This window comes from Hydractinia symbiolongicarpus, chromosome 1 (assembly GCF_029227915.1).
Source record: "Hydractinia symbiolongicarpus strain clone_291-10 chromosome 1, HSymV2.1, whole genome shotgun sequence".
In the NCBI taxonomy this organism is placed as follows: Eukaryota; Metazoa; Cnidaria; class Hydrozoa; order Anthoathecata; family Hydractiniidae; genus Hydractinia; species Hydractinia symbiolongicarpus.
Genome location: NC_079875.1, coordinates 8390514 through 8494215, shown reverse-complemented (window position 1 = coordinate 8494215; position 103702 = coordinate 8390514). Strand labels below are relative to the sequence as shown.

Sequence of the window (103702 nt, the reverse complement as noted above, 5' to 3'; positions counted from 1 at the left end):
GTACTAGCGCCGATGTAAAAGAGTTAAGGCTGACATGTTAGATTACGCATGTATACGCATCAAAATAAAGGCTATAAAAGAAAGAGATCATTTAAAATTGTGGCTAGGGAAGATCAGCCATTACATTGCCCAATTATTAAGAATTTTTAAACAAACTGTAGGGCTAAAATTACCTGGGTGGATACAAAACAGCTACCCATTAAGTACCATAACTCATTGCAAGATTTCCATATGTTCTAACCAACTTATCTGTTGTATTACTCTTAAAAGATTGTTGTTACATAACATTATGTAATAGCTAATGTTGGGCTGAAGACGTTACATTTCCTTCATCTGTTTCTCTAAATTAACTTAGGTAGTTTCAAAAAGGAAGAAATACAAGTAACCACGATTAACAAAGTTAAAAGAATATGGCAAATATTATAAGCATATTTGTTAACTAATAGGATACTTTCGATAAAAATGTCCGCCATTAAATGCAACTATTTTTGACAAATATCAGCTGTGACAAATATTTTTAAATCAAATTGCAAACCGATGAGTACATGGCAAATAATCAATTGTCTTGAATGTAAGCTATAAAGCTGAATGGATTTTTTAATAACAGAAAGACTTAACACGTGTCCCTTTCCCTGTGAATAAAAATTTTTTAGGTGCAGATGCAACATCGTCCCTGGTGTTTTTTAAGCGCTTACATTCAATACAAATCTTAAGAAAGCCGACCCCTGACTGTTTAGGTGACAATCTTAATTGACCATATGATTCAGCATAATTAAACTAGATGAATGTTTTAACGATTTTGCGAAAGATAACGAAACATAAATTGATGACCTCACCCATATTAATATTTCTAAGCTCAGTGTTTGGTGCCTTAAGAATGCATTGAACATTCACATACTACTTAACTCCATGTCATTCATAATTAAATTCAAAAATAAGCGGTACATAGCAGCATGCGTTGTTACATAAATATAATAAAGATATAAACACATTATTTCGCACAGTCAATAATGAACTTTCTAAGGTGGCAGAATGGTTTTAAGGCAAACAAACTGTCCCTAAATATTTCTAAAACAAAGTACACACTTTTTCACAGGCAAAATAAAAGAGTTGATATGCCATTGAAGTTTCCTGATTTATCTATTAACAATATAAGTATAAAAAGAGCACAATCCATGAAATTTTTAGGAGTTATTCTTGATGAAAGGGTTACTTGGACAGAACATATAAATATTTTGGAAGAAAAGATCGCAAAGAATATTGGCATCCTATTTTAAGGAAAATTTGTTCTAGATCAGAATTGTTGAAAAAACATATACTCTTCTTTCATTCACTGCTATTTAAATTATGCAAATACTGCGTGGTGCAGCACCAACGCTACAAAATTGAAAAAATTACAAAATAAACAAAAGAATGCAATCAGAATTATTTTAAATGTTGACAGGTACACTCACTCCAGAGAGTTATTAAGAAAGCTCAGTGTACTGAATGTATACCAACTAAACATTTATCAAACTCTTATTTTTATGTTTAAGCTTGAAAACAATATGTTACCAAGAGTATTTAATAATATGTTTCAGAAGATACAACATAAATATCCATCCAGATTTTCAATTAACAGTTTTTTACAACCTAGGATTAATTATACAATCACAAAGTTCGAGGACCTAAATTGTGGAATGCATTTCTTGATAACGACATAAAAACTATTACATCACTTAGCGAATTCAAACATAAACTAAAAAATAAACTATTGCTATTGACAATCTATATTTATTTTAGAACACGCGACAGTTACAACGTACGACATATAACACAACTCCTCATCATCTTCAATGCTAACCTTTTATATAGGTTGGGGGCTTGGTGATAAGGCTATTATAGCCTTCTTCTCGCTCCTGCCATTTTTTACCTCTCTAGCTAATATTTTTAGCATATGCAATCCTATCTTTAGATTATACGATATAATAGCTTAAGATTTGCTTTTTATTCTTACGGAAAACTGTAAATTCTTCAACGGCAAAATAAAAAAAAAGATATTGTAATGCTAACACATTGCATGGTATTGCGAAATTGAAATACCATGGCAATTCTTTATGCAGTTGCGTTAGCCTATTCGAAGACATTTACTAATGTTGCAGGATGACTCCCCAATTGTACTACTTGCAATGCATTGGTATTTTCCCTACTAGTCAGTCAGTCATTTTCTAATCAAGAACTTGCCTGTGCGGCAAACAACTAAGTTGTAGCATTGTTAAAGGTCCTCTAGCATTAGTGTAACATAGACACAGTCGGGACAGTCAACCAAAGACGTTAATAACATTAGCCTGCAGTTATTTACTTTATTCTCAACAACTAATTTTAAAATGACCTTTTCTTTAACCCCCTTACATCCCCATGGTGTACTGTCGGTTTACTGGTTCTACACTGCTCTATAAAATCTTGCTTTCACAAAACCTGGTTAAAATAGTGTTTTAAATGTACTATTTCAATCGACTTTATGAGATAAAACAACGATGCTTAATGATACAGAGTGCAATCAGTTTAGTTGGAGTTACGAAGTTCAGATCAGAAACTCATGTTAACTTTCTTTTCGCTTTTGCTTAAATTACCAACGGAGTTTATAAAGCTAAAAAAAGTTGTGCTACTTTCCATGCCGTACAGTGTAATGTCTGACAGCTACAATTCCTCGACAAAAGATTGAGTCAATAGTACTTTCCAGTCCTTTTTCGTAGTTACAGAAAGAATCAGCTCGAAAGTTTTCAACAGTCGGTAGGAGGCTGCTGAAGTACTACATTTTAGACACGTAGATTAGGGAATTAGCGTCGTAATTGGGTTAGTTGCACTTTCTAACACGTCTGCTCTACGAAATAATTAACGTTAAACTAAAAAAAAAAAACATTTACAAAAATGGTCATGCTGACCTCAGTGCATTTTAAAGGCTTTAAAGGGGTTTGACTAAATAAGCTAAGATTCTAAGTCCGCTGTAAACATTCATAAGTTCGAATTCCATATATCCGGTCTCTATTTTTAGGTGTTTGTAACATGATTATATCGCTGAACCACCAGCCAAACTACTACATTGCGTGTAGCAAAATCTAACGACGTGAGTAGATACTTCACCCGGATATGTACATGTATTTATCATGGATACAGGCGTGGAAGTTTAAATCTTAATTCTTTTTTAATTATCTTTCGAAAGTTACAGTAGGAAGTTATTTTAATTACTGTAATTAGTGGCGGCGGTATTGACGTGAGAAGAAATGTCAACCATAATGTAAGAAAACTTTTTTATCAAAATAATGGCAGAACAACAGAACTTTCTTGAATTTATTATTAAAATCAGTTCCGAAATTGAAGTCAGGTGTTTGACACTGCTGAAATTAATTTTCAATCAAACATGATGAGTCACTAAACGTGTATTGAAAAATAATTTCAAGATTGTTCGTTGATGTAATCACGTATTAGTTATTCTAAACGCAGAATTATTTTAGCAAGGTTTCAGTTACAAAATTGTACTAAAATATTTTCAGAAATATATTTAAATTCAAATTTAGCATTAATTTTCTTTTTTGGATAATGCTGTCTTTCTTTCTTTTTGAGTTGGTGTACTTCATCTAGTCATAATTCTTTTATCAGAGTGAGAAAAGTCATCCAAGACATGGTCAATGAGTTAATGTAATAAGTTCGCAGACCATCAAACAGATACTGCTTCATCCTATTTACGTTGCAACGGAATTGAAAATCCCACAACAAGTATTGCTTTTCCTGTTTCTCCGATAAAAAAATGATTGCTGGAAAGATGACTAGACAAATTAGTTGCTTTTTTGTCTCGATCAGTTTTAACTCGTTTACTAATTTTATGCTATAAAAAAAGTAATTTGACAATTGGAAAGTCATAATTCTCTGAAAGCAAATCAAACATGTAGGTAGCTACAATATTTTTGACATATTTAAACAAGAAACAATTGTTGGTAATATTCAGCCGATTAATCAGGTCATTTATTTTAGATTCTTCTTAACATTCATTCTGGTTTAATTCTCAAACCCAACTTTCAGAAAAAAACATGGTCAGAATAGAGTACTACATTTTTGGTGTTATTGTGTCAATAGTTTCAGGTAATTATCATTCATACCACTGTAGTTATATACATAGTCTAAGATTGGTTGCTATTATTCCATATAACTTACATTTATGTTCATTCTTTTCGCTAGTGACAAGTATGTCTCACCATATGACGACAACGATGGCTCCCATGCAGCCTCTTAACTGCACCAACATTCCAGAGGTTCCAATGAAGCCTTATGACGAAAATATTACTTCGGTCCTTGCACTTGCCAATGAGAACATAAAAGTTTGCAATAACATAATTCCATGTAAGTCAAATATCTTTTTCAGTTATCATTTAATCATGATTACTTGAATTTTAACATAACGTTTTATTATCGGACAAATTACATTAACAAATACTCCCTTTTATCACAAGAAAATTGTCATTGTAAATAATCCACCGTTTCTTTCAGTTTTGAATCGCTTCATTGCTGACCTGAAGTTAACCGGTGTGTACCAACAAATCAATGAAGTTATGGACTTGATGAAATACTTACAAATGAGAATGGAAATTATCAAGAGAAGACTTGACTGTGGACTTGTGATGAGTGTAGAGGAAGCACAATATCTAAAAGAAATGTATTACAAAGATCAAGTCTCTAAAAGAGTATTATACGGTATAAAAATGCGACTTACAAACATCAAAGAACGGCTTGGATATATATCCAAAAAATAGAAGTATCATTGACATACAGCGTTTATAATAAATGATTTTTTATGAATGCTATGTAATATTTATTTCACATGAATAAATTATATCTTCATTATTTTATTGCAGACGTTGTCTTTCTTTACATTATACCACTAATGGCTGCATTGTCCAGGGTTTAAATGTGGTCGGTCGATATGCCTAATTTCCACAGCATTAAAGATGGAAGAGTTTTATAACCTTTTGTATATGGTTATCCATTCTTTTTGTCTGCAAATGTTATGATGTTGACCCATCATAACCACGCAAATTGGGAAAAATTTTGTTAGCCGGAGAATAGTCAACCATTTTTGTCTATTTTCATGGTAACTTATTAGTTAACCCATAGTCGATGAAAATTTGGACAATTGCTTTTAAAGAATGTCATTAGCAACAGTTGCAAAGTCATATTTTAGCTATTTTATGCTTCTATCAAGTACGTTTACATATTTAAAACGTTTAAGACAGTTTTTCAGATTCCAAGGTTAATGTTTTTCCGTTTTAGTCTGTAAGATGTCGTCATCTTGGACTAAAAGAGTGAAACAAATCTTTTTTCTAATACTTTCTGCAATTCGGAAAGGAACCTTTGTGTAAAGTTTCATGGAAATACAATGTCTACTTCCTCGCTTTGGAAGAAAGAGAGAGACTAAAATCAATTATTAATGATCAATGATCATTAATTATTGATAATCAAAATTATCCAAAATTATCATCAATGATCAAAATAACACCAAAACAATGCGTATAGAAATCTATCAAGGCATCAAGTCAAATCTGTGCGGAGGTTTAAATTTTAATTCACTTTTAATTATTTTTTTAACCTTACAGTAGGAAGTAAGGTAATTGCTGTTTTAGTTGTGGTGATAATGACGTGAGAGGAAATGTAAACCACTTAAGGATAATACAGGGACGTCTCTTTAACAATAAAATAAGATTAATTTAAATTATGAATAGTTATTGTTTCTAATTTTATTATTTAAAGCAGTTCCGAAATTGTAGCCAAGTGTTTGACACTGACGTAACAATTTTTTAAGCGATTAATACGAGTCACTAAAACGATGATTGAAAAATATTTTCCTGACGGTTCCTTGACTCCAAATAAATTTGATGCAATCACTCAAACCTGGCCTTTCTCTTGATGCAATGATTTATTGAAAAAATATCCACAGCTTTAAGTCTTTAGGAAAAGTCAAGTTTTCATTATAACAATAACTATAATGTGCCAATTAACAGAATTCATAATGCAAATGAATAAAATCGCTCTATATCACTAGACTTCATTAATGATCAAAATAACACCAAAAAAAGAGCTGTCGTTTGGTGTAATGCATCATGATGTAGTGCATGGTGTAGTACACTGGTCGTCTAATTTTTTGAAAATTTGGCACAATCAATATTGTGTCACAAGTCACATTGAAACATATTTTTCCAATTTTCAATGAAGGTCACTTCATCAGTTATTTTAGTATGTAGAAGAAAGGGTTCAACGTTTTACGAGGCCACAATTGGTTTGTTTGGCGTAACCTTAGAAATGTGATCTTGGATGTGTTTTCATTTGTTTTTGCAGCTACACTTTTGTATCCAATTGATAAACAAACACAGCTAGTAACTACTTATGTAAAATAAAAGCTATACAAAAACTTTTTTATGCCAGAAATTAGCAATAGCTTTAAGGGTATTATAGTATCGTTAAAATTGCGATACAAGAACATGTGATGCTTTAATTGTTTGTTTTTCTATCTGCTGAAACATTTACAGGGGATATTCCAGATTAGATATAAGATATTTTGTTTATGTTTCTTCCTTGAGCCAAGCATATTAGATCTATTTTTTTCTTAATAATAGGTCATAATCCAAGGAAGAAGTTAGTTTTATTTAGTAAAAATAATGTGAAAAAGGGTTAAAAGTACGTCATGGATATTTTTAATCCTTGTGTGACAATTTCATATTTTAACAGATGATGAGGGTTCCGAGGGATTAGAGTCAATGTCTTCCATGGAAAAACTACTTAGATTCATTTCTAAACTCAATGGTTCAGAAATCTTAAGAAATATCTTCACTTAGCTAGAACATTTTGTAATATTTCCATGTTAATTGATGTATTGATTGAAATTACTGATGATGGTTAATACAGAGAGCATATCAAATAAATTTATCCTGATGAGCTAGAGTTAAAAAAAAGCATAATGACAAGAAAGCATTTATACTTGCATGATTTTATTAACTTGTAATTTCAATAAAGTCTGTTTGTAGTTAGTTGTCTATCAATGTAACAGGTTAAGCTCCTATTTCGTCCAATTTTCTAACGCAGTAATATTATCCCCGCTACTCAGTTATTTATCTGCTAATCAAAAGCTTATTTGTGTGGCTGACGACTAAGTCGTAGCACTACTACAGGTATATATGACAGTAATGTAACGTAGGTATATTTGGAGTTCAAAAGAGTCAACTAACGACGTTAATAACTTTAATCTCCAGTTATTTATTTAGTTGTGTACCACTTACTAACATTGTTTTTTTTTCAAATAATGTTAATAATGAATCATCCTTATACATCGTATGAGATAAATCAACGGCAGTGAATAAAATTATATCTTGTGCTACCAGTTTAATTAGAGTTACGAGGTTTTTTAAATTAAAGCCGTTTTACTCTCTACTTCGTACACAGCATAATGCCTAAACACAATCATTATTCAATTGTGGAATTATAAGCCAATCCAGTATATTTTGTGCGTGAAGAATCTAACGACGTAGAAAGACGTAACCAGGATAGTTACATAAAAATTTTGCGATGGAAGATATTCGTACAGAAGTTTAAATCTTAATTCATTTTTAATTATTTTCTTGACAGTTACAGTAGGAAGTTATTTTAATTACTGTAATTAGTGATGGTGGTAGTGACGTAAGAAGAAATGTCAACAACTTGTGGTGCAGGTCGTTTATAAAGGAAGAATTGAAATTATGAATACTCATTGTCAATATTCTTACTCAAACATTATGAGTCACTAAAACGTGGATTGAAAATATTTTCTAGACGATTGCTTTGATGCATTTTCTTAAAACTTACCCACAACACCAGTTGAGTTAAATGATCAGAGAAGGTTAAGTTTACTTGTTTTTTTATACACTTTGTAACATTAGCTTGGCAATTTAGCAATGCTTCAAAATTTATTGATAACTTGATTACAAGTAATCATGATGGTCTTTTTTGAAAATATTTTAAATAAGTTTATGCCAAATAGCTACAGTTTAAGAGAGAGCATGATCGCGACTATTTAACAGACTTTTTTATTAGGACTGCTTTGACACATCTACTAAAGTTGCTGTATAACGTTCCCTATCAGTGCTGTTTTCCAATGCAGTGATGTTAACCCACTAACCAGTCAGTCATTTACTAATAGAGAACTTACTTGTGGGGTTAAAAAGCAAGTCATAGATATGGGTACGTCTAGCGTTAATGTAACATAACTTTAGTAACAGTAATATCCAGTTATTCATATTTTTCTTTACTATAGTTTGTGGAATGAACTTTATTTCAGCGATATTAAATCGATGACGACACACAACATACATTTTCACACTACTGCATTAAAATCCCTTTATGAAGTCTCGTTAAAATAGACCTTCAAATGTACCATCCTTATTGACCGTTTGGCATATCACCTATCACAAAATAGACAAATATGCTTGTGTATTTAACCATCACCACACACATGTGTGTTTCTTAATTCAAGAGAAAACATTTTTCTGTACGCCTCCCATTTTTGTGATAACTTCTAAAGCAAATAGATTTACGGGTTAAAATTTCATGACTTCTCATCATCAAAATTCATCATAATTTATGACTATTGTCATGGCGACTGATCAGTTAATAGGTAGTTTGATTAAAAATTGAACCATTTATTGCAGAAATATCTTTAGCAAAATTTCTAAAGTCATGTTTTTTTTTATGCTTTTATCAAGTAAGTTTATATATCTGCACCGTTTGAAACAGTTTGTTTTATTTCAAAATTTATGTTTAGCTGTTTTTGCGTAAAAGATGTCGTCGCCAAATCTTTGATCCTAATTTTTTTGCAATGTGATAAGAAAAGTTTGTGCAAAGTTTAAAGGCAAAACGATGTCTTCATCGTTACTTTTAAAAGAAGGGAAGAGAGTCACATTAAATACTAATGATCAATGATCATTGATTATTGATGATCAAAATTATACCAAATTATCATCAATGATCAAAGTAACGACAAAGCAACCGTACTTTTTTTATGTAGTGCACCATAGTGCATAGTGCGGTACATAAATCGTCTTTAGTATTTTAGAAAGTTACTTGACTCAATCTCATTAACAGTATTTTAGTATGTAGAAAAAAGGTTTATGTGACTACGACTGCGTTTGTTTGATGTAACTGGAATGGAAATTTGTGATAAGGAATCAGTGTGTCAAGTGAAGTGTTTCTGAACTTCATTTTAATGTTTCCTGAATGTGCTTTCACCTGCTTTTCAGTTAAACTTTGACATCGAATCAGTAAACAAACATAGCTAGTAGTTACTTATGTGACAACAAAATTAGCAATAGTTTTAAGGACATTATAATATCGCTTTCATCCTTATTGAATATATGACCATATATAATATGTTGTTGTTTTTTTATCCCAAGACTTCAATGATCCTAAAAAACATCTCCTAAGATTTCTAAACCGTAAAGTTCCCTATTCGTCCTATTTTCCCTTGCAGTCATGTTATAATAGAGAACTTACTCGTGTGGCAGGAAAATAAGTCATGGCTATGAGTATTTCTGGAGACAATGTAAGCTTAACTTTATGAACGTTAATATCGAGGTATTCACTTTCTCCTTTACTACTAGTTTGTAAAATAACTTTGTTTTCAACAATATTTTATCGATCTAATTACATACTTTTATCAGTACACTAGGTATACATTACTGAATTGGAACTCGTTTTATGAAGTTTCGTTAAAATAGTCCTTTTAAATATACAATCCTTATCAACCGTGTGACATATCACCACGAGAGTGAATAAAATTACGCGGTGTGCAGTCAGTTTAATTGGAGTTTTACTTAACTCAGAATTTAACATATAAGTTCATGCTAACTTTTTTTTTTCTGATTTTACAACTTAAAATATAAATACAAATAAAACAGTGTCACTTTCTATGTCCTACAACGTAATGATTATCGGTTAGCATAATTTGATTGTGATTGCCTAAGCCAATCCAACACTTTGTTTAGAGCAATGATCAAACGACTTACGTAGATAGTCCTCCCGGATATGTATATGTGGGTGGAAATCTATCGAGGCATCAAGTCAAATCCGTGCGGAGTTTTAAATTTTAATTCACTTTTAATTACTTTTTTAAACTTACAGTAGGAAGTAAGGTAATTGCTGTTTTAGTTGTGGTGATAATGACGTGAGAAGAAATGTGAACCATGTCAATAAAGGAATACTAATTTAAATTATGAGTAGTTATTGTTTCTGTTTTTATTATTGAAAGCAGTTCCGAAATTGTAGCCAAGTGTTTGACTCAATAAGCAATTAATACGAGTCACTAAAACATCGATTGAAAAATATTTTCCTGACGGTTCCTTGACTCCAAATAAAATTGATGCAATCACTCAAACCTGGCCTTTCTCTTGATGCAATCATTTATTGAAAAAATATCCACAGCTACAGTTGAGTTAAATCTTTAGGAAAAGTCAAGTTTTCATTATAACAATAACTATAATGTGCCAATTAACAGAATTCATAATGCAAATGAATAAAATCGCTCTATATCACTAGTCTTACGCCACAATTAATACTAAAATCTTCGCGGTTTCCCCAAGCTTATCTTGGGTGTTTTGTAACGAAATGGAATTACATATTTTTTCCATATCGCCCTGAAAGATTTATACACATTTTAATGCCTCAACAAACTTGTTGTAACGGGATATATCAGGGTTTTTTTGCAAAAGAGGAAATACTATTGGAAGAAGAAACAAAAAGAATTTGTTTGGCCTGAAACACACAAAAATCTAGTTTGCGGTAAATATTAAGCGATAAAATATTACGATAATTGTTATCGTCTTAAAATCTCGTCTTTCTTTGTTTTTGCTTAGATTTTCCAATGCAGGTTAACATGTTTTTATTCGCAGTAAGAAAAGTCATTCTGAAAATTTAAAGTGAGTTATTATTAGAAGTTCGCAAATCATCAAACAGATACTGCTTCATCAGCTTTTCGTAACGACAGAATAGCAATTCCACAACAGCAAAACCTTATCCTGTTTTCCCGATAAAATTAATTGCCGACACGATGACTAGACAAAATTAGTAGCTTTTTACCTAAGTTATTTTAAACTCGTTTAGCAATTTTCGGATATAAAAGGAGTAATCTGGACGTTGTCAAGTCACCAATCTCTTCGAGAAATTAACAAGGTAGGTACAATTTGTTTGATATGTCAAAGCAAAGATAAGTTGTAGTTAATATTTTGTTAAGTTAATAAATCCAGGTTATTTCTTTTAGATTCTTCACAACATTTTTTCTGGTTCAATTCTTAAATTCAATTCTTGAAAACAATCATGGCTCGCATTGAGTACTACATTTTTGGTGCTATAGTTTCAATAGTTTCAGGTAATTACCATTCCTACCACTGTATTTATATACATAGTCTAACATTGGTTACTATGATTCCATATAACTTATATTTATGTTCATTTTTTTTGCTAGTGACAAGTATGTCTCACCATATGATGACGACGATGGCTCCCATGCAGCCTCTTAACTGCACCAACATTCCAGAGGTTCAAATGAAGCCATATGATAAAGATATTACTTCTGTACTGGCCCTTGCTAATGATAACATAAGGGTTTGCAATAACATTATTCCATGTAAGTCAATATCTACATTACACTAAATTCGTAAATTTCAATTGTACGTATTTTTATCCAATTGTGTGTATGAGCAAATGAACCACTCTGATCACAAGATTAATATTGTGTGAAACATTGTGATACAAACTTAATAAAAAAGCATAAATGCAATTTTCCTCCTATTTTTTAGTTTTGAATCGCTTCAATGCTGACCTAAAGTTAACTGGTGTGTACCAACAAATCCATGAAATCATGGATTTGATGAAATACTTACAAATGAGAATGGAGGTCATCAAACGAAGACTTGATTGTGGACTTGTGGTGAGCGTAGAAAAAGCCCGATATCTGAAAGAAATGTATTACAATGATCAAGTTTCCAACAGAGTATTATACGGTGTAAAAATGCGACTTACAAATATCAAGGAACGTCTCGGATATATATCCAAAAAATAGATGTATCATTAAAATACAGCGTTTAGATTAAATATTCTTTTATAAATGCTATGTAATATTTGTTTGGCATGAATAAATTATAGCACCATTATTTTATTGCCTAATTTTGTTAAACATATATATATTTTATATTTTAACACCTTTTTGAGCATTGATTAACATGTTTTGTTCAAAGAAGTAAATACAACACAATAAGCGATAAAATTAAATCACAGTTTAATTAGTTAAAAGGTCCTCGATTATTGCACAAACCCTGTTAATTTATGCCAAATTTTAAACCCCTGAGAACCATTTGTATCTAAAATTTAAAGAAGGTACCTTTGATTGTTAATGTAACATATCACTTTGCATGTTTAACGACGAATCAACAACCAAATATTTTCAGGTTTTATGTTATTTAACGTTTCAAAGAAAACTTTACGGGTTAAATACGTTACAAGTCTACCTTTAACATTGTGTTCTCATTTATGCTGAAATTCTCATTGGTTTGTTTTGCATTTTTAATGCTCATATTTTGATACGAACAAACCACTTAACTGGGATAAGAGGACCTTACAAACACTAAAATAAAGTTTGATTATTTCGTGTGTTTTTCCAACGTGTTGTAGATTGAAAGATAAGTACACATAATTTCTTAACTTCTTAAATTTAGTTTCTTAAAGAAAACTGATTTCTAAGATTCATAATTTGAAAATCATCTTGGATGATAATTCTGATTTTTTGGCTTTCCGTCTTCCAGTCACAATGATTTCACATTATTAACTTAGAAAATATGAGGGGAAAAAAGCCGCGAAGAAATTAACGAAAATGACAATCTTCAGAAAAAAAAAAGAAATGTAAAAGCCAAAAAAAATTGTTGTTAAATATAAGTGGTCTTTCAATCTAACAAACAGTAAGCTACATTGTGGCATTAAGGCTACAACAAATGAAGTATACCCTACAACGAGCACTCTTATTTGGATCCATGACTTGATTATCTTCTGATCTAAAATACAAAATAACACAAACTTTGAAATCCATGATAAAACATCTTTACAGTAAAATACATTTTCTTAAATGTAAAAAAGTCGGACGCAAGGCCCACGGGACAGCATTTGAAAATAGAACAAAAAGTAATTAAACAATAAATAATTAAATTACTAAAGTCCGACTTTTATATTCGTCTCTAGTGTTTGGTTGTGGGCGTAATTGATTCATATGTAAAGCCTCAATGGTCATAAGATGTTTCACTTAATTTAACTTCGATGTTAAAACGATGACGTCATCCATTGAAAGGGAATGTTGAAATAAATGCATGTGAATAGCTAATAGCGCATTTTTTCTTTCATGTTCTCTTATTCTAGTGTTACATGTCAGCGTGTATGGCCGACATAGCACGAGTTGCATCCCAGATATGTAATTTTGTAAACAAGACTACTTTTTAGAAATTTCTCTACAGATGATTAGCGACAGAGTAGATATAACCTGACATGGAGCGTTCATTTTCGTAAGAGATTTTATATTGGTCTGAAATCTTTCCTTTGTGTTCAATGGATATTATTTTCTTTCTTTCTTTTTTCTCCTTTCCTTCAAACTCAACACGTTCACGAATCAACAAAAGACTTTGGATACTGATTTCTCTGAAGAATCGTTTTTGCTCGCAGTGAAGAGTTTTAGATCAAATTCGTAATTTATTCAATATAAGTAATTACTTTGCTTCTAAATCAAGCTTTCTGATGACGGAAAAATAGAACCCTTTTGAGATGGCTAAAGGCAATCATGGACGACAGGTATTGAAACAAGAAAGCTAATTTATTGGTCATTACATGGAAAAATTTTATCTTAATTTACGCATGTTAAATTTGTCAGCCTTTAGAGCGGAAGATAACAGGATATTTAAATTCAAACTCACACTTAAAAAGTGCAAATTGTTGCTGACGTTAACAAAGTTAACAAACTTTTGTGGACCCATGCCACTAACAGATGTCGAACGTTGCCGACCTGGCCTACATGTGCATATAAGTAGCGATTTTTAAGCCTTGTGGCTACGTGATTTTACGTAAATTTCTTTAAATCTACGTGAAACATACACGAGAATTGCACACAAGACTATTAGAAAGAAACAAATATTCTTAGAATGACTTCCTTGTAAAAAATGTATTTATTAATATACATATATTATAAGTGCGTATAATTTCTTGCACCTAAACCTTTTCCGTGGATTATTCATTTCACACTGTTAACCAGAACGTCTGAAGATAAAAAGTAACATCAATGACAGGGACGCTACTTGACAACCAATCAACAGCCAAATGTTTGAAAAGTATATTTATTTCACAGCACATCTCTAACTTTTCATAGAAGGAAATTTTACACGTTATAAATATTAAACGTCCTATCCTTTTTTTTGCTCATATTTGTTTAAACTTCCCGTTGTTTTATTTCAAGAAAAAAAAGCTTCGGCACATTGTTTTGTCTCTCGCACTTGTGTTAGCGTAGGTAGAAATGATTCATAGGTAAACATGCGTTGCTACACTTTTTTAATTTCTTCAATTCAGATATATATTCGAGGCCAAGGTGATAATCCGTGCTAACTATTTAATTTGAGTATTTCAGTAAAATATTGCCCCCCGTCAACGGATTGCACTTGCAAGGATGGACAAAACTTTTTAATATCAGACATTATGACGGTGTGACGTCACATCTGCTGCAATGGTGACAAATTGGTAAACCCGTTGTCGGAAAAAGCAAAGTGCTGATTTTGTCTCAGATCAATCAAAATAAGTCTAGTGGCATATCTGAAACTTTAATTTAGCCTTTTCAACGTTTTGACATTCCTTTTGTTGTGAAACATATGTTTGGACAAATGCTGCGTGAAACATATATTGACATCTTTGTAAATTAAGTGACGCTAGCCAATAAACATTCATACAAATTAAATTACTGTAAGATTAAATTACTGTAAGAAAAGCGTCAATTTTTGTGGCCTTGATTCTATCATCACTTCTAGAGAAAAATAGTTAACTAAAAACGGCTTTCTAAAACCCCTACAAAATACAGATTTAGAGATGACTTAACTGGATTTTTTATCAGACATCAAGAAATTGTCGATTAATCAAGAAAAGCAGAAAAACTGGTCAAAAAGTTATGTGAAAATTTCATTTTTGAATAGTATCGAAAATGTCTAAAAGTTTCGTTTAATAGACATTTCCTATTAAAAAGCTGTAGCTTTAGGCAATATTTAGGCAGTAATATGTCATTTTACCAATATTATAATAGAAAATTTTACTGTTATATCATGCAGACACAACAGATGTTTTATGGTAACGATGCACAAGGAATACCCTTGCCAGAAGAAATCTCAATTTGTCAGAGCTACTTTAAGTATTTTCTTCTCGGATTGTCCTTATTAGCAGTATTAAAAGGAACAATAAGGATAAAGATATAAAGACGTTTAAAAGTATTTAAAAGTATTTAAAAGTATTTCGAGGTTGGAACAGCAATTTTATGCCTGCTTCGCTTACTTCTATCGTTGCAATTATTGATCGATAAATTGTAAAATACAAATCATTAAAACATTGCTGTCTTTTACTTCCTAGTACTGAGGATGTTTCATTTAACGAATCAAGAACCATACTATATAACGTCCTCCTATATGCTGTAGGAGTACGCATTTAGGTATGTGTAGATTTAAAAACAATATAAAAACAATAATGGACTGTGTATGCATTATTCTCATGTTGAAAGTTACCCCAGGAAGTCATTTGAATTACTGCAATTAACAGTGGTGGTGCCGTGATAGGAAATGTTGACCCTGTAAAGGTAATATACGGAAATGTCATTAAAATATAGTGGAATACCTAGCACGATTCACGCCATGAAAAGGTATTGTCCTTAAACTTTTTGTTAAAAATACTTCTTGAATTGTTCTCAAGCGCGTAACGCTTACGTAACATGTATTTCCCTTGCGCCCTATCAGTGTAACAAAAATTAAAATACATTTTTGCTATGCTTCCTTAATGATATTTTACAACGACTTATGTAAATACTTATTAAACGCAGTCTTTCGGTTAAGCATTTTGTGAATGTCGAGCGACCATGTCCCCTTTTCTATAGTAAGGATATGTCAGTTAACGTCATTGGAACTGTAAGAACATCAAAGTCGTAAAAATACTGCTCTGACCACTAACATAGTAACAATTAAATGCTGTCATTTTAATTAGGAGATCCTATCAACTTAGTCTTTGAAAGAGTATTAGCATTTTTATTTTACCATGTAATCAATACAATGGTATATATTTATCTAATAATTATTTTTCTAAATTCGTTTTGTTACTTTTTTGTTTACCCTCATATTTTGTGATTGTCAGATAATTTACAATGTCCTAAATTGACCTAGTTATTGTGAAAAAGAAACCCAGTTGTAAGGTTTGCTTTATCGCACAATGGATAGTCACCTTGAGAATGTGACCAAATTATTATTAGAAATACGTAGCCCACTTCAATAGAATAGTGCTTCATCACCTTTCCGTAGCGACAGAATATAAATTCCAACACAAAACAACATCTTCCTGTCTTCCTGATGAAAATAATTGCTGGTTAAATGTTGACAAGACAAATGAGTTGTTTTTTGTCTCGATAAATTTTGACTCATTGACCAATTTTTGGCTATAAAAAGAGGTAACCTGGCAGTGATCAAATCATAACTCTCTAAAAACAAATCAGAAAAGTAATAGAATTCTCTTTGATTTGCCAGAGCAAAAATGATTTGTAGTGTAGCATATTAAGCAAGATAATTAACACTATTTATTCTATTTAGATCTTTCTTAACAGTACTTGTTGGTCAATTATTGCTTTTCCCAGTCAATTTTCGAAATAAATATGGGAAGAATTGAGTACTACATTTTCGCTGTTATTGTTTCCATAGTCTCAGGTAGTTATTTATTATCCTACTTTTTCTTATTCGCTTCTAAATTCAGGCAAAATTAGTTGATACTTGCGATATTCTTTGTAACTGACGTTTAAAGGTTTTCCAAACTTTTAACAGTCTATTTTTATTTATTTGAATCTTTTTGTATTAGTGGCAAGTATGTCCCATCACATGACAACCACGATGGCTCCAATGCAACCTCTTAACTGCACCAACATCCCAGAAGTTCCAATGAAGCCATACGATGGAAACATTACTTCCGCCCTTGCACTTGCTAATGATAACATTAGAGTTTGCAATAACATTATTCCATGTAAGTCAAATAATTCCTCCTGTTTATATACTTTTTTCGAAATGTAACACGCTTGGTAAGTTTTGATACTTCTTTTAAATTTTCTCTTCAATCACTTTAGCTGTAGGGACGTCGCTTCTAGCAAGCACTGCGAAGCCACCAAATTAAAATTTATACGTTGCAAGTTTAAATGTCTTTTCCTTTTCAACGTAATGCATTAGCAAATGATTCCCAGTATCTGTTTATTTAAAGAAATAGTCGTAAGCCTTGAATCAGAAAAATATTAAAATATTAATCTCTATTTTTTCTTTCAGTTTTAAATCGCTTTATTGCTAACCTTAAGCTAACTGGTGTGTACCAGCAAATCAATCAAGTCATGGATTTGATGAAATACTTACAAATGAGAATGGAGATCGTCAAAAGAAGACTTGACTGTGGACTTGTAATGAGCGTAGAGAAGGCCCGATATCTAAAAGAAATGTATTACAATGATCAAGTTTCAAAAAGAGTATTATACGGTGTGAAAATGCGACTTACAAACATCAAGGAACGACTTGGAAATATTTACAAAAAATAGATTTACAAAGAAGTTTCATTGATATATTTTGTTTTCCATGAATAATATCGTTTTTGTTGATGGCCATAAATTGTTATTTTTGAAAGACCTCCAAATTTTGTTCGCATTTCACCTTAATTATAATCACTATTTAATAAAAGGTTTGTCCTTTATTGGAAAATTATTAAAGCTAAAATATGCTAAGATCAATTTAACTCTTGTTCATCAATCAACTTAATGTCCTAAGAATTTGAAAGACAACTAAGAAAATCCGAAGTTTTTTTTTCAGTATCAATCTTTTTTCTTATTTATTTATTCACTCGAGCTTAAGATTTGAATGTCCCTGAATGTAGCAATATTATTTTACATTTTATAGTCAAAACTAATCACTTGAAGCTATACTAGTAGGAAGACATAGTACTGAAAAGAACATCAATTTGTAAATCACGCAAACGGGGCATAAAGCTTGTATTTAAAAATGCTTACGTACACCAATTGCTCTTTTTTAATTCAAAACAAACGTGAAACTAACGTGCACAGGAGAGTAGTAGAGGTCTGCAATCATCAATTTTTGACATAATATTAATAAAATTCAAGGTGTTTTGTTACATTTTATCAAGATTGTAACTGATATTTTCAACATTTTTTTCGGCACGAAAATATATCTTTGAAGTAAATAATTCGATGGGTAGAAAATTATTGTGGTATACAAATTCAAAGAAAAATGTACACAATTAGAACTTCCATTGTATAAATTTTTAGGGAAAAGACTAAATTATAAAAATCAACTTTGACGTTATGTTATCGTTAGTGTCCACTACGATAACTACAACAATAAGTAAAAACGTTTACTGATTATAAATCAGGAAAAACTTGCAGCTTACTCTAAGATTCTACACACTGCATTTAATACTTTTCTGTCAAAAAATCGTACCAGCTATGTCTACCAGTTAAGCACTGGCATTTTCCTAATTTGATATTGCTATTAAGATTATCATTTCCTAAACAAGATAATTTACTAGGTGCGTAGAAATGGTATTGTGGTCGCTACCTCCGAAGTTTAAGTATTGCCTTGGTTGAAACCACTCTAAAATTTTGCAATTACTTCCTGTTGGCCAATTGCAATCACGGCATTCACTGCAATGTCCAATCTCTTGTTTCTTGTCCTTTCTGTCACTGACTATGTTGCCGCGATACAGTAATATTGAAACAAAAACTTGGAATCTTTCCAGATGGTATTATTGACTTTTTGATTAGCCTTTATTACCTCGATTATCCCTTTAGACAGCAGTTTATCCCAAGAATGTTGGTAATGCAACAGTTGTTAATGTAGTAACGGGTTTTACCCCGGCAGGATTATGGATATTCTTTCTTAACCTTGCAATTCATACTGTATAACATTTGTTTTTGATTGATGGATTGATTACAAGTAATTAAAGGAAGGGGTAGTTTAGCGTATAAAGAAATGACCTTACCTAAACCCTTATATAAGAAAACCAAACCTTGTGAAACGATTCGTGTTGGATTCGACACTTGTATTTAACGCGGTTCACTTGCTCTTGCATCCTTCGTTCCTTACAGTAAGAGCAAGGTTCAGTGAAAGATAGCAGGTTATTTGGACAGTAAAAGGGCAATGACGAGCATCGACTTGTAACTAAAAATAGAGCAGAATGAGAAGAACTTAATTAAGCTTTCAAATAGTCATTCAATAATGACTTCTATTAGGTGTAATTTAGTTTATGATATAAAACATATATATTTTATATAATTATATAAAAAAAGCATTTTCGCGAAATAATGATAATAAAACTTTAAACACCTGATTGTGGCGCGTGACCTTATGGTTATGGCGTTCGCTTCGTAATAACAAGGTCTGTCGTTCGGTCCTCAGCGCGGCATATTTAGCAAGTGTCTGTACCACAGCTAAGAGTCAGCTCATGCCATGTGAGGGAAATAGGGTAGGCAATGCGGTGTATACTTAACGTATACATTCAGAACACAGAACCCACATTGCTAGAAATGTTTCTAACACTGAAGTGGCTATATCCTGCATAAATATTCAGAATAATAATAATTTCTAACCTCACCTTTGTCTTTTTATATATTTTTCTAGATTTCGTGACCGTGATTTTCTCCCAAGGCTACGTAGTCAAAAGTGTCTAATCTCTCTAAACAAAATAAACTGTATGTCACATTAAAAGGCGTGTCAAAATATTTGTTTGATTGTTCTTTCCCTAATTTTCACTTCACAAAATAATGTAATAAAGTAAATATTTAAAATTTTATTTACAATGCTAAAATTGTAATTAATTAGTTTGTTTTTCATTAAATCTTGTAAAGATATATGCCAAATACTAGATCTTCGAAAAACACGCGTGAAAAGTGAAATATAAACAAAAAAAATATCAGCAGTTTTTCATACTATAACAGAAAACACATTCAAACAATATTCAAAAAATTATTATAGTTTAAATGTACAGTTTGAAAACGATACATTTCCGTCACAATGGCGTACGACTGATGAATTCTTAGAGTTGTCCCTTTCATATTTTTTGTCTTTTTCGCTGTCTTGTTTCTTGTTGTTTTAAAACATTCGCGCTTCAGTTATTTTCAGCTCTCCATCTGATTGCTTATCTTTTGTGTACTACTACGCAGAACAATAAAAGATGGAGTGTGATATAATGCATCCTTTGTTTAATAATTGTTTTATTCTAAATTAGTTTTAACGCTCCATCTGATTGACTTGCATATAATTTTATAAACGAACTTTTTATATTTCGTAATATATAGGAAGTATTAAGTGCCGGAGAAACTGCCGAAAATCTCTAGCAGATATTTAATATTGGATATCTGCTGAGATATTTGACCCTTGGCTAACGACTGCACGAGTATCCATTCCGCCAGACGCTCCTGCCTGAGGTGCATGATAATAAGAAATATTGTCGACCATTATTAATTCAAGCTTGATTATAAACTTTCATCATCAACAGAATCATTTGTCTTATGACAAGGGAAGTTAAGGCGGGTTTCACTATGATATTGATTCATACTCACATGATTGAACAAATCGACGAAAAAATACATTACACTGAGAAGCGGGCAAAAGGGAAAAATGCCTGAAACATTCTAAACAAACGAAAATTTAATTGCATATTTATGCAGCAACAATAAGACACTATTTAATACGAGCAACCGTTAAAAGATGAAAATGCATTACCAAAGAGGGATTATTTGCAGATGAATGTTGAGGAATTTGAGATAATATTAGTACAATAATTTCGCGGATTTCAGTATTTGGGACACTTCCACAAGAAGTTCCAAAGAAAGTCCCACAAAACTAAGAGTTTAGAGGTAAATGGCTGAGAAATTTTGAAAGAATTGGGCGAAAATATTTTTGTTTATTGCATTTATATGTCATGAAACTTCTAAGTACATGCGCAGTATCATTTCAAATTTGTGTTATTGTTTTGAAATAAATTTGAATGAATCGTATGGTCGAATTTAAGTCGAAACCAATTTTTATAAAAACGCATTCGACCGATTCGATCGATTCGACCACATTCGCTTAAGTGGAAAAATGCCTTTATGGTGGCCAGGAAATTCTCCCTGTCTTTTATCTAAATTCTCCTGCCCTTACGTTACCAGGTCTACATAAGGTATTTAATACGGTATTCTTTAAATGCTGTAGTAGCGTATGTATAGATTGTGTGTTTTAAATTATTTTGTACAATCGCGGATGATAACGATACCATTTGCATATCAAGAGTTACACCATGAAAAGAAGTAAACAACTTAAAAAATTATTAGAACTTTCAAAGATTTATGTTTTGTCAAACATTTGACTGTTATCTCAAATTTACCTCCGGACACACCATTTTAAACCCGTTATTAATGCAGACAAGATCTTGGTAATGTCAACTTTTACTTTTGTGTCTCAGTGTCAGACAATGGTAGGATATTAAATAATAGGAAAAAACGCTGCAGTGGTAGTTCGTGTTTTAGATAAATAATAAGCTAGATAATCGTTTCAAAACATAACAAGTTTTCACGAATTTATTTCTTGGTACCCCTAGAAGAATGGCCAAATGTCAAGAATTGTCTCTTACCTGTTTCAGACACATAATTTATCTTACGATATGACAGCAAGCAGTGGTTATGATAACTTTAGCTTCATATTGTGAATTCTCACAGTTTTTTCAATAAGTCGCAGAAAAAGCGGTATATGGACCCTCATAACAACTATTTTCACCGACTTTAAGTATCTTTCTAACCAATACTTGTATTTAATCCATACATAACCTTTTGCTATATAAATTTAATTACAAGTACCTACAAGGCAAACATTGCCGCATGTGAACTTCTCAGCTTTAAGACTTTACTTAAGGTAGAAATAATGCTGCCATACTCTTTTAGTCGATCCACAAACCAAGAATTTTAAAAGAAAATTGTGCTTTTGCCGTTAAAGCTCTGGGACAGCGCGAAACAAAGACCTCAAGATTAAGGCACCCATACTTAACACTTTCGTTGCAAGTACACTCTATTTTGTTGCAATCATTACTTCAAGCTAACACAAATGAAAAGGTTCGTCTTTTAATTATTTTTTTCAAAAATTTCTAGCATTAATCTGTTTTAGCCTTATTCTCGTCCTAGATATTCCGCATCAGTGGGAGGAGATTTAGCATTAAAAAATCTTTTATGTTTAATCCACTCACCAAGGCTTAATTAACATAAACTGCCGAAAACGCCTTTGAATTGACATACATTATTCAGCTACTTGGTTTTGCTACAAGCATTGAAATGTTATGTTTTGCCTAACAACTGGTAACCATGAAAACCTTAAAAATTGCTGACCAAGTTTAGTCGTTCTATCGCATACAATGGTGTACTCGACAAATAACTTGAGAAAAAATAAACCTCTGAAATATAGTTTTGTTCTAGGTTAGAACCAAATTTATGAAACATTAAATTAGGCTAATTTAAAAAATCTCTATTGGTTAAAAAACCACTATACCAACCTGTGAGAAATATTTATTAGCCTCATAAAAACGAAATGTTTTGGTAACAGTAAGTAATCGATATAGATTTCAAACGTCGTGTTTATCGCAAGACAAGATATTAGCCGAATGACGGTGATTACCACCAAAGCGCAATTTAAACCAAAATACCACTTTCGTTCGTCGGTCAAGGTTGTTAAGTCTCGAGATCTCATTTACTAAAGACCATTAAAATATTAAGCATAGACGGTAAAAAATTAAAAGATTAAAATGTAAGAGAAGCTTTTCGTAAAAACTATTTACATCATTTTTAATAAACATCACTGGGCTAAATGAGATCTTGATTTTCGACGTAATTCATCATATAAGGGATTTTTTTTTTTTTTGCGAAAAAATGCTAAAAGTTATAAATATGAAAGTCGCAAGATGTAAAGTAAAAGTAGATAACGAAAGTCCTCAATTGCACAGACATTCCAGATGTATTAACCCCAAGATGCGATCATTGCACCGTTAGTTGCACTTGCAAACGAGAATATCAATATTTGTTTACAAATCATCCCATGTAAACACATTTATATTATTATTAAATCTGCCCTTGATGCCATAAAAAATCTGTCTTCTTTTATTTTGGCTTAGTTTTGGTTTTGCTACTTCTTTATTTCTTTTTTCTTTTTTTATTGTTTCGGTAGTTAATACTATTTTATTATATTTCTCTTGCTAAAGAAATACTGTATTGTTTTAAAGTTGTTTGGTGAAATTGTTAAATATACGCCCTTCTTGGGTGTTTTTCTTCCATGATAATTATCTGAGCTGGGACTCACGCTACAGTGTTTTTTTTCAGCGTTGAACGAATTTAATGCACAGCTCATATTGATCGTTGTATGCCAGCATTTCGACCAAATCCAGATGTTGCTAAAGCTTCTCCACAAGCGAATTGAAATTATCGAAAGAAGATTAGATTGTGGATTACCCACAGGTGAGGCAAGAAACTTTAAACAAATGTTGGAAAATGATCAAATTACAACAAAAGTATTGAATAGGATAAAGATGCGTCTTGGAGGAGTGAAAGTCCAATTGAGATCAATTGACTAATGCGTAACTTGTCTTAATTAAGAATAAAAATTTTTTAAACAACTAAATAATTGTTACAAAGTCAAGACTGTAAACTCACGTTACTACAAATAACGAGGAAAAACTAACATTTTTACAATTTTTTCTAATTTTAGCATTTATTTGTTTGAACGACTGTTCTGTGAAAAGATATGTCTAGGTTCTTTAACGCTTATTAAATTTTCCATTGTTCTCCTATTCTTATTAGAATACCTTGTCCATTGGGTTTATGAGTATTTCTAACCCTCAGCCCCCATATTAAATAAGACCCTGTTTTTAGAATCCTAGAAGTATGACACAGTGATTTTCATTTAATTACTTTATATTCTTTGAAGCTGAGAAATTAAAATTTTTAAAAGTTAATTTACCGGTCTATTTCTAATAAAACGTTAGAGGTTATTAAAAAGTTAAGCAATATTGACACCACAAGAAGAGCTATTGCATTATTTGTATAAAAAAAATACTTTGGAAAAGCGCTTGTACAACGTCGTGCAAATAGCGTTTTCTATAATAGTTTCATTTGACTTCACTTTGTTTTAGGAGAAATTTTTATTTGCCGTAGGTTTTGGTGGCGAGAATACTCGGCATTTGAACTAATTGCGTGTGTGCTGGGCCAAAGTCTTCAGTTATTGTGTATGTTTGTTACCAGAAAAAAACATAATTTTTTTCAGCGTGCATCTATAATCAGCCTTAAATAAACTGTAATCTCTTTTGTGACGAGGCACATGATTTTGTGTTTACCTTAACTGACGCATAAGTTAAAAATGGGGCAGTTCTGTGTTCATCAGACATAGAGCAGCCAAATAGGAAGCAATGTTTTTAAAAAACTAATTTTCTAGGGAGATAATTTTTAATAACAAAAACACAGGCTGTCATTTATTGGGGAAAATCACAGTATTGAAAAGTACATGCTGATTTTTCCTTTTCGTGATTTGAATTGATTATCCAAAGGTACGTTCTGCTTAACAGATAACTTCATGCTTTTCAATTATTTTGCAACTTAATCTCTTGCTTGTTCTTGAATAATTTAGGAACACCAAGGCTACGGGGGAAAGTGGTTTTATTGTAAGAAAGAAGGGCCTCTCACATATAGAGCCTAATGATACTTATAACAGACGAACAGAAACGTAACCGCGGTGCATATAATACGACAGCGAAGACATTAATATTAATTTCTTAAATATTATTATTTTTGATGTAGCGAGACCCTTAAATGGCTTTTTATCTACAACACAAATCTCAAATTATTTCCAAATAATATAAGCTTCTGATTTTCTGAAAAGATTGAATGCATATTTTTTAACATCGTTTACCAATGTGTTTAAAAATGGCACTAAAATAACAATCAAGTCCCAGATGTGTATTTTTAGTATTGGACTTTTAGTGGAAAGACGTGTTTATCACATCAGCATTAAGGACGAAGTAACTGCCAGCGTTGTAACCATCAAAATGCAGACAATTTTTTCTTATTCTTTGTCAGAGAGGAAAAAAAACCTGTGAAAAAAGCGACAATATCTGTTTATTAAATTGGCAAAAAATGTGCCAAATCAGTGTACCATCAGTGCTTTGGCAAATTTATTTAAACCAAATACATACTTTCACAAAAGGTTTTACACAGAAAATAAAACTTTAAATCATTTTAGTGGAAGCTTTGGACTTCCTGTGCCAACAACGCATGAATCGTGACACCAAGAAGGACTTTTCTTTTGATAGTACTTGCTTCCGAATATTCTCACCGCTTTGTACATGACCCATGCTGCGGCGTTACAGGGTATTTTTCCAGCCGCTTTCCAGTCTTTGTATTTGCAACTACATATTTTTTTAAAGCCGTTGTACATGCTTTTATCACATGAACTTCTCGTCCAACCTCGTGCTTGTCCCTAATCAAATAAGGAAATATGGTGCTATATGTCTTATGAAGGTTTTGCTACTTACCAAGCTAATTTTGTGCGACTTAATGATGAAAGTTTGCAGGAAAGTAATACCTAAGACGTCTAATACCCGTGTTAAAAAAACTGTCTATATTTGCAAAACTGCGAAATGTAAGTATTTAAAAGTATTTATTTTCTAAAAGCCAGATAGATTTTCTGTCGGATAGTTTTATTTTTGTCATAGGATAATGAACTGGGGAAGGCATTTAAAACTCCTTAATATAAGCTCTTAGTTTTCCCAGAACATTAAAATTTATATAAAGGCTTGTAGCTTAAACGTAAAAAAGAAGGGTGTATAAGAAGTAAAATTCTTTTTTGATGTATCTTGATTTAAACCTCGTAGGAAGTTAAATTTTATTAAAAAGAAAGAAAAAAATATTGCTTGCTATTCTTTCATTTTTTATCTGCTTAAAATTTTGATAAAATTTCTTCAAATTTATTATTCTATGAATTATAGGCTTTCTAATGATATGACTGTAAGTTCACATTAGGTACTGATGGCAGGGGAGAAGATGTTTACAAAAAGTCTGCTTTACTTACGCAATAATAACATATGTCATGTTTGTTACAAGATTCTTTAAAAGTTTTTTGGTACGGAAAACGAAGTTTCGATCCTTTTCCGCCACAGCCATTAGTCTTATCCTTGTGACACCTTCCAGCTAAATATGGAAAGAGGACATAATTAGTTTGGCTACTAGGTGAACCTTTTTAAGAAAATACTATGTCCTCCTTAATCCACCTTTTTAAGAAAATACTATGTCCTCCTTAATCCACCTTAATCGTTCATTACTTGGATATTCTATACCTTCAGGCCTATCGCAAAATATGTTGATATGTTTGAGTTGCCACCTGATTTTTTGCAATAAAAAAATCAAATTTAAATGTATTACCAGGGTCGGAGAAAATACGTGGAATTGGAAATGAGAAAGAGCACTCAGTGGCTGTTAGCCCATCCTAAGAATGGTCTAACGTAGGATAAAAAATCAAAAGCGACGGAGTGTAAAAAAAGCAACACAAATACGGTTACTTTTTAACAAAAATAAAACCTACTCTTAACCAATTAACATCAATATTATACAAATTTAAATTCACAACGCCCACTCTCGCATTATTACTCGTTATTGCAAAATGAATATTTAACGAATCTTTTATGACTAGACGAAGTTAATGTATAGCTTGATGTTATTTTTGCTTAATGTAAATGCTTGGAACATAAACGCAGTTAATGTATAAGACCATGTGCTTTTGGTGAATGATTAAGAAAACATTGAGGTTTAAATTCCTTTTTAATGATATATTATTTCTATAAAGAGTTTGTTGATGCAGCTTTTAGAAATGTACCTAATTTTAGTCTTGGAAAACATATTGTTGCTTACACAGAAGAAGACGTTATTTCCAGCCAATTCCAAGTTATTTGGCCTCAAAATCAATGCCGCATTGTACCAGTATAACTAATGACAATTAAGTTAACGACGTCTAAGTGATGTACTGACGTCAAGGAAAAGCTAATCTTTCAGATAAAAAAATAAGACATATTAAATTCTTCTTGCAAAAGTCACAAACAGACAAACACACGGAAGTACTGTATTATTATGTAGAACTAGTCAGTGGCTTGTGAATTAATCCAGTCCTTTATATATCACAGTTCGTGTTTCCGTAAGACGACTTTTTTCTCGCGCACAAACAAAAAGACGGAATGCGGCGATTATTAAAGATACTAGTCACAACACGGGGGAAATTCACGGGCTCGCCTACTCTTTATATATCGCATTTCGTGTTTACGTAACAGGCAGACACACAGACAGACGATGGCTGTTGTTTTGGAGATGCTATCCATATAAATTTGGTCACTTACTTCTTCGTCTTGTTAAAGCATGAGAGCAACGTCTCCTTCTTGTCCACCAACTTCTTCTTCTCCGAGACGATCGTCTCCGTCTTCGTCTTCCAAAAAATAATGGTTCATTCTTTATCTCCATTTCCTCATTCATAATTTCGATCTCTTGTTTATCTTCCGGAACATCAACAGAAATATCATCTATTTCGTTAAATTCGTTCTCTGTAAAATCTTTTGCATCTTGGTTAGTTGCAAAAGATTCAGCATCGTTGCCGGCTATTTCATGCGCCAGTTTTTTTAACATTGCTTTGTTCTTTGTTTTGTAAGAAAACGCTAACTCCAAATGTGCTAGTATAGCAAACAGAATTATCAACTTCTTCATTATCTAAGAAGCAAAAAACAAGATATACAACTAATTTACCTCGTAAAGAAATTTGATCAATTTTTGTTTGTTCTTTACCATTCTTTTACTCGAAATGTTGAATCAATTGCTTCTCCAGTGCCAAATGCTTCTTAAAAATCATTTACATAAGACATTCTTTATAAGCTTCACCTAAATACTTTGTATGCCTCATTAGTTTTACATTCTCACCAACGAGACTTCCTTATCAACCTCTTTGTATTGTCCTACTTTCCTTTCAGACAGTGTCATATTATTGATTTAGTACGCTGCTATGGAGACTTAATGATAGTTTAAGATATGGGAGTAAGGTTTCAGTTTCTAAAGTTTTAAGCCGTGTTTATCTGCAGACCACTTTGTCAGCTGATTTACTTATGGTTGCAGGATCTGTAAAGACTAATTTTCAAGGCTGTCTTCTTTATATCTGTTTATAAGAAATGATTATGGTGGATTTCAGTGATGGGATGATGAGAGAAGGATCTCCCGAAACGTCGCCTACTAAACTATCATGTTCAAGAAATGATAAACTTTCCACAGTAACGTGGATTTCAGTGCTGGTCTTTCTGCATTAACAAACACACCGTCAACTTGTTGCCATAAGCTGTAAAGATGTTAAGACGAAAACATGAGAACATCAACCTTCTAATAATAACATGACATGTGAATGGGAGTGATAAATGAAATACATATGATTAGTGATGTTTTAACCTCCATTTGATGAATTATCTCACTGGAACAGAAGAAAGTTTCGTTTGGTTGATGGGTCTACACTGACTGGAGAAATTCGATAAGCCAATCAAATTTATCGATATCATTCTACTCAAATTTTAAAAGATGCACTCTGAAATAGTACTCACATGCTGCTGGCAGTTAGCGGACTTTAGGCGGGCAATTTTTTCGCGGTATGAAATAGTGTTTGTTTTGTAACGATTTGACTTGAAAATGGAACACAAAATACAACTATTTTTTGTAAGAACGCCTCGCGTAGTCTGGGTAAAAAATCACCCTGGATAGGAACAAAATTCATAATCTGCATTCTTACAAATCAATGAGTAGCAATTAGATTGCAGTTAGTTTTGTTCATAACGTTTAATTTTTTGTTGATGTCATTTTTTGTAATATATGTACCATTTTATGCTACTACCTCTTCCTTAATGATTAGTATTCATGCTTGGATTAAAGGAAAGTTTAGACAAGAAAACCTATTCGGTCACTGTTAAGTGCGCAATCTGTGCAAAATGCAGAGCCCTGTTAAAACAGACATGGTTTTTGAACAAACTATTTGCTAAATTAAACGAAATATGGCTGTTGCTTCATTTTGACTAAGAGGTAATAAGGAACAGGTTTTTTTTTTTGCCAAAAAAAAGTTATTACTCACTTGGAATCAGACCATTTTTGGTAAAGATTCCAGATGAGTTTTTTGAATATAAAGTGAAGACAAAATCTAGAGCTTGCAAACTAATAACAAGAACAAAAATTATAATTTCACGGTAACTTTATATTACAAAATATAAAGTTACCGTAAAAATTTTCGCGAAATATACTATAAAATTTGGAAATAACATAAAGAGCATTTAACTAACAATGTTTTTGAACGAATCAATAGAAGCCATCAAACAGTTAGTTAAATCTACCCCACTCTCTTAAGCTTGGTTTTCATCTAGCGTTAGTTTGCGTTAAGCAGGTGAGCTAATTGGAGTTAATTTTTTTAACGCCTAATCGAAACGTCGTTGACTAATTAGCGCACCTGTTTTAACTCCGATAAGCGGGCAGGTAAATATCAAATTATTTTGATATTTTAAGGTCAATTAGCGCGAACACACTTTTGTATAAATAAAATGTTGAGCATATTATGTGTGCAAAAGCCATTTCTACAAACAGTTTTGTCACAACGGCGGGCAAAGAAAAGTTTTATATTTAAAAGATTATATAATAATTCTTCTAGAAGATGGTTATTTTCTCCATATTGCTCTCGTTTTACAAGAAATTACGGTTCTGAAATCTCGACCGTTTTGTTTTTCCCTTTTGATCTTCTCCTTTTAAACCTCGTGAAAATCCATAATGTAATGTCCTCATCGATGTTGAATTAAAACAGCGTTAATTGTTCTACGGCTTTAGCCATAGAAATTTAAAATGGGAGTTTTTATTGTCGCCGTTTTTACTACCGCCACTAGTAACGCTTGGAAGGGTACCAGTTTAGTGTAACGGTACGTAAATTATTAGTTTTTAAGTGCTGTTAACAGAACTGCCCTGTTGAACGGTACAAAAGGTACAAATACCTTTTATATTTACAAATTTTACAAATCATTTTGCGTCACTATTTTATGTTCAGCTGGTTTGCCAGTTTCACCAAGCTACAGCGGTCGTTTCTTATCTTTTTTTGAGATCTTAAATTTATTGTAGCTAGATTTGTATTTGCTTACAAGGAGTTTAAACAGTTTAGGTTTCATAAAAGCAGTGTTTACAAACTTGAACTTATTTTTCTAATTTCATATTTTTCTTACGTCTTTTCCTAATTAATTAATTAAAAAAAAATCTCTATAGTAATAACCATATTCTGTCTGTCTTTGCGCAACATGACATCGCCAGTAGCGAGACATACGGAATATTATCACGGCCCTGCAGCCGACCCCGTTTTTTGTCGGCTTTGTCTTGACCGATCACGCGTAATAGACCAATCAGTTTTGATTTGGAAGTGATAATGTTTTGGAGTTCTCCTTTTGATCCTATTCTTCTCTGAATACTTTGTATCAGTAGCATTATTTATTTTTTGTGTGTTTTCACATGTTAAGATGAGTATTTCATCACGTTTTCTAGCCACTTATAATTCTTAAACAAATCAATTTTAAGATTTTGAGCAGCTACAAACGTAGATTTCATAGCAGCTAGCTAGCTATAGCTACATATATTTAATTCTGTTCTTTAGTAGTTTTTCAATCAGTTCGGTGTATTATTATTAATTTGTATTTTGGGTTGTGGCTATCTAGCCAGCTCTTAGTACCTCTGACTCTTGGATGTGAGGGTAGCCAAATGCAGTTTGGCTGCAACAAAATCCTTAATAATTATTATGCCAAATGCAATTAGGTAGGTACACCTTTTATTGCTGTTATAAAAACCTATTCCGGAAAATAAAATTGCTGAGTAAGATTTCGAACTGGGGAGGGCTAACAGCAGGCTGTTTCCAGTATTTTTGTGTAAACCGAAGCTGTGATAAAGTTTTTATGAAAAATGATACTACGCCGTTTCGACAGCGGGTCGAATTATTATTAATTAAAGTCGGGGGACTTTAATTAATAATAACGGGGACATTTTTCCGCACAATGAGAGAACTAAAGCAAATACTCCCCAGCAAAGCATTGAAAAAAATCAGTAATACGCCGTAAATTTACTGCCAAAACGGATGTTTTACTTTACTTGCAAGGAAAACATCATCGCCCAAAGTACTCAATATAATTAACTTTGAGGTGAGAAAATAGCGCAAAAGAGTTAACGTGATCTAACGCGAGACGAAAACCAACTTTTAAAGATAATTTGCTGTACTTATGGGCAAAGCAAAATATGACCGTTCTTTCTAGGAAATGTTTTATAATAAGCAATGCTCTTTACCCATTCCCCTCAAAAAATAACAAAATGGCAGACATGCGCGAGTAAACTACAAGACAAACCAGATCTAATAAGTCGAATATAAACTCAGAAAATATAACCTCACTCACAAGCAGGTTTTATTTATAACTAACATAACCTTTATCCACAGGCAACTTTTCAATGCAGCTTAAAAGATGCTTTACATTTATAAATAGCTTGCTCAGAATCTATTTCTTAAACTTCTTATCGTATAAATATTTCAAGTTATATTACGTTGCAATACCCATTCCTAATTAAAGTCTGTTTGTTCATTAAAGACGCTCTATAATTGATTTTGACCTCTCCATCTGCCTCGTTTTTTGTTTACGACATATGTGATATTCAAATCCGAGCCTCCGATCATGTCTATTTTGATATTTGCTTCTTTGCTGTATTAATCTAGCTTTAAGCAAGCGTTTAGTATATCACATCTTTTAAAAATTAAGACAAAGCTGCGGTACATCGAGAAAAATTTAGGAAGAGGTGATTCCAAAAAGAACTACAGGGCAACGCCACAATTTCCAAAGTGAGGGGGCTTAGGCATAGTGGGAAATTTTGAGATTTGAATGACAACCTACTGGTGAAGTGAGTTGACGAAACAGCTGAGGTCCATGGAGCGCTGCAAGCCACCTGGTAGGGTCTAGGGTCAAAGCTCCAGCAAACAAACGCATTTTTAAAGTCCTAAAACACGTAAAACGGCTGTACCTTGAACCTCAGACTAAAAAATTGCATTATTCAGTGAGATAGCCTGCAGGTTTTCTGCTTGGATAACATCAATTTTTATGCAGTGAAAGAGACACTTATTGGCAAAAATTAAAAAAATTATTACTTAGCAAAAAAATGGGGCGAGGAAGGGGGGGGTTAAAGCATCCCCAGCCCCCTATTGGCGCCGCCCCTGAACTAGAACAATGAATTATTTTGCTAATGGGAAATATAGCTTATTGAGGTGGAAAGTTGCGCTATTGAAAGATCTGCTCTCTTGAAATCACTAGTCGGTGACCCGTGGAAAAATCCACGGGGTCGCCCGTCCTTTATGTATGGCATTTCGTGTTTCCACAACACGACGTGTTTCTCGCGCACAAAAAGACAGACGGAATACAGCTATTATTAAACAGAATAAACATATTAGCTTTGAAGACACATGTTAGTTAAAGTAATTTAGAACACTAACATTAAATTTAAAAAAAAGGTTCTGAGAAAACGATTTGTGATAACGGGATATGCAGACTGTCTCAACCGTGGAGAGTCACCCTATGGAAAAGTATACCTTATTTCAGCAAATTAACAATTCACAAAATAACCATGCTGTTAACTCAACTGCTTCACTGACTTACAAAAAACATTAAAATAACGCAAACCAGTAAATATGTTTATCTTCAAGCTAAAATTATCAGGACGATAAGATAGTAACTTTTTCTCGTGAATTAAACTAGATAATCAAAGTATGCGTGCAAGAGAGAGCTTTGTATCGCGATTGTTAGCCTATTATCAGGAATTATATTTTCAATTTCGCCATTCAGAATTGTCTTGAAACTTGGTGGTATTAAGTCATTGTGTTTACGTAAAATCACTAATGTTTGACACCGTCCGCACAACAGAAAAACAATATTTGCTTTAACTTGTATTGCTCTAGCTGTATAATTAAAGAGTTATCAGTCAATGACTTCCTTCGAAGGTCTTGATTACTCTGACCTTAATAACGAAGATCACAATTGCTCCGATGACTTTGATTGGGGTATGTTGTAAATAAAGGTCGAAATTCCTTCAACTATTTGATGAATAGCCTCATTACTTTGTTTATTTAATGATAATGAGCTTTAAAAGAATTTGAAGTTTAGATCAATAGGTCTACTGTTAACAATCAGAAAAAAGAATTTTAACTTCACTTATCAGAATTTGAAATTCTTTAAAAAACACGTGCAAAATGTAAACATTAGCCGTGCAAATTATGTAATCCTCTAAATGGACTAAAGGTCACATTAGATCATGTTGAAGCCTTGAATAAAATGTGTAGTGAAAAATAAATAGCCAAGACATATATTGCCTCTATTCCAGTCTGAAACTTCATCCTCAAGTTATAAAAGTTAAATAAAATGGTGCGTTTTGAGAAGTTATAAAATGCAAACATATTAACTTTCTACAAACTATTCCACATCAAAAATGCAACACACAAAAGTTATTTCAATGGAAGATTTGGACTTCCTCTTCCAACAACGCATGGATTTCTACACCAAGCTGGACTTTGCTTTTGATAGTATTTGTTTCCAAATGCTCTAACAGCTCTGTACATACCCCATGCTGCCGTGTTGCAAGGTATTTTTCCAAACGCTTTAAAGCCTTTATATTTACAGCTACATACTTTTTTAAAGTCGCTGTACATCCTACTGTCGCAAGAACGTCTGCTCCAGCCTTGCGTTTGTCCCTAAGAAATAAAGAGATTGATTGCTATTAAAATTTTACCCCAAACATTGTCAACAGTCAAATAATGTTGAAATAAAGATTTAAAATGAAAGAAAATAAAGAATCAAAATAGCTATATGTACTCAAAACTATAATACCTTATGTGTATTACTGGTATAAGAAGATAAATATTCCACTTCTACTTACGCAGTAGTAACAAATATCATGTTTATTACATGACTCTCTAAATGTACTCTTGTAAGGAATTGGCACATTAGATCCCTTTCCACCACATCCGTTACTTTTCGTGTAGCAATTAGCCGCTAAAACAAACAAAAAACAAACCTTTTAATAAAGATACTGTACGTCTGCAGAAAGGACCCTAAACGAATTGCTCATGATATGGTCACAATGGTTGAACGCAGTGACTAGGATTGGTCAAAACTTAAGCATTTCTAAGACAGGTTCAAAAAAGGTGCGCGATTAATAAAAAAAGTCCACAATTTTCACACCTTGATAACACGAACAAGATTGAAGTTTCTCAGTTTTTAAGGTGTGTTAAATAATTCAAAATATTTTTACGACCTACTTCTTCGTCTTGTTAAAGCATGGGAGCAACGTCTCCTTCTTGTCAACCAGCTTCCTCTTCTGCGAAGTAATCGTCTCCTGAGAAACGAACGCCTTCTGAGGAACGAACGTCTTCTGAGAAACGAACGTCTTCTGAGAAACGAACGTCTTCTGAGAAAAGAACGTCTTCTAAGAAACGAACGCCTTCTGAGAAACGAACGTCTTCTGAGAAACGAACGTCTTCTAAGAAACGAACGTCTTCTACGGAAAGAACGTCGTCTGCGAATCCAACGTCTTCGTCGCCTTCCGAAAGGCAACGGTTCGTTTTTCAACTTCCCCTTCTGTTCATCCTGTTCGATAACATCATCAAAAGCATCATCTATCTCATCGGAATTTTCCTCAGGAAGATCTTTTTCCTCTTGGTAACTTTCAGAATTTTCGTGATCCTCTCCAGCTATATCATGCGCCAATTCTCTCAACACTTTCTTATCATCTGATTTGTAGGAAAACGCTAACACCAAATGTGTGAGTAAAACACACACTAATATTAGCTTCTTCATCCTCTGTAAAAATAAAAGTTGCATTTCAAACTTACTCAAGAAAACTATATTGAAGAGAAGTTATAGGAACAACGGTTCATATGTGAGTTTTTGACTAAGTAAATTTATACACCTGGACTTTAGATTTCCAAGTATTGTAAGCTAGAAGTCGTGCTTTCAAATCCCTCACGATTTATCCTAAACTTTGCAACGCTTAAGAAAATAAAATGCAGATTTAATTTAGATCAGTCAACCTAGTAAAAATCAAAATGATTGTTCGTTTATTACATCAGTTACCTTAATACTAATGTGTAGACTTCAAATCTTCACGCTATTGGTAGTTCTGTCACAAGATATACAAATTGCTTCTTAAATGACCAACACCTAGTAAAGGAATTGACTCCATAGAGCGCTTTTTATAGCGTTTATAAGAATAATATTCACGATTCAGTAATTACCAATGAAATCAATCTTTTACGCTTCCTAGTTTCTCTTTCAAGCAGTTTACAAATTACCAACAAAATTAAGTTTTAGCTATTATACTTCCTACATTCTCTTTCAAGCAGTGTACAGATTATTGACTTAATTCAGTTACTAAGGGAACATTTAGAAACACATTTTAAGAACGGTAGCACATAATCAAAACATCAGACGGAGAGTACAAATATATATTTTAATCGGATAAAATAAGATCTCCTTCAAAAAGCTTTTATACTCAGATTACTTCAGTGTAATCAATTTCATAATCTTCTTAGGCCCTAATCAAAGACCTAAATACTCCGTCGTAGCAAAATATTAAGTAAACAGCTTTTTTTATTTTATTGAATAATTTTTTGCGAAGTTAAAAAATTAACTGTAAATGACAATTTGTTGAGAACTGATAACAGGTAAAACGGTGGCGAACAGCCATATGGACTACTTAAGCGCTCTAGTAAGCATAATAGCCTTTTCATAAAACTTTATCGCAACTTTAGTCGGTTTAAATAAAAACAAAGGCAACAGCCCGTCTTACCAAGTCCAGTTAAAAGCTGTTGTTTCTGTATTCCGTAAAGACATCGTTTTATCAGTTGGTTCATCGCAAGTTTGCTGGACAAAAAAAATAGTTGGTAAAGCTGCAATACATGCGATACGATAGATAATTGACGAGTAGGATTTCAATGCATTTATTCTGGTTAAAAGAATGTACTCTCACGTAATGTTTATGTCATGTATCTTTCAATTCATGTAATTGCTTCAGTTTGCTGCCAAGATTATTTCCGCGTGTGATGGTAGAACTTTGGTTTCTACAGCAGAAGCAAGTAAATCTTCGTGCATAGATAAACGATGATAAAGCGGTTGGATGTTTAAAACAAGCTCTGCATCAACATTGACACAAATCTCAAAAGACAAGTCGGAAAAGCAATAAGGTGTGAAGATTTCAAAAAAGTAAAAAAAAATTCTAGCAAAGTAGTTTCTTCTCAATAATGCGCCTATAACTAAAATGCTAATTAAAATTTCGAAAATTGTATTACAACCTGCATACAGTTCTTACATATTCTTTGTTTTAGCCAAGTTATTCGAAAAGTATTTGGTCTACATTTAACCTCGTTCCCATGGCTTTTTAATTTTTTCTGTCAAACACGGGTGGATTAGAAAAAGCCTGGGTGACAAGTCTACATTCCATGGTCATTATAACTTTCTCGTTTGCCGTGTGAAGAGTTTTATAAAATGGTAGACGTTACCAATCAAAACAACTTCATTTAAGGAAGTGAGGGATCATCAGATCAGACAAGCCAGACAGACAGAGACAGTCATGAGACAACCCAAACTCTTTTTTTGTCTTTAAGCTAGCTAGATTCACATTTTTAGTTAAGCATTCATTTTTTTAGCTAGGTTTGTACAATCCTTTGAATATTCTTTTTGAAAATATATAAAGAAAATATATATAGTTTTGATTGTTGAAATGGCAACACAGTCATCGCAACCCTGTCTTTCCCTCTGCTCACCCTTTCCAATGTTTTTGTGTCTCACTTATTTAAACACTTTTTGGCAACCTATAATTAAGTTTCAACTTTTACTTGAGCGTACAGTACAGTCTGAATGTAATCTACTGCGTACACGCCAATATCACACCTTTGCGTGGATGAAGGCAGTCGTTTGTCTTTTGTTATTATTGAATCCCTTAAGGGTTTTGCGAGTTTATATTTGCATGTTTAAAAACAATGCGCTCACGAAGAATTATCGGAGCAATTATATTTCTTGTAATAGTTAGATGCATTGTGTAAATGTATTGATAAGCTATTCCCTTAAGTATTAGGGTGAATTAATTAAATAATAAAAATCTTTCGCGAGAATGTATTGTTAATTTAATTACTTAAAAAGGTTCTAGTGCATTTAGGGGCCTTTGCCCCAGGAACTATCAATTCTCTACACTGTCTTACCCAATTATCCTCCTCCATTCTTTCCAAGTGCCCCAGCCAATTCAATCTTCTTATCTGGATAACATCTTTAATTCTACGAAAACTTAGCCTGCTTCTTAGCTCATCTGAACTCTTTCTGTCTCTCAGACTGGCGTTACACATCCACCTAACCATTCTCATATTCCTTTCTAAACGGTCAAGATCTTCCTGGTTCACTGCCCATGTCTCACTACCGTACAACATAACACTTCTTACACAGGCCTCATACAACTTACCTTTTGCCTTAATTTACAGGACTCTGCTAGTCAACAAAGGAAGTAACTCTCTGAACTTTTCCAAGCAGAACCTATCCTGCAAGTAACACTTCTTCCAACACCCCCTTCACTGCCCAACATATCACCTAAGTAACAGAAGTTCTCAACTATCTCTAATGAGCCACTGTTGTACATAATTAAAGCTGGAAATACTTCATTCTCTATAATCTTACCTTTGCAACACTTGGATACAAACTGAATGTCCGCTCTTAACCTTCCACTAATACTACTGCACTTCTTATGTACCCAATGCTTGCAAGTCTGACAAAAAATTGAGTTACTACCAACCCCTTTCCTGCAAACTCCACAAGGCCACTTTCCAACTACAAGGTCACAATTGGCTGCAATGCTACTAATCATGACTTTAGACTTTGCTGTGTTTACCTTTAGCCCTTTCTCTTCTAGTCCTTTCTTCCATTTCTCAAACTTTTCAACTAGTTCTTCCATCGACTCTGCTATGAGAACCAAATCATCTGCATATAATAACTCCCATGGACAACCTGTTCTGAACTCCATCGACAGCGCTTCTAAGACTAGAATAAACAACAAAGGACTAAGTACAGAACCCTGATGTACACCAACATTTACACTAAATTCATCTAAGTGAATCGTTAATCCTGACACGACTTCTAGCATTGCTGTACATAGACTGTACCATCGTAACTAGCCACTCATCCACACCTAATTTTCTCATAGCCCACCAAATAACTTTGCCACTCTATCAAAAGCTTTCTCTAAATCTACAAAGGCAAAATAGAGATTCTTTCCTTTTCCTAAATACTTTTCCTGAAGCTGTCTGAGTAAAAATATTGCATCTATAGTGCCACGCCCTGGAACAAAACCAAATTGCTTCTTATCTATATCAATTCTTTCTCTAAGTAACTTATCAATCACTCTTTCAATAACTTTCATTACTTGATCAACCAACTTCAAACCTCTATTGTTACCCCTTTCTAATGCATCACCCTTGCCCTTGAAACAATTCACTATTATACACTTGACTGCCACTCACTCGGAATAGCACCATCCTTTATAATCTGGTTAGCAAGACTTGTAATAAGCTCAACTCCAATATATCCAGATGCAGCCTTGCCAATCTTCACCCAAAATGCGATCTAAAAAACATTTCTATCGCCGCTTTTCTCTTTTAAACTTTTAAATTGCAATCTAAAAAAGTATCTATCACTGCAGACAAATTAAACTTTTCTAGACAAATAACATTTCATAAAAATACAATCATGTCATGACGAAAAAGTTTATCAAAGTAACTTTATATTAAAATACTCTTTCTAATTCAACTCCAATGACTAATTTTGTAATGGAACTAAACTAAACAACTATTATAAACTTTCATATTTAATATCTGTAATTAAAAATTTCAAAAGAGTTCGCGCAAAATAGATTGCTAAAATTGATCTTGCAACCTATTGTGATTAAACAATCGATCGCGTGGGGTCATTGTTTATCAGTGAGGCAATTATTTTCTTAAAGAAATAAAAGCTGTCGAGATGTTATTGTTCTGTGTAACTATTCATGCGAGTTTCGCGTCCGCGGTAGATTACATTCAGACTGTACTGTATATATATATATACCAACCTAATTACGTGATGATCTATACAAGTGGCTCTAGCATTTATCTGGCAACTCTGCTTGCTTCTTAACTCCATGGTTTTGACTATAAACCATCCCTTAAAACAATTTTGCAAAAATGCTGGTATACAAGGTGGCCTTTTCTGCAAGATCAAGCAAAAAAATCGGCTGAAACATCCTAGTTTTGTGAATTATGTGTATGATGGTTTTATACCAATCTGAGACCCACTTGAATTATCTCTAAAGTCTATTTGATGATCAAAATGGTTGTAATACTTGGTGACTTGTCTTAGATGTATATAGATAATAGCTGCATGAAACATTGCCATGAACCTTTTTCTGGTGCTCAAAAAACAGATGCAACATTAGGAAAACTTGGTAAAGTGAATTTCAAATAGGGATCAGTGAAAAAGAGCACATGTGGCGACAAAAATTTTCTTAAAAATATTCTTCAGTCTGTCTAGTTTCACATTAGTATTATAGGTTTGTTTGGTATGTATATATTTAATGAATGAATGAATAAATGAATGAATGAAATAAACATATATTTCAGTTTACTAAGGAGATAAATACATTATTGATTAAAAATTAAGCCCTAGTAAACCCCGGAAACTGCCAAAGTTAGCAGAGCTCGAAGTATGACAGCCATTGTGGACAATACACAACACACAACTTACACAGCAACAATACAAAACAAGGCAGACAAGCAAAAAAATGTGAAAATATTGCAATTCCAAATCCCAAGAACAAAAGTGGTGTGAAAGTGATTGTGAACAATAGTAATTCTAGGTATATTTTTAAATTAAACATAATTAGACAAGAATGTATGCTTTACAGGCCTTGCCATGAGTCGCGAGCAATTGCTCGCGTAAATATTAACATTTTGAGATAATTGTAAATGTTTTTCTTAAGAATTGATGGTCTTTTAAGTGAAATTCCTGCACGAACGCTCAACCTGAAACTGAAAAGATATTTGGTGTGATTATTTTACACCCATCGTTTAAAAGTTCATTCACCATTTTGTAAAACGCCTGCGATACGGGCATTAAGGTTAGTCTTTGTTGCGCATTCATTTTGCAGAAGAAAAGTGGGGGACATTTTAAATCGTGAACCCCAAACACGATGATCGAGCGTCTACTGGTATAGCGACTCTCTCAATCTTAACTTCCTTTTCTACATGTCCGAAATAGTATGCCTGACTATACTGTCGTTTTCATAAATTTATTGTTTATTTTTCAGCAAATAGGAAAAAATATGCTTCGTTTTCAAATTAAAAAAAAATCTTTATCTGCATGGTTTAAATAAAACTTCCAAATTCATTCGGAAAGTTCAGGTAGACGTCAGGTACATAAAATTTATACAGAAAAAAAAATTATACTGCATGTGGGTTTTGTTTTTAAAATTGTTTGAATAACAGTTGCGGCATAAAGAAAATAATCCATTAAATTTGGAACTGCTATGGTTTCCAATTGTTTCGTCAAATGAAGAAATTATCTATAAATCCATGATAAATTGTCTGTTCCGCCTGTAAGTGCAGTTTTGCAGATTTGCTTTATCCATGCTTCGTCGGAGAACCACATGGCTGGGTTTCTTGTGTAAGACCTGGTTATCAACAATAAAGGGTCCAGGCAAAAGAGATTAATGTCTACGTAGTTCTTTTAACTAAGTAAGGAGTCGGTGAATTAGCTAGGATGGTCAGGTTTGCTATAAATATAGGCTTGCTCGTGGGTTTCAAGGACCAGGACTATTCAATAATTCTGAGATCTAAAAGTGTCCATCCAAGACGGAAATCTATCGGACGTTTTAACCAACGAAAGTTCTAAACGAGCCACGGACATGTCCGACCAAACTGGAAACTATTTAGGTGTGTGCCAAGGCGCACGCCTCTCCTGAAAAAGATGCCCTAAGAGACTAAATGTAAAGTTTTTTTAGCGAAAAATATGGCGAGCAAAATTGCTCGCGTGGACACTCTGACGCGAGCAATTAATTGCTCTGGAGGTTATTTGCTCATGGCAAAGCCTGCTTTATTAGAGATTTAAGTCTTGCAAGGGGAGATCTAAAAGTCTTATTTCAGGTAAGGCATTCTGACAACAAGGCATTGATAGGACACTTTGATGCCTAATGTTTTTCAAACCAAATGCACAAGTACAAACAGCATTTTGCAGTTTTACAGTATATCTGTGAAATTAAGGATGCCTAAATCCTTATAATATTGGTTTGCGATTGTTCTAAGTTATCAAACGTAAAGCGCAATTTTGAAGGACAGTGATTCGGTTCACTTGTAAACTGATGGACTGAGTGATACCAGTGTAAACGGTAATAATAGTACATCCTAGACAAGGCTCAGGATATCATGCCATGGCCATCCAGTGTTGCCAGGAAAAAGTGAAAGTTAGCAAGAAAAAAGCGAATCACACAATTAAGACTTTCAAATGTAATATGGACGGTTATTAAACATAATCAAAGAAATGCTATTCTCTGGAAACTAACCGTAAAAGATGTGGCATTAAAATAATATATATATATAAACTATAACCTAAAATGCAACTGCTGATTTGTAATATTTATGTTTCCCTGATGCACCCTATCAATTTCTTAAAATAAACTAATCTTTGATAAACAATTACAATGTAAGCTATTGACATATAAACACTTTCATGCCCCTTTAATACTTAAAACCATATTAGTATATGGACATGTTCAAAAAACATAGGCAAGGATGTGACCATTCAAAAATTGCCAAATTTGATCTTTCAGCTATAACTTAAAAATTATTTCCTTGATTTCCATGAAACTTTGTATAAAACATGATAATCATGTAACAAATCTGATGCAATATTTTTTTCTTCCAAAATCTAACGTACACAAGAAATTGACAAAAATGTAACTTTGTTAATTAAATACCTCTTGTGGTTTTAAGATGATTAGTAGCCCTATATAACATTTAAACTGCTTGCTTTGATGTTATTCGAAGCTAAAAATAGCATCAGACAAGAAAAGTAACACTATTCCTGGAAAGATATGTGTAAACAAAGTAACAAGGGCAATATTATGAGTGTGTTACTTTTGGACTCCAAATTTGTATAGTTATAACTTAATAGTTAGTCATAATTAATTAGTAATTTATGGGAAAACTACATTGTAATAATTGTTTTAGGTTAATTTCATTCAAATTAGGGATTAAAAGGTAACATGCAGGGTTAAGTTTTTTAATAAATTAATTTTGGTCATTAAAGGTAAAAACATCTTTTAATTCTAATCCTTGTGCTGCCAAATTTTTTTAAATGAGTAAAACTGGAAGATTTGAATGGGATGAAAGAGTAACATAACTAATGCATAAGAAATATATATATATAATAAATTCATAAGCATATCTCATATAAGGATACACGTAGACAATTCTAACAGCTGATTTTCCTTTCTTTATTCATAAAAATCAACAAGCAAGTAGACTTAAGTCATGTTACTTTTTTATCTCACAAGTTTGCAAATGGCCATTAACACCCAGGATTGTATTTTAACTTAGTAAGAAAAAATGTTTTTCGTAAATTTTCTTCGGTATCAATATACAATAAATAAGTATATAACTGAAAATGCAAATTAGGTTACATTTTTATCAATTACACATAATAAAAGTTACAGCACGATTCCAGTACACCAGAAAATGCTCATTTTCAACATTTAACATTATTTATTATCTTTCTATAGCTTAACACATAAATACAAGTAGCATATAATTTTTGTATAAGATGTCTGTGGTCAAGAAACCAGGTTTTAATCGATACGAACCTATATCACCATCTTTGCTAGGAGATGAATGGATAGAAGATACGTTTTTAGATAACGTTGATAAACTGCATGATGTGCTGCCACAACCCTTTAGACGAATTGATAAACTTGTTTGGGAGATTTTTGAGCAGGCTTGGATTTGTATAGAACACAATGAGAAACAAAGACAATACATTCAGTCAACAGAAGTGAAATTAAACAAGGTGATATATGAAGAGGAATTACTTCTTCACGACCAATTTAAGTGCTCTGTTGCTTGTGATTGTTATTTATTTGTTGGTGTAAAGCATCAGCTTATTGTTTATGAACTGCCAAAGCTAAATAAGATCACGTCTTATAATTATATTGATGATACAAATAAAGAGGAAAACTTTGTGGAGGATATACATGTTGTTACCAATGCAGATGATATAGTTGTTATTGTGACAAAGGATTATCAAGGTAAGTTTATATTTATTGATGTGTTCAGTCCTGGTCATATATGAATTTTAGCAGTCAAGTGATACTTCACTCGCCTCGATTGTCGTAGGTGCGTGATGAATTTCACGCGTCTTGCCTTAATTGAGGAGAGTGGTTATTCAGTTTTCATAATTTGAGGTGCGTGATAACACATATTAAAGTGTGGTCGTCTCGTAGGCCTACTGAGTAATTGAATGTATTTGCATCTTTAATAAAAGACCGTCTCAAAATTTCCATATGTAATTCATATAATTCGTATCAAAACTTTGTATCAATGATCAGCCCTTATAATTAGCGTCGGCATTCGGCACTGCCGACGTAATTGCCAAAATTACAAAGATACAGTAGTTGCGTAGGCAAAAACGGTTGGCATTATCATGCTGACACTCTTATGCTCGGCTGGTGAATTACGCTCGAACGAAAGACGGAAGACCATTTGGAACCATGCCACAAGTCAGTCCCACCTTCATCGTCACAGAGAATACTGCAAGAAGAGTGTGCACCCATGCAAGTTAAATAGAACCAGAACATGGGAGAGGTTTGGTGTCTTGTACCTTAATACAGCTTTCGGATGAATGTTCTCGTGATGTAATACCAAAGAAAAAACATGTTGAATAAAGTTTAAAAAGTCTTTTTAAAAGGGGAAAGAGAAATCAAATACATTTATTAATAATAATCGAAAAAATTGTATATCATATTAAAAACATGTCCCACACGACACAGCAGGCAATAAGTCAGCCCTGCCCTCGGTTTTGTGAGAAGAGATGTTCTGCGAAGACTCTAGCAATTGAGACTCCTGTACAGTTTTGCTTCATGTTAAGCTGGGCCAGCGACAAGCATTTTCGAAGCATGCCACCAGCGACTTCTGCGATACACAACCTAATGATGCCCTAACCTATTGAATTCATCTCGAAACATAATGCGCATGTTTTTCATTCAAATTCCGAACTTAGTCATTTTTTTCTTTGATTATTAGTAAATAATTACTTTATACAAAAGACATTTCAGGTGCGCATTATTGAAGTGACTAAAGTGTTTTTTGTGCTTGATTGAAGACGCTGCTCCATTGTTGCAGGAGCGTGTGGAGGTGTGAGGGTGTGATCGCACACCTTAAAAGATGAGGACTGGTGTTTGTATATTATCACTCATTGTTCCTATATATATGTAACGTTATTTCTCATTGTTTTTATTGGGTTGTTTTATATCACAGGTCAAGTGAAGATTTTCGGTTTGAAAGAAGACACAATATTTTTGATGCAGCATATTGAAGTGAGAGTAAGAACAATAATTTTTTAATCAGAATGGAGAGAGTATAAATATATATGGCTTTTCTGTGTTTAAATTAAGATATGTAATAATATATATATATATACATGGTAAGTAAGTTCAAAAAGTTTCACATGCACTGAACAATCGAAATTTTGACTTTACAACACAACAGATCGCTTTTTATTATGGTTTTATTATTGTTCTAACCGTTTTAGGCTCAGCAAGAAAAGATATGTGCAAAAATGATTAATTTGTCTGAAGACAACTTATACCTTGCAATCAACTGGGATGGTAAGAATTATTATTTAGGGATGGTTAAAAAGGTATTTACAGAACTTTTTCTTAGTAAATCTAAAGCAGAAACAATGATTTTCTCCAGAGCAACTTCAGAACCTGGCATGGATAACTAAAATTATCTTTATCATAGCAATTTTTCTTTCATTCTATTTTTTTTTTTTTTTTTTATACTAGTTTTTAATGTATAAAAAATGATTTCTTTAACTTTTCTGTGTGTATTTTAATTTTTGTTACTTTTTGCTCTTATCTTTGTCCTCAACATTTGTCTGAAGAGTTCAGAAAAGTATTAGAAAAACTAATGATGGCATCATAAAATTGACAATGTCATCAAAATATTTGTGAAATTTCATTTACTTTAGGCTTGGCGCATACGAAAAACTCATGGACATAATTTTTGATGTTCAGAAAGTATAGGACAAGTTGATTTTAAATTAAAGTCATTTCCAAATCAAATGTCCCATGTATTATTGTCATGATAGTAGTATATATGTGGTATTTTCAAATTTATCTGGGTATAAAAGTTATTCCATCTGAAATCACTAGAGTCTGATTATATCCCGGTTTAAATTAAATGAAATTTTGTACAGAAGCTAGAATTTACTTTATGATCATATGTTCCATTTTTTTAGCTTCTAACTCTCCACTATTACAGAGTTATAACAGGTTTCAGTCCCTTTTAGGAATATTGTTTTAATGCTGCAACATTTTTATGATGAAAAGCCTCTTACCTTTAATTAGTTAGAAATATATGTCCTAACTCAATTTGGTTCTACAACTTGGGTGTGTGAGGAATCCAAATATGGCATCAAAATCCAATTGAGCAAAGTCATCAATGTGAAATAAGCATTTTTTAAACATATATCTTAATATTTTTTCCAAATGAGATATCCCGATTGTCATAAAAAAATCAATGTGGACAAGGTTAAAACATGTTAAAACCTTATATGGATGTTTATTAAACTCCCTAATTGAGATGTTTTCTAATGCAAATATAAGTTGATTTGATTTTGAATATTCTAACACTCTAAAGTTGTTTTTATTTTCTCAAAAAATATTGAAACATATATAATAAAAAAAGCTAAGTATAGCATGATACTTTCTTTTAACTTGCAGTTAAAGCTACGGACAGTATAAACGAAATAATATAGAAAAAGTTAGCAGATTTTGAATTATTAAATTCTTTTCAACATCAGTGAGCTAAAAAATTAGCTTAAATGGCACAAATCCATGAATACTAGGGACTGTTCTTACATATAAATACTTTCTTTTAAAACTTGTCAGCTGGTTTTTGTAAACTTGTTTTGGCAACTAAACTTTTAAGTTTACTTTTTTACCATGACTCATAGCAAAAAAGACCATTTAAAGGTTTCTGTTATTACTTTGTGCATAAAGTCAAATTAACAAAAATAAACCATTTGATACGTAAGCACAAAGAATAGCTTTTTTATTTTCTTGTTTTCTTTATAGTAAACAACAATTGGGTGCAACTTTAAAAAAAGTTGCAGCATTGAAAAATCAATTCGTAAAAACGACTGGGACCTAGTGTCTATATTTTCATTATCGTGGGGTGTTAGGAGTTAAAAATTTGGGTATGATTGTACCATAAAATCTACCTTGTACTGAATCTCATCAAATTGTAATGATGGGTGTCAAAACCCATATGCCACACTAATTGTTTAAACAAGATGTTCTTTTGATATTATGTGGATGTTTATGTTATTTGCTTATTGATTAGAATAGCAGCATTATTTTATTAATATGTTCAGACTTTTCCAAGCAGTGGTTGGATGTTTATAAGCTTCCATATGAAGAGTGGATGAATAACATGGATAATATGGAAACACCAACAGAAAGTCCTACTGCAGATGTAGGTAACGATGATGAAAACAGAAATATGCATGAAGATTTGCAGGTGGTTAGTTTTAGCTACTTTATGTCTGTTTTAGCTACTCTATGTTAGATTTAGCTACCTTATGTTAGTTAAGGTTACCATATATAATCAGTGAACATTGGAATGGAACTTCAAGTATTTACAAAAATATCAACTAGTTGTTACTAGCTGATATAACTTTACTTTATTTAAAAGAAAAATACAGTGTTATCTGTATAACTTACTTCAAAGCTTACCTCCCTTGAATAAACAAGTTGGCTTCATTCCAAAGAGCTTTAAAAGTTGTCTATTGTTCTGTCTACCCTTTTGTCTGGCTAATTATGCGGAATGATGACATCATAGGTAGATGCTAAGAAACAATTGCTAGTATGAATGATAATCCGGATAACTAAATATATTAATATTTATGTGAATATTTTCAAAATGTCAAGCTGAATAGGTAAAAAACATATTTCTGTCACCACTACTTTGATAAACAATATTAATATAGCACCTCATTTATTTTAATTACCTGAAACCATGTTTAATTAACTAAAATTTAAATTCAAAAATTTTAAGGCTCTTTACTATGTATCCAGCTTAGTTTTTTAAGGTAAGCTTTAAGGTAAGTTGTACTTGGTGAAATTTGTGCCAACAACTGAAGTGAAGATTTCAAGTCATGATTTATTATTTTTAAGATTTATTCTAATATCAGGAAAAGAAACTTGATAAGTTTGAGAGAGAATCATGGCATTATAAAAGTTACACTTATATTCTAGGGATTTTAGAAAAAGGTTACCATTGCTTTGCCTTGAATAAAGAACCTGTACTTAATATAGCCCCAATTTCCATATGTGTATGGATGCAGTGAACAGATACAGAGTGTTTCCCCTGCATATAGAAATGAACTTCTTTTTTTCTTCGTTCTGTTGACTTCAGAAAAGCTTAAGAGCTGTATCTCAGTATTTGTACAGTGAGAAAATCAGGGTGTCGGTTGCGCCTTGAAAACTCTGCAGTCTGAAACATCCATCAATTTCCGGGTATTAAACCTTACAATAAATGTTTCCAAAAACAATTGTGTGTAACTATATATAATACATTTTGTCATAACTCCTTGTTTACAGCTGTATTTAATAATCTCCTTTCAATTAATTGGAATGTTTAACAATGCTATTTTTTGTATTTTTTGCCTTTGCGTTTATTATGCTCAGGAATTTTCTTTTTATCTGTGTGCCTATAGAAACATTAAAATATAGCAGAAAAAGGAAATACAACCTAAAAAAAAGAGCTTAAATTGATGAAAAGAACCTTGAAAACCTGCTCAAAAACTTTAATAGACAATATGTGAGGAATATTTAAGTTGAAGCAGTGTCAAACTAAAGCTTTAATGTTATCACTCAAGTGATTAATGTGTAAGACACGCTCTAAAAACTAAAAAAGTTCATGTATAATTACTCATATGTAGGTGACTTCCGAAGGATTGCATGTTGCAATGTCATGAACACTTTTTATTATTGCAATGCTTGGTAATTTTAGGTATCTGAGTCAGCAGTAAAGAGATCATTCACAAAGGTACAGCACGTGTTGCGAGTAAATCCACCATTGCTCAAACCTTGCTCGTCAACAAGTATATCTGCTATCTTAAAGAATGTGGATATTGATTCGAATGTCATTGGTTCTGGTTCACATCATTTGTTGACATCAACTTTTTTTGAGCACATTTGTTCGGAGTTTCAATATAAATCACAAATAAAAGAAGACATTGATATTACAAAGAGGTAATTAATTTGTTCCTGATTTCTCAGAAACAGACTCCTTAAAAGCTCCTATTCCTTAATTTAGACTCTCTTATTTTTTTGTTTTTCAAATTTTTGTTAAAAAAGGTAATAATTTTTAAAAATTAATGTATCAAATAAAAGGAAATTAAAAATTTCTATCCCTATTTTTGAGTCCAATGTCTGTTTAACTTAATTGATGCGTTTAATTAGCTTAGTTTCAACGAATTCATATGCAGAGATCACATTGAAGCTAGGTGACATGCTGCGTCTTTACATCGTCTTACAGTTATATGTACAATATCATTTTGAATATACTTAGGGTCAACATATGGAAGTTCTTCAGAAACCTTTTAGCTTTTTTGGCTCAACATAATAGTTATGAGTAAAGTGTGACACAGCGTCTTTACCATTAAAATTTTAAAATGTTTTATTTACCAATAGAATATAAATATAAACCCCTTTTTTTATCGTCTGATCATACTCTTTCATTTAAACTGAATCTTGACCTCTGTACTCCCTTCTTAAAAAAAGAGAATATGGCTATGACAACACAATTATTTCACAAGCATAATTCATTTATTATGCGATCTGATCTACAATAAAAACAAAACACGAATTTAACCGATATCTACAATGCCATACCTCTTAATGGGCGATACGCGATCCATTTTGTCAAATTCGACAAATTTATCCATCCATCACTCTTTTGTGATTCAATAAATGCAATCGCCCATTTTATATGAATGTAAGGTGAAAGCGGGAAAAGAACACGTTTTTTTTTAAAAAAAACTCCACTAAAAGTTTGAAAGGTCGCATATAGTGTAAACTTCACAATGTTTTCTTTAGATCAAATACCATCGCATCAGTGCATTTCTTAAAAGGTCAAATGACTAGCAGTTTATTTCCATCTAAAAATTCACAAAATGCAGGTAATTATGACGCGTTTTTTCTTCTCTATTCCTTTATTTGAAATTTTTAATATATTTAAAGGAAAAAAATTGGTAGAAAGTAGATTTGCTGATGATAAAAAACTTTAATTTAAAAGAATGTAAAAATTAAGTAATAGTGGCAGAAATTTTTTTTGGTGGATGATAAAAGCTTGTTTTAAAAAAACAAAAAAACTGATTTTTTCTTTTTGAGTCAGACAACAGCATTGTTTTTTGCAACAAGAACCATGTACTTACGTGAAAAGAAAGTCGGCCAAATACTAATATGAACAACTATTTCATAAAAATTATGAAATTTTTGAAGAAATTTGACGGATGTTAAAAAAACTTAATCTTTAATTCAGCGGATTCTTGGCAAAACAGCCTTTTTATTCCAGCCAAAATTCAGCATACTTTTTGTGTGTAAAAACCATTCTAAATGGAATTTTCTCACTATATTTGCTTACACGTTGGTATTTCAAATAAATTTCGCATAATAACGAGAACGTTCGTCCAATATGCTAATCGCAGTAAACACAAGGTATAAATTATTAAAGCAGGGTTGATTAGGGGAATGCGCGCATGGGCAGAAATTATTTCGCGTAAACACATCTACACAATAATAAGCCATCACTACAAATAATCTTTTAGTGCATCGTAAATAATATCAGCCATTTTGTCGTAACCTTCTGGTGTAAAATGTACGTTATCATCCCATAATTTCATTTCATTCTCACCACTGCTTTGCTTTTCAATACTAGCAGCTAGATCGATAAACACAGTCACATTACGATGTGATTCAGCATATTGTTTTAGCAAGCTGTTTATAAAGCTTCTGTAACGAGTAAATATACGTGCTTGATGTTCAAGTTGTATTGGCGGTATGGTTATAACGGCGGTTCTGATTCTCTCCTTATGACAAATACTGTGAAGCTCTTCAATATTATTAGCAATTTGCTTTACTGAATGAGTAAAATGTTTAAAGTCAGCCACATTACGTTTTATTTTCTTCACAATGTAAATGTAATCGTTTGTTCCTGCTAATATTAAAACCAACTTGTATGGTTTCGTCTTTAACTGCTTACGTAATCTTAATCTAATGTCTTTAACTCTGTTACCACTAATACCAGCGTTTGTAACTTCCACGTGATGGAAGGTTTTCGATAGCAATGTTTGTAATCGTGTTGTATAAGGATGAAATTTCTTCGACTTTGGCCAGCTATATAAACCTTCTGTCAAACTGTCTCCAATTGCTAATATGGCGTATATATTTGAGCTTTTTATTGTATTCATTCCTATGAGATTTTGAGAAAGTTTATCAAAGTTTTGATACGTGTAAATAACAAAAATAAGTATAAAGAATAATAAGATATATTTTTTATCCATCGCGTTTAGTTTTAACATACCAACAACCATTCATTCTGTGTCATCACATTCAGGATCATATTATTTTTCTGGATGTTTCACTCACAATCTGCATAACGAACCACTTGTTTCATTTTTAATATTCTCATTTTAGCATTGCCATTTGCGCACCATAATCGGATTTAGTAAACAAAAACACACATTAGTTTTCCAAGTGCTGCAAGTTGGATCGATAGCGCAGTCGATAGAGCAATCGACCGGCAAGCGAGAGGTCGTGGGCTTAAGTTCCAATTGTTTCATCACTTGTGAAACACTTTAGAAGCTAATGTGCAGGTCTACTTATACCAATATATCTTGTACCGTTACTCCTATATGATAGTCTGTTGCAGATATTTAATTACTTTTAACACATCGTGATGTATCGAGACTGCCTATCGAGGAAGCGCGATAAGGCTTCACGCGATAGAAATTTAGGAGCAAAAACCTATCGCGTATGGATTGCGTCGCGCACGATACGCGATCCTCGATGTTAAGATACCTGTTTACAGTACTGTATGTCCGTCATAATTTGCATTTCGATTCATCATGTAACAGTATTCTAGTCTGATAAGCTGTTGCTAGCTACATGTTCCTCATAATTTGGATTTAGATTCATCATGCAACAGTATTCTTGTCTGGTGGAAAGACAGCAATCAGTTATACATGTATCCGCTGAAAGCTTCTAAAGGTAACAAGAAACATTAAGAGAGTGGAAACGACAATAGTTTACAAATAAGGATTTAAAAGCAGAAGCATCAGTTTTGTATGCTTGTTAAGGTGGCAGTAACCCTTTTTGGCTGTCCAAATAGCTGAATTATTTACTCAGTGTTTTATTTATACCATTTTTTTTACTATTCCCTGAAAATATAGGCCTTAATACATAATAAAATGATTTTAACTTAACACTAAAATTGTTGACTCAGCAGAAATTTCTATTTAAAAATGTATCATAAACAAGAAAAAAATCGGCTTCTATGAGCTCCAACATTATACATTCTCGTTATTTTTCATTAGCTTCTGTTTTTAAATGAACCTCGGGTTAACCCTGTTAAAACGATGTAGGGTTTTTTTGTTCATTTTTATTTCTTTAACAAAAGCCTTTTGTTTTTTTCAAAATATTCTTTGTTAGCATCCCCTGCTGTATCGAACGCTTTTAAAAGAAAATATTCCGGAGAAAAAGATTTCCGCACACCGTGTCATGGCTGCATGATTCACCAAGCATGTCTGAAGATTTCAAAGTAAGACGAAAATGCTATCGAAAGTTAAAGCTCGTGCAGTGTAGCATAATGAAGATCGTCTTAAATTTCTAAATAATGTGCCATCTTTAACGTTTCTCTTTAATAATTACGTCATTTCTGTCTGTACAGTTTCGCAAGCGCGTAGACGTATGAATTTTGTTTTAAAGAGGAATTGTTGAGGCTGAATATTTTTGTTGAAAGATAATAGTATTTTAGCCATAAAATTGTGACAAGTGTGTTAAAACAAAAAAATATGGATATATAGTCTGAAAATAAACTTTCGTAACTAATTATGTGAAAAAAATTTTCTGATTTTTAAAAGGGTTACTGCCACCTTAAATTTGTTTTACCACTTTTTTTAAGGAAACTTACTATGTGATAGCGATAGTTAGGTTATATTAGTTTTGTGTCACTTTTTAAAATATATTTGCTTGTACGCTCTGTGTCACTTGGAATTGAAATCACCTATGTCCCTCGCAAAATTTTCTAAATATTTCACCTGCGATTTATTTTTTCAATAAAACGTATCTTTTTTTGGTTTGTTTTTATATATACATATATTTTAATCTTTTTTTTTTAGATTTGGAGCAAGCGGCTTTCTCAATACTTCCGAATGCTCATAATATCAAATTAAGTTCTGTCAACTCTCAAACAGATCTTATTGCTGTTGCATTGGTAAATAATTGTATATCTGTTTGGAATCGTTATGTAGGTATGTAGCTAGCTACCTGGCAAGTTCTTATAGATTTTTAATGTTTGATACATGGTAAGAAAGGGCTAAAAGAAGAAATGGTGTTTTTCCCTTTTTCAAAAATTGTTCGGGTAGGGATGTTTTGCAAAAATTATATTACTCGTCATATGCATCTATCTGACTGGTTGCGTGTCTGTAAGGCAAAATGGTAGCTGCTAGGAACGGGAAAAATCCCTGCTAGGTCACAACTAGTTTTGCAGAATTGATGTTAGCCTGGCAATTGATCGAGAGGGGATGGCTATTACTAACTTTTGTTTTATTTATTTATTAAGAATTCTGATTACATTTTTTACCGTGATGACCCTTGCTTTGCCCGCTAGCAGTAACGCTTTGGTTTGTTCTAGCCTGTATCTCACGCAGTACATGAAACATTTTGCAAGTTCAAGATAATACCATGGGATAAAACCTATTTATTTGAAATGACGGAACAACATTTTAGAAGTTCTGTACAAAACAGACGACTTGTGAACTCGAAAGTTATAGGGAACAAAATTACACGCGAACATAAATCCGAATTCTTTTATCTTGCAAGGGCTTTTCATTTATTTTTTTATTTTTTTAACTTCATGCTGAAAATTTCGAAGTCGTACATCAGTACAAAGACATTGCCGAAGGGTATTCTTGTTACATTTCACTATTTCAAATTGTCCTAAAGTCTCCTACATTTTTGTATGTCTGTTCCCCCAATAATCGCAATAATCACCTAAAAATACAGCTAAAATCCTCCTTAATCCCATTCTCCTAAATATCGTAACAAAAATAGTTGCAGACTGAATGGATTAACGATATTCCTTTGATTTTTAAGAACCAGGAAGTTGTTTAATCGGAAATCACAAAATAAATTTCAAATTAATTTATTTTTTCAAATAATTTGATTAGTTTAATTTACTAATCCTAATTAAAGTATAAATTAACTGACTCAAATAAATGCATTATTTTAACACGCCATTTTTAAATTAAATTAACCCTCGCCGTTTTTGCTCAGTAGACACAGGAAACAAATGGGACAGTTTTACTGAAAGTTTTACTGGTTTTGTTTTGACCGCTTTTTAGTCACGTACAGATCTTAAACGCACCAGTTTTAGGATTTCTGGCTAGGAATGAAGATTTTAAAGGCTAGCTTAGCTAGCTAGAGCCTTTCTGTTTGGTAAAAGGGCTTTTTATCCTTCCCAACATTTATTTTTTTGTCGAGGTTGTGGCCATTCAGCTAGCTCCTATCTTTGGCTAAAAAATGCATTTTAGCTATAATAATATTCTTAAGCAATATTTCTTAGGCCGTCATCAAAAATATGTTGTGTTCGCGTTCTCCGACCAACTCACTTTTGGTAATGAAAGCCTCAGTCGGTAAGTCGGAAAAAGACCGGGAAAAAATTTCGCGATATATTTTTCAAAAAGAATAATTTTTTTCGCTAGAACTAATTTATACAAAATTGGCAAAAACTCGAGAACATTAATTTCCGTGAAAATTATTTCCTTTAGGGCACTCTTGTGGCTACTGACAGTTTTACAGGGCGGCGAAAAATGGTCTACAAACGATGTCGAGTGGCGCTATACTGTCTTGGCCCTGGGAACGAATTTGCTTGCTCCGGTCTGAAAAGTCCGGGAAAAAATACGCCCAACCGCCTCTTTTTTGCGGGGTCTTCAGGACGCGAACACAATATATTTTTGATGGTGGCCTTATCCTAAATAATGCAGTTAGCTAGGTTATATATTTTCCTGGAAACCTTTTCTGCAAATTAAATGCCTGTGCAATTGTTTTAGCTGGGCGGGTACCAACAGGCTGTTCCCTGTGTTTTTACTTAAACCGAAGTTGCAATGAAGTTTTTCTGGAAAAGGGTATTAGGTATATAGCTACATCCCAGTTTTAACCACAGACTGTTTTTTTTTGTAAAAGGCTGTTATGCCTATACGCATGTGCAACATGGTTTACTTGTAATAAAGGCTCAGCCCACTGATAATTAGTATTTAAACTTTCTCGGAAATCAAACCTGTACGGATGTACAACATGGTTTACCTGTACTAAAGACTCAGCCCACTGACAATTAATTTTAGAACTTTCTCGGAAGACAAACCTGTATTGATGTGCAACGCTGTTTACCTGGAATAACCGCTCGGCCCTGTTTTAGCAATGGACTGTTTCTTGGGTTTTTATTTAAGCAGAATCTACAACAGAATTTACAACATACTGATAACCTGTACTAAAGCGCCCCACCTGATCCTGTGGCACAGTTTACGGGTCTGGTTAAGCGCTCCACAGAGTGTTCAACACGGGGTCACACCTTGACTTGTGGCTTACCCTGGCGTTTTGACGCCATATTTCCTGGCTTTAATAATAATGCTCTATTACGATTGCCATCTTGTTTTCGGATTAAACACTCACCACAAATGTCACTCATCGCAATTTTTAGGACGACCTGACGTGGGTTATTTGGTTGTGGGGGCGTGTTGAAAAATGAGACTAACAGTTGGTAGAGCAGTCTTTCAGCAAGCTTTCGCCAACGCCCAGGTTGGCATGTTCACACTGCTTCTAAATTTTATTTTACAAGTTAGAGATAAAATACTAAACATAATAGGATATAATAGGAAGAAAATAGAGCTATTATAATAATTCTAAAGGCATAGATTTTACCGTGTTATTTAAAATGGGACGGTCACGCTCAATTAATAAGCTCTCCATCAGAGTAAGTTTAAAATCTTTAGACTCTTCCGCAAGTACTGAGAAGTTGTGAAACGATGCTGGAGAGTAATAACAAAACATTAAATGTTCGAGAACGCCACTGGCCTGGGGACCAAGTTTAACGCGTTTACCTGTAAGTGCAGAAATACCTAAATGCTCACACATACGGACTTTAAAATGGCGTTTTGTCATAATAAGTGGCGTTGCAGCCACTACACTTAAAACAGTAAACGAGTCCGGAGCGTAACGATTCGGGTGACTAACGTAACGATTCGGGAGACTAACAGATTTTAAACGCTGCAACTACCTTATAAAGGCACCAAAAACTTTTTCCCAAGATTGTAGATTTGCATCGATATTAGAATTTTTCATCATTAAAAGCAATATTTGCGTTCCCAACGCATTTAAAGTGGTTGGATAAGGATCGAAACAAAGTGATTATCAATTCAAAAAAAATTTATTCTTTTTAACCGAAATTATAAAATATTGCACCATGTAGTAGATTCATCTTGTGTCTTTTGTGTTTTCCAATAACTTTGCACTGCGTTTCTGATGTGCGTTTGAACATGAAGTGGGACCTCACCATATTGCATTCTGTCGTTCAACGTCCACGACTTATATTTCCAAACACCGTCGACAATGGAAAAGCCATAACCATCAACATCTGTGCAGCCCTCTGGATCCATGTTGAATAACCACTTGAATAGCTTACCATGAACTTGCCCTTTGTCGCACTGTACGTTTTGAATGTTTGATGTGCTTTTTATTAGTATAAACCCACTCTGGATGTGATGACCATTAAGATAGAAGTCTTCGCTACCTTTGTACCGTAGAATGCACATGCCAGCCATGTAATCATTGTACGGGTCAGAGGCATTCGAAACTGAGAATGCCATTCCAGACTGCTCTTTGGTGTCAGTTTCAAAAATAATTTTTTTTTTTTCCTTAATAAAATATATCCCATTATCAACTAATTTCAAAAGCTAAAGATCAAACACAGGGTTTGTAAAAAAGGCGTTTCCAATTGAATTTAAAAAAAAACTTGAACGAATATTTCACGAATATAATCTTACCTGGAATCTTTAGCTACTACGTTGTAACTGACATTTTGTCACTGTTTATATACTGATAAAATGGGTAATAACCATGTTTGTTTCTTTTTCCCCTTATGTTGTATGGACACGTAAATATATTCTTGCAATCACACTTTTTTCCTTTCATGTTCTGTCTTTTTTACTAAGAAAAAAAACTATCGTTTTCAAGCGTACATGGTTTTTACTAGCAGACAAAAGAGAAACAAAAATCTTCTTCGTTAGCTTATTATGTGCGGCGATGTTCAACGTGTCACGATGTTTTTAACATAATGCGATATATACTTCCCTTTCCATTTGCAATCGACTGTATAAACATTTATATCTGTTGCCTTTAATTTACTGGCAACTTACTAAATTGTATAGTAAGAGATGAATCTGGTTCGTGTTCATCAAAAAAATGTTTGGATTAAATGCGTGCCTGACAAACCGCACATAGAAACCAGTCACATCGTACGTTGCGACTTTCCAAGAATTGTAAAAAACAATTTAAATGCAGGGGAAAACCAACATGTCATTCACATTTTTCCCATGTTGGATGAAATATTTGATGAAAAAATGCATGTTGGATGAAATATTTGATGAAAAAATGCATGTTGGATGAAGCTAAATTTAAGGTTTGTGGGAGTGCTTGTAAAAACATTCGAACGATAAAGAGTTGCTGCTTATGTTGTTGAACAAACTCGTCGATTCAGGCGATAAAAACCAACCCATGGAAAAAACAAGAGAGTGGATAAAGAGGATGTATATTTTAGTAATATCATTAAAGAATTTAAGATCGAAGACAGATTCGGATTTAAGGGAATGTTTCGGATGTATGTGGGGGATTTCGATTTCCTCCTTAATTAAAAATCCCATCTGATATCACCGGGCCAGATAAGCAACTGTGGTGGCCACAGACCAATCATGGCAGAGGAAAGACTCGTCCTTACTCTTCGTTTTCTTGCGACAGGAGAATCGTGTCAATCACTTCACTTTCAGTTCAGAATTTCTTTGAACTCAGTATCCTATTTAATAAAAGGGTGTTGCAAGACTGTGGTGGACAAATTGGTCCCAAAATTTCTTCAACAACCTTCGTCTGAGAAAGAGTGGCTTGAAAGTTCCCAGAACTTTGAGTTCTAACAATCCAACATAAAAATTCACGCAACTCAGATAGAGAATTCCTCTGGTCTTGCCAAAAATGTTGAATGAAATGTTTGACCGCGATCAAACTTCATCCAACATCGTACAACACGATTTTTTTATTCTTTTTTCAACATTTTGAAGTGACTTAAACCAGTCCAACATTTCATCCAACATCACAAAAATTGCATGTTGGGTTGGACGAGTGAGAAAGAAAGTTCAAAGACAAAAAAAAATGCAAATACAAAAAAAAAGCTTAAGTAACGCAAAACATTGTTATGTTTACGACGAAAGACGAGATCAACCGAAGCAGCAGATCATTATTTGTTGTATCAATAAGGGAATGATGATAACACAATGCTTACTGGGTGTATATTTCAGTAAACGCTTGACGTTTTCTTACGTGTTAAGTTTAAAATAGCTTGTAAACAGAACACAGCATCATTTAGTCAGATATAAATCATCTATATAATAATACGCCAGTTCCGTGTGTCTGTAACAGCCAAAGTGGATATGTTCATTTTCCTTTAATCTTACCGAAATTTTCTTTGAAGTAACCGAAAAATGCACGGGTGTACGAATTTGTGAAGAAATTTTTTGGAATTTTTGATAGGGACTTTGCTGACGTCAGCAAAATTTTAAAGCCCTTAAATCTCCTTAGGCGTTTGTCAAAAACATAGGATACTATACATTTTCTTGATCAGCGTTTCAAGATCTATACGATGAAGGCAACAGGTATACAAATTTCTAAAAAAAAGTTTTGGGGGTTTGACTGGCCATTGCTGACGTTAGCAAAATTTTAAAACTCTTATATCCCATTAACCGCCCATCAAAAGCACATGATCATATACATTTTCTTCATCAGCAGTTTAAGCTCTACACAATAGAGGCAACGTGGAAACACAGTTCTAATTTTTTTTTGTGGATGGGTTGCTGACGTCATCAAATTTTTATTCTGCCTCAGTAGATTTTTCCACGGGCTTTATCGACTAGTCTCTTATAGTAATACAGAGACTGTGTCTGTTTGTAACAGGCAAAGTGAATGTCTTCATTTTCCTTTGATGTTGTCGAAAAAGATATGTCCCATATGTTAAATTTTTTGACGTTATGGCGCGACGAAAATAACACTACTTTAACGTCAATATCCTATATTATATTAATGAAGCCATTACGATGCACCTAAAATTTTGAGCCCAAATAACTTGGAAACGAGTTGGTGACGTCAATGTTTTTTCACCGCGTGAGTAACTAGGGACCACCTGGGGCCAATTTGGGTAATTTTCCAAACCTTTTGGAATGAACGGGTTTATGACGTCATCAGAAAACCTTTAAACCACAATATTTCCGTAACCGTTGGTCAAAAGTACATGATCCTATACATTTTCTTGATCAGCGTTTCAAGAGCTATAACATGAAGGCAACGGGTATGCAAATTTCGAAAAATAATTTTCTGTACTTTTATTAGGGACTTTGCTGACGTCAGCAAAATTTTTAAACCCGTAAATCTCATTAACCATTCCTCAAAAGCACCTGATTACATACATTTTCTTGATCAGCGCTTTAAGGTCTACACAGGCAACGTAAAAACAAGGTTCTATTTTTTTGCGGATGGGTTGCTGACGTCATCAAAATTCATATGACGATTATTTTTCAATTTTATCCTGCTTCAGTGGATTTTTCCACGGGCTTTATTGACTAGTGTTAGATATAGCGTAATTGCAAAGTTCTACCCCACATCTAAATTCGTTCTCAGGCTTTTTTGTGTCTGCAAAGATGGCAAAAATGATGTCTTGCTATTTTGATATGAAGCAAACAGGTCCTACGAACGAGGTTGACTCACTTCATATCTGAATTAAAGTTCGAGCGGAGAAAATGAATGGTGATAATGAGTGTACGAAATCTTAAGAAAGACAGTTTCTTTAGTACAAGCGGGGGCTAACCAAAAATAAAACGTTTGCTTAATTTCTTACACACGGATGTAAACGTGACAACCGCCGTAGTGCTTTCTTACAATTTCATACATCATTAGGAACAAGTGTGGATTTCAAAGACAACTATCCGTAGAGTTTTTTTCAAATTGGTGTATGTATTGCTTCAAATGCCATTATGATGTATAGTGTATCGATTGATTTATTGATTTATTTCTTTATTCAAAGCATATTTATACAGGGTGACTACCGTTAATCTAAAAAATAAACTGTGTATAAGCATGGAGGTAAATGGTATGGTATAAGATAAATAATGATAAAAATATATATTTATAAATACATAAAAAGATATGTTAGTTATTAGTATATACATTAAAATCAGGTAGAAATAAAAAAATGCGAACAGCGCTGTAGCACTAAACGATTATAACTAACTAAGAAAAAAATTCAAATAGAAGCAGTAATTCAGACACTAACACGCACAGCCAAGAAAAAGTATCAGAAAAAAGCAAGAACAAAAGTTGTATGAGGAAACAAAATACACATGTAAAATTTAGGAATATGCATCAATAATTTCTTAAATTCAATAAAAATTTCGGTTTTTCTAGTATTCATATTCAATTCATTATATAGTTTTGCGCCAGTGTACTGTAATAATCTACTATAATACTCGCGTTTTAATCTTCGCAGTATCAAGAGACGTTGGTTATTCGTGTACAACTGTTAGTTATATTATTAAATTGATTTTTAAACCCAACACAAACATTATTATCAAGATATTAAGCACAAACAGACAAGCTCTAATCTTTTTTATGGCAGTTATTTCAAGTAACTTCTTACCTCCTGGGTCAATAATGCAGACTGCCCTGCGGTGGAATGATTTGAGTTGCTCAGTTGTAGCGATGATAACGACCATAGATTGATAAACAGTTTTAGCAGCTTGTGATGTCATCATCGAACGAAGTAAACGGAGTCTTCCTAACGCTTTTTTATATGCAATATCGGAATTCTTATTCATATTTAAGCATACCATCGATCACTATTCCAAGGTATTTGTAATTATCATTATTATTATTAATCGACATATATTTTAAGCATCCATAAAGTACAATGGTTCTTAATGCTGAAATGCAAAAATACTAAATGTATTTGGAAACGTAAATATAAATTCAATCAGACATCTATATTATAATCCCGTATACATCCGTCCGTCTGTCTGTCATGCAAAATGGTAGCTTAGCTGCGCAAGTAGCGAGACGCACAGGATGCGGTATAAAAAGGACGGGTGAACCCGTGGATTTTTCCACGGGCCACTGACTAGTCTCTTTGATAGGAGCCGTATTTTGTCCGTGTGTCTGTGTTACGGAAACACGAAATGCGATATATAAAGGGCGAGGGACCCCGTAGTTTTTTCCCAGGGGTAACCGATTAGTTCATACATATAATATTTAACACTTGAATTTTCGATTTATAAAAAAAGAAAAGTATAAAAGGACGCATATTGATAACAGGTTTTTAACAGTTATTGTAAATATTTCTGGATTGCTCATCCTGTATAAAGATTCGTTAAATAAATAAAAATAATTATATATTACCTTAATTTTGCATGTGTCGTGTTATTATTGTGTCGTGTTATTATTTTGCTATATGTAAATTCACTTTAAATTTCCGCGTATAAAAAATATATATTTTTTAAGTTTTTTCTATGTTTTGTTGTAGGAGCAAGCTGCACTATTTTGTAAGCCGCTCTCATTTTTTCATGTTTAGCTTAGTTTTAACTTTTATTTTATTGCAGGACAACCTTTAAAAGTGTTTATGCCAGCCGATAATCAAGCAGTTACTATGCTTTGCTTCTCCTCTGTATATCATGGTAATTTGCAGAACAGACTTACATACGCGACAAAGCATGGAAAACTGGTGCAAATGACATGTGAACGAAATGATGTTACAAATGTCCTTTGCCTCGATGACAGGTTGGTTTATTTTGTTATTTTTTTATTTTATTTATTTTCGTGTTTGGTTTAATCTTAAATTTTCTAAAAAATTTGCATGTTTTCTAACTTTCGCGTTTTGGAAATAACAAGTATATTTTAACCCGGATGGGCATGGAATAAAAGTGCGAAAAAATGATAGGTTTTTTCAGTATTTGTCACGGGAATCCTGGGAGTGCTCTGACATTTCCCTCTCCAATGCTGAAAGTTCTAATTTTGAGAGACGTTAAAAATCGAAAAAATTTTCTAAATTCAATATTGAACTAAGTTTGATTTTACCTACATAAATCTTCTTATTTTTTTATTTCCCTGAAATACTCTGTTAACATGAGATTTGGAAATTTTAGAAAATGTTAAAAAAATCCCTTCGGAATTTTTTTAGCCCTCATAATATTAAAAGTCCTCGTAGATTTTTAAAACAGCATATTTAATTCTTCCTTTGGAAGGGATGATGCAGTTTGTTGCATTTTTGGTATTGATCATTTTAAAAATACAGAACCATACACCCTTTCCTTTTTCCTGCTTTCGCAAATTACTTTTAAGGAATAAACTTTCGCGATTTCGCCATGCTTGGCCTAAATCGGCCAAAAGACTTATCGCGAAAGATTATTCCCTCAAAATATATTAAAAATAGGCTATTCGCAAAAGTTAGTTCTCACGAATTGTTCGTTATTATGGAATTTTTTTTGTGAAATGAAAACATTTCTTGTACTCTTTAAATCGTTTTATAATCATTTAGTTTTTCATCGTTGGTCCTAGGACTATTGTAAAATTTGATTCTCGCAAAAATCATTGAAATTATCATCCCCAAAAGTTATTTTTCTAAAACTGTTTATCAATCGCTTATTTCTCCTGAGGGTTTCTCATAGTTATTAGACTGTAGTATCAATTTTCTACTTTTATACTGCAGAACTTCTTCAACAGGCGAAGGAGATCAAGTTGTGGCTACTAGTCAAGGTCCTATGAATTTAGTAAGTCAACTTTTGTTTTTAAATTACTTTGTAATATAACAAATAAGTATGTTTAAACAAGAGAATATGTAGTGAAGAGTAGTAAGAATTATTCTTCGCAAAGTATGTTCTGCGCGAAGCATTTATACACGTTGCGATATTAAATACAAATTGAAAACATTTAACGGGGGACATTTCTTCGTGTAATCATAGTAGTTCAATAACCATGACAATATCGGTTACACTTTTTTTAATAAAGAATGCAAAATTTAAACAATCGCCCCAAAATTTCCAAATTTTAAACAATTGTTAAACAAATTTCTTGGGCGAATAAGTGATGAATAATAGTATAAATGAATTAAAAACATTAAAAATAAACATATTACTTAATAATCTTTTCCACATATAAACAATGACTAAACAATTCATGATGGCGTTTTTCCTTCAATAGCTGAACAATGCTTGTGACGAAGTGCAAAAAGTTTATGCAAAGTAGGTGTGAAAAAGACAATTCATTGTATATAAAAAAAGTTACACACGTCCTAAAACCAGAAATTACGCGCAGTTTTTTCGTAGAATGTGTCTAATGAGATTTTACTTTTTTTCGAACGACTCTAGCGTCGAAAATTTTGTTGTTGTCTATCTTGGTGTTTTTGTTCTGTTTCTATTCTGGGATATGAATGAATTTTTTAATTAGGAAGCACAATAATACCTCCTCAAAAACAATGTTGTATAGCAGTGACATGTCATTTAACGGCATAAGGCAACCATAGACGCCTTACCCCAAAATATTCATGCTTCCTCTTTTTTTGTATAATTTTCTAAAGGCACATATGTTTCTCCAACATAGGTTTACGGTTTACGGTTTTTTTAGATGACAGTTATTTGGAAGTCTGGTCAAGTTATTATCTACAACGAAGCTTCATCACAAGCCTTGTGTCAACTTGATTTATTAAGTGAAAGCAATCTCAAAAACGCTCCGCACCTTGCAATCGTGTATACCAAGGAATATATACTTGCCATTCGAGGTACACATTGGTTTCTTTTACTCACCATATTACTGATAGGTTTCCTAACATCTGACGTGTTAACCTTTATTTTATTTAATTAATTGAATTTTTAGATGAAAGTGATAAAGAAAAGGTAAGTGTTAATGTACTTTTAACAGAGTGTGTCATGTAAACCATACGCATATGAGCGTATGGTTTACATGCATATGCTTTACGTTCGTATGCTTCACATGCGTGGGTTTTAAATGCGTATGCTTCACATGCGTAGGCTTTACATGCGTATGCTTTGCATGCGTATGCTTCACATGCGTAGGCTTAACATGCGTAGGCTTTACATGCGTATGATTTGCATGCGTAGGCTTTACATGCGTATGCTTTACATGCGTATGCTTCATATACGTATGCTTCACTTTCATAAGGTTTACGTGCGTATGCTTCGCATAAGTAGGGGTCCTTTGCACACGTTTTCAGTCTCCTAGAGAAAAATACTGATTGCTTGCAATGGCCGTTTGATTGCGGCCATAAATGATGAGTAACGTTGCAATAAGACTTGCGTGCCGAGTGAGGCTTATGAAAGGTAGAGTAAGGATTTGGTGCTAACAAAAATGTTTGACAAAAATTTTAAAAAACCTAGCGTATTATATTTCGATCATTTTGTTTTATCCTTTTCCTTGTAGGCTTGTTCTCGCGTGTTCTTGTTTGAACCTGACGAATATCCAATTCTGCAGCCTTTCTTTCACTTTCACTTTCTTGCTGAAGATGAAGAAGATGTGGAAAAAGTTGACAACTTGGAAAAGAATTTTCTTCGCTTCCTAAGAAGAAGGTATATGCTTGTCTAAATTTCTAACGTGGTAAAAAATTCTTTTTCGCGCGTCATTCAAAGTCCCCCACGAACACAAAGGAAATAACAGCAAATGTCGGGATTTTAGGGGAAAAAAGCTGCGTTCAAAACACCTTGTCTGTTCTGTTTCTTACAAAAAGCATTCTTTTGTGCGTATTAATTCTCGCTCAATTGCAAATACAAATGTATTTCGTACAAATTTTTTTTTGCGCAAGATTAAATTTGCCCATAAACAACAAAGAAAAAACAGAGAAATTCAATTTTTTTAGGAAAAATATAGATGCTTTTAAAGTGCCTTTCGCTTTATAAGTCTGATCACTTTTAATGATTTAAGGTTTTTCTTCATTACCTTCAACTTTCTGTAAATTCTTAAAGGTCCCCAAACAGACATAAAAAAAATCCTCGTAGTTTATTAAATTACTTGCAATTATTACATGGACTTTCTGATAGTCTAATTGTATTTTCTTTGTTAGGAAATTATCCGATGAATCACTACATGCAAGAATCGCCACCCAAAAGCGAGAGTTAATGATGGCAAGATGAATGGTTTTCCTTGTGGACACGTATTCCCATTTTTTTTTTGGTTTGAACACAAATGACTATTTTTTCAGAAAGGAGAAAGAACATTATCCTTATTGCGTTGCAAGCAAAAAACTATAGAACGTCCCAGTTATCACTATTTTTCAGAATTATTATCAACAAAGTCTGTCATTTCCAGCAGTACTAATTTATGCCGTTTAAAACACTCTCCTTAATATACACTCTTCCGTTAAATATTTTAAACACTAACTTTCCTGTTGTTACTGGTAAAGTAAGACTCGCAAAAGTTTCATTTTACTATAAAAACTATCCTTGGTAAATTAGAAACACACCAACCGCTCCCCTTTCCCACCCGTTCCCCTTCTTCCCCACCCGTTCCCCTTCTTCCCCACCCTTACCTCTCCTTCCTCACCCCTTCCCCCTCCTTCCCCACCCCTTGCCCCTCCTTCCACACCCTTTACCCCTCCTTCCCATTCCTTACCCCTCCTTACCCACCCCTTACCCCTCCTTCCACACCATTTACCCCTCCTTCCCATCCCTTACCCCCCTTACCCACCCCTTACCCACTCCTTGCCTCTCCTCCATTCCCTTCCCTCCTCCTCCTTCCTCCAGACGGCATTAATTCTGGTTTGTTTTAGTTTTTTATCGTATTTCAAGATCCTGGAAGAAAAATACACATTGCTAGGGATGAAAAAAAGGAAGTAAGTTAAGCGAATGTCTCTCACAGAATAAAAGCTGCTTAGCCAATTCTTTCCTTGTAAATTTCTAATGAGTGTACTTTCACATCTTTTATGTCAGCCTTGGCTTTCAAAGCTTTTAACTTTCCTAATAACACTTTCATCCAAAAAGTTCCTCCTTAACGTCAGAAATGTGTTATATATGAAAAATACTGTTACAAAAATAGTTTCAAAATTTTAACTTTCGCAGATTAAAAAGAACATTTCATAAAAAAGACTTTCGAATTGAAAAAAAAAGTTTAAAACGTGAAAAACATGAAAAAATATTTTTTCTTTCTTTTATTAAGTACCAACTCTTAACAACTCTATTGATTTCAAAAATGTTGTCCACTGGAAAAATTATTCTTGCTTTTTCTTTCTTTTGCAGTAGCATCCGTATTTTCTTTTGAATGTTTGCTAAATAGCTAATTTACTAAAATGTACGAATGGGCTCTTGACCCAACAACTCGTTTGAGTTACCATTGATGTGACCCGCTAATTTCTCTTTATGAAACCTTCCATAGAAGTGTCAAATGACTTGTTTAATTGTTTTGCATTGTGTTACTAGTTAAAAACAAAAAAGTGATTTTTTTAGTATATAAGTAATATTTATTTTCTTGTCGATTTTATATTTTTATGTATATATGAATATTCTCAAAAACAAATGTTAATTAATGTTAATATATATTACATAAAATACTTTTCTTTTTCTTTTTTTTTTTATTTAAGCTGCTTTTTTGTTCACAGTAAGTACGATTTGGCCACGATCATAGGAGTATTTCTACCATGATTTTGTTAAAATTATTGAACAAACACTATTGTGTTGTTGAAGTTTGCCGGTAAAGCAGAGCTATGAAATAAACAGGATCAGGTGGATGGATTCCATTTTTCAACCTCGACCAGTAACTTTTACGAATATGGGCTGGCATTTAGATTAGATCAGTTGTAACAAGACTGGCGAATAGGACTTAAAGTATTCAGGGTGACTACGAATGAGACGCCGAGTGACTACAGAAGACTACGAGCGAGTATTAGTTGAATTACAGAGTGATAATTAGTTCCTGTAAGTCTTTGTTATGGTTTTATGGTGTTATGGTAAAACATCTTACATGATTATTTGAAGAACTTCTGTGATCTCACAATTATTAACACTTGTCTGTTATAGTCAAGCATCTCGGTAAAAGGATAAGAGGCAAGAATTATGATGGGTATTTACTTTATAACGCCAACGCACTATCATAACTTGAAAGATATTGCTAGGAAAATCCGTGTTTTGATGGGAATGTATGTGTCTCAAATGATCTTGGTCAGAAATTTGTATAGAATAAACTTGCTCTGCTATCAGCAACAAGTGGATTGATTATCTTATTACAATAACATTTTTGTAGTTTTGAAAAATTTATTGTATTTAGATATTTCTGGAGTTATGTTGAGGCAAGCGCTTTCCCCATGAGCAAATAAAGTTGTTACATGGTTTTGCTTTTTAAACCCCGCGAATTACTGGGCAAAAAATACGATGGCTTACGAATGTTGAGGGGAAACACATGATTCAATTTCCGCGCGCTCTGCGAGGGGAAATTGTTTGATTTCCAAATACTATCCGTCTAGCATTTTCGACTTATCCTAATCAATCAAGTTTTATTTATCAACAAATGATTTTGTTTTATAACCTGGTGTCCAGATCATGCAGCAACATTTAATTTTGCTTACAACTTCGTGCGCAGGTGTTTTAATGTTTATGATAGCGTAAGGAACAGCGATATATATTTTTATCGCGTCAGAGGTTTTTATTTAATCTTTTTTATAAGTTGTAATCAAAGCAAGGCTACTAAATTTCACTTCAAATAACAAATTTAGTTAAACACAACTTCATAGATTATTTTGATAAACATCTCATGACGTTTTCTTTCTTGTGATATGTTATATTGAAAATGGTTAAAGTACCTGGGCTTCTTGTTACCTATTGGAATAGATATTGACAAAGCTGATAACATTTTCTGTACATTCATTTTAATTTCCCTTTTTAGGTATTTTTTTTTACTTCTCCCTTATGTTTTCCGGTATTATTCGTAGTCTTATTCGTAGTCACTCGTACTCCTCATCGTGGTCACTCGTCCTTCTGTTCATAGTCACTCGGAGCCTGTTCGTGGTCACTCGTACTCCTAATCGTACTTCTATTTGTAGTAGTACTCGTAATCACTTGTAGTCACTTGTAACTCCGATTCTTAGTACTCGTAGTCCCATTCGTATTCACTCGTACTTCTATTCGTAGTCAGTCGTACTCAAAATTGTAGTCACTCGTCCTTCTATTCGTAGTCACTTTGAGCCTGTTCGTAATCACTTGTACTCCTATCCGTAGTCACTTGTACTCCTATCCGTAGTCACTTGTACTCTTATTCGTAGTCACTCATACTTTTATTCGTAGTCACTCATACTCTTATTCGTAGTCACTCATACTCTTATCCGTAGTCACTTGTACTCTTATTCGTAGTCACTCATACTCCTATCCGTAGTCACTCATACTCTTATTCGCAGTCACTCATACTCCTATCCGTAGTCACTCATACTCTTATTCGTAGTCACTCATACTCCTATTCGTAGTCACTCATACTCCTATCCGTAGTCACTCATACTCTTATTCGTAGTCACTCATACTCCTATCCGTAGTCACTCATACTCTTATTCGTAGTCACTCATACTCCTATCCGTAGTTACTCATACTCTTATTCGTAGTCACTCATACTCCTATCCGTAGTCACTCATACTCTTATTCGTAGTCACTCATACTCCTATTCGTAGTCACTCGTACTCCTATTCGTAGTCACTCGGAGCCTGTTCGTAGTCACTCATACTCCTGTTCGTAGTCACTCGGAGCCTGTTCGTAGTCACTCATACTCCTGTTCGTAGTCACTCGGAGCCTGTTCGTAGTCACTCATACTCCTATCCGTAGTCACTCATACTCTTATTCGTAGTCACTCATACTCCTATCCGTAGTCACTCATACTCTTACTCGTAGTCACTCATACTCCTATCCGTAGTCACTCATACTCTTATTCGTAGTCACTCATACTCCTATCCGTAGTCACTCATACTCTTATTCGTAGTCACTCGGAGCCTGTTCGTAGTCACTCATACTCCTGTTCGTAGTCACTCGGAGCCTGTTCGTAGTCACTCATACTCCTGTTCGTAGTCACTCGGAGCCTGTTCGTAGTCACTCATACTCCTATCCGTAGTCACTTGTGCTCCTATTTATAGTCACTTGTACTCCTATTCGTCTGTGTTAATAATTTAACTTTTAAATTATCAGCTTCTGAATATTAAATGTTTCATCTGCTTCTTCTCGCGAATAAACAATACGTTAATTCATTTCAATCTATTCCTTATTATCTATGCTTAAATTCAATTCAAACTATTTTTAATGAGCAAAGCTTTAGAGAAATCAATTTTATGAATACACGTAATAATGTTATCGAAGTTACAGACGTTGTTGCGTTTTGCAGCTAGTTAAATTTTTATTTTTTTATTTATATATTTTGCTAATATACAAGATTACAAATGCATGTGCTGTTTGCTAGGTATTTAGACATTGCTTGGTTATTATCGATGCTTTCTCTCTTCATAAATGTAATAACCTTATAGTGTACTATGTCGCATTTAATATTGTTGTTGTTTGTGTGTATAATTTTTGTTATCAACCCATCTGTTAATTCTCTGCGTGTCCAACCAATCTGGAAATAATCACATCTCCTGTGACCACTGCTTTATTGGGGTAATTTTAAAGATGGTTGGAACAATGTTTTATTAATTTTCTTATATTAATTTTATTTATTATAAGATCCGTGTAAAGTTTTTGTTACTGCTTTATATGTATGTGTGCTAAGTGTTGAGGCTACCACTTCTTAGATGAGATATTAAGGTATTCAAAATTGGTCGTAACGAGTTTTTAATAAGTTTTACAAGATTAAAATAGAAACGAGTCTCAATACCTCTTGAAGTTTAAGTTTAAGTTTTCTAATTTTACGAATAGGAAATGATTCTGGAACCTCTGTTGAATACACCTTCCCGAATTTATATTTTATAAAATATTGCGTGCATGAAAACGAGGCAAATCTTTGTAAACATTATTCGCGTTCATATAAATATGGAGGAAGACAATACTATGAGAGATATTTTGCTTAAAATAATTGAGGAAAATATAGATTTAGTCTTTGATGAAACTCAAGAAAAAGCGTGAGGGAAAACATGGAGGGAATGCCACCGTTCCCGATAAAAGAAATTGAAATGCATCGACAAAATAGTAGTAAACAGCACGGTGTGGCAATTATTAGGACTTTGGAGCGTGGCATAAAGTTAAGGGATGAACTATACATATCTGCTGATAGCATTTTCACATCAACTACATTTGCTCCAAGTAAAAACAGAATTTTTGAAGACTAAGTTATGGTCAGCCCTGTAAAAAGTAATGCTGACAAAAAGGTATCCATCTAACGTTAAATGATCCTAGAACTAATGATAGTTTGTGTAACATAAATCCAAGAATATTAAAACTGCATAGATATGCAGAAGATATGCTTATGGTTGACAAACGGGTTGGTTTTACTCATTGTATTAACAGTACACTAAAAAGAAAAAACAACATTAGGTATGCGAACTTTCTTGACGGATCTACATTGTCACACGAACAACTACCATTAGAACATAACATCAAGGTTGTTACTAATAGTAATATATCAAATACTTCAAATAAATCAAAACATAACGAAACAAAACCCTATGAGTTTATTGATGTAAATCCTGTATTAATCCCAAAAGATTGATGTAAATTAAATCAACATTACACACACCTAGCTGTTCAGTAAAGTCCGTTTAAAGTATCATCAATTAGTTTTTTTTTTAACATTGAATTCTCAGTTTTGATAGTTTTCTAATTCATCAGGAGTGAAAAAACCAGGGTGTTCTTCAGTGATCTCAGCGGAATCAGATGAAGAACTTTCATATGTGCTTTCAGAATCTGTTTCGACTACTACTGGAAGGGCTCTTTCTTCGGACTTTTCCTTTTTTGTGTTGTTTTTGTTTTGACACAACACACCTCCCCTTCTACGATATCATGAAATGATACTTACCCATTGTTTTCTCAAACTTGGATCCGATGGATATGAAAACATTCCAATGCCTGTTTAACTCTGGGTTTATTAAGAGTAAAACTTTTGCATAACGGTACGCAACAAAAGTTACCAGGTCGAGAGGTCGATATACCTGGATAGATTAAATTATGATAAATTTCTTGCTGACTTTTCTGATTGCTACTCGCCATCACAAATACATATTCTTCTTTTACAAGACAAGTATGTTTTTAAATACATTAAAAGCAGTTTCGTTAAGAAAAAACTGCAATCCTTTAGAAAAATACACAATAAAAGATCATTCACAGCGCATAAAAGTATCACACTCACCAGCTGTATTTTTAATGTTTACAAAGTTTACTAAGAAGTGCCTCGTTTTCGTGCCGATGATGTAATCGATAATTTAAATTCGGGAAAGGTGTATTTCGAGTTAAATTTACTTGGTCGTAACGAGTTTTAATGAATTTTACTACATCAAAATAGGAATCGTGTCTGGAATCTCTCTTGAGTTTCGAGTTAAGTTTACTTGGTCGCAACGAGTTTAATGAATTTTACGAGTCTGGAATGCCTCTTGAAGTTGATTTTTATTTTGGTTTTATTTTCGCAGCAAGATGAAAGATTTACATGTGAAAAGCGTACTAATATTTGTAACACTCTCCGTGCTGATCTATATGAGTTATCAATGGATTGTGTACTCACATTTTCCAACAAACAAAAAGATAACAATACTTGCTTTTGGTGACAGTTTAACTGAAGGTAATACACGATATCAAAACAGACGAGCCTGGTTTCCATATACGTTACAACTGAAGAAACGAATCAGTAAAGACTTTCCTAATATGGAAGTTACTATTGTCAATCGTGGAATAGCTGGAGATAAAGCTGCGAACATGGCTGATCGTTTAAAGAAAGCTTTAAAGGAAAGAAAATTTGATATAGCTGTTATATTGGCCGGTACTAATGATTATATACAAATGGTTCGAGATAACCAAGACACATGGGCGAGACAAGACTTGAAGGTGGCAATATCAGCGACATTCAGTGCCCAAAAGTTATTACGAATAAATAGAACCAGTAATGTTATTATGAGAGATGTTTTATTGTTGCATAAACACTGCCACTATAATAACGTTAAAACTGTTGCCATGACCATACCAGAAATAGACTTCGAGCAAAACAATGACTTGAGGGTATATTTTAATCATCGAAATAAAATAAATGAAAAACTTAAGTTTTACGCTCAACGTTTTAGCAAGCAAACCATTTTTGTTGACTTGGCAAATGAGATGCCTTTGTTAAATTTAACACCAGAGAAAAGAAAAAAGTACTGGGCTGACGGTCTGCATTTTACTCGGAAAGGTTACGGTAAAGTGGCGGATATTATATACAAGAAGATCAAAAATACAATCAAAGAAATTTCATATGCGAAACGTTAACTGCCTTCAATATTAACAGAGTGTCTACCACAAGTTACAAATTTTGAAATCAGATAAGGTGTTCTTGAGGCGGTGATACACGATCCGAATAATCGAATTCGATTAGTCGAATTCGATTTTTAAAAAGAAGACTTTTTCGATTAATCGAAAGGTTTTTAGCCAATCAAAATCCTTAAAGTCTGGACATCAAATGCGCGTTTAAAAAATGTGAGTTTCTATATAAAAAATAAACATTAGTAGAGGAACTCTAAAAACATAATGTCGTCAAAAAAGGATAAAACAGAAATTTCCAAGATTTTTATCAGTAAATGAAGCTTATTAGAAAAGTAACAAATAACACACTTCGTTTCTAACGTTTTCTTAAATATTTAGTTGTTTTAATAACTGTAACAGCAGCAAATTTAACTCTGTCTTCGCTCTCTGAAGACATTTTATCGAAAGGAAATTTTCAAAAATCTGTCCAGTTTTTAAAATGTTTAATATATTTTGATAAATCGAATTCGATTAATGTGATCGTGTATCACCGCCTAGGAAGACTTTTCAAATCACGTTCTAAAAAACCGTATTATTCCACTTAATATTTGTTATTAGCTTTTAACAGACCAAGTTTAACAATGACATTTTTAGGTATTTTTTTTACATCACATTCGTTATATACCCAGGTATTTCCTTTACGTCCGTGTGATACGGGAACTAGAAATATTGCAAAAATTATAGTAAAAAGTAAAAAGACATTGAATAACTTACAAGAAATGTCAAAAAACAAAACAAAAAATTTTTACAAAAGTGACAGGAGCCCTGATTAATAACACGACGTACATAACACGCGATTGGCACCGGTTAAATAAATCGCTATTTATATTTATTTTTATAACTGATGTAATTTTCTATTTATTAACTGCACGTAATATTTTTTTACGAATTTTTCATAGCATATTTTTTCTCCTATTGCGCGTTCCCACACGTTGTCCTTTTGACAGCAAAGTCACCGTCCCGATGTAAAACTAGAAACAACCGGCGCTTGAAACGAGGTTTCTTGACAATTCCTATTACCTTTTAAGTGATGTAAAGTGTTTTATTTCTTCTTATATTTCGTCACGATTAAAAACCCTTGTTCTTCTGTGTTGGCTTAGCTTCCTTTTTTTCTGATTGAAAAATTATTGCAGAACAGAAATTGTGCCAATTTTTCTTTGATTTTTCAGGTTATAATTCAATGAGATTCAGAGATAACGGATGTAACACTCCTTTAACACATCACCGTTTTGATAAACCTCGTGAAGTTTTACATGGATGAGAGGTGGAGCATTAGTGTTTTCATTGCCCTATGTATTCTCCTTTATTTGAGCAGAAACTGGTATTATGAATCCGGTAAGAATATCACATTAACTAAAAAACATGACATTCCCATCAATACTCCACGTCGGCGTATATCCATATTAGCTTTTGGAGATAGCCTGACTAAGGGTGCTTCTCGATCGCGATTTTATCCTTACACTATACATTTAAACGAGCTACTTCAGAAAACTTTTCCACTTCGAGACATCCATATTATTAATAAAGGCATTAGTGGCGATCTTGCGAAGAACATGGCTCCAAGATTAAAACACGTACTACCGAATATAAGCCTAGCCATTATACTTGCAGGGACCAATGATTATGCACGGGTAGTTGCTGAAAGCGAACGACTACCTGTGTCAAACATATTTACAAAATTAGGTCCAAGAAAAACAAATTTTAATTTGCCACAATTTAAGATGGCGCTAAAGAAGTGGGACATATATGAGACCGTTATCCAGCTGCATCAGATATGTCACGAGTGGAATATTAGAACGGTTGTTGTTACCATACCAGATTTATATTTGGAACAATACGAATTTTTTCAGCCGTATCTAAAATATCGTAGAGAGGTGAACGAAAAACTGCAGAGGTTTGCCAAAGATAATAAAAAGAGAACGTTGTTTTTTGATCTAGCAAGACAAATACCATTGTTGAATATTTCAGTTGAGGAAAGAAGAAAATATTGGAGTGACGGTGTTCATTTTACTAGGCTTGGTTATGATAAAATGGCAGAAATGTTATTTGAATGTATTAAAGATTTTATTTCTTCGCAAGAATAACCTTGGAAGTATTTTATAAACATTAGATAAAATTGGCTTTAGACTCCTTAGTTACTTTCAGGGGATTAATTTTTGACAGAATTAATTATCTAGAATTTTACGATTTGTTATCAATTTTACGAATTTAGTTTCTGTCGAATTTATGTTTGGAAACCCGCTATTCGCGAAATTTTCCAAATTAAAGTTCGCAAAATTTAAATTTTTTTCAAGTTTTTTAACTCTAATTTTACCTGACATTTTTTATAGCTAAAAATGCTGCAGTATTCGAATTTTCTTTCCTACTTTTTTTTATACTTGACTTTTCAAGGAAGAAAAAAAAAATGCAGTATACATAAAGAAAAAATGAAATAAAAAATAAAACAAAAGCTAAAGATAAAAATTGACGTTGAAAAATATTGTGTCGAAACTGAAAGCATAATGCATTACAGGGACTTAGTGAAAAGTTTAAAAAATGGACACTATAAATTATTATTAAATGTTTCTATTTTAAAGGGATATACCTCCTATGTTTTAATAAACACGTTAAAAGCGCGATTGGTTTTCACCGCCTATTTGCTGTCCGTGCATCTTCGTTCTCATAGCTCTATGAGATAAAGCTCGAAAGTAAACTGTTTGGCCACGTGATCAGAGTACCCCACCAACTCCTCTAAACGAGACTAAAATTATAAAACAATATTAAAGTCATTATGTTGATATCCATGATTTATTCAATAAAGTACTTACTTTGATTTTACCTTAAATGTTCTAATAAAATAAAATTCGAAACTTTGCAAAGAAATATATAATTCATAAAGCGAGTCTAAGCAACCCTTTAAAATCTCTTTAGAGGTATACCTTCTTAAAACCAAACAAAAAAGCTCAAAAATAATTTTATGATTTTTTCCCATTTCCTTCTGTTTTTCACCAATACTTTTGCTTCTTTCCAAGTAAGATTAAGTTCATCGTTTTTGATTAAGGATAACAGTGTGATTGATGGTCTGCCTTGTAGGCGTTTCTTCAATTGTGTACCTGCTGTCATTCTGAATACCATTTTACTCTTCTGATTTCGCATAGCACACTCCAACTTTTCTAATTTTGTCAACTGGCAACTAAATGAACTAAAACATATAAATACGTCGGAGGAAGCAAAACAAAATCTTTTGAAAATATGCTAGCCACAACTAGTAACTACTATATCGATAGACATAAAAGTCGATTAGTTTTAGCTAACACGCATTGACAAGGACATGGTAAACTTCAACACAAAAATTACAAGAAAAAAGTGGTCTAGTTGGTTTTCTGTAAAATGATTGACTCGGCGAAAAGTGCTCAGTGCTTGCTCAGATATCTGCCGAAGAAAGCCTTGTAGGTTTGAAATGCTAAAGTTGACCGGATTCCGACAAATCCATTTGCCGATAACGTGGTTAATTAGAGAAAAGCCTGCGATGCATATGGAAATATAAATAGTTGTTTCTTTCACTCCTATAGTCTAAAAGTTTTGGGGGTGAAAAAAGGAACAGAAAAATAAATACAATAACAAAACGTTTGCCTTAAAAAAAATTAGTTTGGAATATAAATAACATTTTATTCCTTGTATATTGTTCTGGATCTGTAGCTAGGATGCACTTCAATATAAAACAACTCAGAAAATGTAGGACGTGTGCAAACAACGAACAATTAGAGGTATTATTTGACAATTCAAATTTAGAAGTTAATAAAGAACAATCGTGGTCATGATGGATAAACATTGACATTCCAGATATACTTTTTGGAGACATTGTTTATAAAAGAAGTATGTTGAGAATATACAACATTTGGATATACATTACACAATCTATGTGAGTTAACAGGAAATTTGAGACCTACAATCTTGGTCACATTATGTTGGGACAAGACAACGAATTTCGAAGTTCGCCACCACAAGTAATTGCGTAGGCTCATTCTATATTATATTCACAAATCTTGAACTTGTCAAAGTTCACTTGTCAATGTTCAGAGTTGACTTAGGTTATTTGGTAAATACAAAATTCTTAAAATGTGCTAATTGTTGCTAACGTCATCAAGGTCATTAATCACGAATTTCGGGGCCTTCGTGGTCCCCAGTGTGCGGGCGTGCTAAAGAATGTGACTAGCAACTTTTTAACCCTCTTTGCCTGGCATACTTGTGTGCAAAAGTAGCGACTTTGCAGCCTGCTGGCTGCAGAGTATTGACTATTTGACTGTTTTGTCCATATTTATATAACGAGTAAAAAAATGCCTTAGTCTCAATATTTTTGTCCACGATTTTAGTTTACTTAGCGTAACCTGGATACTCTGCTCTAAGATTGCTATAAAAGCTAAGCAAAAATGTCTTTACTCTTTATAAAGATAAGTTTGCAGCATTTGCTTATCAAGTTTAAATGATGAAGAAAGCAACGCTTTATTAAAGAGTGGAAAAACAGTTATATCATCAATTGTATTATCCGCATTGACCTTCTCTTCTTTATATAGGTTCTACTCAATTCCCTTTGGGTTGGTTTCTTATGCCTTCATGTAGCAGAATTATGTACAGAATTCATCATCAAGTTAGGAGACAAGAGTGTGCTATATTCTTGCACGTTTGAATTTGCAGAAGAGATGAATTGTAAAGTTGTTTCTAAAAAGAAATGAACGGTCGCGGAAAGTGTTTTGCCATCTTCTTGTGGGACAGTTACTCCTTTGAAATGAACGTACAAGCATGATACTCTCTGTTTAAACGTCTTAAACCAACCTATATGCGTGGATGGTATGAATAACGCTGGTATGGCTTTTGTAACCTGCTTTTCGTTTCTTTTTTATTCCTTTATTGTCTACGCAAGAGTGGGGTGAACGCAGGTTTTGTCAACATCCTTAATTCGTTCATGTCACAATAAATGCATACTTTCTTGTGAAGAAAGTTGACGCGGCAGTTTATGAAGATTCTACGGATGATGAAAGTTCCGTTATTTTGGCAAATATTTAAGTTGCAAGCTATATCTTAGGTCAGGAAGATCTATGTATTTTCAATTTTTTTTCTTATTTTAAATTCATTTTTGTCAATTTCAGAATTAAATAGTAATGTGAGTTGTGTTTTGCGTTGTAGCAACTTTTGAATCAACCGAGGAACTTCATTCTGCCCTCAACGATGATACATAATACAACTACAATACAAGACACTACTTGGCAAATTTTATCCACCCCATTACATCGTAACAGATTCTAGTGGAGATAGTCTCGTCTTGAAATACACTAAAGATGGAAGGAACGCACATGACAATACTATTGGTGTTGCAACAAACTCACTACCATATGATTTTCACACTTAAAAAATTACGTCCGCTTATCAAAATTTGCTTCAAAGAATTTAACACTTGGTGGCATTGAGTTTTCTCTATTGGGTGGAGGAAGTGGATTGCTGATCTTCTGCATTTTTTAAGCAAATCAAACACTATGGTGGAATTGCTTAAACTGAACTATCATTTGTTGAACACCGTTGATATTTCAAAAGGTAAATCCTTTTTTTGCATATCCTGTTAAATTATAAGAAGGCTGCAAAATTATGCCTTTAAACCTTTTAAAGTTTAATTTACAACCTTCCAGCTTAACGCCAATCTTTTTGTCTTTTTACTTAGGTGCTGTGAAATTGGGGCTTTGAGTCACAAGATATGAAATATGTAACGTCAAGAAGGAGGAGGAAAAAAGTCACGAAATGTACAAAAGGCACAAAAGTCACGAAGGAAGTTGTACTAACCATTTTCTTAAGGAAAGGTGTTGGTATATTTTTGAGAATGACGCTTTTCTTTCATTATTTTTAACATTATTATAAATTTCGGGTGTCAAGAATTGCGCAATTGGACTTAATCTGCATTTCCTTTCTTCATCTCCTTCTGCTTCGTTCAATAAGACTAGATATAGAATACTTTGCTGTAACGTTCATATTGCCCCTCAGTAGTGAATTTTTGACAAATATCACAATTCTTTTTGCCCCGTTGACTTATATTAAAATCTAATATAACTTCACGCCACGTTTTGCTTCAAAAAAGTTTCGAGTGGGAGAAAAAAATAAGTAAATGAATGAAAGAATAAATGAATGAATGAATGAATGAATGAATGAATGAATGAAAGAATAAATTGTATGTTGCACATCAAGATTATACAAATAAAAAAATAGTGTAACTAATTCCTTGTTTACAACTGTCCCTTTGAAGTTACCGGCATGCTTTATGCTAGTGTGAACCCTATATGGTTGCTTCCCTACACCTTTCCTGCCAGGGCCAAAACGAACCTTCATTTCCGATTGTCTTGCGAACAGATCTATAATGGCGGGATTAGCAGTGGTACATAGGACAGAACAGAAGGTCAAGGGGAATGTACTGTGGCCAGGCAGGCAGGCAGGCAGTGATGCACAAAATTGCGAAATTTATGTCAAGAAATTGTTAGAAGATGTATTTATTTGCAGTCTTTAAGAGTAAAATGAGTTTTTCTATAAAAATCTGCTAAAAACCTTTTATTGCTACTGCTAGAAGCTTTTTAGCTAGCTAGAGATATGCAGGTTAATAGCTACACACACGTGCGTTGGTGCGTTGTTGCATTGAGGACCATAACTGACCTTATTCAGACAGCTAAATAAATCTTTGTAGGTAATCTTAGGTTCTGACTAAGTTTTGTCATTTATATATTTCATTCAAATAACGAATAAAGGTTAGGCCGCCATCAAAAATATGTTGTGTTCGCGTCCTCCTACCGACTCACTTTTGGTAATAAGAACCGGAAAAATAAGTCGGAAAAAGACCGGAAAAAAATTTCGCGAGATATTTTTCAAAAAGAAAACTTTTTTCGCCAGAACTAATTGATGCAAAATTGACAAAAACTCGCAAAAATTAATTTCGATAAAAATTAATTTCTTTAGGGCACTCCTTTGGCTACTGACAGTTTACAGGACGGCGAAAAATGGTCTACAAACAATTTCGAGAAGTGGCGCTATACTGTTTTGGCCCTGGGAACGAATTTGCTTGCTCCGATCTGAAAATCCCGGGAAAAAATACGCCCGACCGCCCGCCCGACTCATTTTGCGGGGTCTTTAGGACGCGAACACAACATATTTTGATGGTGTATGGGCCTTATATTATAATATGATATAGCTTCAAGAACGAAACAGAGGGTTGTTTATATACTTTATTTTCAAGGTCCTTGGATACATTCCATACCAACTTTCAATCTTTATACTTATTTAAAGAGGGTATTTGTTTCAGCTATTCAAAACCTAGCTAGCTACGTACCCTTCCACACATTCCTTAGCTAATAAGATCTTTGTCTGAATCAAATGTTTTTGCATGTTTAGCAGTTCTGCGCAAGCCAATTGTATATTTGGTAAAGCAAGCAAGGTTCAAATCATTAGCCAACTTTTTTGAAACAAATAGGAACAGAGCATCCATGATGTATCATCACTATGCTAAAAGAAAATGTAAATAAATGTGTGGAGTGGTGTTGTACTATCCTATGATATATTATATATAATAAAAACTTTTGAATGTCAGCAATGCTATTAGTACTCTTTAAAAAAACTTTGTTAAATTTCGCCCTGCATTATTGTTCACATTTTGCAAATAAACAGCCCTGTCAATCTAAAGTACTGAACATTGGCACAATAGTGCTGGCATTTAGCAGCCCAAGGGTGGCAAGGTTTTGCAGACAAACAACGAAAATAAGGCAGGCAAAACCAATTTAGAGGTACTTCACAGGTCGGCACGTTATATTCTCCTTTACTCTGGCAATTTAAATTACAAAATTTACCCTTGTTAATATCTTTGACAGACCTGTTATTCTTCCTTTCATTGACAACTTTGACTTTGTTTCCCTTAGAGCGGTAAAGTCGATTATTTAAGGTCTGAAATAACTTATAATGCAGATTCTACGTAAGATTAAAACAGAGTGAAGTGGTTTTCCTTTGTCTACAACAAACGATGTATAAAACTTAACTCTATTTTTTTTTTTTTCTTCAACATCCTTTAAAACAAGGTCAGTCCTGCCAATGGTATAAAGAATTTTTCTCGACATGCTGACCTTGGCACGTCCTTGAATCAATGTAGCTTGGCTTTCAGGTCAGCAAAGCTGAATGCCAACATGAATTCACAGGGTTGATAGTTAGGAACTTTTCTTTTCCTTTCAAACATTCTGCTCTTGTGTTTGAAAGGCATTTTAAATCTTCCTAGAGGATTCTACTGAGCTGGAACAAATCAAAAAGAAGGCTTAGGGGGTGCTGAAGCAAATGATTGACTTTTAGTAAAGTATTTCTTACCATATTCAAGCTAAAAAATATTGACACTTGCTCCCTGTTAAGAAATATTTGTGCTTGATGTACATTTATTTATGACAAGTTCGTAAATACCGATCATATTTTGATGATTTTTAGACATTAGTAGTCAATTGTTTTAAATTTATCAGGATTTTTTATGAAGAGTTTAAAAAACAGTCTTTCGATTGTTTCAAGAATAATTGCTTCAATTTGTATATATATAATATTTTATTTGAAATAATCCCTGTACGATTTTGAAATAAATTTTAAAAATTCGTGTTAATTGGCTTTGTTGATTTGAAAATTGTTTTGTAATCGTTTCCAAACCGTTTCGCGTTCATTTGCCAATGCTTTCGTCAAATTTGTTTCGATTCAATTCATTTCAAAATTGTTTTTAATATATCTATAAAGAAATTTAATTATCAAACTACATATATATATTTTCCTATATCGAACTAAAAAATTGGATTATAAAAAGTGAAAACATTGCCATAGATTGTCTAAAAACTTTTAAAATGGAATCATAGAAAGTGATAACATAGCCATAGTTTGTTTTAAAGCCATTAAAATAATATGATCATAAAAAGCAGAAACGTTACTGGGGCTCGTAAAAAGTCTCAATCGGTTGGTTTTGAAACTATATATGCAATTAAACTAAAGGTTGCGTAAATTTTGTGATATCTGTTGAACTGAGGTAGGAATGTCCAAATAGTTTTACGTAACTAATGTATCTTTTTTTAATTGATTTGAGGAAACAATTTAAATTTGTTTCAGACTTCATTTTAAAATATAGCATTGAAATTGTATCCCAATTGTATACCATTCTTCTTCCATTTGCTTCCACTTTTTGATCTTAAAAAATTAGTAAGTTACAATCGTTTTCAAATTGTTTGAAAACGTTTTACGTTTGTTTTATAAAATAGTACGATTTAAAAAAATGATGAAACAATCCTGATAAGATCAATTCAATCTGAAATGATGAAGGAGACGGTCCTTTAACGTATCATAATAGCAAGTATTAAGTATTTTGATTGTGTCATGAAAAATAAATTAATAAAAAATTAACAAGCACATAATTTTTAAATTGCAGGGCTGCATTCCTGCTCAAAACTCTTTAATTCTCCAACCTAAATTCTAAAACCCTGTCACATGCTTTTATTTTTAAAATGTATTATTTTATTTAGAAATGTTGCGTTGTATATATATAACAATAATTTGTTTTTTGCCAGTGACATTACCTTTATTTTTTTTGTAAATATGAAAATGTTTTATTAACTATCCTCAAATTTGACTTTTAAAAAGAATGCCAACTCTGAATTGATAAAAATGCTCTAAATTGTTTAATTTTAAGGGTTGAGTTATGTATATATTTGTCTTTGTTTCTAGGAACTTTCTAAGCAATATTGTATATATGTTCTTTATTCTCATGCCACAAAATTGATAAAAAATAACACTTCAAAAATTGTTAGGTTTATCAGTTTGACCTCAAAATAAAAAATATAAAAATATTATTTTAGTATTTTTTTAAAACTACAGTTAACTGAATCAATACTGTATATAATATCCTATGTAGAGTGAAAATGTGATAATTTTGTATTAAATCTGAACTGGGATGTTTTTCTGCACTCTACCTGATGTTATTAACAAATAAAACTGACTAATCTAATGTTTGCAAGACAAAAATTAATACAACTTTGGTTATATTTAAGATTTGTCATTTTATTACCCCTAAAATTACTTTTCAAGCATTGTTAAATAAGTCTTTATATTCTTTTCATCCTTTATCAAAAACCATGTATATATATAAAGACAGTTATGATAAATTTCTAACAAAAGTGGGTAAAACCATGATTTTTAAGGGTAGATTTCTGGTTTTTATGATGTGTATAACGAATGCTGTTTGCTCCATAGTAACATAAACTTTTTAAGGTAAAATTTTTTTTCTTAGAAAAATACAATTATTGATGAAAGAATGTCTCTTGGTTTACGAATTTTTGTTTTGTTGCTATGGTTATACATTATCTTTGTTTCGGCCTTATTGCTTTTCGCAAAAGGTTTTTTATTAAAACGTGTTGTTGTGGACAACTCAAGTGTGTGTCACAAAGATAACTGGATGGTTGGTAATTTGTGGAATGGAATATCGGCTCGCATACAAGTACACCAGAAACCACAACCAGTTTGCTCAAGAATGCTGAGACCTAAGTTTAATAAAGCCATATTAGTCATTATTGATGGATTACGATATGACTTCTTACAGTACGACAACAACTTGGACTCTTCCACTGCATTGCCATTTCAAAACAAAATGAAAAAATTACATCATATACTGAATGAAGAACCAGGACGTGGAAAATTGTACAAATTTGAAGCAGACCCTCCTACAACAACAATGCAACGCATTAAAGGGATGACTACAGGTGAGACCTTGATTCTTTATTCCCTCTAAAATTTCTTATCAAGACTATATCTTATATGACATCTTAAAGTATAATGGATTTGATTCTGTCACTATCTACCTTATTCCATGAAATTAAAGAGTCATGAAATTAACACGGTTTTTTAAAATTCGCGTTAATTTAATGAATTTGCGTTAATTTAATGACCGTTAATTAAATGCAGTGTTAATTTAAAGACTTATTTCATGACTCGTTACTTAAAGTACAGGTAATTTGGTGACTATTTTATAATATATAAAAGCCTAAAAAACATAAAATTCATTTTTTTTACATATTTACTACTGTTTCCTCCTCAACAGACAATAGCTTAACGGTTGTTTTTTTTCAGCGATCTTTTTTAAAATAGCTTTTGTATCATCCTCTATATTCTTCATTACCATAGCTTCTACTGTTGCCGTAATTTTTGCTTCAAGTGATATCGAATATTCTTAAATTTGTGTTAATTAAATGCATTTTTAAAAACAACCTTTCTGAACCGTGTTAATTAAATGCCTTTTACAAAATTATTTCATTGAACCGCATTAATTTCTTGACTCGCTAATTTCATGGAATAAGGTATAAATGTGTAAGGAGATTCACTCCATTTGTTAAAACTTGTACAAGGGGGAACAGTTTTCCTGTTTTCAGAGTATTCAACTTTCTGTCTTCTAAACTTACCTGCTAATTTATTGATTTTACCAATTGTACAATGTGTAGGAATAAATAATTCAGTATTATATTTTTTTCTTTTGTGCAAATATATAGACTTGTATATGTATAGTATCTTTTTTTATAGAAACAACTATACACTTGGGCATTTCCTTTCAGGTAGTCTTCCAACATTTATTGATGCTGGTACTAACTTTGATAGCTACCAAATCACTGAAGATAACATTCTTGATCATGCTTTACGTAAAGGCATGAACATATCTTTCATGGGATGCTCAACTTGGGCCGAGTTGTTTCCCAACCAGTTTCATAGAAAGATACCTTTTTCAGGTAAACACTTTCTTTTGACTTTGAAACTTGTATTGATATTATTTTATTTAATGTTTATGACATTATGCCAGTTAAACAAGCCTTGATTAGGAATATAACTGCTTAGTAACTTTTACATGTACTAATTTGTGCACACATTGGTACAAAAATCGCACATGAAAAATAAAATTGTTTATGACGACTTGATTATGGTGGTGTACAGTTCAAAAAATACTATTTTTTATATATCACATATATTTAACAACTTGTCAATTATAGCCTTATAAATTATAGCCCTAAATGTTAAAGATTTGGATACAATTGACTATGGTATCATAAAACATTTAATTCCTGAAGTTAAAAGAACTGATTGGTCCATACTTATTGCTCATTTTCTCGGTGTCGATCATTGTGGTCATCGATATGGAACGCATCACCCCGAAATGAGTAGAAAGCTTAATGAGATGGATAATGTCATCAGGTTAGACATTACCATTGTTGTAGGGTTTTTAGGGTGCTGCATTGCTCAACTTCTTATTATGGGTACACATCTCTCCTAAAAAAAGCCAAAACCTTTTTCTTTTTTCCTATCTTTTATTTTGTAGGCCGTATAAGATTCCCAGTTTTAAATGTTGTTGTCATCTGACTTGCTAACCAGAAAATCAACTTTCCTCAGCTTCAGAAAATTAATAGAATTTTTTATCACAATTATTATATATGTTATTTTTGAATTATTATTGTTTATTAACAAAACAAATTATCAAAGTCAATTTTGAAATTATTTCCACAAGGCAAATACCGTTTTTGTTTGCCATATTCTAAAATTCAGATATATTGATTTACAGAGACTTAGTTGCAAATATTGATGACGAAACTCTATTATTGGTAATGGGCGATCACGGCATGACAATATCTGGAGATCATGGTGGAGATAGTCAGGATGAAGTTATGGCAGGATTGTTTGTGTATAGTAAAAAGAAACTTTTCTCTTCATCGCAGGTGCTTTTTAAATTAGTTTTCCTACACCCATTACACTGTTATAAGCTCAGTGATTTTATACATCTTATTTTTTGTATTTCAATATATTGCAATGAGTACAGGTTTCAAAAGCAGTCATAAAAGCAAAAACACTATATGAAAATATATTTTTAATGATCGAGTTTTTGCATTATTTAAAATTGGTGACAGTTGTCTACTCCATTATGATTCAATATTTTTCTTGTAGAAAAATATTATCATTACAAAACTAAATTTAAAATGAAATTCAACTGTGCTTTTTTAGGAAGAACTATTAAAGGGACCTGGAGGTATAAAATGGATTAAAAGTTAGTTCACAAGTCTAAATTTTTTTTTCTCTAAATTTTTAAAAAAGCTCTTTTAATTCTCAAGATATTCATATTTACAGAATTTCAGATTTAATTAATGCTGCATAAATTATGATGTCATCTCTATAATAATACAAAGCTTCTGTCTGTCTGTGTCTGACTTTTACAAGGTTGTTTATTCTTTTACAATTTTTTTTAACAAATTCTGTAAAAACTTGGTCTATAAAATTGTTCTATAATTTACCAAACTTTGACGTTAAAACAATTACTTTGAACTTTTAAATTTAAGGCTAAATAACTTGGAAACGGGTGAAAATAACTGACAATGTCTTCTGCGTGGGTAACTAGGGTCTACCTTGGACCAAATTAGGACCAAGTTCATAAAGCTGGGTCAATCCACCTATTTCGGAACTGACGGGTTAATGACGTCATCAGAAAACTTTAAAACCCTATATCCCTTTAATCAATCGTTAAAAGAAAATCAACCTGTACATTTTCTTGATCAGCATTTGAAGATCAATACAATGAAGGCAACAGGTATACAAATTTCTAAGAAAGAATTTTTTGTTTTGGCGGAATTTAATTTTAATTAACCGTTCATCAAAAGCACATGATGATATACATTTCCCTGATCAGCGCTTTAAGCTCTGCACAATAGAGGCAACGGGTAAAAAAAATTTGTGTATTGACGGGTCTTTGCAGACATCATCAAAATTCAAGTGATGGTTCTCCTTTTCATTGTTTTTGCCTAAGTGTATTTTTCCACAGGCCTTTATTGACTATAGTATTTAAATAATAGAAAATTTTGACATTTTCTGTTACAGTAATTTTAGACCTGTTAAAGAATGTGCATTAAACTTTATAAATGTATAGATTTATAAAAGTGAATTGATAAAAAATTTTTTTTTTTGCCAAAATGATATTTGTTTTTTGATGACTTCATAACTTGGATCTGCATGTCGGTTTAGAATCAAATTTTGTGAGTAAAACATAAAGGGCCTATACTAGCTCACTCAGAAAATTTTATTGCAAATTAAGTTGCAGATCCATAGTTAGGGTCATTAGAGAAAATTTAAGAGATCTGAAATGAGCTAACAAGTGTCATTTTGGTAAAATATTTTATGTTTAGTCAATAGCAAATTTTGACAGTTTCTGTCATCAGTAATTTTAGACCTGTTAAGGGATGTGCCTTCAAACTTGATCAATTGATAAACATAATTTTTTGGCCCAAATGACATTTATTTGCTTGACCCAGGCCTCTTAATTTTTGCTGACAACCTCATAACTTGGGATCTGCATGTCGGCTTGCAATCAAATTTTGTGAGTAAAAATATAGGGCCTATACAAGCTTACCCAGAAAATTTTATTGCAAACTAAGTTGCAGATCTCAAGTTATTGGGTCGTCAATAAAAAATTAAGAGGCCTGGGAAGAGCAAAGAAGTGCCATTTTGAAAAAAATAATTATGTTAAACAATTCACCTTTATAAAATCTATGCTTTAATTAACATGTCAAAAATTACTGATGACAGAAAATGTCAAATGTCATAATATGCAGCATGATTAACGAAGAGAACTTTTTAAAAAATTTAAAAAGACTTGTTAAACAACTTTCGTTTTATACCTCGAATTCTCTTTAAAAAAAAGGAAACACATTCTTGCTAAAAATTGCCATGTCATGAGTGACTCACTACGTCATGAGTGTGGTTGATGCAGTAGTATACGCCTTTTTATAAGCATTGAGTTGCCAAGGTCTCAAATTTAACTCAATAATTAAGCAACTTTCTAGCAACTCTTCCTGACAGGAAAGATGTTTTAAGCTACCTACTGAGAAACAGACAAACAAACAAAATTTAAGACAAAACAATGTATACTTAATATGGTCCTCAACATATTAAAAAAAACAAAATTGTCCAGCAATTGTTTAAAATCTCTGTAATACCGTCCTGCACGTTCTCACTATTCTCCTCGTTTCCTCCTTAAGTTTGTATGCATAGCAAATTTACTGAAGTTTTCCCTTTTAGCAACTACTTAGCAACTTTAGGGCTCAGAATCCATATTTTCCTTAGTAACTCCAGACTGAAATAAAAATTGGAGTTGCTTATAAAAAAATATGTGTAGATTAAAATAAGACCTATGTCTATAATAATAATAGCTATATTTTGTCTTTCTGGTTACAATGGTAGCGTATGTTCCTTGATCTTCCTGCACAAGGTTTTTGAAATCAGGCTAGTGTTTTTAGAGAGTTTATATTTTTTTTTTCAGAACTCGCATGAACTTCCACAAGTTTCACAGATTGACATTGTACCTACCTTATCTCTCCTTTTGGATTTACCGATCCCATTCTCCAACTTGGGGTCTGTCATTCCAGATTTTTTCACTGGTGACTACAATGAGTTTCTACCAACCTTTATACACAACCAACTTTCTGAAAATAGAAAATTAAAAAATGATACAATTTTTATTGCAAACGTTTTCAAAGAAATCAACCATGCCTATGTATCGTATTTAAATTGTAAACAGATTTTATCCTATGTAAGTCAATACGAGACTGTTTCTGGAGATCTTCCAGTCGAACGCATTGAAGCTGTGAGAACAACATTTGAATTCCTTGAAGAAAAGTTTGATGAATTTTTAGACGGTCTAGTGACTATTAATTGGTCAGATAACGAAATCTTATCCGGGAAACGAACAGAAATTGAAGAGCTTGTCCAAGATTTACAACATATTCGAAATTCATTCCAGGATGTTTTGCAACACATGAAGAATATTTGCCAAAGTGTCTGGGCAAAGTTCGATTTGGTTTCTATTAGTATGGGTGTATCCTTAATGTTATTTATTGCGATCATTGTTATTGTTACACCATACTTTATAACCGACACTAACTTAATCGAGTCACGATTTATCTACTTATGTGGTTTTAGTTTATGCTTTGTTGGTGGTTTTTATTTAGCACAGTCTTCAGAATATGCAGAGTCAGCATCTTTATATGTTTTTGTAGCTACATCATTTTCATTTAGTCTGTGGTTGTTTTCCAGCGGTGTACATGTTGCATTTGCATCAGCTCACAACTTGCTTCTAGTGTGGCGACAATACAAGTTGAGTCTTTTCGTGTTATTATGTTTTGGTGTATATTTAGCACAACTCTTTGCAAACAGTTATATTATTTATGAAGACTCTGTGACTTTGTTTTATTGCCAATCATTTATTTTGGTGTACAGTATGCACCAAATCCTCTCCATGTTACGTGATCACAAATCTAGCAATGCAATGAAAAGCAGTCGAAGTTTCACAACATTAAAAAGTAAAATGTTGCACTGTTTATTTAATAACCAAAGTGTACTGTTTTATGGAGTCGTCATAGCAACAATGTTGTCATTACGATGGACCAAATATTTTTGGTTTTGTCGGGAGATGCAGTTGCAATGTAACATTTCGCCCTATTCGTTACCATTGGTCTCTTTACTTTCTGAATTTACCAAAGGCTATGCACACGAACGTTTATTGTTGGCTTTAGTTGCTGTTCTATTGTTGACTGGTGTAACATTTGCTTTTATTAAGAAAAGAGGAAACTTGAAGGGGTTTGGTCCTAGTGTATTTATTATGAAATATGCCAGCATCACTTTTGGCATTGCAATTTCACTGCATTGGAATCTGCAGTTAGTGCAAAATGACAAACTTACCATGCTGTTTGATGTGGGTTACTTTCAGCAAATTGTACTACCCAGATTCGTATATTTTATGTTTATTGTTTCTTTATGTTCGCTTGTATACAATCCTTTATGTTTATTTGTCATACATCAGCACACACAACCGGAAAGCGAACATTCTAATACCATACCTGGACTTTACTCGCAAATTAAAGAAAAAATAAATGGAAATATTTATGGTGAGAGAGAAAAGAAACCGCCTGTTGTATTTGGCTTAAGGACCCTGTATTCTTCATCGTTGATAATATTTTTATATTGTTTTATTATGGTTGTGTCGTTAATCTTGACTGATGGTATGAGCTTTCCCTTATTATTGATTTGGTGTTCTGGCTACTGGATGTGTCGTTTGTTTAGTTTTCATAATGCAGTGCTGCTGTCTTCGTATGGTAAGTTTCCATGCTGTTTGACACTTTGACATTGGTTTTACTTAACATAATTATTATAAAACAACTTTTGTTTGTACTTATAGTATTTAGACTGTGTCCGAGTTATATCAATTGCTGCTTTTCATAGAAGCTCTTAAGACTCAAAATTTTTGGTGTTTTTTCAAGAATGTTCTGGACTTCTTAATTTTTAGGCCAAAACTATTTAGTCTGGTGATTAACGTAACCGTGGTTTTCTTGTAACACTTGCTAAAAGACATTGTGTATGTAATTCTTGTCTGTAAACCAAATATTAGTTGCATTCATATATATATATTTTCCATCAGCTTTTCAGTGGTGTTCAATTCGTTACTTTTTCATTGGCTTCTTAAATTTAAACTGGAAAATTGTTATAGCTTCTGCCAATTACTTGTGTGAACTATAGGCTTACCAAAGTGCTTAGGATCCAGTAATTCAAAATTGTCAATCTACTTTTCAGATAAAATGTTTGTATCCGTTATAACATGGGTATTCTTTTCCTCTTATGGATTCTATGCGACTGGCCATCAAACTACAATTCCTGCTATTCGATTTCAATCGGCTTACATTGGTTTCAAAGGTTCATTACCAGAGATTGTACCACAAGGTAAACTGTCGTATTCCCTTGTTTACCTTTAGCTTTGTAAAAATTATGAAAATTAAGTGTCGTTTTTACACAATTTTATTTGGAATTTAACGAACTTTTGTTAAAGCTTTCTCTGGGTTGACTTTAAATCCCTTCTGCCATTTATTATAATAGTTGAAAGTTAACTAAAAAATTACCCAAATTAAATTTGTTTTGAAAAGATAGACAGGGAATTATAACTCCTGCGGATGGAATGCCTTTAAAACTATATTTCACGAATAAATTATCTTTGATATGCCACACATTTTTCTATTTTTTTTATTTTTTTACTTTTTTTGCAGAATTTGCATTGATTTTTAAAACCTCAGTACAATCTTAATCAATCAAAAATTTTCAAATTATACGGCAACTAAATTACCAGCCACATTACCAGCTTGTTATTTAATAAGATCATACATGACCTCTTCTTCAAATCGAGGCACACTTTAGGGGCCTTGGCCGTGAAAATGAAAATGAAACGCCACCAAAGCAGCACTTCCTGAAGTTTAGTTGAGTTAAAAATTTACAGGCATGCCAATTTAGTCAAGTTAAGAAGATAACAAAAAAGGATTTGATAAGCTTGTTATTTAAATTTAAATTTTAATTTCTATTATTCTATTTAATCAGAATTTTTTTAAATTTGATCAATTATCTCTATTATAATAGCCGTATTCCGTCTGTCTGTCTCTGTGCGGACCCCCTGCTGAGTTAGAAAATGATGTTACGGAAACACGAATATCAAATGCGATATATTTTTATCCACTTTGTTGCGACGGGTAAATATAAGGGGCGGGCGAACCCGTGGATTTTCCACGGGCTAACGACTAGTACTCTATAAAAAATATAGTCAATATGTTTTATTTTTGCTATTATCGATTATATTAACAAATGCTTTGAATTTTTCTTTAGTTCTTGTGGTTATTTTAAACACCTTTTCCTCGCAAATCGTTTGCACATTGGCTCTACCATTATTGTTTATACTTGGTCGGCTGACGCCGCATACAAAGCCGAATAACAATGAAAGCGAATTGGACATATTTGATCATGAGAGCGTTTCCCGTGTAAATTTTTTCCGAATGGCAGTGTTATATATAGGAGTATTAATGCTTAAGGTTTGTTTATTGTTTTTTTATTTGTCCCCTTAAATATTTTTACTTCAACTGTGTCCTTACAGAGCTTCTTTAGATGGAATATGCAAGAGGAAACTGGTGCAACTGGTTTTAAGTTTTTTAAAAATGTTCCAAATGTCAATACATTTGGAGACGAATCAAAAACAGCAACAGAACCTTCATAATTCTTTTCCTGAAACTCTTTCTTAAATAAAATACAAATAGGATTGCATGTTTCTCCTTTTGTAATAACTAGGAGTGGTATTAATGCGATTTTCATCCAGTAAGACGGTTTTTTAACCAAAGTAAAGAATTCGAAGTGAGACAAGAAATTAGTCCTTTTTATTTTCATTCATTGAAATTAGTCCTTTATTTTTTCATTGAAAAAGTTTTATCAATGCATATAACTCCAGAAATTATTCAATTGCTTTTTCTTATTTTATTTTTATGAATAACCTATACTAGTTAAGATAACTTTAATACCTTCTAGCACTTCTAACAGTTCTAAAACCAAACTCAAAATTTCTAAGACCATGGTAGTAGCCATTTAAGTCACTACAATAACCCCTTTACTTTTAAATTCATTTTCATAACCCTGTTTCTGATTTTTAAGTATTGCTTTTATTTACTAGGTTGCCATAACAGCATCATCGGCTGCCATTCACCGACGTCACTTGATGGTGTGGAAAATATTCGCTCCTCGCTTTCTCTTCGAGGCGGCGTGTTTTCTAGTAACTGTACCCATCTTACTTGCGTCTTTCTGTTATTTTCTTCGCGTCGATAATTCTCTTCGACGTTGGATGAAGAGATTACAAGATGTCGTAACCAGCTAGAGTAGTTGTCATAATAACGTTTTATGTTGGATAGTATGTTTAGCGTGAAATATTTTACGGTACTTTACGAGTTTACGCTAAGGCGTATTATTTTGCGAATTTTGCTCAAATAAAATGATATACTTGAATTGAGGTGGGGGATAGGGGAAGGGGGTTAAGACTACACCTGTGCTCTAAAAGTTGTTTAAACAAAAGTGATAAAAAAAAATGTTGCCGATAATAATGAACCTGAGAGGTTGGCAATTAGTACAGTTGTAGGAAGGGTAAATTTTAAAAAATTAACCCAAAGTATGAAATAATTGTCCAAAATTTGGTGTTGCTTCTCTCCCTTAAAACTAGTCAATAAGAGTACCCTTTAAAAGCAAAAATATCTTACTGTTTTTACTCTTTCTAATTTTTACGTATTTATAATTTTTTTGTTTATTTTTAACGTTTTATAGGTATTTATTCTTTAAAAGTACACATTTTTTTATATCAATACCTTAAGAGAAGAAGTTATTCGCTTCATGTATTTTGTAGGACAGGTAAAATTGTTGCGGAATCTTAAAATTAGAAGAAAGGGAAAGAAACGTTTGCGGTTAACCAATTTTTAAAGGTTTTTGCGAAACTACTCGTTTTTTTGAATTTGGACCAAATTCGCAAACATAAATTCCGCAAAGAATTTACGGAAGAAGTTCTTTTGTTAATAATTTTTTCATTTAAAATCAATCAATTCCTATTCACACACTCAGTAAATGAATATAACAAGATTTTTAAGCCAAATGCCAGTCTGTTCGTGTAACGGTGGTCACTATTATTCAAGAAAAAACCTGACATTAAAGTGGTCAATTTAAAGATCAGAAACATTGTTCGACTTAAAGTTTTCGTTCAGTCTGTCGTTTTAAAATCTTGATGTGTAAATGCTTTATCTGATTATGGCGTTTTCATAAGAGTTTTATCTTGCAAGTCCGTTTTTTTGTTTTAAATAAGCAAAATACAGTTTGCAAGTAAGTCAAATTTAGGTAACTCATTACGTATTCAGTTTCAAACGTCAACGGTATTGAATCGCAAAATACGTATGATCAGTATTCTTTTACTTGAAGTTTATTACCACTACAAAATATTTTGTTGACTAATAATTGTTCTGCATGTTTAGTCCTAGATGTAAAAAGTTCTACTGTTTTTTTTAGGGATAAAAAATACAAGTGCAGTCACCAACATGAGTCAAAAACGCGAAACGCTGGCTCGCCAAAAAATCAATCAACGTTTAACAGAATCCGGCGAAAAGGAGCGCTTACAAGAGATGTTGCGCGTTCGCCTAATCGAATGCGGATGGCGCGATGAGTTGAAAGAATACGCGCGTGATATCGTGAAAGAGAAAGGCGTGGATAATGTTACGGTGGACGATCTGGTTGCAGAACTCACACCCCAAGCAAGATCCAGTGTCCCTGATGAAGTAAAAAAGGAGCTGCTGGATTATATTCGCACCGCTTTGAGTGGAAAACCTTAACATGAAATTTCATTGGTTGTACATTCTGATTCGCTCTTCTGATTGGTTCTTTATTGTTTGATTTGTCACGTGAAAGCGTGAAAGATGATATGTAAATATTTATAAACATATATTTATATGCTTCTGATTCGAGATTACAGATAGTCACGTGGTGTATATTTTTGAATACGTCATCATATTTTTTTGCCTTAAACGTTCTAGTCTTTCAATTTCAAAATAGTTTGGTAACTAACACGCGCGAAAAAGTTTGTGAAAATTTTGAGAATCGAACTTAGAATACAAAATAAGAATATTACTTTCTTCGAGCCGCGGAAATTTCTACTTGCTGAAAAACTTTGATATTCGGGTATTTGATTGTATGAATGTAAATGAATAAATTGATTTTAAAAAAAATAAATGACGAAATGGATTGATCTCAATATTATGATAAGCGACAGCTGTATGCAGACCTGTTCCGTTTATTTTTTACTACCACATACCAATTGTTGTGTTTCAGGTTACAAAACTGTAAAATTGTAACCCTCCTGAATGATATTGTACTACTTTAACTGGAGAAATTTTTGCACATTCCTGTTTCTTGAATATATTTGCAAAGACTTAAAAATAAAGCGTTGATATTTCAAAGGCACGTATCCTAAAAAAAAATTATCCGATAACAACAGTCTCTGGAATGACAATTTCCTCCCTTTTTTATTATTAACAATATAGGCCAAAAGAAGTAGTTGGAACTCTCATTTATAACCGTAGGGTTAAAACGAAAAAATTCTATCCTTTGTTTGTTTCAAACCATTTTTTTCTACTAAATCAATAAATCGCGAAAGTTTATCTTGCAAAAATCTTTCAAATTTTTCCAATTAAAGTATGTGCAATGGTCCTTGCAGTTTGTTCAGTCAACTTCAGGTTGCATTGTTACAATTTCTAGGTGGAAGCTGAGTCTAAATTGTACATATTTTGCATTTGATGAAGTTTTTGATCTTTTAAATGTCTTTTGCCCTGTGCTAAAACCTCAGGTCTGTCTGTGTGTCTGTCTGTCAATTGCTTTTTGTTTTTTGTTAACCTTTTACAAAGCGTTATTCTTTAGAAAGCTTCGATATCACTTACATTTGTATATACGCGTGGGTGATACAGATAACGTAATTTTAGTACTTCCTAATTTCACCTGAGGCTTTTTTGAAGAAATAAAATATAAATTTCAAAGATTGTTTGAAATAGCAACAAAAAGCAACTGTTTCATCTCTGTAGGTTGTTATTCTGAACAGCAAGTTATAGCTTTGCAAATTTGCTTTAATTAAGACTTCACAAACAACCTTTAGAATTCCTCGCCTAACCAGTCAGTAATGTTATTGTTAGTTCGTTAAATGTATGCGATGTTCAGAGGTTTTTTTTAAATGAACAGATTTATTTTTATAAATTTGCTATCTACTAAATACTAAAAGTAGCGCCTTGAAACATGTTCATAAAAAGTTTCAGAGAGAAGTCACCTTGTTTTGTTCAAGACTGAGAAAAGTCAGCGTAAGTGGATTTGATGCAGTAAGACGTTACAATAGTATTTTGTACGTAAGTCTTAATCTTCTGACTTTATTATGCTTTGGGAGGCAGAGTTTCACTATATTTTGAAAACGTGATCACAAAAACTATCAAAAGATGGGCAAAGAAACGTCTAAAACTTATTTCGTCCGAAATTATAGACATAAAAACGGGCAAACACTGTCATATACTTTGGCAATTATTCTATGTATCTTCGTCCAAACTTTGTTGGCCACAAAATTCGTCGGTCAAAAAATTCGTCGGTGCTTTTTTTACTTACCTACTTCGAATTTCGCCGCAGTCCATTGGAGTGTTGTAATTCAGAAAAGTAAATGTTTGCGACAAAAACTTGAGTTTACTGATTAATTTTCATACATTTTGTTTTTTAGCAGTAACATTCTTTCGATTGATCTTACCTTTTGCGGGGAAAAACAGTTTCACCGCTTAAAGAATCTGTTTTTGTGGCTTACCAACAAATAACCTATTTCGCAGAGGATTGTCTTGCTGCCATGGACACCCTTTGCTAGGTAAAATTGGAGCAAAATATGACATTTTGCTGCTCGACGCTAAACCAAATAACTGAATAACATGCGCTATTTGAAGCGCCTTTTTGGTCGCGTGTGTTTTTCAAGGGTCACGTGTAGTGATTCACTTAACGCATTTTCGTAAGGCTGACTCGTCGCCCAGACTACTGATGCGGTATTTCTTGGACGGAAAGAAGTCTAGAACAGGGCGAAACTGGACAAGATAACTGAAAGACAAAACTTCAATTTGAAAATCGGTTTCAGTTAACGACTGGGTAATATTAATGTCTGCATCCACAGAAGGGTCCTTTCTTCCAGCAATGGCAATGGAAGGCGAATTATTACGGGCGCGCATTTTAGAGATCAACAGTGAATTTGAAAAACTCAAAATGTCTATTTGACCACCTGAACGTGATTGTTGGTTATAGTTTAGTCGAAACGACTCGTTCTTGGACTTTCAAATATTATCCAGCCTCCCTTTCTTTAGCGCGCAAAAATCGGGCGAAAACAGTTCAACAGTCTTAACTCCCGGAGAGGTAATTTTTGTAGAAACTGCTCCGCATGTTTTAGGAAGAGAGAGAAACTTGGTTACTAACCGGTACCATACACGAACCGTCTAGATATTTCCCTTAATATCCAGGGTGGAAGTAACGTGATGAGTGGAAGGGCAATAATTCATGTGTGATTTTCCTACAACAATATTCCTTTGCGCCTTACAATTTCCTTGTTCTATGGACGCACTAAGACATAGTACATGATACCTGAGGTGATTCGTTTAGCACAATTTCTTGAAGATTTAAAATTGGACACCAGCAACGTGCCCATAATTAGTTTAATTTATTTTAAGAAAGCAAAGAAAGAATAATGCAATCTCAAACGCGAAAGGATGGATCTTTCTGAATCCTTAGTGAAAAGTTTATTGCGCAAAATTTAGTGTATATGAATAACGTTCGTCCTTACATTCTTGTTAGGAGAAATATCGAAAGGTCACATGATCAGGCTGATAGGCAATATAATTCCTAATGTATATGCATAAAACCTGAATCAAAAATTTTTATTCGAAGTGGAACACCCCGCCCTGACTATACATATTGCTCTTAATTTACCAGGACATCTATATTCTACGTTCTTTAAGGCTTGACTAACCAGATTTTTTTTTAAAAAATAAAACATAAAAAAGTGAAAAAATGTGATATGTCATTTTATTTATACTTTCATCTTCGTTTCATAACTTTTTTAATCGAGATATTTGTCTTTTTTTACAACCATGAATTGTAACATTCAGACCGGAGAGAATAAAAAAACCGAAGGAATCTATTTTTGTTGTTGAAACAAGAATATATTGTTGTTTTTCTTCATGATATAATTAGACACCTAAAAAAATTTGCAATCACATTGCAAACCGAACTGTTTGCTTGTTTCAATAAACTTCACTTCCCCCTGCAAAGTCTACTAAAAATATACCAACTTCTTTTGCTTCAACCTGGTGCCCAGGGTTTTTTGTCTCTCATCGACGCTGCGCTTATTAATAAGCCCAACGAAAAAGGCTCGTCTCGCCTTCCGATATGCAAAAAAGACAACAGGTACAGGGAACGAGGTTGGTTTTGCATGTTTTCTAACGCAAATTCAATTTTTGTTATCACATTACCTAAACTATTAGATTTCAATTATCACCACACAAACATCTGCACTTAATAATTTATTAGTATACATCCTGTCTCTGGGACCAATTTAATAAGTTTGAATCGTTGAGTGCTTTAAACCGAAAGGAGTGTTCAGAGTTTGGCTATAACAGTTATAAGAAGAGCATTGTTTTTTTACATTCAGATAAAAGGTATGGTCTTTTAAGCACTGTTCACACTAATAACGGCATTTTCAATTATCGACATCAGGATGTTGGGAACAGAAAATTTCGTCTTGTTGTCTGGGTGGGGAGTTTGGGTGTTAACAACATATGTAGTGTAAATGGTCAACGGTGACAGGCTTAACACGTTTAGCCCCGATTAACACTAAGTAACCTTCTCTATAGCGTTGATCTTTCGACATTTATAACGACAACATTTAAAGGCCCTAACAAGTACTTTTACCCAGCTTTATAACACAGCTTTATAATTAAAAGTATAGAGATTTTTTCTAGAGTATCGATTATTTCGGTAAGCAATTAAGTTTTTACAACGCTCATTTTGTCCCACATTTTTTGTCTGATCTTCACATCGATTACTTAAACTTAGTAAATGAGAAAACTTTGTGCAACTACAGTGAGATAAACCGCAAGAGCTTTCTTGTTGTTGTTTTCAATTAGTGCTAGCATTTTTATGCAGTCATCGACAGCTTGACGGCAGTCCGTCATCATTTAGTTAGTACGCGTTATTTTGACCGATCTTAATCGGGGTTTTTTTTGTATTTTTGGTTGGCAACTGTTGTGCCATTTTATCAGATTTAAACAGAAGAAAAGTTGCCTGACAGTATTTTGCTCTTTTCACTTTTTTTCACCTTTTTTTTAATTTTTTACGTAATTTCAAACCTTGAGTGTTTATCAAGTTGTTGATTAAGTTAGTTAATTTTTAAAACTTATTTTCGCGAGGTCCAAAAATTATAGTTAGCCAAAAATTCTTCTTACATGGCTCTGTCGTTTTAATATTTTGTAGATATGAATTTTTAAGTGTGTTATAAGCTTAACATGATAGTTTTTAAGTTTAAATTGTGCAGTTTTGAGACACGCTTATCTGCACACAGTCCAGTCTTACACACACCTCGAAATTCAAATCGTTTTGCTAAATTTGACTAAAGTATTCTTCGCATGAAAGCCAAGTTTAATTACTTTGATATATTATTCTCGTATACCGAAAGTGACAACAGTAACAATCCATACCAGTAACTAAATGTGCGGAACTTATTTTGTTTTTCGCAAAGTCAGAAACGATATTTTCGTGGCCAAAACCTTTTGAAGCCAAAATATTGTACTCTTAAACAATTTAAATTTAGAGGGTCTGGTACTGCTGGATGACCTGTGTTTAAGTTTTGTTATGAAGCAAGTCACTTCTGCGCAGATTAAATGATATTTTGCGAGACCATATGTGGTGGATAGTTTAACATCAGATATCTCCTGAAAACAAATATTCGTGACTGTTTAAGTTATGATACATGTGTTATCCCAGATTAGTAAACCTGTAGCTTAAATGAATATCATAGCTGTTCTACGATCTACTATTTTGGTACGTAACAATCAATATCACTCTTCTTTGAAATGTCTAAATTCTGAAATTTCGAAAATACAGCTAGCTACTATGGCAAAATAGTTCTTTCTTTCACCAGTGTAGCCTCTCTTTCGTTTCACTTACGTTATAAAGCACTTTTTTGTTTTTCACGAAATGAGAGAGCACATTCAGGACAAAATGTACGCATCAAAGCCACCTTTTGTTCTAATATTTAAAATGCTGCTAAAAATGAACGCAGGTAAAAAAACAAATTGATATCTCTGCATGGAGCATCAGAACGCAGACTATCTACTGCAATCATGTTAAGTAGCTCAAACTACCATGACAATTTTTTAAACAATTTTTTCGTGCGCAGTCTTTAGTATTAGGACAGCAAGAAACAGACAATAGGTACTAGGATTGGATGTCTCCTATTCGCGTGATGTGAGTGTGTAAAATTTCCAGGTATTCTTGTTATAAGTTTAAGTTGCGCCGAAACGTGTTTTAAATTTAAGTTACTGTAACTGATAAGACGGTGCATCATAATTTAATTGGATATCCGGCATGCTAGCTAAAATCTGGAAGGTTATATACACGGAATCAGGTAATACAACTCAGTATGACAGGTCTTCTAAACAGCCGTTCTACAGGCGATACGCAAACGTCAGAGAATTTTTTACAGTCACGTTGTTGCCTTAAAACATTGAATAAATTCCTGTGAAAAACACGTTGGTTTCATGTGAAACAGCTTGAAGCACCTTCGCATACAAAACACTTAACAAATTAACCAATAAATTTAGTCCCTATTCCATTCCTTAATGTTGAAGACTGGGTGATGCTGAAAAGAGGGAGGAAAAAAAAGGGAGGGGTGCCAGGCGTTTCTGTGATATAGACAAAGAGATGCCGGGTTCGACAATCAGCCGTTTACCTGCGTTTCATTTTTAAACACAGTGCTTCACATCAGACAGCCTTTGAAACTGCAACAGTTGTCCTTTTAATTTTAGCCTAGGATCATTTTTTAAATGCTTGCTGTGTCCTTCTACCTTCATCCAGAGTACCTGTCGAGGTAAATGTGAAAAAGCGCATTTAAAGTATGCTTACTGTTATGACAAGGACAGGACGTGGCAGTAATTTACTTACAAGCACGAAGAAAAAAATGGCCTGTGCTTAAGATAAAGTTGGGGTGTTAGGACGAGCCTCAACATGGTTTCTTTCTTTTTTTTCTCTTTAATACGATTTTAGCAAATATAATGTTGATTTCCATATGACGTTCTAGCCCATAGCATGCAGGGAAATGACGAAAAGTACATAGACTCGGTACTAATTTTGTGACATTAGATTTTTTTCTTGTAACTTTGTCTGTAATTTGGTAGCTTTAACAGTTAAAACGAGCCAACGCATTTGCAGATGGAAAATTTTTTTAACAATCAATAAGAATTCTGGAAATAAATTTTCATGAGCCCCAACGTCCAGACACCGGGCGCTACCATTATGGACATTTACTGGTTCTCTTGGAAATAATCACAAATCGCAAGCGGATAATACTAACATTGTTTGAAGTATATAAAATATATACATAACATTATTTCTGTTGGTTTAACAAAATACCATAAAATGTCAACAATGGCACAATGCTATTTAAAGGAAAGTTCCAGTTGTTAAGGAGTATTAAAATCACTTGATGCATGTGCGTCTAGACTGCTGACTCATCATCACTTGTAAATATTGAGAAACCATATCACGTGTCTAATATATGTTCTGATAATTTCCAATTTATATCAGTATTGAGCAGACTTTTATAGGCCTAAATAAAACTTGAGATAAAACCTACTACGTTCTCAAAAGAGAGGTACTCATAATTTTAGACTTCTGTATAAAACAAATGGCGCATATTTCAACATGTTGTCGCTAGGTGTAACTTACTATAAGAACCAATCATTATAAAATAGTTTTTGAAAAAAACATGAAATTGAAAAAGAATTTATTGTTTTGTTAAGGAGTTAAAAATTAACATCAATGTTACCACATAAAAAAATCAGTACAAAGTTTTGAATTCTCTTTTATGCACCAGATGGTGAAAAGTATATTTAACCGATACGCAAGCTGATAGCATTCTATGCAAATAAGCTTGGTATCTATAATTATTTATTTATTTTTGATTATTTCAATTATTTATAGTCGAGTTACAATAATATAGCGTCTGAGCTAATAAAACAAGATGTAGATATAAAGTAAAAATGAATATTTTGGATTAGGTACACCCCAACACGAAAATGTATGTTTTACAGAGACGACACGAGTTGGACATACAATATTTGCTTTGTGAAGAAGCATATATTAGTTTTTTCAGATATTGAATATTTCAGGTATGAAATTTTGGTATGTGAATGAATTTTTTTGTAAGTCTGTTAATCTGAAAAATTTGTCGCGCCACGTGCTAGATTCACGTGTTTTTTATTACGTGACCAAGCAAGAAGTAAAATTGTGGGGGGTAGTATTAAATCGAAAGAGCTTGAAACGAGTAAGTTGGACTAAATTTCAACCGACTGTCCGTTTATTTCAAATTTTAAGATTCCTAGTTAATCTTTAGAGCGCTTGTTTTTGAAGAAACTTGTTGGATTAAAACATAATTCTTTTCCAAAATTTGAGCTGGATAAAAGGTTTGTGTTTAATAACGTTGGGTAGACATATTTATTCTCTTTCTAATACATATAAAGCACTTTACATAACAGCCTACTCCTCGGAAAACGAGTTTACCTAGTGGAGCAGAGTAGCTCTTCCTCGACTTGGTTGAGAATTGCTGATGGTTGTTCAGTGCCTGTTGCTATATAATAAATAACAGAGTAGTTTAACAGCCTTATTTTTATTCTTTGTTGTGTTTTTTTTTTTAGTTGTTTTGCTTTGTTGTTATGATTGACTTCATTTTTGAGTTAAAAAACGATACACCGGAACAAAAGTTCTGATTTTGGTGTAGGCATATAACGGCAATCAGGATCAAAAATCTTAAAAAAATATTTTATTATTAACAGAAAATAATATTATCTTTCCCATTGTGACTTCCAGATGAAATATTCAAATGGAATATTTTCCAAGGAAAAATTACTAATACTAAACCAGGTCAAAATCAGAAATTTGCTTTAATCTTCTTGTAAATACGTTTTTTCGTCTGCTGGTGTATTTCCAAATAAATAATAGCGATTTTAGGCGGCAGCATCACTCTGTTTCTACTGACCAGCATATCACATTGTAGCTGCTACGCGAAGTACCTACTCTTATATATTTCAGGCAGAGGGAAAAAAATTGCAAAAAAAATTAAAATAATGTGCAAAAATGTTCGAGTTTGAAACGAGACATCTCTACTGTCTAAGCAGGAAATCGAACTACTCGGCCACCTACCAATTGCACCAGGCGGGCCAAATTTAGAACCTTTAAGTGTGGTTTTTTCAAACATGCTGTTTATATTACAATACCCGTATACGTCTTTCCGTCTGTCACGCAAAATTGTACCGAAAGTAGTGACGCACGCTATGCGGTTTAAAAAGAGCGGGAAAACCCGTGGATTTTCCACGGGCCACCGACTAGTAATTTGAAATCGGTTAACAACAATTTTATTATTCCACCTTCTATTAGAATCGATTAGAACAATGCTTGAACGTAAGTGTTACTTGCGTGTTATTCACTCTCAGTGGACACTAGAATCATTTAAAAAATTCCTCAAAGCAGTTCAACCTTTTCTTTTTTATCATGTTATCTACAGTGAGTGAGTTCGCGGGATCGTACAGCAGATGAACCACAGGAGGGCGTCTAGCTAGCACCTATTATATGCTTTTGATGCTGCGCCTAAATCTCGTCCCGATTTTTGTTTGCTTCGGTGTCTCGTTCATCCAAAACTTGCATGTTGCGGTTAAAGTTAGGGAAACGTCTACGTCCCCCCCCCTCCCCCGAACTTTCCAGATATTTTAAGTTGGCGTACTGACAATTAACAGCTAGTCTTGAACTCTTCACTGTCTTGTAATGATCTGACTGTGCGATAAAACCAGATAGTTTTTCTTGTTCTCATGTTAAGAATGACTACAGGAGTTTCTGAGTTAGTAAATATCTATCTCTACACGGAGAAAAAAACTTTACCGTCCCAAGTAAATAATCTTTAATTTGGTGTGACAGTGTGTGTATTCGTCAGCACATTCCTTGACCGTAGTCAAATTAGGTAAAACATTTTAAACTTTAACGTTTTGTCACTGTTTTGTTTTTTCTTGTCTGTACCTTCTTTTGAGAATTTTATTAGAAATCAGTTAGTCCTTTAAAAAAAATAGTTAATTTTCCATAGGAAAGGAAAACAAAAGCTATATACAAATCCGTATAAAAAATTTATCAGGGAATACTCATG

General features: G+C 33.0%; 8 protein-coding genes across 9 annotated transcripts; 4 read left to right on the top strand and 4 right to left on the bottom strand.

Annotated features, from left to right (window-relative positions):
* Positions 1 to 25474: 25474 nt before the first annotated feature.
* LOC130619290 (uncharacterized) lies at positions 25475 to 28511 on the bottom strand. 2 transcript variants are annotated; one of them, XM_057436393.1, is made up of 4 exons: positions 28199 to 28511; positions 27760 to 28123; positions 26445 to 26563; positions 25475 to 25853 (listed from the first exon to the last, which is right to left on the bottom strand). In XM_057436393.1, exons 1-4 carry the CDS (start codon positions 28199 to 28201, stop codon positions 25608 to 25610), a joined length of 732 nt encoding a protein of 243 aa, XP_057292376.1. In that variant the 5' UTR covers positions 28202 to 28511; the 3' UTR covers positions 25475 to 25607. The 2 variants fall into 2 exon arrangements, with proteins under 2 accessions (XP_057292376.1, XP_057292381.1); XM_057436398.1 differs by having other exon boundaries at positions 27760 to 28086; positions 28160 to 28507.
* A 4548-nt stretch (positions 28512 to 33059) lies between these two features.
* LOC130617630 (uncharacterized) lies at positions 33060 to 35737 on the bottom strand. The gene is made up of 4 exons (XM_057436383.1): positions 35566 to 35737; positions 34752 to 35292; positions 34370 to 34485; positions 33060 to 34184 (listed from the first exon to the last, which is right to left on the bottom strand). The coding sequence occupies exons 2-4, from the start codon at positions 35287 to 35289 to the stop codon at positions 33939 to 33941; spliced, it is 900 nt and encodes a 299-aa protein (XP_057292366.1). The 5' UTR covers positions 35290 to 35292; positions 35566 to 35737; the 3' UTR covers positions 33060 to 33938.
* A 7546-nt stretch (positions 35738 to 43283) lies between these two features.
* Positions 43284 to 68859, top strand: LOC130636268 (WD repeat-containing protein 93-like). The gene is made up of 14 exons (XM_057445938.1): positions 43284 to 43801; positions 45030 to 45094; positions 45304 to 45379; positions 47152 to 47297; positions 48792 to 49033; positions 49880 to 49962; positions 51974 to 52051; positions 53182 to 53313; positions 61966 to 62143; positions 63072 to 63132; positions 63986 to 64139; positions 64235 to 64254; positions 64799 to 64944; positions 65436 to 68859. Exons 1-14 carry the CDS (start codon positions 43321 to 43323, stop codon positions 65503 to 65505), a joined length of 1932 nt encoding a protein of 643 aa, XP_057301921.1. The 5' UTR covers positions 43284 to 43320; the 3' UTR covers positions 65506 to 68859.
* Positions 50526 to 52040, bottom strand: LOC130636286 (uncharacterized). The gene has a single exon (XM_057445957.1). It carries the CDS (start codon positions 51373 to 51375, stop codon positions 50593 to 50595), a length of 783 nt encoding a protein of 260 aa, XP_057301940.1. The 5' UTR covers positions 51376 to 52040; the 3' UTR covers positions 50526 to 50592.
* LOC130636294 (uncharacterized) lies at positions 55817 to 57249 on the bottom strand. Its single transcript, XM_057445969.1, has 2 exons — positions 57103 to 57249; positions 55817 to 56973 (listed from the first exon to the last, which is right to left on the bottom strand). The coding sequence occupies exon 2, from the start codon at positions 56923 to 56925 to the stop codon at positions 56506 to 56508; it is 420 nt and encodes a 139-aa protein (XP_057301952.1). The 5' UTR covers positions 56926 to 56973; positions 57103 to 57249; the 3' UTR covers positions 55817 to 56505.
* Positions 68860 to 71820: 2961 nt separating the features above from the next.
* LOC130636276 (uncharacterized) lies at positions 71821 to 73699 on the top strand. The gene has a single exon (XM_057445948.1). It carries the CDS (start codon positions 71953 to 71955, stop codon positions 72775 to 72777), a length of 825 nt encoding a protein of 274 aa, XP_057301931.1. The 5' UTR covers positions 71821 to 71952; the 3' UTR covers positions 72778 to 73699.
* Positions 73700 to 83117: 9418 nt separating this feature from the next.
* Positions 83118 to 93329, top strand: LOC130636253 (GPI ethanolamine phosphate transferase 3-like). Its single transcript, XM_057445914.1, has 8 exons — positions 83118 to 83582; positions 84429 to 84599; positions 84873 to 85059; positions 85424 to 85577; positions 88166 to 89996; positions 90472 to 90618; positions 91546 to 91748; positions 92378 to 93329. The coding sequence occupies exons 1-8, from the start codon at positions 83138 to 83140 to the stop codon at positions 92576 to 92578; spliced, it is 3339 nt and encodes a 1112-aa protein (XP_057301897.1). The 5' UTR covers positions 83118 to 83137; the 3' UTR covers positions 92579 to 93329.
* A 395-nt stretch (positions 93330 to 93724) lies between these two features.
* LOC130636262 (transcription and mRNA export factor ENY2-like) lies at positions 93725 to 94701 on the top strand. Its single transcript, XM_057445925.1, has one exon. It carries the CDS (start codon positions 93777 to 93779, stop codon positions 94065 to 94067), a length of 291 nt encoding a protein of 96 aa, XP_057301908.1. The 5' UTR covers positions 93725 to 93776; the 3' UTR covers positions 94068 to 94701.
* The last annotated feature ends 9001 nt before the right edge of the window (positions 94702 to 103702 follow it).

Coding starts and splice junctions, on each gene's coding strand:
- LOC130636276 (XM_057445948.1), top strand. CDS start 71,953: ATGAAAGATTTACATGTGAAAAGCGTACTAATATTTGTAACACTCTCC.
- LOC130636253 (XM_057445914.1), top strand. CDS start 83,138: ATGTCTCTTGGTTTACGAATTTTTGTTTTGTTGCTATGGTTATACATT. Junction 85,060..85,423: donor GAGATGGATAATGTCATCAG/GTTAGACATTAC, acceptor ATTGATTTACAG/AGACTTAGTTGCAAATATTG. Junction 90,619..91,545: donor ACCAGAGATTGTACCACAAG/GTAAACTGTCGT, acceptor ATTTTTCTTTAG/TTCTTGTGGTTATTTTAAAC.
- LOC130619290 (XM_057436393.1), bottom strand. Junction 26,564..27,759: donor TGCTTTAACAAGACGAAGAA/GTAAGTGACCAA, acceptor TTCCATATTTAG/CTGGAAGGTGTCACAAGGAT. Junction 25,854..26,444: donor ATGACATATGTTATTATTGC/GTAAGTAAAGCA, acceptor TTATTTGATTAG/GGACAAGCACGAGGTTGGAC.
- LOC130636262 (XM_057445925.1), top strand. CDS start 93,777: ATGAGTCAAAAACGCGAAACGCTGGCTCGCCAAAAAATCAATCAACGT.
- LOC130636294 (XM_057445969.1), bottom strand. CDS start 56,925: ATGGCATTCTCAGTTTCGAATGCCTCTGACCCGTACAATGATTACATG.
- LOC130636286 (XM_057445957.1), bottom strand. CDS start 51,375: ATGGTTGTTGGTATGTTAAAACTAAACGCGATGGATAAAAAATATATC.
- LOC130617630 (XM_057436383.1), bottom strand. CDS start 35,289: ATGAAGAAGCTAATATTAGTGTGTGTTTTACTCACACATTTGGTGTTA. Junction 34,486..34,751: donor TGCTTTAACAAGACGAAGAA/GTAGGTCGTAAA, acceptor TGTTTGTTTTAG/CGGCTAATTGCTACACGAAA. Junction 34,185..34,369: donor ATGATATTTGTTACTACTGC/GTAAGTAGAAGT, acceptor TTTATTTCTTAG/GGACAAACGCAAGGCTGGAG.
- LOC130636268 (XM_057445938.1), top strand. CDS start 43,321: ATGTCTGTGGTCAAGAAACCAGGTTTTAATCGATACGAACCTATATCA. Junction 49,963..51,973: donor TAAAAATTCACAAAATGCAG/GTAATTATGACG, acceptor ATTTGGATTTAG/ATTCATCATGCAACAGTATT. Junction 53,314..61,965: donor TGTTTGGAATCGTTATGTAG/GTATGTAGCTAG, acceptor ATTTTATTGCAG/GACAACCTTTAAAAGTGTTT.